Source organism: Microtus oregoni, unplaced genomic scaffold (genome assembly GCF_018167655.1).
Source record: "Microtus oregoni isolate MIOR12 unplaced genomic scaffold, Mior012 000062F_ref0000492, whole genome shotgun sequence".
Classification (NCBI taxonomy): domain Eukaryota; kingdom Metazoa; phylum Chordata; class Mammalia; order Rodentia; family Cricetidae; genus Microtus; species Microtus oregoni.
Window position 1 is genome coordinate 8,862,579 of NW_024543872.1, and position 104,285 is coordinate 8,966,863.

The 104,285-nt window shown below is 48.7% G+C and overlaps 2 protein-coding genes across 2 annotated transcripts; one reads left to right on the forward strand and one right to left on the reverse strand.

The window, feature by feature from the left end:
• Positions 1 to 27,507: 27,507 nt before the first annotated feature.
• LOC121439626 (calcium and integrin-binding family member 4) lies at positions 27,508 to 84,872 on the forward strand. Its single transcript, XM_041640156.1, has 7 exons — positions 27,508 to 27,564; positions 28,009 to 28,043; positions 37,828 to 37,924; positions 71,528 to 71,669; positions 81,598 to 81,707; positions 82,457 to 82,545; positions 84,740 to 84,872. Exons 1-7 carry the CDS (start codon positions 27,508 to 27,510, stop codon positions 84,768 to 84,770), a joined length of 561 nt encoding a protein of 186 aa, XP_041496090.1. The 3' UTR covers positions 84,771 to 84,872.
• A 1,951-nt stretch (positions 84,873 to 86,823) lies between these two features.
• LOC121439564 (protein FAM166C-like) lies at positions 86,824 to 104,019 on the reverse strand. Its single transcript, XM_041640077.1, has 4 exons — positions 103,946 to 104,019; positions 90,988 to 91,258; positions 89,418 to 89,530; positions 86,824 to 86,968 (listed from the first exon to the last, which is right to left on the reverse strand). Exons 1-4 carry the CDS (start codon positions 104,017 to 104,019, stop codon positions 86,824 to 86,826), a joined length of 603 nt encoding a protein of 200 aa, XP_041496011.1.
• Positions 104,020 to 104,285: the final 266 nt, after the last annotated feature.

Genomic DNA, 104,285 nt, shown 5'->3' on the forward strand with positions numbered 1-104,285 from the left:
CACTCCCGGGGAGGTGGAGGTAGCTGGACCCCGAGGCTCACAAGTAACCTATTTTGTTTTTGGAGCTTCAGGCCAATAAGAGACCCCGTGTATTAAGAGGAAGAAAATGGACATCTGAAGAATGACATTTAAGGCTGTCCCCCTGGCCTCCATACACACTCATGCTCACACAAAGAACACATCACCACACCTGGACCCTAGACATCTTCTTTGGGAACTCAAAGTGCCGTGGGATAGGGCTTTTCGACCTCAGTCAGCACCGCCGGTTTTCCAGACTGCTTGTTTCTTGGTTGTAGGCTAGCCTACACGTTATGAGGTTAGCAACTTCCCGTACTCTACTTCCTGCTGGTTGTTGCAGCTAAAAATGTCTGAACACATCAACAAATATCTTGTGGGGGACAGATTCCCTCCCAGCTGAGAACTGTCATTTATGAAACCTGCAGGGAGCTCGCAGTAATATATCTGAGGAATCAGGCTGGGTTTTCTCTGATATTTTTTTTTCCTAAATGTTTCCCCTCTGACATTCTGACTTTGTTTCATAGAAGTTACTTTAAGGGATGATGGCTGGCAGCTGGGACCTTGGCTCTGGTTTTCATGGGAGTGGGAGGTTGCACATACATACCGAATAGCACCCCACATACCGAATAGCACCCCACATATCGAATAGCACCCTGCGTCTTCTTGCCACCACCTTCCCCACCTGCTCTCTCCCTGCATAGCTTGGAGTCTCCAGGGGAGTCCAGTTTTGTGAACACCCAAGCTCCAGGGAGTTGTTTCTGGTGGGGGGGGGCACACCCAGGGTCTGGAGGAGGAAGCTATACAATGCCATTCAGCTTGTAGGCTTTGCTTTTCCCTTTGATTGTGACCTCCCCGCTGCAGGCACACGTATCACCCTGACTACCAAGAACGTGGCCTTGGAAACTCAGGGCTGTACCCTGTGGTTTAACAAAGATCCCACAAGGCTCACACATAAGCCCAGCAGGTTTCCAATATGAAGGCCTGGCCTTCTTGTCTGTATTTTACATTAGGTCCAGGCTCTTATTACTACTCCAGGAATACTCTAGTTACAGGGTCAAGTACATATGCTCCAGCATAGAAACCACCCCTTCCACTGAGATGAGGAGTACACAGGCCTTGTAAGAGCGGGACACCCCCACAGACCTTGCCTTAGAGAAAGAACTATTGGAGTTGCCACTTCTACCCCCGCATGACATGAAGAATGTGTCCCCACATGTTCGGCTGTCCATTGTGGAGATTGCTGTGACTCGGAGGTTTCCTTGCATGGATGGCTCAGTCCTTGCTTGCATCTTTGAATGTCTTTTGTGTGTCTGATAGTCCTTAAGCCTGGGAAATGGGTACAGTGAGAACAGAATTGCATCCGAGTTAGACGAAGCCATGTTTGGCCGACTTTGGACACTTTCTCTCTGAACTTTACTTTCATTATCTGTAGATTTTTTTTTAAAAAGCACCTCTTCACTTTTCCACCCCAAGAATTCTGTATTTTAGGTTCTGACAGGTCCTCATGCTCTGTGCCCTCAGGTGTGTATCCACCAGGCAGAAGAGACAACTGGAGTAAAAGGGAGAGGGGGTGGGGTGGGGAATCTGAAAAGGCCTTGGATCCCAACCAGACAGAGAGGATGCGCCAATGGAAAATTCCTGCTGTGTGTCAGAGGCCCACCTGGCCCGGGTGACAGCCAGCCAGACACCCAGGCCCCAAGCCCCACGACATGTTTAGATAGCATTTTCCTGCCCCAGTTAGAGTTCCCTCTGACCCTCAGCAAAGCTTCTCTTGTGAGGTGGGCTAGGCTGGAGTGCTTGCCTGGGCTCAGGGAAGTGACCTAGGTTCAGGTTCTAGAGCTAGGTCCGAGCGTGGAGAGAAAGCTTTGCCGGAAAGAACAGGCACTAGCAGGCTCAGGGTAGGGCCAGGTCAGCACTGAGTATTTTCTGTGACCCAGGAATGGCCATATAAAGAGTCCTTACGAGCCCAGGGGTCCATTGCGTAAAGCTGCAGTCTCTGGGGGATTCCTCTTTAGTGTTGGGAGAGGCCAAGGTCTTTAACTAGAAGGTAATGGGGACATTTCCAGTTGAGATTGTCTGGGTCTCGCAGGACCCTTGGGTCTCAGGGTATGACACTTTCCCAAGTTCATTCCTAAATTCCATATCTTTGACTCTATGAACGCTCCAGAGACCACGTTGCGTTCTATGATGTAGGCTCAGCAGACCACTGGTCCTGATCACAGTGGGTGGGTCCCTTAGATTTTACACAGTTCTTATACTCCTGGCCCTTTCTGTTTGGGGACCAGAACTAAGCAGAGGTGGCCTAGGGGCAGGTCTGGAACAGTCTGGGTGAATCAATGAGCTGCAGGTTCATTGAGAGATCCTGTCTCAAAGAAATAAGGTGGAGGGCGATAGGAAAAGACATCTTCTGGCCTCCACGTGCACACACTCACACATTCACTTGTATACATACTACCTACCTTCACACACACACACACACACACACACACACACACACACACAATGCACCACACAACCTGCACTGGGCTGGAACACGTTGGTCAAGATGAACTCATGATGTAAATACTTTTCTCTTGTTTGACTGACCCGGGATTCTGACAAGGCCCAGTTTGCAATAATAATCATTACCCCATGGTTACGTATGTGGGAAGTCTCTTGATTAACCTGGGACCTGTCTGACTGGACTCCTACCCCATACCACTGGCTTACCTGTTCTGAACCCAGGTTTCCACAGGGAGACTCTTCTCAGAGACCATTAACGTCCAGTCTAACAGCAACAGGCGAATCCCCAGGCCACCTGACTCCTAAAGCCTGCTCCCTTAGGGGCTGTTGACTTTGTGTTTTTAGATTGTTCAGATCACTTCCCAGGAATATATTTAAGGAAAGATCTGGACTTTATCACATTTAAGACAGGGCAAAGACAAACCCTAGCCCCAGGGCTCACTCTCGTTGGGCCTTCTATGAGCCCATGTCATAGGGATTTCCAGGCCCCCTCTCAGCCTCCCAAGCCTTCCTCCTATGGTTAGAGATCTTTCTCATATCCTCCCAGAAGGAATGGTCTCCTGTCAAATCCCAAGTCTGTACTTCCTAGCTCCAGGTCAAAAACGCTCTGGAGAGCCCCAGCTGTCCAGTGAGTAAACTCCAGGCTACCTGTCCTCCCGAGGCCAGCATCCAACCCATCTTTCTCCTTCTTTAGCTTTACAGTCTGTGATTTTTCCAGTTCCACAACCTTACAGCATTCCCCAGGAGCAGAAAATCTAGATATCTTTCTTATCTTTGCTGAAAAAACAATCCCTGTCACACTCTGTATCTTTGAGATCCTAGAGAATCCAGGATGACTGAGGTGGAAGTGGGAGCACAATTGTGAGATTGTGTGTGTGTGTGTGTGTGTGTGTGAGAGAGAGAGAGAGAGAGAGAGAGAGAGAGAGAGAGAAGGAGATCATGTGACTTAGGGTCAGGCCCATCCTATTAAAGCCCACTATCTTCGTGAGGTTTCAGCTTCATTATCCACTTGGCAGGATTTTGGAACCACCTAGGAGACACACTTCTAGTTATACCTGAGAGACTATTTCCATAGAGGTTTAGCAGAGGCAGAAAGATCCACCCTAACCATGGGTGGCACCCATCCCATTGGCTATTTGAACTGAATAGAAAGGGAAAACAGGAAAACAGCCAACCAGCAGCGTTCATTTAGTTGGGCTTCCTGACTGTAGCTGTGATCCTCAGCCTCTCACCCCTGCTGCCACAGCTAGAGCCACTCATGCTTCCCACTGTGCTTTCCCCTGCGGTGATGTATGGTAGACAGCAAGAAAAAGTGACTAATGCAGTCTCCTTACAGAAGTCCTTAAAGATCCTGGCCTCTGGCAAAATTACCCAGACGGAGTTGATGAGGGCCCAAGTCATATTGGAGAAAAGGACACGACTTCCAGGAACCCTGGGCTATGTGGGAGGACCCTTTCCCCCCCCTTGCTTCTTGAATACCAAGGAAGAGATGTTGGTAATCCCAGCACTTGGGAAGTAGAGGCAGAAGGATCAGGAGTTCAAGCCTAGCCTTGGCTACAAAGCAAATTTGAGGCCAGCCTGTGCTACATGGAAAATAAGCCCAAAGCAGTGGTTCTCAGCCTGTGGGTCTCAAACTCTTTGGGGTTGCATTTTGGATATCCTATATGTCAGAAATTTACATTATGATTCATAACAGTAACAAAATTACTGTTACAAAGTAGCAATGAAGTAATTTTGTAGTTGGGGGTCACCATAACATGAGGAACTGCATCAAACGGTTACAGCGTTAGGAAGGCTGAAAATCACCGTCCCTAAGGATAAAGAAACAGAAAAGAAACTGAGCCCCGAGAGTCTTTGCTGAAGGCAGAGTTGGAAGGCAGCTTAATCTCACAGATGGGTCTGGCCTTGGTGGAATGATGTTTAAAAACAATCATCAAATCATTGACTTTTCCAGGGTGTTCCTTTGGTCTTGCGGCTCAGGACATGCCCTGATTTATAGGGCACAAGGCTCCAGCAGTTCTGAGGAGGGTTCTGGCTTTTTGCAGAGCTGGAACTCATGGGAAAAGGCGGAAGTAAGGGACTATGCTGGAATGTTGGGGGTCATGGGACAGAGTTGAGGGGGGCACAGACCCTTCGTCAAAGGGTGGGTGGGACGGGAGTCCTGTTTCTTGTCACAAAGTTCGGCCGTGTTTGTCAGAGTCAGAGAGAGACCCGTGTGCTGGTCACTCACTCCGTGAACAAACAAATACATATACCCAAGGATCTTATAGCTAAAAAGTGGTAGAGTCAGGCTTAGGACCCATTTCTTCTGTTGCAAAGCGTGGTCTCCCCTGGTCACAAAAAGCACACTGCTCAGTTTCAAGGAGGGCATGAAGCCTAGAAGCAGGCAGGCTTCGTTCCAGGTCCTGCCACCGCTGGTATGAGCTGAGTGACTCTCGGTGTTCTCATAAATACAGTGGACAGTCAGTGACACTCTGGGGCTGGCTGTTCCTGCTCCTGAAATCCAACTCCTCAGTCACAAGAGGTGGCTAGCTCTAAAAGGGAAACCCCTAAAAACAGGACTCTTCTCCCTGATGGCAGTTATTGAGTGTTTACCAGCGCAATTGTGGGTGCGGTTCTTACCCACTCTGACTGTGTACTAACTGAGGCACAAATGCATAGAGTTCTTACCATGTGGCTAGATTGGAACAGAAGCTCACAAGTGATTATCATGAAGCCTTCACTTACTCACGAAAGTCAGCTGGGCAAGAACTGTTTGCTTCCATTAGATGGCTGTAAATGTCTAGGTCTTGCGGGGCTGTGTGACTGAGCACGGAGGTGGTCAGTTGGAGCCAGAATCTTTGTCCTCTTCATGAGCTCCGCCCACTGCCTTAGGCTCTCAGACATCTGACGAAGGGCGGAGAATCTCAGAGACCATCAGGCGATGGTCTTCCCACCTTGGATGAGGAAACTGCCCAGGAGAGGAAGACCCAGGACTAAAGTCACTCACCTAGTGATAGCCAAGCTAGACTCAGACTCCAGATCTCTCTGTCTCCAGTGGACCAGACGGCCTTCATTTCCTGAACTGGGGTAGGCTGTCCTACCCTGACAGCATAGCACGCTACCCACCCTGCCTATATTGCTAAGTTATGTGCAACTGTCTTTGTCTACAATGGAAACCTTTATACAGTCGAGTCTCTGACATCATGTCAGTTAGTAGACACTGCAGAATGCAGTCTCCCCAGGCAAATCCTTCAGCCTCTGTGAGCAACAGAGCAGTGTGCTGATGGGCTGGACCCAGGTTCGTAGCCATCCCTATGGTCCTGATCCCTCCTTTCTCCTTTCCTTTCTTCTTCCTCTCTGTGACCCTGTTCCAGATATTCTTCCTTGGGCCACCGGAGCCTGCTTTGGTTCAGGTAGCAGAAACGCCTGGGAATTTCTATCCGTGCTGTTCCTTAGCCAGTAACTGGGGACATGGATCCATGGGAGTCATGTAGAAAGCTGAGTCATTGCCAGTGTCCTGCAGCATTTGAAGTCTTCAGATGCAACTTGATGTAAGAAGGGACCTTACTCAAGCCCCTTGTCCTACTCTCTGGGGAGCACTTCCTTTCCAGGTCCTCCTTCCTGGGACTTCTCCTGGGGAGCACAAGCCAAGATGCTGGCTTTATTATTTTTCAGCCATTTTACCTGAAATGAAGGCGATGTCTTTTCTGTGGGCGTCCACTAGGATTCAAGCTCACAAAGCAGGACTTGGGTCTGCTTTATGTAGCCCTGCTCTCTGGGTCCAGAGAGGCATCTGCCATGAAGCGATGCTCAAAAAGGTATTTGGCTGAAGGGATTTCCTCAGGTCATTCTCGCAAGGACGCCGTGAAGAAAAAACAGTCACCCCTATCTTATAGACAAAGAAGCCAGGATGGTTAATCTCAGCTGTCAACTTGATGAGATCTAGAATCACCCTGGAGCAGGCCATGGGGACACCTGTGTGGGAGGGCGTGTCTTAATTGGGCTAATTGAGGTGGAAAGACCTACCCATTGTTGGTGGTACCATTCCCTGGATTAAAGGAGAAAGCTGGCTGAGGACAGACATTCATTGCTCACTTTGTTCTTTTTTTTTTTTAAAAAATATTTATTTGTTTGTTTGCCTATTTTTGTTTATTTATTTATTTATTGATTATGTATGCAGTGTTTTGTCTACATGTGTGCCTGCACACCAGAAGAGGGCATCAGATCTCGTTATAGGTGGTCGTGAGCCACCATGTGGGTGCTGGAAATTGAACCCGGGTCCTATGGAAGAGTAGCCAGTGCTCTTAACCTCTGAGCCATGTCTCCAGTATCCCCCTCCCCCCAGTTGCTCACGTCTTCCTGACTGCAGAAGCAATGCGTGCAGCTACCTTGAATTCTTGCTGACTTGACTTCTCCATCATGGAGACCATACCCCCAACGAGCCAAAATAAATCCCTCGTTCCCAAGCTGCTTTTGTCTGAAGATTTTTTTTAGCTCAGCCACGGTAAAGTAATTAACATGGAGGCATTTTCAAAGGCGTTTAACAACGTGTCCAGGGTGGCACAGACTGCATTTACCAGCATCCCTGTGTCTGGAAACCAAACCTCAGGCTTTAAAACCCAATCCCATGTTTTCCATTCCCAGAACATTCCCCACCCCCTCACTGCTTCCAAATTGGCTTCTTTTGTAAAGGAAACTACTGGTATTTCTATAGTTTTGAGAGTAGACTGTTGTAAAGGTTGAATGAATTAGTGCAGCACTCAGACTAGTCCCAGGACCTCATACACTAAATGTGTCAAATGAACCCCCTTCTAAGCCAAACCTATCCCCATTTCTGCACGCCAGCTCCCGCCACTCATGTTCTCTCATGCCTGGGTAACTTTGCCCACACCGTCCCTTCCTAGAATCTATTCTCTTCACTGTTTTCTCTGGGAAATTCTTAATCATTCTTCAAGTCTCCTCTCGGCGCTGCGTCTTTGTCTCTGAAGATCGGTTGTTCTCTCAGGACATCCGGGGCCTCTCTCCGACAGCCCCTGTATTGGTTATGGAGGCAACAGTCTCAGCATTGCTGGAGCTGCCTGCTCAGGGCTCTGTGAGCCTCCAAGCTCCAGGCCTCCTCCTGAGTCATCTAGAGAACTCTCAACACAAACGGATGCGGGTAAAGAGGCAATATTATAGAGGTATAAATTTTTCCAAAATTTATCTAGAAATTCAGTAAAAACCCAATAAAAACTTAACAAGAGTTCTAAAAAAGTAATTTTATAAGACAATACTGAAAGTCATCTGGAGGGGAAAATTGGATAAGAATAGTCCAACGAGTTTGACACAGAACAATGAGGATGAAGTGGCTCTTTTAAAACATTTGCTACAAAGCGATTAAAGCAGATTGATTTTTGTTGATGGGACCGAGAAAGCAACAGATCCATAGACATGTGGCACTTGCAAAAGTTACCTGTTTATTTTATCTTGTTATTTTTGAAACAGGGTCTTGCTCTGTAGCCCCAAATGACCTTGATCTAGTGAGGATTGAGTGGGAATTCTTCGGTTCAGCCTCTTGTGTAGGGGGATTACAGATGTGCACCACTACATCTGGCCTAAATCAGTAAGAAAACACTGTACACAAAACACTCAGGGACAATAGAGTAGCCATTCAGGAAAAATCAAGTTATGAAACTAGTCATGCCTTTACTTTATGCTTCTGAAAAGAGAATTCATATTCTAGCTGTTTCAACCAGCAAGGGATTTGTGGAAGGGTATGTGCTATGGTTTGAATGTTGTTTGTCCCCTCTGAAAGTCACATTGAAATATGACTGCCATTGTGGCAGAGGTTGAAGGTGAGGTTTCAAAGATGATGAGGTCATTAGCAGAGATTAATGTCTTGCTCAACCGAGTGGGTTCTCACTCTCCAGGAACTGACTCAGTCAGAGAGAGAGAGAGAGAGAGAGAGAGAGAGAGAGAGAGAGAGAGAGGGGATTGTTACAAAACAAGGTTGCCCTGTGTGGTCTCCCTTCTTCACATGTTCCTGCTTCGCTTTTTGAATTCTGCTATAGAATGGAGCATCATGAGGCCCCTCTGGATGCTGGCACCATGATCTAGGACTTCCCAGTCTCCAGAACCACTAAAGAAATCTCTTCTTCTCCTTCTTTCTCTCCTTCTTCTTCTTTCTTCTCCCTCTCCCTCTCCTTCTTCATAAATCAACACCACAGATACTCTGTTATAGCAACAGAAAATGAAGACACGTAAGAATTATAAAAAGTTTTGAAAAGGAAGTATTTAGGTCGAGCCTACAGGACAATTTCCATAGCTACAGTACAGAACCAAGCCACTGCAGAAGACAGTGTCTCTCAATGGTCTGGAAGCTTCCAGAAAGTGGGAAGTTTTTGTCGTGGACGCTGTGCTGTCACTGCACCAGCTCTTTGAGGATCAGTGCTAAACAGATGGATGCTCTATTGCCTTCATCTCCACGTAATTCAAAGCTTCATGTGCTGTGTCCGTTGCAGAATGTAGGAAGCAGATATAGATAGATAGATAGATAGATAGATAGATAGATAGATAGATAGATAGATGAGCCACGAGGGCAGATGATTTTTCAGGATAAAGAGAAGAGGGGGCAGAAACAGCAGGGAGAACTTTCCCAACTTGACCAAGTTCTGACCCTGCAGAAAGGAAAAGGAGAAGGTAGAGAAGCTGCTAGAACAAAGCTGCAGACTGGTGAGGCTGTGGGAGGAAGTCTGGGCCATTGCAAAGATTGCTCACAGAAGAACTTCAAGGCGAGAAGGAGTGACCAAGCTCTAGCCCCCTCTGCATGCTCAGTCATTGGCCCTAAGCCATCCCCAAACTGTGGCATTTCTAGAAGAGGACATAGATAAATTAGGTAATCTTGGGTTTGATGACATCTTAGACGTGACACTTCAAAAGATAATCCAGAAAAGGGAAAGTTGCTAAAAATGAACTTCATCCAAACAAAAATGTCCTAACCTGTGAAGGACATTGTCACAAAAATAAAGACACAAGGCAGAGGTAGGAGAAAAGGTTAAACCCATGCACAACTATAAAGAGGAAACCGTTCCATCCAAAATACACAACTGAGTCTTGAAATCCAGTCTAAAAATAGTCAATAGATCTGAACAAATGTGTAACTCAAAGAAACACACAGGTGACAAGTAAGCCCGTGGAAAGACGGGCGATGATACATCCAGGGATGAGTTCCAAATCGGAGCGGCTATGGGATACCGCCGCACATGCCACCGAACGTGGCTCAAACTCCAAGCACTGACAGCGTCAAACGCTGGCGAGGAAGTAGAGCAAGAGCTCTCATTCATAGCTGGTGAGAATGCAAACGGCACAGCCACTTTCTAAGGCAGTTTGGCACTTTCCTTACAAACCCAAACACAGTCCCACCATATGCTCCAACAATTATGCTCTTAGGTATTTGCCAAAATGAGCTGAAAACGTTGTCCACACAAAAAAACCTGTATGCAAATGTTTATAGCAGCTTTGTTCATAATTGCTAGCAACTCCAAGCAACCAAGACATTCTTCAGTAGGTGAATGGCAAACTGCGGTATCTAAGTGCAATGGGATAATATTCGTCAATGGAGGAAGCCACGGAAGGAATTCGGGTGCATATTGTTCAGTGAAGGAAGTCCGTCTGAATGCCTACATTCTGACCATATGACACTGGGAAAAGGGAAAAATTACAGATATGGTTTAAAAACTATTGACGGGTTCTAATGGTTCAGGGGAGAGTGGGAGAGAAGAATAAAAAATTCAGGGCATTTTTAAGGTATCAAAAGATTCTTCATAATACTACAAGTAGTGGATAAATGGAATTAGATGTTCGTCAACCGTCATAGAAATGTACAACCCAGAGAAAAAACCCTCATGGAAACTATGGATCTTACTTAATAATGATGCTTTTGTACTTGACGATCAGTTTGTAATAAATGTACCATATTAATACATGATATTACTGTAGGAAAAACTGGGTTGCAGGGCTGAACTTTCTTTTGCAACTTTCCATATACCATCTATTCTAATCTTTGATTTAAGATCAAAGGTTTTGTTTTAGCTTTTGTTTTAGACACCCTGGCTCTTCTGGAACTCACTATGTAGACCAGGCTAGCCTCAAAGTCACAGAGATCTGCCTATACTTAGGATCACCCAAGTGCTGGGATTAAAGGTGTGTGCTGCTATGCCCAGCTGTCTACTGACGTTTAAAGTAATTAATATAGTTGAAGAAAAATTGGAAGCAAACATAATAGGCAGTAGTGGTGCAACTTTCCAGCATTCTTAGTTTGTGCTTACTTCCTCAGTGTCCCTTCTGGACTAATATCTGTTGATCTCGAAAGTATAATAAGTGGGTAAGGGTTTACATGGTCACCATAGACAAAGGGCTATTATTGAGAAACAATTCCTGTAAAGCAGTAGTAGAAAGATAATTTGGGAGAACAGCAGCAGTTTATAGAAATAAGGGGCACTTTTAGACTATTTATAACTATATTTATAGTGATTTCTTGTAGGAAGTGTTTAGTTGGACTAGGGTTTAAAGAAACAAAAAACTCCATCTTGACCATCCATGCCTTTTAATTAAGGTGTTTAAATAATTCATGTCTAATTTTTGATTACACTGTTGGTGGTGGTTCTCCTAACATCCTGTAAAGCAGAGTCCAAGCGAGGAGCATTTCTAAGGCTGAAGAATGCATCACACAGAATCAGTTCAAGGGGACAGGGTGGCTCCCAGGCGTGTGCGTCTAAGGAGGCTTTGGAGTGCACGAAACAAAAAGAGAGATAGACAAACTGGTGATCAGAGTCGCGACTTCAAATCATCTTGTCCTTAGGTCATAAATTTCCATCCTTATTATGTTGGATTTTCATTGACTTCTTTAAGTGTCTAACAGACCAAAGGTTCCTTTAAGCCTGGTTCCTCATCTCTAGGCTCTCTGGTGTGAGCCAGTAGGGTGTCTGTCCTGACACTGGACTCTGCTTATGTCTGTGAGCTCATCAGCGGGTGGAGTTTCTTTCCTTGGGAGCCAGTAAGTGTCTTGAGTTATCAAGGCTTCTTTAGGTAATTTCACTACTGCCTGCCCCAACCCTGTGGGAATGGGCTCCCAGACCTTCTACGGTTATTACATTTGCTTCATTTTTGCTACCTAGAAATTTAGTTCCTTGCTTTTGAGCCCATGTTATATAACATGTTGCTGTTCGGAACAGTCTGAGAAATTTCCATGTCTGATTTGATTTGGGTTCTGATTAGACATTTTAATAGGTCTCCCACAACACAACCTCGAAGTCAGCCTCCACCCTTCCTCTCTGCTCGCTGTCCTAAAGTTATAACATTATAATAAGTTGTTCTTTTTTTAACCAGGAGAAGAAATGGCACTGCCTTCCTGGTGGAGTCTAAAATTTGCTTGCAGAAGATACTCTTTTGTTCTGGAATTCACCACTTGACCCTCCTGAAACAACCCCACCCTCCAACCGCCAGCGCCAGTCTTGGTGAGTATGGGAAAACAGCGAGGGAGTCCTAAAGAGATTCCCAACTCTGAGATGCGAATACCCTTTAGCAAAAGGAATTACTTAAATTGTGCCTCTGGGGACTGTTTACTCAGAACACCACCATGTCCTAATTTGGAGTCACATTATCCTATGCTTGAGGTTGGTGGATAACACTCCGGGATCAGAGTGTTTGCACAAGATTGGGGCTGGGGTGGAGCTGGGGGGGGAGGGGGGAGAATGTAGAAAGCAATGTTCATGTTGTCAGATAAAGTGGAAGCTGCCCAAGGCAGCACATCCGAGACCTGGGAGCAGGTGTCTCTCCTAAGGTGCGGTTTCCACCTGACTTTTAGGCTTCAGGGGATCTTTGGATTCATGGGTATCTTTTTGATACTCTATAATCAGTAATTCAGGGAAAAGGTCAATTCTGGGTCAGGCTTTAGATCTGAGAGGGGGAAAACAGTTCTTGAGGCTGCCATGGGTGGGCTCACTTAGTCCTGGACTCTATTTAGGGGCCAGGCATCTGGGATCAGCCGAGCGGTGGGAGGAGTAACATCCTTGAGGTAGGATAGGGCTTGGGAAGGACTTCAAAGTCAGCTCTAGGCCTTGTGTTTCCACGGCAGCCACCTCTGGGAGCAGCGATTAGCTATGCTGGGGTGGGAGCTATGTTTCAGGGAGCTATGTTGTTTCTGGCTAAATTGCTGAGAAGGAGGGAAAAACCTGGCCCCTGCTTTGGGAGGAGGGAGTGGGGGTCGATCAGCTCTGGTGGAAAGGACCCAGGAGAGAGTGAATGAGTAGGAATGGTGGGTGAGGCTGAGCAGGGGACAGGCCGGAGCACAGGCTTCTTTGTATGGAACCAGCGCTATCTCCCGGGCCATGGGCGGCTATAGAAAGATACTAAGAAAGAGGATGGTGTGACTGAGCTTGCTCTATCCAAATGGAAAGTAACAGATACTCTCAAGATTTGTAGATGGTCATGGGGAGCATTTGCTGGTTTTGTCTGCCTGGCGCCACGTCTACCCTCCCTGCATCGATAGAACCTTCTAGAAGGGAATCTAGTTAATGTGCTTTAGGTGGGTCTGACTGCAGTCTTCCCCAGATCAGGGAGTTGATGGGGCCCCTGACCTGACTATGGGAGCTGTTCGGGGACAAGACTGGGTTCCTAGTTTGAGACAACTGATCGGGCCTACCAACTCTTCCACAGACGGGCATGGGAAGACTATCTCTTCCTGATGGGGTCTCGAAATAGAATATGAATCCAGGGCTACTGATGACTAAGAAGGCTTCCTGCCACGTGAGGAGGAAATATTTGAGCGATGGTATGAGTCAGAGCCCTGAGGATGTAGTTTGGGGTGCAGCTATGGATCACATAAGTGAAGACAGGCCACTGGAGAAGAGAACCTCGATGATGCTGGTAAAATGATCAGTTGAGCCTTTCTCCAGGCTGATTCAAGCTGCCCTTTACCATGAGCCAATAACATCCTTGCCTAAGCTACGTTGTCTCACTCCCCTCCTGCGTAGGTGAAAGTCCTCAGTAACAGCTGTGGCCTCGCCTTCCTCTGCCCTTCTCCAGACTCGATGTCCCTGGTTCCTGGAGCTTCTCCATTTAGGCCATCCTCCTCGGATGAAGGCGCCCGCACTAGCTTCCCGAGGAAGCTTTCCTCAGCATGTAGTACAAGGAAGTACATGATGTGGAAGACTGAAAACCCCGCAGTCTGTCTAACACTGGTAAGGCCTGCTGAAGGGCTCCCATCATGATTTCTGTACATGTTCAAGTATCATACTTCTGTAGAGAGCAAAACACTTAGAGTTGAACACAAAATTAAAACCGGACCGCCTAGCGGGACTTCCCTCCCTTGTTGGGTATGAGAGAGAATAGAACAAGCCCTCAACCTCCTGCAGGGGGGCACTAAGGGCAGGACCTGGTCTCCGTTTCTAGGTGGGAAAGAAAGGAATGTGTCCTTCGTCATAGTCGAAACGTCCCCAGAACTGCCCTGCGATACAGATGAAACCACTCAGTCATCTTAACTGGCAGGTAATGAGCCAATCCATAATTTAAGAGTAGTTTTAACAAAGAGCAAGAGGAAGTGGGGAAACATGGAGCAAGTCTATTTATATCACATGGGAAGAAGTGTGTGTGTGCGCGCGCGTGTGCGTGCGTGCGTGCATGTGTGTATCTGACACAGAATGACAATCCCACTTCCTTCTCTACCCTGCAAAGGATCTTTGGTAATGTGAGCAGAGCAAAGGCCTTCCTAGCAGACCTAAAATTTAGACCCCTAGAGGATGGACCTCCTCAAGGCCCCATGATGTCTTCAATGGACTTCGTGAGTCCCACTTCGTCTGTCTTCTTCCTGACCAGCCAGAGAGTTGTACACAAAATTAAAACCAGAATGCCTAGCAGGACTGTCCTGTCTTGTGTGTGAGAGAAAATAGAAGCCCTCAACCCACCGAAAGTCTAGGACTGTCTGTAGGACCTTGGGGATTTGATTCCAATCCCATCTTCTCTGATATCATGCTTCTCTCTCCTACCCTCTGCCCCTCCCTCCTTTTCTTCCCCCCTCCTTCCCTTTGCTCCCTCCTTCCTGGGACTGTTTTCACCTCTTTGTATCAAGACAAATGTAACGCATAGATCTCTTTCATTGGTTTCCTTCAACATAGGAAGTAGCATAAGGCATATGGAACATATTTTTCCCGCATAGAACTGGGGAAATTGTGTTGCATCTTAGTAGGAAAAAAATCATCAACTACCAGCGATCTGTTGCACATAGGTCATGTCCCCATCTTCTCTCTGGCCATCTCAGCTCTTTGAGCCCCAGCCCCCAGCAGGCTTCTGTCTCCTCCACAACACTCTCCCTCACCTCTCTCTGAATCCCCCACGGAGCACTTCAGTCCTGCCCCAGCCTGCCTCTGGGCCACGTTCAGAAACCCACATAGGACCAGCTTTGAAATTACTTTTTCCTTTAATGCAATTATCATTATTATTAATCCTAACTCCTTCCCTGACCAGTGTCTACAGGCATGGAGAGGTCAGTTGTCTCTTTGCTGTGAATTATTGTCAGACGAGGGACAGAAGCCCAGATTGGGGAAGACTTTCCCATCGCTTGAAATGATCTCCGAGTGCAGCCAGCCTCAGCCCCTTGGAGAGCAGAAATAGCTACATTACTGATGGCGGCTTGACTGGTACCTGTTTCTTTCTTGCTGCTCACCGGTGACTGTAGCCTGGAGATTGTTCCCCAGCCCAACCTGGCCAGATGACACATCCCCCCCATCTGGCCCCATCACCTCACTTGTCAACACACCCCTAATCCCACTCTGCCTCTCTAGTTCAAGAGCCTTCTGGAGCAGCTCTGTTCTCATCGCCCCAGTTCCTGCTGGCTCCCAGGCTGAAGGAGCAGCCATGGCCTTGAGCCATAAGGAAGCTGCTTTTTCTCGCTCCTCCGAATCTCAGAGTCCTCATCTCACACGGGTCAGTCTCTCAGACCACTCTGTGTGGCCAAGGGTATCCCAGTTAGTAATTCAGACCCGTGGTCATCAGCCTCAGCATCTAACAGAGCAGCCGCTATTGGGAAGGTCTGCAGAAACATTCACTGGGTTTACCCGGAGCTCTGTTATGTCCAGGGAAGGAGTTGGACTGGAGTTTGGACCGCCAGGTGGTGTAGCGATAGAAAGCTTGGTTCCTCTGCTTCTTTTACAGGTCCCTAGACACCAGGAGCCCATTTAGATGGTGGACAGCCCTTCCCCAATCTAGGCCTTTGTCCCTTACCTGAAGAACAAGATAGTAAACTAGATGAGACCCAGAGCTAACTCCAGTCCCAGGAATGGGATGATCTTATCCCTGACAGGAATTCACAAGGTACCTGGTGTGCCAGGTATCCTGGGAGCACAAGAGGCTATCCTGAGCCTTCTTCTCCAACTACTCTGGGGTCTGTTGCCCCAGGAACTTCAACATGCTGGAGTTTGAGAAACTGGAGAGACTATTGAAACCAGGAGGCAGCGAGTGAGGAGGAATTACTTAGGATAAGACTGAAGAGATGTGGAGAGAGGTCTCTAAGACCATTTTGAGGCATCAGTGTTTATTCTAAGTCTGATGGAAATCATGAGGAGGTTTTCATGGCTGAGAAAAACCTCTCATTCGTCCACCAACACAGCTTCAGGAACCTTCTCTCTTTGAAGTATTTCCTACTCACCACGGCCGCTCCAACTCCCAGAGGCCTTTGGGCCAACTTCTGCTTTCAGAGTCGACTGGCCAGGTCTGGCAGACGGGCACTTCCCTTCAGTTGGGTTTGCCTGGCTAGTGATTGGCATTCTTTGGAAAATGAGGCAGAGATGGGAATCATGGGAGACAGAGAAAGGGGTAGAGTGGCAAATAAGAGCTTGGTGCAAGGGGTTTGAGGGGGACATTTGCTAAATGAAATGTAAATCTTTGTTCTGGTGACTGCCAAGAAGAGAGAGGTAGCTGACGAAAACCATATGTCCCTGAGTAAGTGACGAGGAGCCCTGCTCGGTGCACGCGTATGTTGAAGACGTTGCTGTTAGTCTCCCATGCAATGGAAAAATCTCCTATTTTAAAGCATACAGTGTTAAGAGGCACTCTGAGACAAACCACATTTCACAATTAAGTAGTTTACAAGGTCAGTAAAGGAAGGAGAAAATAAACCAGCCAAAAAGGTCTTGCTTAACAAGAAAAAAAAATTGTTTGAAAGTTCAATGCTATGGTCTCAAGCTGTAACGGGCCTCTTTCTATAAGCTTGGTTTAAAACAACAGCAAAAACCCCACAGAGAAACCGCTGCAGGGATGGAGGGACAGCTGGAGGTGACAGAGGTGAGGTCTAAAGGGATGGTGCAGGGGGTAGGGGGGCTCGCTGCTCTTGCAGAGCAAACAAGTTTGGTTCCCGGAAAAAAAACACCTGCTTGGCGATTTCAGGATTTGAATGATCACTCCCGATACTGTCCAGTAAATTGTGTCTTTATTCCCACACCTCTACACTGGTGAGAAATGTTTTATGTTGGGGCTGGAAGAAAGTACACTTTCCAAACTGTTTACCTTCCTGCTGGTGGTTCCAGGTTTCTAGCTATTTTTATTTATTTATTTATTTATTTATTTATTTATTTATTTTCTGAGACAGGGTTTCTCTGTAGCTGTCCTGGAACTAGCTCTTGTAGACCAGGCTGGCCTTGAACTCACAAAGATCCACCTGCCTCTGCCTCCCGAGGGCTGGGATTACAGGTGTGCACCACCACCACCCCGCAGTTACTAGCTTTGGTGAACTGTCACCTGTGCTGGTGTTGGGCTTGGTGATACAACTGTCTTTGAGTCATTTCTGTTCCTGTGAGTAATCGCTCACTCATATTCATGTAAGATACCCCAATAAAACTCATTGGTTCACCAAAAAAAAAAAAAAAAAACCACCTGCTAAAAAAATCCAGTTTCAGGGGACCCAGCTCTCTATTCTGACCTCCGTGGGCACCTTCATCCATATCCATGTGCACCTTGTCTCGTGTGTGGGCACGTACACACATACAAATACACACACACATATACATGCACGCACACGCATACACACATGCATGCACGCACACACACATGTGCATACATACACACATGTTTAAAAAAGTAAAAATAAATCCTAAAATCTTTTTAAACAAAGGTGACTGATGTACTTGATATGCACCTCCTGATATTTTTTAAAGAGTTTTGACTTTTTTTAAAAAAAATGAAAACTATCAGTTTTAATAACTGGTTCTAAGTTGACCTTGAAACAAACTAAAACCAAAGAGACAAACCTCTCTACTCTTAACCCTAAGTCTGAGGAAAAAAAATTCTTATTTCTTCAACTGACATCTGAGTTCCAGCAGAGAGGGAATCTACTTGGAGTTTTCCATACAAGCTCCTGCCCCTGGTCCTGCCTTCCTGTCTGTCTGCCATCCATCTTGTTTGCAGGCTGGACCTGATGGGCGCCTTAGCTACCTATTTCCCCCTGGGCGCCAATCCTCCTAACTATAGAGAAAAACTGTTAGCTTTTTGGGGGGAGAATGGGTGCTGGAGACTGAACCCGGGACCTTGTGCCTGCCAGGCCAGCCCTCTGACATGGAGCTTTACCCTCAGTTCCTGTTAGCCATTTTTAAAAGAAACCAGTTTCCAAATCCTATGTATTATATCATCATTTCCACCTGCTCCGTTTGATTCCATTTTCCTGTGAAATTCTGCACCTCGTCGTCTATTTTCTTAACCGTATTAATCACAGCTATTTTAAAGTCTAGATCAGAAAAGCCCAAGATCTGGATCCCCCGTGGGGCATTTCTATTATGGAGATGCTCTGGGCTCTGACTGATGTTACCTCTCATCACAGAGGATTTATTTTTGCCTTCCCGAAGGCCGTCAGGAAAGCGGAAGGTCACCCTAATCCAGCCTGGGATTGGGCTGCTATGATGCCGGCGGTCAGACTGTGGGGGCTGTTCTATTTCTGGCTCACCCTTCCTCCCACTTCCCAGCCTCTCTGGGGTACTAGGTGCAAGCCTGCTTCTTTGTTAAGGCCCTTCCATTTAGGTGGGCTACCAAGTCCAAGAGCGTCTTCCAAGGCTCACGCAGCTGTTACCGATTCTTCTTCCGAGCTTCCCACCTCTCTACCACAGTCTCATGAGCACTTGGAGGCTGCCTGAGCACTGACTTAATTTCTCCCGGAGATCCTGGCCCTCAGATCTTCCTTCCCTTGCAGATTGTCCTTCACACTTTTTTCCTTACCTTAGGAGATGACAGAACCCTCCCACTAACCCCTCACTTTCTTCTTGTTCTGTGGCACTGCAACTCCTTGATCTCTAGCTGCTCAAGAATGAACAGGACTGAGCGTCACCTCTGAATGCTTCCCCTGTGGGGACTGACCCCTTCCGGTACTGACAACCTTCAAGTAGATGGCTCTGGATTTTCCTTCCAGTGGGAAAGCTGGCCTCTGATGGTCTTTCTGCCATTCCAGAAAGTCAAGGTGAGCAGGAAGCCTGTCTTTTCCACCCCGGGATCCCTTGCTGATCTCACCCACAGCTTCCAGCGCTACCTATACCCAGACATTCCCTAATGTCTGTCTATAGCCTGGAGTTCTGTAATGACCTAAATCCTAATGTCTCTTGTCACCGCCACATATCCGCCCCATAGACATCTCAAACAGCACATTTAAAGTCTCGTTTTCCCAAGCGGCTCTTCAGTATTCCCTCCTTGCTGCTCTCAGAGTCAGAATCCTGAGGGTCACATGCAGTTCACGCTCCCTCCCCTCCCGTATCTCATCCCTCTTGAGCTGTCATATGAAGTCACTAAGTCCTGTCCGACATCGGCATCCTTGTCCCTGCCATCCTGTGGCTTACTCGATAGTCTCCTCACACCTCTCCCCGGCCTCGTGGCCTTCTTCCAACACATTGGGAGCCACCCTCTGAGGAAGTGAGCCCTTGAAAACAGAAATGAGATTATGTCATTTCTCACCAAGACTCCCTACAACAACTTCCCGTTTGACTTTTCATGGAAAGATCGGACAGCCATTGTGCCCCAGGTCATCTTCTGCCCTGCTCTCCTGGATCTTGCCTTGACTCTTCAACTCCACAGCCTTCTCTGTTCTTCTAGCACCTTGTTTAACTTGGGGGATCCTTCCTACCGCTCCTCTCTCACCAGGGAGCACCACTTTCCCTCCCGCCTGCCTCTGCTGCTGTTCTCTCAGGTCTAGCTCAGGGTCCCCTCCTCAGAGGAGCCTCCCTAAGCACTGAATGAGTTACACAGCTATTGTATTGCTGCTATTCCACTCGCTGCTCAGGTGTGATTCCATAGATAATTCGATGAGCACTGATTTAGCTTTCCCTCACCAAAAGCTAATGTCTCAAGGCCAACAACTTAGTCTGACTTCGTCACCACTATCTCCAACAGTAGTAAAGTACTTGGGATACCTTAAAATGGTCAAAAATAACCTTATGAATCAATTAATACTAGGTAAGGACAAGTAGTCACTACCCCCAAGCCCTAGCTACCTAGCAGAAGGGTAGTGAATACTCACTCAGTAGAAAGGGTAACTGGGAAGATTTAAACTAACAAATATCAGAGAGGGAACACATAGGGAGCTAGCTCAGTTGGGAATGGTTTCTGAGGTTGTCCTCTGGCCTACAACACACACACACACACACACAGAGCGGGGGGGGGGGTGAGAGGAATTTACTAGCTAAGACAGTCCTAAAGTTAAGTGTGCAGCATGAGACAGGAGGCCATAGCACAGAGTTCTAGTCCCAGGCCTGGTCCATATCGTGACAAACAGCATTTTTATCATGCTGCATGGTTCACAGGGTATTACCATAGCTAGGATCTTTATTAGACCAATTCTGTGACATCCAGCAAGCCACTTTTCAAGGTCTTTGGAAAAGTAGACAGTGGACTTCCAGGGCCAGTGGCCTGTTTTCCCCTGTGTCTTAGGCAAGTCCCACCTTGAACCTCAGCCTGCTTCTTCGTAAAGGGTAAGTCTGCAAAGGCTGATGGCTAAGGTTTGTCTACGACATTTCCAAATTATAGGCTCAGACTGTTCCAATAAGAGAGTGAGTTTTTGGAGACCCCTCTCTTATTAAGTACCTCCTCCACAATTTCCTGGCTCTTCCTAGCATGGCGTCAAAATGAAAGCAAACTCTGATATACGATTTTTTTCTAGGTCTTTTGAGAGTTGATCCCAGAGCTGAGAGACAGGCAGGAAAGAGGTCATCACTGTCTGACCACCCAGTTATGTCCAGGTACTTCCATCCCCACCTGAAAGACCTCGGACCTCCACTTAGGCCGGCTTAAAGTCATAGAACTGTCTCTATGAGCTCCAACCCCCGCTGGAAGGTCACCCAGTACCATCACCCTGAACTTGTCTCTACCCACAGATCACAGAGATCAATTGATTGATTGATTAAGAACATCTATATGCGCCTGTATATCTGTGCTTCGTGTGTGTGTGGTGGAGTCAGGTCCCCTGGAAACAGAGCTATAGACAACTGTGAGTTGCCCTGTGGCCGCCAGCAATGGAACCCAGGTCCTCGGCAAGAACAGCTTTTCATCTCTCTAGCTCCTCAAGATTTCTTTTTTTAATAGAAGATTCCAGGGCAGAAATTGAAAACTGAAGATTTCGTGAGGCAACGCTCAGTCACTGGGGGATAGCTTACGCTCACATGGACCTGTTCACGTGACAGTGCCCGAAACCAGGGTGTGACGTGGGGCACCGGGGCATCTGATGCAAGTTGGAAAAGGACAAGGTCACCCTTGTCCAGGGCCCAAGAACATTTCCTCTGTCCCCTGTCTCTAGCCTTTCATGCTCTTTGAATGCCAAGGATACGCACTCTTTTTTTTTTTTTTCCTGAGGAGGTTTTCAGTATCCAGGGACATTGAAGACAGGGATGTCTGTTATCCAGGCTAAGAAAAGCATTAGGAAGTAAACAGCTGTGGTTCTTTGGGCAGTGCCTGAGTGACAGCAGGCTGGGTACTGGGATAGAATGGGCAAAGCAGTGGAAGTCTCTCTGGGCAGGAGACCCTCGCCAGCCTCTCTGGTGGCGTACTCTAGCTTCTGTCTTCATCTGTCCCTGGGTGTGTATACAATGTGTATCAGGCTAGAGATGGACAGATGTCGTCCTCTGTTGAGTTAGAGGTCTCTCATGTACGCAGTACTCACAGATTGGCTAGACTAGCTGGCCAACAGCTCAGAAGGAAACGACAGGTCTTTATTCACGACCCTCGCTGAGCTAGGCTGCATGTTCTTGACTACGCCTAGCCTTCCCCGCCCCCCTGCTGAAATTCTTAGATACTGGGGATTAGAACTCAAGTCCTTGCGTTTTCACAGCGGGAACTCTACTGACTGAGCCATGTCCCCTGTCCCCTTCATTTGCCTTAAAAAAGTTGTCTACTTGCTTATTTGTCTCTCTGCGTGCTTGTGCCTGTGTTTGCACATGCGTGCCGATGTGGCGGTCAGAGGACAACTTTGTGTACCTGGTTCTCTCCTTCTCCCTTTACGTGCGTTCTGAGGATTGAACTCATGCGCCCAGGCTTCCACACGGCCTCCTCACTGCTCGGCCATCTCACCAGCCCTTCACTTGCCTTTTTATAAACTCCAGTCTCTGCTTCCTTTAGCCTTCCCTTCAGATTGTCAAATGTCTGATTCACTTCTTAGAAAGAAAAGGGAGGTGGGGACCAAAACATGGGCCAATTATTGAAGCTCCCTACCCCTAGCAAGTCTATTTCCCCCCAGACAATGTGAATGGGAAAGACTTATGGAAAAATAGAGTTCTAGAGGAAGGTGAGGGGGGAAAAAAAACATTAAAGATTACATTCCAGGGTATTATCAGTTCACATTGCCCACGCTTAGTCTTCTGGGTAATATGTGCATTGTGCCCAGGCCTCAGGTTCCTTTCGGCCCTGGGAAAGCACTGTGGTGAACACTGTATCAGGTGCTAGGCTGCTGAGTTCTCTGGCCGGGGCACCAGGAAACTTCTAGAACCCTGCACGATGCCATCAGACTGCAGAAGCCAGAGCCCTGCCTTGGGCACCAGCAGGTGGACCGAGCACCTTTGCTCTGCACTGTGCTGGACCAGGGCTTAAGCAGATGACAGAGCCTGAGTTCTTATGTCTCCGCTGTGGGGAAGCAGGGGCTCCAACTCCAGATTCTGAGGGCTCTAGGAATGCTTCCAAGCATCCTGGTCTCCATCCTTGAGTACGTTTGTCCCCAAGACCCGCCTCTCTCCTGGATGCATTCCCACAGGCCTGCTGCTTGCCAGGGAGGATCACTAATCCGAATCACTAGAAGGGAAGAGTGGCTGTGGGTGGAACCTCTTGGGTTAGATGACTGGGCGGAGGAAAAAGATCTGAATTCTCTCATTTACACATTCTTTAATAATATTTACGGTGGCTTACTTACGTTCCAGGCATTGAGTTAGCACTTAAACACACCTTGTCATTTTTAAAATAACAGCTTTAAGGTATAATTGACGCACCATACAATTCGCTTCCGTAAAGTATGTAACTTCACGGTTTTTAGGCTATTCTCAGCTGTACCACCATTTAATTTTAGAACCTATTCATCTACCCATAAAGAGACTTGGTCCTCATTTGCAGCCAGTCACTCCGGGTCTCCCTGCCCCTTAGCCTCTCTAGACAACCAGTCTACTTTCCTCCTGTACGGTTTTGTCCACCCCAGATATTTTAAAGCAGGGGGAGCCTTTTGTGATCATTGTTAATGCATGCTGTTTTGTGAAACCAAAGCTCAGCCTTCATAGTGCCAAGTAATATTCTACTCTATAGGTACACATGGTTAATGGGCTTTGGGCTTGCCTTCCCTTCCGGCTATTGTGGATAAATCTGCTGAGACACGGTTATTTTTCTGTTTAAAGCAGCCATCCTGATGGGTGTGAAGAGGCGTCTCGGTGTCGTTTTGATTCGCAAGACTACCCTGATGGCTGATGATGTGGGGGTACTTTTCATGGCCTGCCAAGACATTCACTTATCTGCTCGTAGAAATACCTATTCATATCCTTGGCCCATTTTAAATTTAATTTAATTTTAAGGCTTACTTTATTTTAAAGTGTGTGTGTATGTGTGTGTGTGTGTACATGAATGCAGGTGCCCATGGAATCCAGAAGAAGTGATCCAATCCCCCTGAAAGCTGGGGTTACAGGCAGTTATGAGCCCCCTAATGTGGGCGCTGGGAACAGAACTCAATTCCTTTGCAAGAGCAGTAAGTACCCAGTTGCTCTCTCAGCCCGAGCCCCCCTCCCTCTTTTTTTTTTTAGAGGATTTTTTTTTAAATATTTATTTATTTTGTATACAATATTCTGTCTGTGTGTATGATTGCAGGCCAGAAGAGGGCACCAGATCTCATTCCAGATGGTTGTGAGCCACCATGTGGTTGCTGGGAATTGAACTCAGGACCTTTGGAAGAGCAGGCAATGCTCTTAACCTCTGAGCCATCTCTCCAGCTCCCTCTTTTTTTTTTTTTAAGTTGGCTTATTTCTTTGTATTGTTAAGTTGTGAGACTCTTTTAAATAGCCTGGATACCAATCATCTTTCAATAACTGGCGGATTTGACAAGTCAAGTAAAAATAAATGAAGTTCGGTAAGGGGCTGGAATTCTAAGAATCTGCACATTTCCAGGCAAGGTGGCAGAAACTTACCTCGGGGAGCCCCTAGAAAGGCAGGATGTGGAGCTGTTCTTCCAGAAAACTCTTCCCTGCTCAATTACAGCTCTTCTGAAGTCACTGCAGCACCCAGGAGTCCAGCAGTACCGTGGACTGGGGGAGGGACACAGGTCGGCTAACACAGAGAGCCTCAGGTGGGAAATTTTTCTTTTTCTTTCTTTCTTTCATTTTTAAATGCACAGTCTTTTGTGCCTTGGGCAAATGAGATGGTACATAGAAAAGCATTTTGGAATTGTAAAGGGATATGCAAATGTAAGGTGACATTCTTATTGCTACTATTGTTATTGGAGAGAACCAATAAAAGGCCTGTCTAGGATAAAGTCCCAGAGATGGGGGTGGGGGGAAGTGGGTTAGGGACAGATGGGGTGGGGAGGGCAAAAGCTGAAGGAGATGGGAGGGTAACAGGGCTGGCATACCTTGGTTATGTGTGCGGGCGCGTGTGCGTGGGGGGGGGAGGGAGGGAGGAGGAGGGAGGAAGAGGGGGACTGAGAAAGGAAGGGAGGGAGGGAGGGAGAAAGGGAGGGAGGCAGGGAGCACGTGAGCACACCCAGCACCTTGTAATTGCTGGTGCATTCCTCTACCACCTGTAAAATTATTCACTTAATATTCTTCTTTAAAAGGCTGCTATTTCTTTTCATTAAAGAGCTATGTTTACAAAGGCGCCTTTATATACCAGCTGTAAATGACAAACCCGCATCATTTTCAGAAGGGAAGGTACCCTATAAAAACAAATGTGAAAATCCGTACAGTGCCGCGCAGTTCTGGCTGGATTCCACGGCCTCCTGGGCCTGGAACATTGTCCCCATCTTCTCAACCTGGCTCAGTTCTGTCACTCAGACTTCTGTCCCAATGGCTCTCATTGGGAGGCTCTAGGGTGTCCAACAGCTCCAGCATTGGCCTTCGGCCTGTTCCTTGTTATCTGTCTCTTACCGCATGGCAGCTTCTTGAGGGCTGTGGGTTCACATTCCTGGAGTGTGTCTAGGCTGGGTGTGGAGGGCCTGATGTCTTCACCAGCCTCCTGGCCTAGCTCTCTAGCATCTGCTTTGGTTGCTCTCTTTCAGCAGGGTCTGCAGAGTAAAAAGACACAATAGACTGTTGCCAAGCTGCTGCACCTGTGTAATCAGGATGTCGGAAAAAAGACGGGATGGAGAGGGTGGCACCTCAAAGATCCCCAGGTGTCCCTGGGTGTCCCGGACCTGCAACAGAGCATTCCTTAACCTCGCCAACTCTGTAGTCCCTAAAGCGAGGGAGCAAGAGTCCCGTGACCCAAGCCAGCTTTTGTCAGCCGCACTGCGTAGTTAGAAGAGGTCAAGTTTGGATGGGATTTAGTGACTGCCTGCTTGCTGACCTTCTACACTTCCTTCCAGGCTCAACTTTTATTTTTTTATTATTATTATTATTATTATTATTATTTTTGGTTTTTCGAGACAGGGTTTCTCTGTGGTTTTGGAGCCTGTCCTGGAACTAGCTCTTGTAGACCAGGCTGGTCTCAGACTCACAGAGATCCGCCTGCCTCTGCCTCCCGAGTGCTGGGATTAAAGGCGTGAGCCACCACCGCCCGGCCAGGCTCAACTTTTAAAGCTATATTGTTTTCCTTCTCTCAAATATTCAGTTTGTACCAGTCATTTTGATTAAAAAGCATCAACAAAAGAAGTTACACCTTTGTCATTCTTTTTTTAGCCTTGAATTTTAGAAAGTAGGAACTTGTAAGTCCCCTTTTAGAGATGGAAACTGAGGCTTATAGTAGTTTTATCATTTGCTTGAAGTGAGAAAACCCAGCCTTTAATATTTCAAAGTCCAGGTTCTAAATCACTGCATGTAATAGCTAAATAGCTATTAAGTGTCGCTATCTATAATCAGGCAAGTCTGGCCTACAGCTCAAAGGTTACATGCATTCAAAGGACCAGAAAATTAAGAATTTACTTAAAACATTAGGGATGCTCTCTCTCTCTCTCTCTCTCTCTCTCTCTCTCTCTCTCTCTCTCTCTCTCCATCTCTCCCCCCCTCTTTATCTCTCTTTCTCCATCTTCTTCTCTCCCCCTCTCTCTTATAACTTGATTGTTTTCAAGCCTGAACTTCATAGATGTTATAATATCAAAGGGTTGGCTGTGCCTGTCTTCTTTCTGTATATTCATGCCTCTGTAATGCAATGTTACCTCTGGGGACATCGGCTTCCAACTCCAGGGACATGCGTATACCTGATGCATGTATACGCATGGCGTGTGCAGAGGGTGTTTGTATGGAGAGCAGGTATTTCTTCGAAGTTGTTTCTAACTCTAAAAGTTGTTCCTCTCCAGAACCCAGTGACATGCCTGGTGCTGGTGCCTGTTCAGTTACTGAAGGGACCAAGCTTAGGCTTCTGTCTGTCCCCCTCTTCTGTGAGGCCAAGATAAACAACAGTGTGCAGTTCCATTTCTAGAGAATTCTCCACCTCAGAGACCCATGCTCCTCCCTGGACAGTCTGTGACCAAATGTGTTCTGGGCTGAAGGGATTCTCGTATGTACTATGGGGGTGGGTATTCAGAATACCCTGGAGGATTTCAGGGGGACCCCAGAATTTTAGTGCCAATGGCAGTGCTGCTTATCTTCTCCGTTTCCCCTGTGATCCACAGTCTCCCCGTTCTACCCAACTTTCTGTCCCCCAGAAATATCAGAGAGTCATTCTGGAGGGCTCAGTCCATTTGCTTGCCCAGAACCAGAGCAGTTCTGGGGTGGGAACCCTGACTTCTGCCCCACCTTGGTAGAAGCCTTTGACTTCATCTTTGTGTAGGGTCCTTTCGTGTTGTCCAGATTTGAATGCTCCTTCTGTTCCCATGGGAACCGTCTGATGGTGTCAAGTACTCTTCTGTATCGGAAGTCAAAGTCAATGTTTTTTCCATCTCAGTACCCCACATCCTGCACGGCACTCAAGATCTGGTTAGAACCCTCAGTGAGCACTGTCTACGAGTCAGTCATCGCCGCCTGCATCCACTGGGTGACATCTACGACAGTCCTGTGATCATGATCCCCTTGAAGAGGGAAGGGAACAAAGAAGGACAGAGGTTGCGTAGCTCACCCCAGGTCACACAGTGAGCACGTGGCAGGTCTGGGATTCCGTCCCAGGCATCGTGACGCCCTGAGTCAACAATCTTAAGACTACTTTTGGCCTGCCTTCCCGTTTGTTGTTTTGGAGGTGATGTTTCTTAGCCAGGGCACCAAAAGAACCTGTTTGCCAACTCAGGGGCAGAAGGTGGAATGCTGGTCACCATGGCAACTGAATCAATTGACTGCACCAGCTGCTGAGCCCTTGGGGTAGAAGTTCTACTGCTGGCGAGGAGGAGGCTGGGTTGGCATGGGGCAGCAGTGTCTGAGGTACCAGATGCAGTGGGAGGACCTGGACGAGTACCAGGTGGGTAGTTAGGTCACAGATTTGGGGCAGAACTGGGGGCTTCCCAGGGCAGGCCGGACCAAGAAGAGAACTCTTGCCTGAAGCTCTGGAGCGTACCAGGCTGGCTGTGATGTCTCTTGCCTCTGCTGAGCTTGTGTCCATGGGGTTCAGACCGGCACTCTCACCCTCTTCTCCCCTGCCCCTGTCCTGGAGCCCAGGGTGTGGTTTGGTTCTCACTGAATCTCCCAGTCTGGGCTGCTCTACCTTTTTGTTACAACATGGAAGGAGAGTAAGGTAGCACTTTGCCCTTGGCTACCACCACAAGCCTGTTCCTGTGGCCTGCAGTGCCTTCCCTTCTTATAGTACAAAGAGAGAGGATGCCTCCCTCTCCTGAGGCTCCAGGCTCTTCCAGGGCCCATGGTGGGACTGGACTGAGTGGCAGGTCACATCTCTGATTTGTTGCAGGCTCTGACCTTCCTGACGAGAAATGAGATTCTGTGGTGAGTAGAGGCTCCGGGTCCTCCTTTCCCTTCTCTTAAGCCGGGTTTTTTTCTTGCTATGGCTTCGCTCTGGCCTTGGGGTGTGAACCCCTACTCAGAACCGCAGAGCCCTGAGGCAGCATCTGGGATGGACAGGAAGTTGTGAGATTCCACTGGAGTAGGACACACCAGACCTGGGCTGCAATGCTGTTACCAACATCAAGGAGGTTCTTAGCAGCTGGGATACCTTGGGACAATGAGGGAAACGAACAAAGGCTTAGAAAGTATAGGATGAGCTTATTTGGGCTATTCACTGGTTCAGTGAACTTGGAAGCATCATGGACACTCAGTCTGCTACCTGTCCCCTCTTCCTCTTGTCTGCCCCCCATGTCTCTTTCCAGGGCCTGCAGGAAACAATAAGTTCTCAAGCAGGACCCTTCCCTGTGGAAAAGCTCTTGGCCAAAGACCTCATGATCCGGAATGGAGATGTGACAAATGGCTTCATAGGGCATGGGTGGGATGGCCAGGATAGATGTGTTTGGTTAGAGCCAGGTGCTCAGCAAACCCGTCAGGTGTGCAAACCCATGTGGCATGTAAACCCATGTGGTAAACAAACCTGTGGTGTGCAAACCCGTGTGATGTGCAAACCCACGTGGCGTGCAAACCCGTGTGGTGTGCAAACCCATGTGGCGTGCAAACCTGTGTGGTGTGCAAACCCATGTGGCGTGCAAACCTGTGTGGTGTGCAAACCCATGTGGCGTGCAAACCTGTGTGGTGTGCAAACCCATGTGGCGTGCAAACCTGTGTGGTGTGCAAACCCACATGGTGTGCAAACCTGTATGGTGTGCAAATCTGTGTGATGTGCAAACCCATGGGGTGTGCAAATCTGTGTGGTGTGCAAACCCATGGGGTGTGCAAATCTGTGTGGTGTGCAAACCCATGGGGTGTGCAAACCCATGTGGTATGCAAACCCATGTGTGTGTGCAAAGCTGTATGGTGTGCAAACCCATGTGATGTGCAAACTCATGTGACATGCAAACCTGTGTGGTGTGCAAACCAGTGTGGTAAACAAACCTGGGGTGTGCAAACCTCTGTGGTGTACAAACCCCTGTGGCATGCAAACCCGTGTGGTGTACATACTCATGTGATGTGCAAACCTGTATGGTATGCAAACTTGTATGGTGTATAAATGAGCTTTCCAGAAAACTCTTGGGGAAAATCAGTGAAGATGGGAAAGAGGAGAGTTTTTAGACACTATCCCGGACACACACACACCTCTTGGCCTCACCGGCTCTTCTTGTACTTACCCTCCTTAAGCCCCACACCCAGCCTGAAGGCCACAAACATCAGACTCTCCAGGCACAACAGGGTATCTAAGTGACAAAGAACTACAAAGACCAGGGACAATCTTGAGGCTGTGTTACTTTTCCTTTTAAAAATTACTATTTATTTGCTTTTTTTTTCTATACTGGGAATCAAAGCTATGATTTGATACATGTAAGCCAAGGACTGGTGACTGCCACCCTCTGAACTCAACTTTTTTATGTAGAGAAAAAAATGGCAGAACTCCAAACGAGCTGTAGCCCACCGCTCACCTAATCCCTGCTGATAGTTTCTAAGAAGTGATGTAGGCATAAAAAATAAAACAAGATGAAATGAAACAACACTTCAATATGGCTAGAAAATTCAAATAGTGAGAAGCAAATGATTCACTTCTATTCCGTGGGCCCTTCCTCTTACCTCAGCTCACTGTCGGTTTATCGTCCAGACTCCAGCGAGAATTGTGCACGCACATCCATGAATCTCACCAGCGCACATCGCTGCTTCCTGTGCCTGCATCCTATTCCTTTTGTTCTCTGTCTTTGCCTTTTTTTTTTTTTTTGAAGTTGTCCTCTTCGCCAGGGTTACAGGAGGCAGATGGAACCATCCATCCTTCCTCAATGGCCCTGGGTCCTTCCCTTGCTTTGATGAACTGTAATTCAATACCAGATCCCATCATGAATACTTAATCTGTGGGGTGGAGATGAGGACTTGGGGAGAGAGACTGTGGAAAGCACCCCTGTTTCCTCCCTTGACCACTTGCTTCCCCCTATTTTCCTTTGCTCTATGCTAGCCTCCTGAGAATAAGGTTCTTGGAAGTGAGCCATCCTTAAGGGCCCCTTCTCATGTGAACTGACCACCCAGGACTTCAGGGAGCAGCTGGTCGCATCCCCTTTCCACCCTGCTCCCATCCCCATCAAAGGAGGTTATGACAACCTGAATGTAAATGTGCCAGCAGGCTCGTGTGTTTGAACACTTCATCTCCCGCTGCTGCTGCTATTTCGGGAGGTTATGGAACCTTTAGGATGTGGGGCCTGCCTCGCTGATGAATGTAGGACTGTAGTTCCTGAGGGTTCTGCTTCTAGACAGCATTGCTTCCTGATCCGCTAGGATTTAATAGGCTGACCCGTAAGTCCCCACAGCTTCAGACCCAGCATCTCAGCTGCCCGTCCAGCCATCATACTTTTCTCTACTCTACCTCAAATGGTTGTATTCCTTTCAACCATGAACCAAATAAACCCTCATAAATTATTTCTGTTGGGTGTTCTGTCAGGGCAAGGGGAAAAGTCACTGATACCATGTCCTTATGCAACGACCCTGGAGACTCTACGTCTGTCTCCATACTGCACCCCTTGAAGTAAAATGGACAAGAGCAGGGGACAGGAACTCCAAGATGGCGGGTGATACTGGAGAGGTCCTGCTCCTTCAGGAAAGCTGACACCCCGGCCCAAGGGTCTCACAGCCTGAGGAGCAGCTAAAGACACGGACAAGGACCTTAAACGATCAAGGTGCATAACTGCTATGATTCAAGATGAAAAAGGCACTTTGATTTGATCATTCTGTTTGCATCACTATGGTCCAGGAAACACTGGTGCTGATCTACCCACCAGTGAGATGCTGTCTTGAGTGGCTGGGACTTCCACTGAGAACCTTATAGAAATATTCAAGATTATAAGATTAAATTAGGAAAGCAAATGCATGGAACTTCCAGTTAGTATGGAAACAGAGTATCACCCATGTCTGTTCCCTCTACTAAGGTAGAATGAAGGCATGTTTTTAAAAGGAAAAACAGGCCTGCAAGCACAAGAAGAGATGCACAGCTGAGGAAGACCACCGGAAATGCGAGAAGTACCCAGTAGATAGCGCCTGAGACAGACTTGGCTGAGCATAAAGCTGAGAGAAACTGACCTGCAGGGTCTGCAGGGATAGAATCGAACCCCAGAAAGACCGAGGGAGCTTGGAATTCCCTGGTGCAGAGTCAGGTGAGGACAGAAAGGGAAACTGAGGGTATCAGAGTGTATATTCCTTGCCCTGTGATCCACTTGGCAATCCTGCCCCTGCTCCAGTGGACGAAGAGGCCACCATCTAGATAAGAGTTATAGCCAGGCTGACTGCTGGTCACCAAGAGCAACGACGAGCAAGGGGATCTCCACTTAACCTTCAAAGTCTTGCTGTGAGTCTAACTTGAAGGCCAAGGACCTTTACATGTCAAGAGCAAACTAAAGAGCTTACATGTATCATCCTGCCAACAAGACATTTCAGGATGCCGAGATAACAGGGAGGAAAAGGAAGAGTTCGTACACAGGAGGAATGGAATCAGAACAGCGTGGGGCTTACATTGGAAGACACAAGTCCTTCAAAACTTTTAGGGAAAAAAATTCCAGTCTAAAATCAAGTTCCTGGATAAACTATCAATCAAAAATCTAAGTGGAATAACAATATTTTTTACATGCAATTAAAAAATATTTGAGACAACTTTTTGAGGATTTGCTTTGCTAAAATTAGTAATCAACCTCAAAGAAAGACACAGGACCCTTGGAAGAAAGGATTCTACCGTAGAGGATGGAAAGATCAGTTCCAAGGACGGTGACGGAGACAAGCTCAAGCAGGACAATGGAAACAGGCCTGGAGGACACTCAGTTCTTTACAGCGCTATAGAGAGTCTGGGGGGTGAGCTAATGATAAGTATGCTACAGTCTCAGAAAACGAAAACAGAGCGATGGTTAAGTCTGGGAAAAACAAAAGGCGTTGCAAGAAAGCAAATGCTATCATGTTACACAAGGGAAATCAGCTGTGAGAAATGTTTGAATAATAAATAAAATGTAATAGTAATACGGTAAATACAGAATATCGATTCAGGCAAATTGTTTTAAATTGGGACATCGGGAAAGGAGACTTATATAGAGAAATAAATCCTCCTCTTAATAGGGGCATGTCACAAGATAATGTCTATAATGAAGGGTCCCGACAAATGGGAGCGTTGGCACAGTACTTAGAAGCGTTATATAAATATTAAGAAAAACAACAAGAGAAACAATAAACTGTTTGTAAAATGCCTCTGGAGAGCAGGGTAGATAAGTGTGGGGGTACAGAATATAAGTCATAGGTTTTATACTGTTGATGTTTTTAGCCTATTGTAGTGTCTTCCTTTAGTAAACTAGACTGAGAGATACAAGATGCTACCAGTTTCTGAAGTGAGGGGTGTTCACACACAGATGCAGGATAATACCACCAGAGATGCAGGGCATAGACAGACTGAAAACACCCTAGCTCCTCAGAGACAACCAGGGACTTGAACGTGACCCAGTTAGGGGTGCATTGTGAGTAAAGGAGATACTGCTTAGAGCACGGTGTGGGCTCAGAAAGTTCTTGGCTCACGATGTGTAAGAGAATGGGTCATCATGAGTTGCTAAGGTCAAGCTGGATCAGACCAAGTCCTGGTCACCTTTGAACAGTTTTGCTTAAGTGGCCTCAGAGATGGTTCAGTGGAATTGTGGTGGTCCTCTGATAAAAACCATGAAGAGATCGATAGCAGGCGGGGAGGCGGGGAGTCCGTGTAAGATGTCTCACCTGCTCAGCCACATGAATAAGCACATGAAGGCCAAGTCACCAGACCCACATGCTGTGACTGGAGCTGGGTCAGCCCGGCTCAGGCTGAGCCCCTTGGATGAATCTGTGACACTCTGGAATCTTGGTTAAGGTTGGATCTGTTGAAGCATTTGTTCCTAGACCCTGCTCAGGCTGGTCCTCCCCTCCCCTCCCCTCCCCTCCCCCTCCCTCCCTCCCTCCCTCCCTTCCTTCCTTCCTTCCTTCCTTCCTTCCTTCCTTCCAGTTGGTGACTGGCCCTAGCATTGCTAGACAAATGCTCCCCTGAGCCTCTTAAGAAGCCACTCTTTCTTCTTAGCATCCTGGAGACTCTCCAGACTTTCTAATCTCCATCCCTTGTTCTACCTATTAGCCTCTGGGGCTCCCTGGAGCAACTGAAGATCCAGAACATGGAATATTACAGGTTTTTTTTCCCTGGGAGCCAAGAGCCTGGGTTTAGGTTCAGCTCTGCTGTTTTCTAGCTATGTGACTGGGCCTCCGTTTCCACACTAGAAAACAATGTCAGAGGATTCAGCAGCCAGCCTCACAAAGTCATCACAAGGCCAAGGAGATGACATGTCATTGTGTGAGCAGTGCACACCCAGCTCAGGGCTGAGCACACACAGTGTTGTTACCATATCGTTTCCCTTCTGCAGAGGATTGGAAACTGGCCCAGAGAAAGACAGTGATTCTCCCAGGGTCACACACAGAAATCTTCATGTTTGAGTCTTTGAGCCAAGACAGGGAATTACATTAAATCTCTGATCTTGATCTTGCAGGTCCAGGAGAGGCATCTGGAAGCTTGTAGAACCTGTGCATTGCCCTGGGTGCGAATAGGAACCCCAAGACCTAGTAGGGTACAGAGCCATTTATAGATTCCCTACAGGTTTGAACAGAGCCCCGTTTGAGACCCTCTAAACTAAAAGGTCTCAGAAGCAGCAACGGTAGGATGTCAGAGAGGGGTACAGGCTTCAGAGTCACAGGTGTCTGAGTGGTGGGATGCGGGCAGGGGAGTCACCACGACACTTATTTCTTACGAGAAACTGAGGCTGTGGGGAAGGGGGGAGGGGAGGGGCAGGTCCAAGGTCACGTGAAGAGGTAGCCCTCAGCTAAGTAGACTCTGAGCCTTTCTCTCGCCTGGGAGCCAAGAGTGGAAGTGAGCCCCACCCAGGCTGCCTGGCTGTTGGCAGGCTGAACGTGTGAGTTTCTCAAATGGCTTTGACTTTTGAGTCCATTAGTGATTAACTCAGAGCTCCATTTCGAGCTGGCTGATCCATATTTGGAGGAGGAGAACATTCTGTGGCAGCCGAGATGCAGCCGTGATTCATCTGTGGACAGCTGGTCCCTGTGGCTGTCTGGGGAGGCATGGAGTCTGGGCAGGGCTCCGTTCAACAACCTTGCTCAGAGTCTGGGAAAGGGTGCACAGGGTCTCTCACCTGGGGGCAAAGAGTGAACCCTTGAAGGGAAGACAGCACAGATCAAATATTCCACTTTAGGGTTCAGTCATCCACTCTTGTTTCTTGCCAGTTGTACAACCTTAGGCATGCTGGGTGAACTCCCCAAGCCTCAGTTTACCCATCCACAAAAGTGGTCACTTTCACATCTCCCATGGGCACTATGGGGAAGACGCCAGGAGGTGACATGTCTGAGTATGCCCAGAACACAGTGTGTGCTCGGAAGAGGGGTGGTGACACTTGCAGGGCCTTGCCAGCCTTCCTTCCCTGGACTTCCAGGCGAGAACTCTGATGTCTGCGACATCTTTAACATCCACACCCATGTGACTTGGGCAAGTCATCTACCTCCTATTTTCTCTACTCTAGAGGAGTGGTCCCTGCCTTGCTAGGTCCTCCCTGTGGGATGGACAGAAGAGCGCTCACTTCTACATACACACCACAAGCATGTGTGGCCAGGAGAGCTCAAACCTAGTGAAGAGCTGGGGAGATGGCTCTGTTGGTAACGTGCTTGCCACACAAGCATGACACCTGGAGTTCTGTTCCTAGAACACACATGAAAATGCTGAGCATTGTTTTTGACTCAGAGGTGGGAAGACAGAGACAGAATCTCTACAGCTTCCTGACCAATAGTCTAACTGTTGAGATATGGGTTCAGTGAGGATCCTGCCCCCCAAAATAAGATGAACAATGGTAGAATAAGACAGTGGACATCCACATCTGAACTTGGTAGGTACATGTATTCTTAGTACACACACACACACACACACACACACACACACACACACACACCTAGTGAAAAGTGAGTCTGTCTTTTGCCTGGACATGATGATGCACACCTTTAATGTCAACACTCTGGAGGCAGAGGCAGGCAGATCTCTATGAATTCAAGGCTGGTTTGATCTACAAGGTGAGTTTTAGGATAACCAGGGCTACATAGTGAGACCTGTCTGTAAAAAGGAAAGAAAGGAAGTTGATTTACAGCCATTCTAACAATGATCGTGAGAAAACGCCCCTTTGGCCTGTGACTGCCCTTGCCCCTTAAAGGTCAGCAGGGAACCTCCAGTAGGAATGTTTTTTCTTTCTTCCTGTTGATCTGAGATGACCTTTCTCCCATCCCAACACCTTTAGAATTCTCTCCTAACCTCCCCACATCTTGCTTTTTTGGCTCTCACTTACACTTAACACAGAGCCTCGGGGGACAGTTTAGAGGATTGTTTCTCTCTCCATGTATCTACAAGCCCCGGTCTACCTCCCATTTGCCAGGCCCTCCCAAGTCAGCACAAGGCAGACAGGCATAGAACCCATGTCTATGGTCTCTGGCACCACAGTTAGTAGGGAAGGAAAAGGATTCACATGGGTTTGTCTGTCTCATTAGTCGTCATCCCAGAAAGACAAAGGCAGCATCCTCAGCCGCATCTCGAAGGTAGCATCTCATCCTGGGAGGTGATGGAGCATGGAGAAGCACTACAGAGGCTGTGGGAGGTGTCTGAACACCCACCACCCCTGCCCAGGGCTTGAGGTGCTCAGGTGCAGGTGGAAACTGCTGCAGTTGGCCTCCAGGAAGGGCAAACTCGGCTGTGCTGAGGTTGTGAGGATGGGGAGATGGACCCTAACTATTCTCTCACGGACTCCAACTTCCTTCTGGGGTTTCCCCTGGGCCCAAGCCCATTTGGAAGGTTGAAGGCCAGGGAGTCAGTGGCAGCAGATGGAGATCAGCCTCTCAAAGTGCAATGCTAGGCAGAATTGTGGACAAACAGAATCTTGGCTTATTTTTCCTCCATGTGTCCATGGCTTACAGGATACTTTTCTAGTCCATGAGCTGTGACAAGAGGAGTGACTGAAAGGGAACCAGACGATGGCTCAGCATTCTCTGTTGTTGGGCACTGTCATGGCCTCCTTCTCTACCCCCGATTCTCTGATCATAGACTCACCCTCGAATTCTTCACTTGGCCACGTGTCTCTAAATCCCCACTGACTAAAATTCATCTGTGTCTTGTGGGGATGCCAATGGAGGGCTGTGAGTTACTCGCTCCAGAATGTGGATTTGACTGCTAGCTCCTGGCACTCAGCAGAGGAAGGCAGACTAGAAAAGGAGCGGAGAGAAGGATAATTTTGAAGCATAAGGGGATCATAAAAGAGGCTTGAGGGCTGGTGGGATGACTTAACAAGTCAAGTAGTCACCACCAACCCTGGACACCTGAGTCAATCACTGGGACACAAGGGAGAAGAATAACTAGCTTCTAAGGGGTGTCTTCTGATTTCCACATGCATGCAGTGGTTGGCATGTGTTTGTGTGTGTGTGTGTGTGCGCGCACGCGCGCGCGCGCGTGCGCGCGCACTAAGGATATAATAATAACTAAAAATGCAGCTGGAATGAAAAGCCTGAGCGAGGTGAGAGGGCTTCCTCCATCGTTATCAAGCTTTGAGTTGTACAACAGCCAGAAGAACAGAATGCCAGATGTGCAGGAGAACCCAAAGAGGAGGAAGGGATGTAGATCTATGCGGGTAAAAAATACCCATATTTTAAACCATATTTACACCTTAACACACATACATGCAGACACACATGCACACACACACGTGCACATACACATACATACACATGCAAACACACATGCGTGCACACACACGCACGCGCACACATGCACACGTACACACACAAACGCATGCACACACACACATGCACACACACTCATGCACTTCATTTCACTCACACTGAACTTGCATGACAAGAGAGGTCCTGATGGCTCTTAACTCAGTGATGAAGACAAGACTCAGAACCATTAAGTTTACCAAGACCCCGCAGCTTTGCCCAGTCTGCTGTCTACTCTCTCCTCCACAGGCCGCCACAGTCCCTGGCCTTGTAGTCCCAAGAGCTTGCTGGTGAACAGAGCCTGCAGTCCAGGATGGGGTGAGAGGCTAAGAGATCATCTTGTCTTTGCCTAGGATAGGGTTCATCCTTATTGCTTGCTCAGGTTTTCAGTCTGCAGGGACCTCTTGTCACCAGCTCTCCGGCTTGGAAGTCAGGTTTGCCAGCTGACTTCGGGTACATGGATTTTAAACTTGGCTCCTGTGTTCACCAAGTGACCTCTTTATACATGCTGAGGATGAGGGTGTCTGGATGTCCACAAGAGGACCTGGATACCTCCGTTTGTACCTGAGGAGCTGGAAGGAGCCATGACAGACACTCCTGCCAGTTCTGACATACCAGAGTGGAATGTGGCCCACGCGACAGAACATTACACCAAGACTCTCCTTTCCTTGTTCCCAGCTCATTTGTGTACTCCAACATGGAAGACAGGAGGACTGGGGATATTTCCCGTTCCATGTCAGCCCACACTTAGTGCCCTTTTCTTACTGACACACCCCTACACACATGAGCAGGGGACTTCCATGGCTCCCTTTCATTCCTGTGTGACCACTATGCCTCTCTCCTTTCTCCTCAGTATCCACAAGACCTTCCTGAAGCTCTGCCCCTCACGGAAGCACTATAAGGAGGCCACACTGACCATGGACCAAGTCAGCTCCCTTCCTGCTTTGAGGGTGAGTCTGGGATGGGGAGGGGCTGAAGGTATGGCAAGTGCGGAGCGGGCCTTCAAGCGCGGAGTGGGCCGTCCGTCCATGCTGAGTGTTGAAGGGTCTCATCTGAATGTCATTCCCAGGGGCTCTGGGATTTCTAGGCAAGGGGCCCATCAGGACGTGGCCCTCACATACTTCTCACTTATTTCTGTCTCTCCCACCACATCAAACCTGGCCAGACAGGTGTACTGACCATTGCCCTCTCTCAGATGAGGACAACCAGCCAGGCTGTGAGAGTCACCCCAGGTCTCCCTGTTAGAAGGTGGTAGCCCAGAAGATCTTACTGGCCCCGTTCACAGGCCTCCTACTCCTAATCCCATTAGTCCCTGATCCGCCCTTGGGGGCTCACCATTTACTCCACCCCTCAGTGGGCCAGAGACCCTGTACCTTCTCGTTCCTTCTACTGCCCTTTGTACCGAAAACTGGGGAGATTAGAAACGTAGGGGAATCCCACACAGGACCACCAGGGGCCATGGGGCTCCTTCAGGGCATCTGCCCAGACTTCTTCTGTCCTCTCTGTCTTTTGTTCATGCTATATCAAGACTAGAACTCTTATAGAGAGGTTGAGAGCGTCCTCAGGTTCTCCCATGAGAAGCTGGGAGGAGAAAGGCAGGGAGCCTGAGACTGTCCCCTAGCTTGCCTTTGTCCATTTCTAGGTGTTTAAAGAGAACACTCTGACTCCAGCTCTTCCATTAATTCCCCATCCATCCATCCTTCCCTCCCTCCCTCCCTCCATACATTCATTTGTCCATCCATCCATCCATCCATCCATCCATCCATCCATTTGTCCATCCATCCATCTATCCATTTGCCCGCCCATCCATCCATCTGTCCGTCTGTCCATCTGTCCATCCATCCATCCATCTATCCATTTGTCCATCCATCCATCTGTCTGTCCGTCCGTCCGTCTGTCCGTCCGTCCATCCATCCATCCATCCATCCATCCATCCATCCATCCATTTGTCTGTTCATTCATTCGTCAGTTTATCCATCCATCCATCCATCCATCCATCCATCCATCCATCCCTCTATGCATCCATCTGTCCGTCCGTCCGTCCGTCCATCCATCCCTCTATCCATCCGTCTGTCTGTCCTTCCGTCCATCCATCCATCCATCCATCCATCCATTTGTCTGTTCATTCATCCGTCAGTTTATCCATCCATCCATCCATCCATCCCTCTATGCATCCATCTGTCCGTCCGTCCGTCCATCCATCCCTCTATCCATCCGTCCGTCCGTCTGTCTGTCTGTCCTTCCGTCCATCCATCCATCCATCCATCCATCCATTTGTCTGTTCATTCATCCGTCAGTCCATCCATCCATCCGTCCGTCCGTCCATCCACCCATCCCTCTATCCGTCCATCCATCCCTCTATCCATCCATCCATCCCTCTATCCATCCGTACGTACGTCCGTCTATCCATCCATCCATCCATCCATCCATCCATCCATCCATCCATTTGTCTGTCAGTCCATCCGTCCATCAGTGTTGCCAACCTTCCTAAGGCAGGAAGCTCCTCAGGCATATCTAATCTGCAACCTGACATGTGCGGCAATGACAGCATTGAATGAAGTCCCTCACCAAACCCTAATCTCTCCTCAAACAGTATGGGCTTTGTTTTTTGTTTTTATTTGTTGGTTTGTTTTGATTTGGGCTTTGGCATTCTGGAATATGTGCAGTTCTTGAGTATGACGTTTATGGATGACTATGTCATTTCACAATGTCAAAGGCTGAACACACTGCAGGAGTCACCTGCCTGTTTCCCTCTGGCTTTCTCTACTTTACCAAGGCTGAATCCTAGACTCCATATTCCCAGGACAGACAGACAAGCGGGTGAGTCCTCAGTTTCCCCCCATGTAAAATGGGAGGAGTGGTGGGGTGGCTTGGAGGCTCCTGGCTCCCAACCCCCTGCTGCTCTGGCACTACCACCACACTTCTCGGTTCCTTAGGGACAATGGCTTGAGACTGGTTCTGCTATGAAGAGGCCCTGTCCTTCCCCAGGGCAGCTTGGCCAGGCCTAGACATACACAAGGAAAGGACTCCCCAGTCACAATAAGGTTTTAATTAAAATTTTTCCACGGTTTGTGAGAGTCAGGGGTGGGCTGACAAGCCACAACACTCAGACTTCCGCAGACGTCATTCGGATCCTGGCGGAATAGTGATCAGAGCTATCACTATGCAGTGAGGGCCACACCTTCCCTCTGTCTGGAGCAGGATGTGCTCTGAGGGTAAGGCTGCCTCAAAGATGAGGCCAGGGACCTCGGAGGAGGAGCTGGCTACTCAGTGAAGATTGTTGTAGTTATTCAACCAATGCTATGGTGGCAGCCATGGCCCTCAGGTGCAGAGGTGGCTGCGGAACCAGCACCCAGAGGGGTATGAAATACAAGGATGGAGAAGGTCGAGGAATGAGAAAGTGTGGGCAGGAGTAGAGCTGCCTAAGGGCTGTGTAAATTTTCAACAGCACAAGGAGATACATTCTAATGGCCAAGGCTGCACAGGGAATGAGCCCCCCACCACCAAAAGGAGCCAAACAGATCATGCCAGGAGGCCCTTGGCAGGGGTATTCTGGCATATGCTTGGTACCCAAGGGAGCCTGGACTAGATGTCTCTTCAGAGTCTGTAGCTCTGGTTCTGGGGTGAGTCTTGTTCTCTTCGGGATCGTCCTTCACAGTGTATCCCAGACTTTTTATCCCGAAGCTGAAGTCTATTTTCAGCAGGGACTGGAGATATCAACCTCCAATTTTCCCAAGTAAGGACATTCAAAAAAAAATATGTCATCCCTAATCACCATCAATTCACTTTTAAATATGTTAATTTCAGCCAGACCTGATAACATATGCCATAATCCCAGAACTTGGAGCTGAAAGTTGGGGGGGGATCAGGAGTTCAAGGCCAGCCTGGGCTACAGGAGATCCTGTGTCACAACAGCTATACACCACAAATTAAGTAATTTAACACACACACACACACACACACACACAATCTCACCCTAGGAACAAGAGCCTTGGTGGAAGTTGTTATTGCTGTCATCGTCTCCCTTTTTGTCTTATCTTTTCCCCTTTGTCATCAGCTGTCAACCACCATGTCACTGGCCTCAGGCTGGACTGAAATCTACATTCCTGTCCCCTACACTCCTGTTACCTTCTGCATCTTCCAATCTTGGGCAAGTGGAGGAACCCTGCAGCCCAGGGATCAGAGCCTTGTTACTCACACTACCCAGGACCTTTTCTGGGACAGGCTTGGAGAAGGTGGGGGGCAAGGGAGGTGGGGATGGGGGACAGGGAACTTTAGGGATTGGTTTAACTTGGTTAGGGGACTTGGATGGTGTGAGAAGAATGAAGCTTTGTTTTCTTAATTGGTTTTCATCATGGAAAAAGCGGGCTGGTGACTTAGAGAGCGAGGCCCGAGAAGGTTCCCGGTAGCAGAGATAGCCGGAAAAGCCTGTGGACAAAGACGCCTACTGGTTGGGACACTGCGCCCCTTTTCCACGTGGGGTTTTATGCTTTGTTTGTCTGCTGTATTTGATGTCTTTAAAAGTCAATTAGCTCAATGTTTCTCTTCCTGTAAATAATGACCTTGCTTTCTGTAAACACTGTGAGTGTGGCATGGCGTGACTCGGGTTTCTGGTTTCCTGGCCCGGTGCCTTTGTGTCCACCTGGGATGATGGGTGGCAAAACCTGAGAGAAGACAGAGCGAGCTGTCTGAGAAAAAGGGTGGGGGACAGCTTACGCCCTAGCCAGGCCATCTGCAGCATCTCCCTGCCCCTTCCCCCTCCCCAGGATCTCTAAAGAGAACATTAGATTACTCTTTTCAGCCTCTGACCCTCCTGGAGGTAGGTGTCTAGCTCTCTGCCCTCCCAAGATGTCCCATGCGTCACCCCACTCCCATGACTTCCCAGTGTAGTGATCGGATAATTTGAAGCAAAAGAACATTTGGCATTGGGTAGTCAGTCTTTTTGTTATTTTTTTTTTTTTAAATAAAATACTTGAAGCAGGCTACTTCACTGAGAATTCAAGAAGTTTATTTAGTTCATTTCTGGAAACTGCAGGCTGCAATGAGGGGCCTCCCCTTGGCTAAATCACATCACAGCAGGAGCCCATGGCTGTCTCTCTCTCTCTCTCTCTCTCTCTCTCCTTTGAAAGCCGCTAGAATTCACTCACAGGGCCCCACCTGAATGATTTTATCTGATCTAATCACTTCCCCAAAGCCTCACTTCTGGGCTCTGTACTAGGATTGCTTTCTGCTTCCTCCACACCATTAACATAAAGCTTCAGGGATTAAACTCCCTCAGTGAGCAGAGACGGGAGACAGCCTTGGCGTGCAAACCATTAGCAGGTGTCTTGGTCACCACGACCCTGTACCCTCCCCGGGGCTAAGCTGTGAAATAAAATGTGAGGAGCTTTCCTTTCTGCACATTTTTGTTGTTATTTTTTTCTGGATATAATAATTGTTTTTGCTTAGTTTTCTTTGTACATATCATTAACTCCTCATCAAGGCTCTACCAATTGTCTAAATCGCCGAGAGCGTTCAGAAGGGAGGGGTTTCTGTTTCCTTTTCTTAGAGAAGTTTTTCTTGGTGCCTTGTACTTGCTGTCGTTGGGAGAGGGTTGCACTTTGAACGCAGAACATGCCAGCATCCTAGGTGTCATTGCTTCCCCATCCTTCGGATTCCACATCTTCTCCCTTCGCTTCTATGCTTTGGTGGGGCACATCCTTTAGTCGCTTTCTGATAAAGAACACTGGGAACTAAGTGTTTTGTGACCCCTTACACATCTGAAAATGTCCTTATTGTCCCTTTACACCTGACTAAGCATTTAGATAGAACTGGATTATAGATTGGAAACCATTTTCCTTCAGGATTTGGGAAGTATCACTTGATTACAGTTTAGCTTTCACTGTTGTTAATGAGAAATCCAAAGCCTTTCTGTTTTCTGATTGTGTGTGTGTATGTGCATGTGTGTGTGCATGTGCGTGTATGTCGATACGTATGTCTGTCTGTGTGTGTGTGCATGTGTATATGTTTGTGCATGTGTGTGTATGTCGATACGTATGTCTGTCTCTGTGTGTGTGTGCGTGCATGTGTGTGTGCATGTGTATATGTGTGTGCATGTGTGTGCATGTGCGTGCATGTGTATATGTGTGTGCATGTGTGTACATGTGCGTGTGTGCATGTGTATATGTGTGTGCATGTATGTGCATGTGCGTGTGTGTGCATGTATATATGTGTGTGCATGTGTGTGCATGTATGTATGTGTGTGCGTGTGCGCGCGTGTGTGCATGTGTGTGCATGTGTGCGCATGTGCGCGTGTGTGTGCATGTGCGAGTGTGTGTGCATGTGTGTGTCCTGCTGTTTTTGCTTCTTCATTCATACTCACTTTCTTTCTGAGAACGCATTGCTCTCATTCGTTGGCTTTGTAGTGTTGGGATTACAGGCACATGCAGCCATGCCTGGCTTTTTAACACGAGAGCTGAGGGTTCAAACTCAGCTAGCAGAGCAAAGGACACTTACCCACTGAGCCATCTCTGCGCAGTGTTGTTTGGGTTAGAGTCTTTCATTGGTCTGGGGCTCATCCCTAGGTCTGGGCTGACTGTCCTTCCAGCTCCAGGAATCTGTCTATCTCCACCACCCCAGAGCTGGGATTGCAAGCATGGACCACCACGTCTGGCTTTTTGACAATGGACTCTGAGCCTCACACTGAGGTCCCCTGCTTGCACTACAGACACTCACTGTGCCTTCTCTCCTTTCTAGACTGCGTCTTCAACGCTTATCTTTCAACCACAATGTGGTTTTCACTCTCCCACTTAAGTGTTTGGTTTCCAGGATCTCATTTGTGTTCTGTCTTCTCCCTTTCTTGAGTAAAACCCTCCCCATTTCCTTCCCTGAATGCAGTTATCGCCTCTGATCCTTCCCTTTGAGGTGCTTTTTGCCATTAGCTGCTGTGAGCCCTCCCTTTCATGCCAGGGGCCTTCCTTGGATATCTGGTAATCGCTTGCTCATAATGAAGAGCGCAAAATGGTTGCCAAAAACCTGTTTCAAAGCTTGAGCCCGTGGGTGGTGTCAACTGGAGTGCCAGTGGAGAGTGAGTTGAAGGGGCCATTTTTCGGAGGATTCCCTAGAAACACGGGAGTGTTCTGTGAGCCAGCATCCTAGAGCCAAGTTGAGAAACAGGCTGGATGAGTCTGGGTTTAGCATCCACTTATTCGTTCACTTCCCAGCCTTCAGCGGTGTCTGGTGTCCCCCAGGTGCTAATTAGCTCACACAAGCAAAGCTTCCCTACCTTTGGTAAGGCTGGAGATGGCGTTCTCTCAGCACACAGTGCAGAAGGCACCAGAATTCAGACGCTCTGAGACACTTGCCACCAGCTGTCCACATGGGCGGCCTCTTTTTCCAGCACTCCCAGGGCGTGCAAACCCCAAGCCTAGAGAGGGTGGGCTCAGGTCCTGATCTCTCGTCTCTCTCTCTGCTGGTCACTCACAACGTGTTTGTTCCCCCATAGGTGTGCCTGTTAACTGCTGTCTCCTCGTGGCCTGTGTTTATTTGTAGCTCTGAGAAATCCCTTTGCATTGCATTGAGTGCCAGAGGGCGTGAAGTTAGGTGCAAGTGTCCGCTGCTCGGGGGTAAAGTGAAGTATCACAAATGCCAAACTTGCTGTCACTCCCGCCATGTCCCACACATGGCAGTTATTGCACCGACTTTTGTCATCTCCTCCCAACTCCACACCTGCCAATGCTCCGCTTGGGTGGAGTTCTCAGAGCCCCATCCATGCCTGATGCTCCTCATTCTGTATGTTCCTCATTCTGTATGTTCCTCATTCTGTATGTTCCTCATTCTGTATGTTCCTCATTCTGTATGGTCCTCATTCTGTATGTTCCTCATTCTGTATGGTCCTCATTCTGTATGCTCCTCATTCTGTATGCTCCTCATTCTGTATGCTCCTCCTTTCCATCCTCGACCAGATGCCCTGCAGGCCACTGGGATCCTCTCTCACCTCCAGGAGGGCTTTGCCCAGGGACCCCTAGTGGTGCTGCCCCTGTTCTCTGTTTTCATTATAAGATAGGAGGAACCATGGACGAGGGACTTTTTTTTTCTTTTCTTTTTACTTTTTGGTGGAGAAAGCCTGGTGTAGAGGGACTACATCCGTAGTTGGCTGAGCACTGTGTGCAATCTCAGGTCTTACAGAGCCTCTTGTTGGGAGCTCTGGGAAAAGAGCAAGAAGGTCATCAGTTACTTCCTCTTTGCTAAGCTCAGTGTCCAGATCGTAGTGCCCAAACATGGTGCCCTGTTGGTCTATACAGCTCACCTTGTGGGCATGGCCTCTTGCAGACAGATCAAGCCAGACACACCTTTATTCTCCATCTGTGTCCTTTCCCACTTCTTAGGGCCTAAGGAAAGGCTTTCTGGGGGCCAGGCAGGTCTCAGGGCAGCACACTCTCCCCTCCAGAGGAGCTTCTTAATATGTCTTAATATGTACTGGGACTAGGCCAAGGCAGTGGCTGGATACTCAGAGAGCCTGCAAATAGACTTCGCTAGTGGTCCCTGCTCGGCTGGTGCATGCCCCAGCCTGGCTAGAACCCTTGGCTTAGTACAAACTGCTACCGTAGGTGGCCGTCTCACTTCACCCTGCTGAGTCCTGAGCTGGAAGAGGCCTTCAGGTCTCTGGGCTTCTTTTCTAGGTGAGATGGCTCAAGTATGAGTCATCATACCTGAGTCCTCTAGTCCTCTGGAGAAAGGTGGGGGCAGGAGGAAGCCGGAATCAGGACGCTAAGGGTCTCCCTGAATATTTAGCAATTGACTTGCTCACAACCATCTCATGGTGGCCACTGCGCGTGCACAGCCTAAGGCAGAGGGGCCTTCACAAGTGAAGTCAAAGTTGGCAGATGAGAAGGGACGCACAATGTGACAGTGCCCCTCTCTCCTTCCAAGCATAGACGGTGTCCACATTTTACCTTCAGAACACCTCCACACCCCAAGGAAACACGCTATCAGGGGGTCCCTAGATGAAGAGCTGACAGGACTCCCCTAAAACCCAGGACAGCCCAGGGAGTGTTATTGTCATCCAGCAAACTCAGCGGCAGCAGGAGGGGACAGCTGGGCCCGGTAATAATCCTTAGACTGTATTTAGGCCACTGTCCTGAGGCCCCCTCATCCTCAGCTATTTCCTGGCACGCTATAAAAAAATAAATAGATTTAAAACAGCAACAGATTGGATGGGTGCAACAATCCCAGTGCCTAGCCCCATATGCCTGCCCACTGCCCCGGGTCATATGGTTGTGAGCTGTTTCCCAGGCTGCCTGTTTGAGTCTCATACCCTTTGAGGCACTTGCATGCCTACAGACAAGGAAACTAGGTGGTCGGAAGCCTGACCCAAGGCCATCTGGTCCCCCAAATACACTTGAACACAAGCATTTCATTTGCTCTTCTCCGTCTTCTAGGGGAAACGGCACCAAAGTGGGTGTGCGTACACGCGTGTGTCGGGAGCAGGAAGCAGGACGGGAATGTTATTGGCCTGGGTGGCTGCTGATTGACTCTACAGGACGGCCTCCTCAGGCAGGAGGTCACACTTGTGTGTCTCAGTGTTGTCAGGGCTTCTACGGAAGTCTCCATATGATGGTAGCCTCTCCGCTCTTAGCACCCAGTCTCTCTGGCTCCTGGGGCAGGCCTGGGAATTGTCTGATTCCAGAGTCCCCAGACTGGGCTCCACCCCTAGTACCCAGACTCCTGAGTGGGGCGAATGTTCCACTGAGGAAAAAAAAAAAAGAGAGAGAGAGAGAGAGAGAGAGAGAGAGAGAGAACAAAGAGCCCGCTGGACTCCCAGGCTCCCACCCTGAAGCACCACCTCCAGGGGCCTGAGGTCACTTGGAGCTTTCCACCCATCCAAGACAAGCAGCTGGATCTCAGAGATAAATAAATACTAGGGGTCGACAAGAGACCCATTGCCTCTCCAAATGAAACCCGCAATCTTGGTTTCTCTGCTCCCTCAAGGGCTGCAAGGCACGGTCTACTAGGCCCAGCTCAGGCCAGCTGGCTGCTCCAGCCCAGCCCAGCCCCTAACAGTCCTGAAACTTGAGCTGTGCCTAGCAGGATGTAACTCATGCCTCACGTCATTTAATCTACAAGGTAACTTTGAGGAAGAAGTAGTTCCCTCCTTGGCAGCAGGGATGATCAAAGGGGTTAACAGCTCATCAGTCCAAAGCAGGACTGAAGTCAGTCTCAACCTCCAGCTCCTCAAGCCCCCCCCTCCCCCCCCACCCCGCCCGGCCCCAGTGGGAGGGTCCAGGCTCCCTGATGTCGAGTCAGAGCTGGGAGGGCAATTTGGCAGCTGGCTCACTCCCTGCATTTTCAAGCATCATTAGATCTTTTTTCTGACAACTTCATCAGTTAGCAGGGCTTGGAATTGGCAAAAATCCTTATTTAGACATTCAGCCAAAGAATTAAGGGGTTTGTTTCAGAAAAAGCTCAGTGCTGGGAGAGGCCATCTCTGTTCTGGGCTGAACAGCAGCACAGGGACAGGTCTGACAGGCAGGCTTGGCCCTGCCACCAGCACCCAGCCACCTTGAGCACAGCACTGGTCTCCTCCAGGCCTCGGTTTCCTCAGCTTCCCGGTGGATCCATTCCTACCTCCTACCAGGCAGCTAGGAGAGCAGAGAAGACAAAGGGGAGGTCTGGGTTCTGGGTTTGGTTTTTCTTCTCTGATTTTCCTCAGTTGGAAACTGGAAGACCACAAAGATATTAAGGGCCACTTTTCCCTCATTCCATCTGGGGGAGTTTTGTACCGTGTAGCCTCTGGTTTTGAGTGGACCCAAGAAGAGGGTAATGGATAGAATTTCCCACAACCGACCTAGTGCAGTTGCTCAATCCATCTTTCACTCATCCAGGAGTAGCAGAAAGGTACGTGTTCATGTGCACAGAGTTCAGCCATTCCTGTGTCTCCTCTCATGTCACACTTCACTGTAGCATCTCAGCCACCCTGGGAAATTGCCTGCTGTTACTGTCTGCAGAGAGAGCTGGGGGGAATTGAGGCACAGAGTCGCTAAGTGACCTGCCCGCAGTCACCCAGCTAGAATCCAGCAAAGACCGGAATTCAAATCAGGACATATGCCCGGGGTCCAACCATCCTTGCCACTTACCACTTAGCGCTTCCTGGATGTTTCTCCCAGCCAGGCCCCTGATTCTCTAATGATTCACCATTCCTCAGTTCCCAAGAGCAGAGCAAATTCTCTATCCTCTGAAGTCCTAAGAGGCATTTGGTATTAGAGAGAAAAAAAAAAAAACATCTGGGCAAAGCATCGAACTTCTCAGTGCCGTTGCCTTTAAGATGGGAGCGATGCCTCCTCTCTTTCGGTTCATATAAGGATCCTGTCACACTGAGTTCATTGCTGTGCTTGCCGCTCCCTGGGAGAGGCTATGGAGTTAGGTTGGGATAAGTACCACGTGGGAAGGTTGAAGGAACAGGAGGCCACATGGAGGAAGGGTCTCCCCAGGTATCTGAGGGGGCAGGGACAGCCTGTGGCCAGGTTAAGACAGGGATTGTATGTGTTGCCTGTGTGTATGTCTATGTTGCCCACGTGCATGTTGCCTTTGTGTGTGTATGTGTGTGTGCGCACATGGGAACATGCACACTCGCCTCTGTGTGTGTGTCTGCATGTGTCTGTGTGTCGGTTGCCTGTGCATGAGTCTAGTACGCTATCAATTGAGAACACAGCAGATTCCTCCTTCCCCGGTGCTTAGAACACACAGCTGAAATTCTCTTGACTAAGACTTGGGCCCACATTTCCAAAAGGGAGGTGAGAGTCTGAGGAGGGGCCCATGGACCTGGAGGTTTGCTTGTCCAGCACCCCAGGCCCTGTCCTGCCCTCAGAATACAAGATAAATAAGTTCTCCTCAGCTTTTCAAGAGTGCTGGTCCCTAGGGCCTTCTCAAACCGCTGGCTGGAGGCACTATTCCCCTCATGTCTTTGCTGATAACTTCATTTGCCGCCCCCAGAGACCTCAGACTGGTTTAAAAATAGAAAAAAATAAACAACATTGTTCCTCATGCACCCCCCTTCCCCTTCAGGCTTCCTAACGAGGTGCTGGCTGGGCCCGCCAGGGCTCTGTTCCCAGGGTTTTTGACCCTCTGCCTGCTGCCGCCTCCACGGGGACTAGACGCCCTGCGGCTCTGAAGGGCTTCTCTGTGACCTGAGCCTGATGCTAGGAAGAAGGACACACCACCTGCCATCCATGTGCTATTGGTCACATCACCCTACACAGATGGAGGCGGGGACATCTCCAGGTATAGAGGGACAGGCTCAGCTAAGAAGGGACTCCCACTTTTGGCTCTAGCCTGAGCCCCTTTCAGAAGGACCAGAGAACCCTCTTTTGAGTACTGGCACCTCCTAAGCAATTCTGGCTTGCCATTTGGCATCCTGACCTTTCACCGGCAGCCTGGGTCACACCTCAGTTTGCTCCTTCTGAGAAATAGAACAGACGGGAGGGAGCATCTCAGCCCACCTCAGAGGGCTTTCTGCTGCCTGGAGGAAAAAGTGGTCCCCAGGAAGTGAGTGGAACACGGGGGTCAGTGGTCCTAGAGGAGTGGCCAGAGAGGGAGGCTATGACTATCTTCTATGGTTGGCAGACCCACTGTGGGTCTCCCACCTCCCACACAAGAACTGGAGAGAAGTTATGTGTCCCTGAAAAGTCAAGGAGGGACTGAAACCCCTCCTATTGGGAAGGTGACAGAAAAATCATGGTACTCCACCACAGAGGGCTTGAGACCATAACCGCATGAGCTGGCTGTAGTCCTGCAGGGGACCAGGCTCCTGGTAGGTACCTTAAACTTGCCCTGGCAGTTGGTGGTGAGACTTGGAGCCAAGGTGATGAACATCCTTTGGTTTCTGAGAGTCCTTCACCCTTAGTTCAGCTAGCTTCTGGGAGAGAGGCCACCCTTTCCCTCACTCGGCCTGAGGCCGAGTGTCAGAAGTAGGTGGTGGCTTAGCTAGCGTCAAGAACTGAAGGAAGAGCCTGTGGCTATGGCACAGCTCCTCAGGTGGCAAAACAAAACAAAACAAAACAAAACAAAACATAAACACCCTTCCCCATTAGAAATGGCTTTTCTCTGGAGGTGGCTAAACGCTTCTGCTTCTCATTGTCCCCAATTGCCTTACGCGCAAAGCCTATCTTTGTCCTGTCCCCTACCTCCCATGAACTGGTACCTACAGGGGGCAGCTAGGGGAAGAGCTGACAAGCAGCTCTGGGGCATGGACTGGCTTCCTCTCTACAAAGCAAAACTGTGTCCTGCCAGCTGCCCTTATTCCCCTCTTCTTCCCCAGGCAATGGCCTCCGGGACAAGAAGAATTGTCCAGACACAGGACAGCAGCTAATGTGGTCCATTCTCTTCCCCCCAAGTGTCCACCTCCTTCAAAATGCCCCTGGGTACTGGGCGGGAGGCTATGGGAAAATGGGGAGAGACTGTGTTCTCCTGGGTGGGAACCATGAGATGGGGACCAGCACAAGGCCCAGTACGGCTCCCAGAACACTGTAGAAAGCATCAGAACTGCTAACTGGTCCTCTGCCTTTCTCCGTTGGGAATGTCTCTGGAAAGGTAAATACAGATGCTCTGAGACACAAATGACAGAAGTGGGTCATGTTCCAATGACCTTCCCTTCTCACCAGGCTCTTTCCTCAGCAAGACTCCAGTTCTGGCTGCCACCCTCACAAGGCTACCAGGAGGTTTAGGGTCAAAGGCTTCAGCCTGAGCAGCTCTCACAAGCCAGGCTTCCCCACCCCACCTAAATATACCAATTAAAAACACAAATGATAGTGAAACACGGGGAAAGGAGATCTGTTAATGCAGTGGCATTGGAAAGTGGGAACAAACAGGTTTGGTGACTCCTGAGATTTAGGCTTAAACAGAGCAAGAGATGTGGAGAACCAGATAACCCAGACAAGGTGTGGACCTTGCTTCAGCTCCGCTCCCCACTCCCCCCAGCATGAGGCCTCTCGGGGAAATTCTAGTTTCTTATATCCCATTCTTTAAATAGTCTGAGAGCCAAAGGGAGGGACCAAGTGTCTCTCTTCAGAATACCTTTGCTCCTGCCAGGATGGCTACAGCAGAAGGGGCCAGCCTCTTCCTGGGCCTGGAGGTGGGAAGTCCAGCCCTGCCTAGCCCAGCCTTTGCTTATGAGCAAATGAAGCAGCCAGTGGGAAGGGTAACAGGTTCCCAGAACACCTGTTGTTTCCTGGTTTGTTTTTAATTTGTTGTTAAGAGTAGTGTGTCAACAAAACACAAGCTTTAAAGAGGAAATCAATTCCTTGGCACCCATTAACCACAACGCAAATTTTCATTTTTCTATTTTCTCTTGCCATCTTTTTTCCCCTGGTCATGCTATATTTTGCAACATGGTAGATGTGCCTAGATGCAATTTTATTTTGTGTTTTTTCTCCCCATTAGGCATAAATGCTTTTTTCATGTTGCTGAATAGCCGGCGTGATTGTGGTCTGATGGCTGCATAATTGCATTGGGTTCTAATTGACCAAACAAACCCTCCCCTCACGGCTGAGCAGTAAGGCTCTTTCAAGGGGTTAGTTATTTTTCTGCTACTATAAATAACATCACAGTAAACATCCTCATGTATTATTTTCTTCATTTTTTGAAATTATTTTCTGAGTCTAGACATCCAGTTTCTCCTTGGAGGCAGTGAGTCGACAGGGCTGTCCACTCCAGGAACTAGAACGAAGCAGTCATTAAAATGAAAATTGCCTCGACTATGTAGCAATATGGGAAAACATTTATGCCTTGTGTGGGGAGGGAAAAGCACAAAGTGAAAGACTGGGGTATTTAAACATCCTCCACTCAAATCAATGTGAGGGGAGTGAGCACTGTGGCACGTAGCTAGAGACGTCTCTTCAAGTGGCCATGATGGCCAACGGTCTCTCTGCACACGGATTTTCAATCCAGAGCAGTGTATTCATTGTCTCTGATCCATTTTCTCCACTCCCTCATGATGGCATAATGAACAAGAACGTTCTCAGATGTGACAGTGTCAACAGGGACCCAGAACTGAGCTGGGGTCCACAACTTCAACATCTCCTGCTGTGTAGTGGGCCTGGTCTAAGTACCCTGCGTCACTCTAGCTAGTACTAGAGGAACGGATGCAGGAACTGTGTGTCTGGGACAGATTAGCTCCACTGCCCACTGCACTCAGTGCTGGCACCCACTGGACACTTACCACTTCTTGCCTGGTCCCCCATGAGCTGGTGCGCTCAGCCTGACGCCGCCACACATGTTCCAGAGCATGCTGGGAAAGTACGGGTCAGCTAGACTGGGGACCAGATTCCCAACTTTCCCACTTATCGAGTCCAGTTCCTTCCTCCTTCGTGCCTTGATTTTCATAGTCAGTGTAAAGTTCCCATTACTGCCTGGGTTGTAGTAAAAGCAACGACAGGAACGCACCCTGGGGCAGTGCCTGGGAGGTAAATCTAGAAGTTAGAGTTTCTTCCTTTCCTTGTTGTTGATCTTCGGCCAGCAGGAGTGGGGAAAAGGCAAGGTGCCCAGAGGTCTGAGTCAACAGCTGGTACCAATAAATACCCAGATAGTGATGCCCCATGGTTGGTTAGGTCCTTATTGTGCAGGCTAGCTTCTGTTGACTGGACATAAGCTGGAGTTATCTGAGAATGGGGACTCTCTCTTAAGGAAATGCCTTTGAAAGATTGGCCTGTAGGCGAGCCTGTGGAATATTTTAATAACTAGTGATTGATTTGGTAGGACCATGCCCTGGCCAGATGGTTCTGGGGGTATAAAAAAGCTAATGGAGCAGGCCATGGGGAGCAAGCCAGTAAGTAGCAAGCACTCCCCCATGGCCTCTGCATCAGTTCCCGCCTCAAGGGTTCTGATTTCCCTAGATGACCGACAGCACACTGTATGGAGACAATAAGCTCTCCCATCCCCAAGCTGCCTTTAGCCAAGGCGTTTATCCCAACAACAGGCCACGAAGACATCAGTGATCAAAACCAGCTTGGCAGGAGTCTGGTCATGAGGCAGGGTGGGGAGAGGACGGATGTGGTGGCCAACGCCTATGACCCTAGCACTTGCGAGGTGCAGGCAAGATCCTGAAGATATCAAGAACATCCGAGGCGACATGCCTAGGCTTGAGACCAGCAAGGTTTCATGAGACTCTGTCTCCAAACGCAAAAAAAAAAAAAAATAAACAACAACAACAAAAGCAAAGAAACATAGATAAACAAAGGCATCTGGAGAGGTTATTTTCCATCAAAAACTAGGGTGCGATTCCCAGTGTTTTTTATTTGAATTTTGTTTGAGACAAGGTTCACTCTGCAGGCCAGGCTAAGGTCCAACTTGAGAAAAATCATTCTGTCCCCATTTCCCCAAGGATTGGGATTATAGGTATGGCCCACCTTGGCTAGCCCATTGCTATCTGTTGATTCACAAGGAAATCAAAACAGATCACGTCTCTTTTGCTTAGACCTACCAACCAAAGGGGTTTATTGTGTCACAGAGACCTACCTACATCTTACAGAGTTTACAGTGGCATGGCTCCCAGGGTGCCCTGGGACAGGTGACCCCAGAAAGCTGCAAAAGCAATGGTGCTGCCTTCTAGATGCTCTGACTGGGGGTTGGGGCACACTAGCCCAGACCAGCAACTTCCTGTGCAGTAAAAAGGCCTGTTCTGGAAATTTCCTATGTCTAGGCTGGCCTTTGGCAGCTGGGTTCCTCCCAGTACTTTCTCTCCTGGTTTAAATGAACTGCCCACGGACTACAGGTGCAAAGTGTATTGTAAACGATTTTTATATTGGCTGTCCTGGGTTTTGTTCATATTTTCTTCAGAAAGTCATAGAAACTGTCATTAAGCTCTCGGCCTGTACCCTAGGAACTGCCCCCATGCACCTCACCACGCAACACTGCTAAAACAGAGAAACCAGCCCTGCTCCCAGAGTTGCAACTAGGGCACCAGGAACCACCTGCTCTGAATGAGACTGGAGAGGCATGGAGTTGTAGTGGTGTGAACCTTCTCACCCCATTCCACACTTTGTGGGGTACACACCCTCTCTCCCATTACTTCCTCACTTTGTGAGGTACACGGCCCTCTTTCCCATTAATTCCTCACGTTGTGGGTGTACATGGCCCTCCCTCTTCCTTGCCTGTTGTGCTTCTTCCTGGGGGTTGAGGGCACAAGGGACGGAGAGGTGGGGCTCATCTTGCTTCTCCTTATGTCCTTTCTGCCTCCACTTCACATTTACCCAAACAAACTCTTGGCCTCTTAACAGAGATTCATAAACACTGCCCTAGACAAGCTCTGTAGTAACCACAGAGGTCTGGGGAGAGGTTGGGTGGCTACGAAGTAGCCCATCTTGAAGGCTTGCATCTATCCAGCCCTCACACCCTCTCTCTCTAGGCTCTGCCCTCCTCCCCTCTGCCTCCTAGAGAGCCTCTGGGCCTCCTGCCTTCCTCTTAGGCAGCAGCTATTTCCCCAGCAAATCCTCCAAGCAGAGGGTCATCCCACCCCCAGGACCCACCCTCGCAGGACCAGTGGCTTCGGAATGTCAATAGCAATTGTTTTCCCACTGTCTTCATAATTAGATGAACCGGCAAAGCTATAGCACTGAACTAGAGAGTCATTTCCACAATCCCAGCTCTTTATTGGGTGTTCTGGCAGAAGGCAGCCAACAGCAATACATTTATTTATTTCTTAACTAAATGCGGTAAACATTGGAACGAGAGAAGGAAGGGAAGGGAATGCCTGTCATGTCACAGGGTACGTTTGAAGGAGAGCCAGCTTATCAGAGGTGGAGTTAATTGCAAACAAGAGCACACAAAAGGAGCAGCCGTGGGGAGCAGGGCACCTGTGTGACAGTCAGTGTCTTTGTGAGACCTGATTGTAAAATGGGGGCCCTGGTGTAGGGTGTCTGAGCTGAACCAGGGTTTTCAGACTGGGTGTCTGCCCTGCTCCCAGAGGCACTTTCCCCTGCCCCCAGCTCTGTCCAGCCTTGTTGGGTAGGGGCAGGAACCACCAGGGTAATCGACCCAAGGGCATCTTAGATTTTGCCCATTTCCTGGTATTGTGATGGTCACTGGAGCCGTCTGTGCTGTCTGATCATTGGCCACATGGAGAACGCCTGTTCTGATAAAGGCTGGCTCAGAAGGACCACTGTGGTTAAGGAATTGGAATTCCCACTGCAGCGCCCTTTGGGCTCAGAGCTGCCCGCAGCAGGCACAAACCTCTGCGATGCTCTGCACAATGAAGCGATGCACGGGCAGGTACGAAATCCCCGGGTGTTGTCCTGGCATGCTGGCTTGATTGGCACTCACACCACACAGTTCTGACTTTGACAGGGTGACCGTGACACTGACAGGAGACAGGCGGTGTGGGCTGGACTTACAATGCTGTAGAACACTCATCGAGGAACTGCCAGTACCAGACGCCAATATGGTCTCATTCAAACTGCACAAAAACCTGAGAGCAGAGTTCTGATTTCTGCTTCTTTTACAGTGTGGGTTACCCGAGGTCACGTGGCTTGTTGCTATGTTATTACCCAGAATCTTGAATATTGTTTAATATTGTGTGTGACACTGTGAATTTGACTTATTAAAAATGCTAACAGAAGCCAGGAGTGGTGATGTGCACCTGTAATCCCAGTACTCCGAAGGCTGAGGTAGGAGGCTGCAAGTTCCAGACTGGGCTGGGCTACATAGCGAGACCTGGCCTCTAAAACAGATGACGTGAAAACAGACAGTTATGACGTATGGAAGGCTTGCTGTTCTTGTTGATAATAGATGTTGGTAATCGGGCCAGGCAAGGCACACTGGTTTGCTTGATTTCTTTCTTTTATCCTTTTGCCTGTTCAAGTTGTACAAACAAAACACTGAAACTGTATAATCTGGTTAAAAGCTGCAACATAAAAAAATCTCATAGATATCAAATTAAAAGTTGTTATGGAGCTGGTGAGATTGCCCAGTGGGAAAGGGGGCTGCTTGTTGCCAAATCTGATGATTGTGCTTGATCTCTCGAACTCACATAATAGAAGAGGAGTTTTCTTTGCACTTTGTATGTGTGCAATGGCGCATGCGCACGAGTGTGTGTGTGTGTGTGTGTGTGTGTGTGTAAAAATAAATGTAATAAAAAACTTATACTATGCTGAGTTTGGTAGCGCACCAACACTTGAGAGACAAAGGCAAGAGGGTCCAGAATTTGAAGTTGTCCTTAGTCCCATATCGAGTTCAAGGCCAACCTGGACCACATGAAAAAAAAGATTTATACTAGCATTTTGGAGACCGCCCACTTCTAGAATCTCTGCTTGGTTCACTAGGAGCCATGTCTTCCACAGCACAAGGCTCAGCTTCTGGATGGCCTCTGCAGACTGAGGGTCTTTGACCTCCACCTCAGGGAAGGTCTAGGGCAGATGGATCTTCTGGAAGGTTCCTCAGGGAAGCATGACATATCTATGGGCCTAGAATCTAGGAAGAGGCTGGGCTGGTGGCTCTGCGCCAGGCTCAGGCCTCGTGAGTCCACGGTTGTTTAATAATATTTAATGTTTTTACTGCTCCGCTCTCGTATTTGTTCCGTCAGTGATCTGCCTCCAGCTGCCGGCAGGACACATCCCCGGCTTGTCCCTGCCAGCCCATCTGTTACCAGGAGACAGCTCTCACAGGACCTTTAAGAAGGGTGAACTTTTGTGGCACAGACCAATGGGAATGGGGCCTGGGGACCTGGCCGTAGAGGAAGGGTGTCCACCTACGTCAGCTTCATCCTCTGAGTTCCCACTCCCTTCCCTGAAGTGGGCATGCAAGGTCATGCAGAGAAATCCTGGCCTCGGAGGGGCTTCGGGGTTCCAGTCCAGCACCGGCTCTGTACTGTGCTCTGTATTCCCACTTGTCCTGTGGAAGCTGGGTATCTGGGAGGAGAGGCAACCACGAGGGGCCTGGAGCAGGAGAGAGCCCTTGGCCTCACGCTGTGTCCTCTTCCCCTTTCTAGGGTGTCTCCAGAGATCTGGCTGCATCTCCTCCCTGAACCCACCTCAGTCCTGCTCTCTGCTGGTTTCCCTCTGAGGCTGTTTGTCTGTCCTTCCTCTCAGAACACGCTGCCTGTTCTAGTTCCTGCCTTCACGCATTGCTGTCTTAGTATTTCAGCTCTTCGGAGATTTTTCTTTCCACAGTTTCAAATATCCATGGCCAACCAATGGTGTTACTTACATGGTCTGCAAACAAGTAGTTTTTGTTTTGTTTCCATGTCTTAAAAAAAAAAAGTTGTGTCTCTGTGTGGCTGTGTGCACAGGGGTACAGTTGTCCTCGGAGGCTGGAGTTGTTGGATTCACCTGTGTCAATGAAGTTTCTGGCAGTTATGGGTGCTGAGAACCAAACTCAAACAGACCCTCTGCAAAGACAGCACAAGTGCTTAACCCTTGAACCATCTCTCCAGCCCCCCAGAAAAGAAAAGGCTCTTACATTTCAAAGAGTGCACCGTTTCCAAGTAGCCTGGTGGCGTCTTGCTTTCCAGCCGGAGACGTGAATCTCTCCTGTGCCCAGTGTGCTCACACTGTGTATGCTCCCTTCCTGCTGAACGCTCAGCAGCCGTCCTGGGGATCTGAGCAACTTGAGGAATCAGGGAACTGTGCGAAGAGTCAGTCCTAGCTTTATTTTTCCCTGTCCCTTGATGATAAGGGGCTGCGGTATTTGATTTAGACCTTTTTTCTACATTTCATGTCTCTGGGGAGACTCTGTAAGTGCCAGGAGCCTTGTGGAGGAGGCAGAGGTAGCTCCCCTGTCTTTTCAGGACCCCCCAGGATCTAGTTCTATGACTCATGCTTACACACTTGCTACAGGGACTTGAGTTCAGATGAGAGCTTTGCTCACGCCCGCAGAAGAAGTGGTGTTTTCACTACCACCGCCTTGTCTCTGGAGCCCCTAACAGCTAAGGGATTCTGGGTAGTGCCTTGGGTCCACATGCCTTGTTCGTAGAAACATGATTTTGAGAAAGTTTCTTGGACTTTAATTAAATAGCCGAAGGATTTAGAAGCTCTGTGCCGCAAGGCTCTTCGGGGCAGTGACACACAGCTATGGGCTGGTTATTCCTGTGAGCCCTTTCTCACTGTCCAATGGAAGGCTAGGGTCTATCCTGTCACCTGTCTGCATACAGCAGGCGCTCACTCGTGTTGGTTGTACAAACTGACCATGTGGGTCTGACCTAACACTGCCACCTTCTGGTAGAACTGCCCTGGTGCTGAAGGGCTATTCCCGGGTTCAGCTCAGGAAGTAGGAATTCCTCCTGGGGCAGAGGACGATGGAAGGGAACCCCACACAGAAGCGTCACCAGGCTCCACTGCTCTCGGGGAGCACAGAGCTCCATCAGCCTGTGGCCCCCATGCCACTGCCTCTGGTAACAAGCTCTTCCATTCCCCTGGGACAGTGACATCCCAGGAAGCAGATAACTCAGAAGTGGCAGGATGATGGGTTCCACCATCCCCTGGCCAGTGACCCCAGTGGCCCTCTCCTGCCATGGACAAATGCTCACTTCAGCTGTCCTTTCCTTTCTACTGTTGGCATTAACTTCCCCGCAGGCACCGTTTTCACTAAAACCCACAACTTCGGATATGCTTTTATTTTCATTTAGCTCAAAGTTATTTTCTCATTTTTTTGAGGGTTTCCAAGAGATTTTCTCCATTATTGATTTCTAATTTAATTTAGTTATGGTGAAAGAACGTAGTTAATATGATTCGTGTCCTCTTGAATCCAGTGACTTGCTTTTTATCCCAGAATCTGGTGTTTTGGTCAATGTTCCAAAAGCACTTGAAAAAAAATAAATGTATATTTTCTGAGAGAGGTAGGCGCTTTCTAGAAAACATCCGTTGCATCCGGTTGGTAGAGAGTCTTTATATTCTTCATGACTTTGGGGGACGATTTACTTGTTCTATCAATTATTGGCAGAAAAAAATGTTGGCATTTTCAAATGTAATTGTGGATTGTCTCTTTTCAAAGGAATTTTCTCATGTATGTCTTCTTTCTGGTGTCCTTTACCCCTTCGTGTAGATCCAAGTTTCTTTCTGGTGTTTTCCTTCTGTTTATTCTGCTTTACTTCCTGGAATGCTTTTTCTAGCTCTGGTCTGTTGCTACCAAATTCTCTCAGCTTTGTTTGTTGGGAAGAAATAATTCTTGTGTCTTCATGTCTGGAGGTCATCTTTGCTAGGTATAGAATATAGCAGGACAAGAATCCCCCCTCCCCGAGAATTAAACAATAGTTTTATTGTCAACTGATCTTCCCAACAAGAAATACGGTGTCATTTTATCTTTGTTCCTGTCTAGGTCTTCCTTGGCTCTGGAAAAAAAGGTTTTTTTTTTCCTTAGATCTTATTACTAGTTCTTAGCATTTGGTTTCACTGATGAGCAGCTATCTGTAGAGCCCCTTGAATGTGTGTGGTCACAGTTTACAGATCACTTCTTCTCCGATGCTGGCTTGCTTGCTTTGAGATAGGGACTTAGTTTGTTGCCCAGGCTGGTCTCAAACTCCCGGGTTCAGGCAACCCTCCTGAAAAACAGTTGTTTTTCTGTTCATGCCAGCTCCATCATTTGTGTCCAGTTGGACCCTGTTTCCATTACATGATCTTTTTTTCTACTGATGTGGTTCTTTAATGTTTGGCACTTTTGCATGACTGTCTTTTTGTGTGCGTGCATGTGCCTGTGTGCTAAATATTGTAAATTTTCTATTCTAAGTACCTAGTGCTGAAGTTGTACATACATTCTTGAGTTTCATTCCAAATGTGGTTTGCTTACAGCAACCTTTTGCTCCTGGAATCTGAAGGCACGTTCTCTTTCCTTCCACCCAGCCCTTGCTGAGGTCAGTGTCCCACAGAACCAGCACACCTATCAAAACCAAGAAATTTGAAGCTTGGGAGCTAGTTCAGTCAGCAAAGGGCTTGCTTTACAGGAATCTGAGCTCAGTGCCCAGAACCCATATTAAAAGAAAAACTGAGCACTCACTTGGGCCGCACATATACTAAAATTGGTAAAACACAGAGAATATTAGCATATAGCCCCTGGGCAAAGGGTGACACACAAATCTGTGGAGCAGGGCTGGGGAGGAAAGAGGCAGGCAGATCCCTGAACTCCCAGCCTAAAGGCCATACCTGCTTGGCATATTCCAGGCCTGTGAGAGACCCTGCCTCAAACAAACAAGGTTGATAGTACGTGGGAGCGACAGCTGAGGTTGACCTCTGACCTCCTCAGGCCGGCACATGCACGGGCAAGCAGTGTGCACCTGCAAATGCAAGAGCACATTCCCCGATGTCACCCATCAGCATTAGCTTTTGTAGTGCTCTATTTACATATAGTAAGACTCCATGGAGTTCACACTGATGCCCTGACTATCACCCCTGGCCTCTGCCCCCTTGCTTTTTTGTACCTTATCTGCATTGTAACTAACCTACCTGCAGCTTATGTGTTGAACCCTGGTGTAGTCTCAGAATGATTAAGCCGCACACCCCCGTGAGAAACAAACGCCCCTGGACCACAGAGTACAGTGTGGATGACTTATTCTCTTTCCTCTTTAGAATCCGACTGAAACCCTCTTTCAAAAGTCACTCAGTCAGTGTTTTTCTCTCTCTCTTTGCCCTTTCAGTGAGGTTTTGGCACCTGTTTGCAATGGTCTCACCTGTTGCAGGGCTGGCTTCCCTCCTGAGCTCGCTGCTACCCTGCTGTTAACCGCTTTTAATTTGCAACCGGTGAGAGCGCACTCCTGCAGCGCATGGTGCTGAGGCTTGGAAAAAAAAATACACGGTGTGTGTTGGGGGCATGGGGGATGGCTTAGTGGTTGGAAGTGAACACTAATTTTGCAGAGGACCTGAGCTGGGAGACCCAGCACCTTCTTAGGCAGCTCACAGTCCCCTGTAACTGCGGGGGAACCCGACACCTCCAGCCTGCACATATCCACACAGGCGGACAAGAATGCACAGAGGCCGGACCCGCCCCCTCCACCGTGGCACCATCCAGAGTAGATCCTGCACCCTGAAACTTTCCTTGTGAAACCCCTTAAAGTTAGTTTCTCCTTCCCCAACTAATGTCTATCACTCTTCTGTTTCTCCATTCCTATAGTTCTGCATTTTCCAGAATAGACTCCTTCAATATACAGCCTCTCTCCCTCCCTTCTTTCTTTCTTCTACCTTTCTCTCCCCTCTTTCTTCCTTCCTTTCTTCCTTCCTTCCTTTCTTCCTTTCTTTCCTTTCTTCCTTCCCTTTACTCCTTCCTTCCTCCCTTCTTTCTTCTACCTTTCTCTCCCCTCTTTCTTCCTTCCTTCCTCCCTCCCTCCCTCCCTTCCTTCGTTCCTTCCTTCCTTTCTTTTGGAGATTGGGTTTCACTTAGTAGGCTCAGATGAGCCCCACTGAATAAATACTTAAGCCTCCTGCTTCCGCCTCCTGAACGCCAGAGTTACAGGCATTGTGCCAGCCTCAATGTGTCGCCTTTTTAGTCTGATTTCCTTCACTCAGCGAAATCCATTGAAGGATCTTCGGCATTGTGGTGTTCATCAATGGCTTTTCCTTTCTCCGAGTCCCGTTCCATCTTCTAGCTGCGTCTCTGCTTGTTTATCCATCATGGTTTGAAGTGCATATTGATTGTTGTCGCCTGCCCTTTTATTCCCGAAATGATGCCTTTTGAACAATATAATTTTTCAATTTTAGTATACTCAAATTTATGGCGGTCCCCCTATGGTTAGTGCCTTTGTATATTGTTAAACAATCTTTGCCTCAGGGTTTAAGAAGATTTTATGGGTTTAAAAAAATGTTTCTGAATTTTGACTACTTATCCGTTCTATTAGATCGCGGCTCAACCTGGGTTGGATTTTGAGTTTTATGTGAGGTAGAGATCAAGATCCGTCATTTCCCCAGGTCACTGTCTACCAACCCAGCCCCGGGGCTTGCTGACTCCCCTTCTCCTGGATGCATTCTAGAGCCTTCTGGACCAGGGGTTGTGCACATCTGGTACTGAAGTCTGTATCTGGCCCTGGTTCATTGTTCTTACATTGATCTCACACGGTCTCAGGTCCCAGTGCTCTGGCCCCGGTCTTCATACCTCATAGAGCTGCCTTTGCTGTTCTGAACTCCATCTTGCTTCTCCACGTGGAGAATTGGCTTGTCAGTCAGTTTTCATGGAAACAGCAGGGGAGGGGCTTCAGCTAGAGCTGCAGTCACATTATGGATCAACTTGGGAAGAGTTGGTATCTCATTGTTGAGCCTCCCATGACTATGATACATACAGGAAAAACATGTTAAAGACACTGAGACAGAGTTTACTTTCACCCTTCTCCCGGGCCCCAAAGGCTGTCCACTCAAATGTCTATGACCGAGTAGGACCTTATGGGCAGAGCTTCCTATGTTGAGGGTCTTGTCCAGGTAAATAGAGAGGCCTCTATTCAAAACTGAGGGGTGATGTCTGTGTCCCTCCTGTCAGTTTCTCCAGCCACTCTTTTCCTCAGCAGAGGCTTTTACACCTGAGGCAGGAGGATCTCTGTGAGTTCGAGGCCAGCCTGATCTACAGAGCAAGTTCCAGGACAGCCAGGGCTACACAGAAAAACACTGTCTCGATTAAAAAAAAATTCAAGTGTACCTATAACGTCATTATTGAGTCACTGACGTATTTTATGAGCATTTTTTCCAGCGACAGTAAAAAGCTCTTTTTGACTAGGCATTAGCTAGAGAAATGGCAAGGAGATATTTTTAATCTAAGTCCAAATATTTTTCCCCTGACTATCATCTTCAAATCAAATCTCTCATTCAGTAACTTTAAGAGGATCCTATTAAAAACAAAACAGAAGAAAACAGCAACAACAACAAAAATACGTTGTTTAATTGGGGGGGGGCAGAGACTGCAATTTTTTTATCAACAAACTGTAGTTTCTGTTAAAAACAATCTGCCAGCATTTGGGGTTTGTTTTCACCTTTCTTGGTCTCAGCATGCAAAAAGGAGATTTCGCTGCTGAGTTACCTGTATAAATTTCTGCGCTGACATGTTTATGCTCCCCTTGTTCAAACACCTTCAAGCTCGGGTACACGTTATTCTTGAAATGGAAGCATTACTTTGTCAATTGTCATTTCCTTTCTCCCTGAGAGGAACGAGGATTTTTAAATGAGTGTGAAATTTAACACAGATGATAACTCTCTGGATGCATCCCAAAATGTATGGGTTTGGATTTCAGATTGTTAGCATTAATAGAAAAGAAATCTGGAATGTGGTAAGCTAAACAGGACCTGGGGTGGTTAAATTGTGGGGACCTGGGGTGGTGAAGGAGTGGGAACCTGGGGTGGTTAAGTTGTGGGGACCTGGGGTGGTTAAGTTGTGGGGACCTGGGGTGGTTAAGTTGTGGGGACCTGGGATGGTTAAAGAATCCCTTCTGCAGAGCCTTCCTGACTGTTCTTGTCTGCCCCAGTGGACTAGGGCTGAAGGATCCCCAGTCTTCTGCCATTCAGCTCAAGGTAGAGAGCCAGCTGCACCCCCCAGGCACTTAGAAGCCTCTCTGCAGGGCCATTTCCACCAGACTCCATTTGGAGCTGTGTGAATTCTAAGTGATACTTCATCACAGTGTCTGGCCATCCCTCCAGGAAACAGAAAGGCAGGGAGCCTGGGAAAGAAGGAAGCTGCCTTTGGTTAGAATAGAAGCAGGCATGGGACACTCTACTGGTGGTACAGTAGCTGTTAGGGTCAGAGCCTGGGCCCTGGATGGCAACCTTAAGGAGCTAGACTCCAACACCTGTCTGCAAGAGGCCAGCTAAAGAGGCAAGTAACAGCAGATAAAGGAGATTTATTCAATGTGGCTCCATTGAGAGGAGCAACAAAGCCGTCCAGCACCCCACCAGCACCCAGCTCATCTATCTCCTGGGTCCTGACATAGGGTTCAGCTTCAAAGCAAGAGGTATATGTGCCAAACTGAGAAGTCCTAGCGAAGATGTGTTCCCGCCCATCACTGACCATTTGTCTTGACTCCAGTCTCTCCTTAAGTGTGGTCTGGTAGAGATAGCTTCCTCCTCTGCCTGGCATCCACCTTCAGCCTTTCCCTTCTCTCGGCATCAGATTCTTGGGGAAAATTCCAATGTTGTGGGGTCCAATTGCATCAATAGTCTAATAGTCAAAGGAGGGATCCATGCGTCTCTTTAAGATATCAGGCTTCAGTGTTGACTGGATTGGCAGTCCCCAACTCTTAGAGGCTGCTCTGATGACATCATCCTACTTTGGCTTCCACTTAGCATTTGCCTGCTGCCCTCTGGAGAGCAGTGCCCCTTGCTCTGTGCTCGGGTTGCTTTCCCTACCCAGTAAAGCAAAGGGTAGCCAGCCATGTGATCTTATTAAAAGTAAGAATTTCGAGGGCTAGAGAGATGGCTCAGTGGTTAAGAGCACTGGTTGCTCTTGCAGAGGACCTAGGTTCGGTTCCCAACACCCACATGGCAGCTCGCAACAGTCCCTAACTCCAGTTCTGGGTGATCCAGTGCCCTCTTCTGGCCTCTGAGGGCAATGCACACATGTGGCACACACACAGGTGATGGAGGAAAGTCATTAGTTAAAAAATAAAGAAACTGCTTGGCCCTGATAGATTAGAACATAGGTGGGTGGAGTAAACAGAACAGAATGCTGGGAGGAAGAGGAAGTGAGCTCAGATGCCAGGCCGCTGCTCTCTGGGGCAGACACGATGAAGTTCTGACCCGGGATGGACATAGGCTAGAATCTTCCCGGTAAAGGCACCTTGAGGTGCTACACACATTATCAGAAATGGGCTAGTCCAGGTGCGAGAGTTAGCCGAGAAGAGGCTAGATATTAATGGGCCAAGCAGTGTTTAAAAGAATACAATTTGTGTGTTGTTATTTTGGGGCCTAAGCTAGCCAGGAGACCAGGAGCTGGGGCGGCAGGAACACAGCTCGCAGCTCCTACTACACACAGGCAGGACTCTCACACATTAAAAATAACTTAAAAAACATTTATCCTGTATGTGTACATGTGAGGGTGTGCACACTATAGTATGCATGTGGAGATCAGAAGGGGATTCATAGTTCTCTCCTTCCTCATGTGGGTCCTGGGAACTGAGTCCTGGTCACGAAGCTCAGCAGCAAACCCCGCTCTGCTCTGAGCCATCTCACACCACCCCCTGCCTGCTGCTTCTGTAAAAGTCTTATTGTGATGTTTTGAGATAGAGCTGTGTAGAGAGCTGGGTCTGGCTTAGCTGTCTCATTTTTTAATTGACACATAATGTGCATAGTTATGGGGTACAGCTAGTTTGTTTTATTTTTAATAGCTGTCATAACTGATTCAAAGAGGAGAAGGGTATCATGGGACCGCATGTATTAAATCACAGCACTCAGTTTTCAACCCCATCTACCAATTAAAGGCTTTTTATTGAATGGAGCTAGGCGTCGTGCGTCTTCCTTTATGTCAGCCAGCGGTTTTACAAGCTAATTGGAAAGCTTCACGTTTTTAGATTTTTAAATAAGCAGATCCAATATCCGCCTACATTATTTGGGCAAATTTCAAAGAGTTTAGGAAAAAAATCTGTTTCTAATATTTAAAGGTATGTCCATGTAAACACTTTTTATAGGTGATACCATATTTTGAAACGCCACTTCAAGACAGCCTCTCCAAAATGCCAGTTACAATGGAGAAGCACCCTCGTTACCATGAGTCACCTAATTTCTCTTGAGTAGTCAAATGAAGTTGCATTTCCTCTTGGTGAGCAATAGCTGCGTATACATTACAAATAGTATAAAATATTATTAGCAAAATAAAAGGTAGAAAATGTCAACCACCACTTGTCATCATAACAGGTCAGCAAGTGTGAAACACTTGTTTGTGTAGGGGAAAAAATGTAACTCATCTATGGGTGTACGGCTCTTTTGAGAGTGCTGTCTCGAGACAGCCAGCAAGCCTCCCTGTGGTTGGAAAGATGCCCAGTCACGCTTCTCTGATCAGAGCTTAGTGTATGCATTGCTACAAAATTCTGAAAAAGTAAACCTAACCAGATCAATGATCCCTGCTGCAATTTCTGAATGTCTGGACTTATTGTCCTGGTCACAGTACCCTGAAGAAAATCTCCAAGGAAATTAGCATCAATTCACTATTTTTCTTTCTGTCATAGACAGACTTTCCATCAATGATTATACTCCATTTCACCCATAAGTAGTGGTGCAGTGTGTGTGTGTGTGTGTGTGTGTGTGTGGTATATATGTATATATGGTATGTATGTGTATACATGTTTATGTGTGCATGCGTGTGGGGGGGCGGGTATATGCATGTACATGTTTGTGTATGTGTGTGTGTGCGTGTATGTGCACACACATAGGTCAGAGGTCAATGTCAGGAGTCCTCCTCAATTACTCTCCATTCTAATTTTTTTTTTTTCTGAGACAGAGACTCTCATTGAACTTGGAGTCCACCAATTCGGCTAGACTGGCTGGCCAGTGAGCTCCCAATACCCTCCTGTCCCCAACTGCCTAGCATCGAGATTACAAATGTGCTCTACCACCCTGAGTTCTGTGGGATCTAGACTCAGGTTCGTGGGATTGCATGGCAAGCACTCCACTGACTAAGCTAGTTCTGCATCCCCTGCTTTTTGTTATTTAAGACTGGGTTTTGCCATGTAGTCCAGGTCAGCCTTGAACTCGTGGTCCTCCTGCCTCAACCTCCCCAGTGCTGGAATGACAGGCCTGTACCACCACACACAACTAGAAATGATGTTTTTATTATTATTCTGTGACAGCTTCCTCTTTAGTGGCTCAGAGACACAAGGCTCTTCATGTAGTTCATCGTTAAATCAAAACCTAAGAAATCCAAGTTAGAAACATCTGTGCTTTTAAGTATTTCACAGAGGCGCGGCAGCGTGAGACGTGCCTCTTCTCTTCGTCTTCAGAAATACCGTCTCTGCATTTTCCAAGGTTGCAGTGTCTACGCCGTTATTCTTGCTGTCATCAACTACCAACCTCTGGGTTTCCAGTCTGAGGGGGGAATGTATATTCCGAGAATTCCTTCTCTGGGAAGATATAAACATATGCACTCGCCTTATAAGGCCCCAACAACAAAAAGTCCAACCTAAGGAACCAAGGAGTTTAGTGGACTTCCAGAGTCCAGATGAGGGGTTGCCTAAAGGACCACGAGTGACCTTGCCGTGCCAGAAAATCTTTACCCAGCATGAATGATGGCTTCCCCACAGTCACACAGATGGGGGGGTCCCCTTTCACTAACCACCCCAAGACCCCTACGTCATTTGCTGTTAGAATAGAATTGCATGCAAAGGGCTGGGAAGAGTGGCTGGAGTCTCAGAAGAGGGTTCCTGCTCTCCTAAATTCCTCCTTCTCTGAGGAAACCCCAGCAGCCAGCAGGCCCTAACTCTATGCTTGTTCGAAAACAGGCACAGCTGGCCTAATTAAGATGGTGATTGTTTTACCTAGAGGATACCACATTGCCAACCTCCCCTCTGTGTGTATGTGTGTGTAAGTCAAATGAGATGGGTCAAAGGGAAAGTAAATTGATCTTCCAGGAACCCCCCGACACCCCAACCCCACCACCATCAACCCCCTCACTCCCAGCCAAGGCCAGCGTTGGAGGAGGCCCCAGGGGAAGGAAGACTTCATCTTCCTAGCTGGAGAAGTGCGGTGGAGGAGAGCATGGTGACCTGCCTTGTGCCTGACTGAGCACAGGCTCAGAGAATTGACGCAAGGACATCTTGTTTTGTCTGCCTGGATTCTTGAGCTTTTTCCGTGTGGAGGAAAGCTGCATTTCAAGTAGGAAAATACCTCACCGCTGGTGCTTTCTCTCTGTTTACTTTTGTCTGTGTTACAAACATTGCCTTCGGTTATGGATTCCTTGCAGGAATCCTGTGAAGCCATATATCCATTTGCAAGAAGAGTTAAGGTAGCTAACATTTGGTCACATAATTGATGAAGCCACTTAGCTAGGTACTTGGAACACAACCTAGGAGTTCAAGCTCTCAGTGTCTATTAGAGATAGGAGGTGTTTCTGGGCATGTTAAAGTAAAAGAACAGAAGCTCAAGCCTAAAGTGTACTTGGTTTTTTGGGTGGGTCAGCCTGGATTCCCTTGCATCATGACCATTTCTGGAACATGTATATATTTATCCATAATACACTATATATGTATGTATATGTATATGCCTATGATGCACATGTATGTATGTGTGTGTGTATATATATATCAGGCTCCCATGACCTGAGGACAAAGCATCCTGTTTGGTGCATTCATTTACTTACGTACCACACACTCTGTGACTTACACAATAGAAATGTTGTCTCCTAACTGCCAAGGCTGGAAGCCCAAGAGTGTGTAGACAGGGTTGGCTCCTTCTGAAGACTGGGACGAAGCTGGGATGAAGAGTCAGTTCCAGGCTCTCTCTACCTTCTGAAGGGTTGCTGGCGATCTTGGGCATTCATTCTTTGACTTGTAGAAGCTTCCCCCTGATGTCTGCCTCTGCCTCCATGTGGCAGTCTCTGAGAACACACATGTGTCCAGTCCCTTCATATGAGGACAACATTGTATGTCATGAGGATCCTTCCTCTGTGTGATGTCCCTTCAACCTTGGGAATCGTAGCTACAACTCTACTTCCTAATGAAGTCATATTCTGAGGTGTGGTGATTTGCTACTTTGACACAGGAACTTTGGAGGAACACAATTCACTCTACCATGCTGACCTCTGCTCTAGACCACCTGACACAAGGCCTCAGAAGGTGAAAGTATGTGTGGTATGCATGTAGTATGTACCATGTGCTCACCATAATGTGACAATCACACTCTTCACGATTTTTAGAAGATTGTTCTCTTGTTTTGTTTTGTTTTTGAGACAAGGTCTTGCTATACATCCCTGGCTGGACCGGTACTCCCTATGTAGCCAAGGCTAGTAGGCTCTGACCCCCAAATTCTCCTCCCTCAGCTTCCCAAGTGCTGGGATTACAAGTGTGCACCACCATATTGGACTTGAATTTTTAGAACACTTACCACAAGATCTACCCTCTTAGATATTCAAATGCACAGTGCAAAACTGGGACCTACAAGCGTCACGGGGAATAGCTGGTTCTTCATCTTGCACAGATGAAGCGCTACAACTGTCAAACACGAATTCGTGCTTTTAAGAGTGACCCCAAGTGACCTGTATGCTGAGTAAAATTTGAGAGCTGCATAGCCACCTGAAGTGACACACAATGTCTCATCTCAAATACAACGATGCACAAAATAAAACCACACGGGTAAATGTATGGCTGAGTTCTAGGAGAAGGAAAGAAAAAGAAAATATCCCAAATGTCAAAACTGAAGACCTGAAGCAAGAGAGCTAAGCATTGGCTGATCCGGGTGGGAGCTCCAGAGAGTGGGGTTCTCACCCTCCCTAACGCTGTGCCCCTTTAGTACAGTTCTTCCTGGTGTGCTGGCCCAGCCATAAAATTATTTTGTTGCTACTTCATAACTGTAACTTGGCTACTGTTATGAATCGTAATGTAAATATTTGTGTTTTCCAATGGTCTTGGCGAACAGCTAAGGGGTCATGACTCACAGGTTGAGAACCACTGGTATAGATCCTTAGCAGGCGGCTTAAGCTACGTGATAGGTCATTGCCCAGCTGAAGCAGAGAGGCTTGCATGAAACACGGGGCTCTAAAGAGATGCCTTGTCATAGAAAAGAGCTAGAAAAATCCAGAGAACCACTTCAGCTGATTAGAACTTCGGGGGAGCTGGGGCTCTACTACTGCATGCTTGCATCTGCTCTAAAGGCTTACAGGGTCAGGAGGCTTAGTCAGGGTACATATAAGAACAGGGATTTGAGGGAGGTATGAGTTATTAGGGTTTGTTTTGAAGTATGAGAGAGAGAGAGAGGTTGGAGTCTGATAAGGTCTGCTGGGTGGGGGCGCTGAGCTACTGGGGAAAGGCATCCTGGGATGAGGGAATGGATGGAGCTCCAGAGAGTGAGAGGAGGGCGTGTCAAAGCTGAACTTGCTACTTTTTAAAAAAAAAAATTTTTTTTTGAGCTGTATATTTTTTTCTGCTCCCCTCCTTTCCTCTCCCCTCCCCTTCTACCCTCTCCCATGATGGCACACGCCTTTAATTCCAGCACGTGGGAGGCAGAGGCGGGTGGATCTCTGTGAGTTTGAGGCCAGCCTGGTCTACAAGAACTTGCTACTTTTAAAGATTGCCAAGCACCCTTCTCTGTGCCTCCCTGCCGAGCTCTATACGAATCAACAGTCACTATAATAAAACACCAGAGCAGATCGTGCTAGAAGGGGATTACAGCTTTGTAATTTCAGCCCTTGGTCAACTGTCCCCATTGCTTCGGACAACACAATATGTAGAGAAGGAAGCTGCCCACCTCGTGGCACCTGGGAAGCAAAGGTAATAAGAAGAACTGAAGTCCCATGATCCTCTCCGAGGACACATCTCACTAATGTCTTATAACCTTTCACGGACCTACCTTTTAAAGCTTCCGCTGCTTCCTGGGGACCACACCTATAACACACAGGCTTTGGGGAGACAATTATAATCTAAACTATTACAAATTCTGATGAGCTCTGCCCCCAAAAGTCCTCTCACCACCTGCCTATTCCTGGGGACTAGAGGGACAGTCGCAAGCTGCAATAGTGAGCTGTACCCAAACTGGCCGATGGTGGCTGGGATGTCACAAGCCCACGTGGAGGAATGTCAGTAGAGGAGGGAGCTCACATGCTAAGATCAGGGCAGTTTGAAGGAATCGGAGTTGGAAACAGCGTGGCCCTTGGTAATTTGGGACTCTGTGTGTGTGTGTGTGTGTGTGTGTGTGTGTGTGTAGGTGTGGAGGCGTGTGTGGGGTGGGGATTGAACCCAGGGCATCATCACACGTGCTAGGCAAATGCTCTGCTGCTGAGCTTCATTTCCAGCCTTGGCACCTCATCTGAAAACTGCCCTATTGGTTATGACATCTGTGGTGGGTAAGGAGCAACTGGCAGCTCCCATTGGCTGAGTTTTCTATCAGACACTGGGTTATTCTTCTGCTCATTCCTCATGTCAGTCCCGTATGGCAGCATAACTATTATCTCTGTACTTTAGAGAAATCTTTAACTCTGAGGGATAGTCAGTGAGTGCCTCTGTATGACAGCTGCTCCCTAACTAATGGCACAGCATTAAACCCAGGTCTGCTGCCTGCTATAGCAATGCTACTGGTTACCTCTGGGCACTCGGTTATAGATGGCTTTTGTTTTATTCTTTATCCATTTTTTAAAAAATTTTCTGAGTTTTAAATGTAAAATGGAGGGAAATTTGATAGCCGTAAAAAATCTTCAATAACACGACCCAAAACCACACATGCACATGCACACCACACACACACACACACACACACACACACACACGCCACTGGAATGCTGGAATGTGTGTGCAGGAGGAGACATGGATGAGCAGAGTGATGTCAAGCAGGCTCCCTGGTCCTGGGTTCCTCCGTCACACCCAGGGTCCTGTTTTACTCCTGAGCTTGTTCTTTTTGCCTGGGCCCAGACACTGTGCTAATGGCAAGTGGGATAGGCCCGGGGAGGCAACACCTGGGCCCTGATAGAGCTTGTCTCCCTCACTCCCCTCACAGGTCAACCCTTTCAGAGACCGAATCTGCAGAGTGTTCTCCCACAACGGCGTGTTCTCTTTCGAAGATGTCCTGGGCATGGCGTCAGTGTTCAGTGAGCAGGCCTGCCCCAGCCTGAAGATCGAATATGCCTTTCGTATCTATGGTGGGTACCTTGGTTGGGGTGGTTGGGGTGCTGAGTGGGGAGGAGGAAGCGGTCAAAGAGAATCTGCCACATCTGAAATCCAGCAATGTTAGTTCATTGATGGTATGGTATAACGGGGATTCATCTGGTCTTTATGAGTATATATTGTGTTTCTTAAATACTGTGAAATAACAAAACCGGTTGGGAATCTCAACTCTGATAGACCTTCCCTCTACGTTATCTATATAAGTGGCCTTTATTATTGCTGTCACCAACATATGTGACAAGAAGCAACTTAGGTGAAGGAGGATTTATTGAGAGTGTCTGAAGGCACACAGTCCATCATGCAGGGACAGCGGGTGACCAGAAGGCCACATGTGTTTGAGATGCCTCACCTCCTTACACGTTGGTGAAAGAGGAATCAGAGGCGACACAGGATGCTGGGTGGTACTGTAAGCCTCCAGTCCTGCCCCTTAAGAAATCCATGCCCTTCCCAGATAGGTTCCTCCTCCCAAAAGTCCCACCATCTCCCAAAGCAGTGCCAGCAGCTGGGAAACAAATGCTCTATTTCATGTTCAAATCATAACTCCATCCAAGGGCACTGGGGTCACCGATGTGGCTATTCAGTGATCTCTCTCTGGGCAAACCAGCGAGAAAGGGAAGACATTGCTTGTCTGGCAGGAAGAAGATTGGGTGGGAACTTGAGAGACATGAGCACCAGAGCCGGTTCTGCATGCAGTGGCTGCCTAGTCTTGAACAAGTCATTTCATTTTCCCAAGAACCCGTTCTCTCATCTTGAAAGTGAAGGCTTGAGAAAGATGATCTGTGATGTCTGCCCTTTGCCCTGTATTGTCCCCGAAGCCCAGTGGGATACTCAGATCTCTCCAAAGCAACCAAAAGGAAAGAGCTAAAGAAATCCTGAGACACTTTCCAACAGACCATAAACATCTCTGAGTACATCATGGAAACTCCTTTGCTTGCACAGGCAGACTGGCACTGATGACCACTGCCCTTTCTGTTTAAGGAGGCCATCCAGCTCCTCCTGTCCTCAGATATCAGTGAGCAGAACCATGCAGGCCGAGGAAAACCTAAACTTGCTAGGTATGGTGGCACACACACTGGTAATCAGAAGGCTGAGGCAGAAGGATTACAAGTTTGAAGACAAACAGGACTACATAGTGAGACCCTGTCTTAAAAAGCCAAGGGCTAGTGTTATAGCTCAATGGTAGAATGCTTGCCTAGGATACACAAGGCTCCTGATTGGATCCCAAACTAAACAAACAAACCCCCACTTCCCCCCAATCTGGAGAACCTGAATGACAGGATTGCAGGCTGAATTAAACCAAAAATGCCAGCAATGTTTTGGAGAACTGAACAGAATTCCGCATCTCCACACTGAGACATTTACAATACCCCAAAGTGACCTGCTATGCAAGGAAATTCCTTTAAATCTCGCTGCAGCCTCCAGAAGGAAGACCGACTCTGACATGACCCAGATACTGAAATTCACTGATAGAGTCTTAAAACAGCCGCCGTCGCCGCTGTCGTCAGCTCTTCAGAGAAACAGAAGCCACGAGAAAGAGAAGCAGAAGGGAAAAGGATGCAGGGGTAGAGAGGGAAGGGCAGAGGGAGAAAGAGAAAGAAGGACCTGTAGGGGTGGACTTGGGGGACATTGGTGACCAGCAACCACACAGTCTACTGTGCGTGGGACATCCGGGAAAGACGGTGATTTAATTCAGTCCAAAGGCACAAGAATTGAGAGCACCATTGACCAAGGACAGAGCAGAGACGGAAAAGCTCCTCCGACCTCCGCTTGTCAGCTATTGGGTCCTTATCGGGCTGGGTGATGCCAACGCACAATGATGGGTGTGATCTTGGTTTTTGATTTTTATTTGTTTTTAATGTATTTAAAAGGTGTGTGTGTGTGTGTGTGTGTGTGTGCATGCACACACACAGTACTCAAGTTGGCCAGAAGAGGGCATTGGATCCTCTGGATTAGGTGGTTGTAAGCCTCCCAGCGTGGTTACTGAGAACCAAACCAGGTCCCTTGCGAGAACAATACATACTCCAAACACATAAGCCACCTCTCCAGCTCTTTTTTTTTTTTTTTGATGACTTCAGACCTGTATGCAATGTATTATAGTCATTTCACCTCCTCACCCTCTTTTCTTTCTCTCCCTCTGTACCCCTCCTTACCAGCCCTCACCATCCATGTGTGTGTGTGAGAGAGACAGAGACAAAGAAACAGAGAAAGAGAGAGAGAGAGAGAGAGAGAGAGAGAGAGAGATCCATCGTATTTAACTGGGGTTGCCTACACAAGAGTGGCTGAAGGGTTGTTTACTGGCGCATGGGCAGTTTACCAGTGGCTACACCACTGAAGAAAGTTCCTCCCAGTCCCCCCCTCCCCCCACAACTGCCAATAGTTCTGACTCAGGAATGAGGCCTCATGAGGCCACCACCCTCCCCCAGCCACGAAAGGACTGTCTCCTGCACATTTCAATGTGACCTTCTTTATTCGGTTTGCTGATTCAAATGCTAATCTCTTCCAGAAATTCTCTCACAGACACACCAGGAAATAATTTTTTTTTCTGCCTTTATCTGGGCATTCCTCAGCCAAGTCAAATTGACACATAAGATTGACCATCACAACAACCATTTCCAATAAAATAAAAGAAAATCCTCCCCTCGCCCTCTCGCATGCACACACACACACACACACACAATAAATAGATATGAAACCTCATCAGAAAAATACAGCTATGGAGGCAGTGAAGGAAAACAGATAGCTGGTCAAGATGTAATTGAACAAGGGGACCGTGTTCTAGCCCCAGCAAACAGCAGAACTTGGCAGCTTCAGCCCCATGGTTTTAAGGATAGAAGGAAGGGGTAATGGAATATTCCTCCATTATTCCTCAGCGACTAAGGAAAGTCTCTGAGACGGGCTGTTAGGGATGTCCCTGAATGGAGGCCCAGAGAGGCTATCGTGTGACGCTGTGAAGGTGAAGCCTGAATTGCCTTAGAGACCCCAAGATGTTGGAGATGCCAGAACTACGGGATACCAGCTGAAAAGAGCTGCTAACGGGGAGTGGACCCTGCCTAAGAGAGAAAAGTGTGTTGCAGTCAACAAAGCTGAAAGGAGTTGGAGATCTGAAGAGCATTTGATATCAGACATGGAGACGCAGAGTTTGGGGTTCGCCCAGCTGGGTTTTGGTCTTACTCTGGTCTGATATTTCCTCACCATGCTCCCTTCCCTGTGTTTTGGAATGATAATGTCTATCCTGTGCCATTATATGTTGGAAGTGTGTGATCTGCTTTTTGATTTTGGTTTTATAGGGGATTATAGTAAAGAGATTCATCAATCTCAGAAGAGACTTTGAACTTTGGACTTTAAAGCATTACTGAGACAGTGATAGACTATGGGGACTTTTGAAGTTGGACTAAATGTATTTTGTGTTATGATATTGTTACGGGATTTTGGAGATTAGTGAGTTGAGCTTGGTAGTTTGAATGTCCTCATAAGCTCATAGGGAGTGGCACTATTAGGAGATGTGGCTTTGTTGAGGTGGGTATGACCTTGTTGGAGGAAGTGTGTCACTGTGGGGGTGGGCTTTGAGGTCTCGTATATGCTCAAGTCAAACCCAGTGTCTCAGTTCACTTCCTGTTGCCTTTGGATCAAGATGTAGAATTCTCAGCTCCTTCTCCAGCACCATGTCTGCCTGCATGCCACCGTCTCCCACCATGATGATAATGAACTAAACTTCTGAAATTGTAAGCAAGTGCCCCAATTAAATGTTTTCCTCTTTTTAAAACAAGAGAGAGAGAGAGAGAGAGAGAGAGAGAGAGAGAGAGAGAGAGAAAGAAAAATATGACTCTGAGAAGAATCTGGGCCTGTAATTCCAGCTGTGTGGTACACTGCAGCAGGAGGCTCACATGGTCCAAGTCTGCCTGAGCTACAGAGTGCATCCAAGGCTAACCTGGAAAGCTTAGCAAGTCTATATTACAAAATAAAAAAAATTAGATGTCTGGGGGAAGCTTAATGATAGAGCACTCACCTAGTATGCCATAGCCTTTAGGTTCATACCCCACTAACAAACAAGCCAAACAAACACAAAAACACACATCTGAAATCAAAACTCCCTGGGTGGACTTCACAGGACGATTGAGATAACAGAGGAAAGGACCAATCTGAAGACAGAGGCAGAGAAAAAAATCTGAATAACAGAGGGCACACATTGAGAGAACGGAAGAACATGGCTTTTGGAACAGGCAGAGTTAGAAAGGTCGAATATGCAACCAGTTGATCCAATTAGAGTCTCAAAAGCAAAGGGTAGAAAAGATATTTGAAGAACTAACGGCCCTAAATATCTTAAATTTGGTACAAGACACAAATTCATAGTGAATCTCAATCGAAAATGAAATCACACAACTGTATATTGTCAGTGTAGCAGTCCCGCCTGGGGTGTGTGTGTGTGTGTTCTCCTACAGCTTCCTTCTTCCTTTTCTCAAGCAGTCCCAAGTGTCCCAGGAGAACGCCTTTGATCCCAGGAGCCAGTCCTAGCTCACTGGTCACAGCCACACTTCTGTCAGAGGTGGCAGCTGTGCTGACTGAAGTCCTGTCACACTCTCCAGGACAAGACACCTCTAGCAGGGTCCCGGCCCAGCTCAGCCCTCCAGTCTCAGCCAAGAGTGCATGGGTTGCAAGTCACAGAAACCTAGCTCATGAAGCAACAGATAAGGCACAATTAATCTTAGTCTGCCTGGGCTGGGTAAAAAAAAAAATCCCCCAAAGTTCAGCGACCTCAGGTGCCACACTTCGTGGCTTCAGAGTGCCTGCCAGTTAGGAATCCAGGCTTGGCTTATCTGATCCTTCTTCCTTCTTTCCTCCTCCACTCCCCTCCCTCCCCCTTCCTCCTGCCTCCTCCTCCTCTTTCCTCTTTTGCTTTCTTTTATTCTTTTTTTGTGGCAGGGTCTCACTATGAAGTCCTGGAGGGCTGGAAGTCACAGAGATCTATCTGCCCCTATCTTCCCAGTGCTGGAATAAGAGAGGATCCCATATCTTAGAGTCTCGCAAAATTCCAGCCAAAGTTCTGGCCAAGCAGCTCGCAGAATACAGTTCTTGTGTTCATGAACCTTTGACCCCCAGCTTTATGCTGGTTAGGAGCGGGAGTCTGCCCTCAGCATCTGAAGGCCACCCCACTCTTCTGTCACATAGCCTTCCCAGCATAGCCCCTTGTCTTCAAATAGAATGGGGGCAGGGAACAGCCCTCGAATCGTCTCCTGTTAGAATGGAGTCTTCCATGGCATGACCTGGCCACGGAAGTGACACCCATCCTGTCACGCCTGCCAAATTCTGTTGGCTGGAAGCCGGTTACAGTCTCCGCCACACCAAACAGCACCAGGGTTCTATGAAAGCATCCGCACCAAGAGGTGTGGAGCTCATGGTAGTCCAGGCTAGCCTCAAACTAGCTCATTATGAGACCGAGGGTACCATGAAAATCTTGATCTTCCTGCCACCACTTCAAGAGTACTGGGATTAAAAGCCAAGTACCATCAACCCCAGCTCCAGACATCTGTCTCGTATGGAGTATGTCCACAGACAGAGGTACGGACCCCATGAAAGAAGGGAAGGCCTGGGATAGAGTGAAGAAGTTGCCAGAAAGCCAGGCAGCTTCTCTGCACAGCTGCGGAGCAAACCTCTTCCTTCCCAGACCTGAGGTTTATTCATCTGTGTCCATGAACTAAAGATGACTGCCCTCGTACCCACATGGCCTATAGATCCTACACCGAGCAACTGGCCACAGTTTCAGTTTCTCAGCAGGCGCTGAACGGCTCAGCGAAGCCAATGATCTGATACCATGGCTGGAGGATCAGCCTTGTCCAGTCACCTATGGTCAAAAGAAAAGCAGAGTCTCATGACTAAACATGGCCCCAGAAGACATTTCTCAGAGACAGAAAAAGCTGGGTGTTACATCTCTTGCCTGAAATCTAATCTCTGCACTCAGGAGAGAAAGCTGGAAGAAGCAGAAGTTCAAGGTCATGCTCCCATACTTAGTGAGTTCAAGGCCAGCTTGAGGTACTTGAGGCTTTGTCTTGACAGAAGGAGGGAAGGAAGTAAAGGAGAGAGGGAGAGAGGGAGAGAGGGAGGGAGGGGAAGAAGGAGGAAGAGTGCTCTACCATCTTCCCATGGTTTCCAGAGCCTAATAAACAAAGCCCCCAAAGCCCATCAGAACAGTAGATGCCCACAAGCGTCTTCCAGACACAGGGCCAACATTGCTTAGCTTTATAAACGGGAATTTTCAGTGCTCAGAGGTCAGACTGAGTGGTTGGGGTCAAGTCAGGACCAGATGACACTCCACTCCACCCCAGTGTCCTTGTATCTGTCTTCATCCGTCTCCAAGCCCCTAACACACACAGTTATTCCCCTTCCCCAAGGACAACAAGCACAAAGAGATTTCAAAAGTTCAGTTAAATCTTCAGTATAAATAGATGCCTGGGACTGGTGCCCCAGCCTGCATTCAGGACACCCAGACAAATCAGAATTGTCTTTGGGTTCTGACAATTTGTGACCATAGGCAGCCGTCAGCTTAGTGTGAGACAGAACTCCGGGATGCTTGCGTCTAGTCCCTAGTACACAGAAGCTGCCCAGTAAGTCTGAAGTAAGCACATAAGGAAGGAAGAGGGGAATTAAAGGGAAGAGCAAAGAGGCAGACAGAGGAGACCAGTGTGTTGGTAATGCTCATGGTAGGGGATCTTGTGAAACTCCAAAGACCTCTTGATGCTCTTGACCTGATGACTCCGGGTAAGGTTCAGGAGGGGACCAAAGATGTGGATCCTCTGGCCCCACTTACACCTCTGAATCAAATCTCCATCTTAGCAAGATACACCCCTTGTGCCCCCACCAATCTCAGCCTCTGAAAAGTCTAGAAAGCCATGCATTAGCCTCCTGCCTCCCTAACCTGACTGCATACTCCAACCACCTGGGAGTTAAATCAAAGCGAGAAACAACTTGATGGAATGGTATCTCCTGGCCTCCGGGCTTTTGCAAAGCCCCCTGGGCAGGTTTGGAGGCTCCTTCTCTAGCTGGCTGTATTACTGTATCTGTTAGGATTGTATCCAGCTACAGGTAGCAGTGTCCCTGGTTATAAACAAACAAACAATAAACAAATGAAAGGAGAGAGAGAGAGAGAGAGAGAGAGAGAGAGAGAGAGAGAAAGTCTGGAGTCAGGCAGTCTAGAGCTGGACTGATGACTTCGGAAAGCAAGCAAGGGCCCAGAATCCTTTATGCTTCCTCAACTGTAAAGTCCTGGTACGAGACTGTTGTCCTGTGCCCACAGACTTCTCATCTTTATTCCAGGCAGGGAGAGTGGTACGGAGGGAATGGGGGAAAGAATAAAAGTGAAATCCACATTCAAAGACACAAATAAGTCAGCTGTTCCCAAGCTTTCTTGGAATGCCACCAAGACACTTCAGTTTATATTTCCGGGGCCAGAATGATGTCATGGGCCACCCATGGCTGCAGTGGAGACGGGAAAGCCATCCCTGTATGTTCATCTGAACCCCGGGGTCATCTTGAACAAGAACTGCTTTGAGAATCTCTCAGCAAGGCTACAGCACCTTGAGGCCTGGAACTCACCTCCTGGACACCAGTTTCTGCCCCGAGGGATATTCTGGCCTCGGTGTGATCAGTGTCACCTCTCTCCATACCTTCAGGAAGATTTATCAATCGTCAGAGACCGATGTCTCGGCCACGCCTTTCTAATCCAGGTGGCACCAGCTATGGCTTCTCAGGCAGAAAGCAAGTTGCAGGTTTTGCCACACCTTCCTGAGACCTGAGCCAACAACGTCAGGGACGTCTGTGGCTAGGCGTGGCCGCCGAGGAAGCCTAGGGAAACCACTGAAGCTGCCATTGGTCTGCGAGCAATGAGCTTTAGCTCGTTTCGTGGCAAGCACGTTTAGGAGGGGCTCGGAGGCTAAACCTTAACCAATCCAGTTCTCTAAGCTTACAGTGTGAGGCCCGCACACCCACCCGAGGGGTCGGTCACAGGCTGCGAGTTCTAAGACGGCTGCGTTAGCATAGACTGGGACCCAGCCAGGGCGCAGACTCCCCGGCCCTAGCCCTTTCCCAGACTGCTCTGCCCTTGCATCCCCGAAGGACAGGAACCACCCAGGACTACGTTTACTCTAGCAAATGATTCTGTTTTCAGATGGCTTGGGACCAAAGCCATGTCATTTTCTGTAGTCTCTGCATACGGGAGCTAGGCCAGCAGGATGCCTGGGCACACTGCAGGGGCTTGGGAAGAGGCTGCAGAGGAGCTTCTTACCGGCAGTGTGGTGTCACTGCGCCTGCTCGGTGCCTCCTTCGGGGGGGGGGGGGGCTCCCCACCCCTTTCACCTGGTCCGCTGATTCATGTCCGGCGCAGGAAGAGCGCCCAAGATCAACTCAGACTGGGGCTCTAGTACAGACCGAGAAATACAGTCAGGGACGTACCTCGCCTTCCATATGCACTTTCTGCCTTTGGGGGCAGATAGTTCTTGGATCTGCCACAAAAGGACTCTGCGGTACCAGCAGACGCTGGGCCTCAGTTTCCCTAATAACCCACTAGCTCTGTTGGCCATTCTTCAAGGTGGGATGTTACAGCCTCTCAGGTTTTCATTTTTAGTACTTAACAATGAAGCACCTGATGGAGAATTAAGCCCTGGCTACAGCTAACAGGAGTCTTCTGTATTCTAGACTCATGCCAAGGGATGGCTATGTATTTCTCATTTAACCTTCACAGTAGAGAGGTACAACTATTGTACCCATTTTACAAACAGGGAAACTGAGGCTCAAATAATGAACTGGGATTAAATATATATCTTGTGGAGAAGCCACAAGTGGTTGTCCACAGTGGTCCTAAGGCTCTGTAACACTAAGGATCAAGGCTCCTCTTTCCCATTGCTTTGCCTTCTAGTCCCATGGTGACCTCATTGTCTCAAAGACCTTCCCATAAGTCACTTGCCCTCTTCTGCTAATATGTCACTGGGCAGAGCTTAGCCATTTGGCCACCTCTTGTAGCAAGGAAACCTGGGAAACTGTTTTATTTGGATGATCCTCTGTCCAGCTAAAAATTAGTGATTTTCTGTGGTAGAGACAGCTGTGAGGGGTAAAGAGCCCAGATTTCCTGTAATGTCTAAATGGTGGAGTTTAGTCATGTCCCCATCACTTACCAGGTCGAACATTCATTCATTCATTCATTCATTTATTCTTTCATTCATCGAGACTCCACTCTGTGCTGGGCACTGTCCTCAGAATTAGGATGGCAAGCTGTAGGGAGCATTGCTCCAGCCCCCAACTCAGTGAGCGAACAGCTGGCGTCCTTGAAGCCAGCCCATTAGCTGCACGAGCTTCAAGAGAGCTTCAAGAACCTCCGTGCACTTCCCTGAGAAGCTAGGACCTGCCTCCAGGTCCCTCAGGCAGCTACCACACAGGGACAGAAGCATGGGATGATGCCCAAGGCTTTTGGTCCCAAACCCAGGCCACCTTTCACTCTTCTACTCTGACCATAGACTTGAGTGTGCGGCCAGGCCAACCTAGCTGGGTTTGAACTTCGCCCTCCCATTTCCTGGACGTCTGGACAAGCTATGTCACCCCTGAACCTTGGTGCACTCTTGACAAAAATAAGACAATAGAAAGGTGGACAGCGAGGACCCAATGACTTAAAGGAGAATACATCCGAGCACACAGTAGGTGCACAGTCGATGTCTATAATTACTGCTATTATTGTTGCCTTACTTGTCTTACAGCTGGTCCAGCTGCTTCACACCTCACCCCCACAAGTCAGCGAGCTGCGCCCCCTCGTGTCCTAGATTCTAGACACAATCGGAGCAAGTGGACACTCCGTGGCCTCCCAGAGGCTGATGGGAGTTGGTCCCATGAGCCCGGGACTCAGCCTCCGTGTCCTCTCTGCAGATTTTAACGAGAACGGCTTCATCGACGAGGAAGACCTCCAGAAAATTGTGCTGAGGCTGCTGAAAAGTGACGACGTGTCTGAGGATCTGCTGATGGACGTCGCGCACCACGTGTGTATCCAGAAGCGGAAAGGTGGGGCCCGAGGGGGCCGGTGACCACACAGAGCTCCAGGATACCAGGCCATCTTCTTGGGAGGGGATCCAGGGTCAAGCCTGGAGTGGGCTGCACATATTCCCCGCCCCTCCCCGGCCAGCAGCCGCCACGGGGGATGGGCAGCACGTGGTGCCTGAGAAGTGGGCACACAGTGGAGAGAACCCTGCCTCAGAAGTCTGTTCTTCCAGTACAGGCCTTCTATCTTCCTCCCTTCCCACCTGAGAGCCTCCCACTGACAGGGGTCACCGAGGGCCCCCGGGCCTACCGCAGCTTAGCATGAGATGAACCCATCGCAATGTTCCCCTGCTCACATTGCTCAGCAAGGCATGGGCACAGCCCTGAAAACCTAAGATGGGGCACAGGCCCATGAGCTCTCAGATTGTGAGAGTCCCTGAGGATTTCAGGGCTGAATGGTGTCACTTCCTGCCTGACTCGGGCTTCTTCCAATGCGGGGCTCATGCCTGTGTTTGGCTGATGGGGTGAGAGGGGACTACTGTCTTCAGTGCCACATTGGTGCTGGGGGCTGCTGAGGAGACTTCTTCCAAAAGGCCAGCCCGTGATACCTCCTGTACCCATACCTTAGTACACACCACTCTGGGGGGGGGGGCCCTGAGACACCTCCCATACGCTAGTTCCTCTATGCTGTCTGTCTCTCCATCTTCAGACCCATCTCCTGGGGTTATCTCTGCCTCCTTCCTTCCACCAGGTCCTGAGCGAGTCAGATCTGGATAATGACAACATGCTGTCCTTCTCCGAGTTTGAACATGCAATGGCCAAATCTCCAGATTTCATGAAGTAAGGCACTCTTAAGGGGAGGGGCTGTCCAGCAAGGTTGGAGGCAGGGAAGGCTCCCTAGTCTCCGCTGGAACAGTGCCATGTCTCTGTCTTGCCTTGAAAGTCATGAGTCTCCTGGCCTCCACTGATTCTTTTAGAAGTAGTGAAACCTAAGTGTCTGAGAAATCTGCCAACCTTGGGGAACCAACACAGGAGACGACAGGATTTCAGGGTTTGCAAACCATACGTGGGGTTGGCACAACCTCAGAGACATTACTCCTAATGGCCAGAACATCTGTGTATATCTCCCGGTACCTACTGGACTTCAGATCTGACCTGTGTCAGATACACTATTTCCAGATACACTAGAAGCTGGGGGGGGGGGGGGGGGGGACGTTCAGCAGTGTAAGGATGCCAGAGGAAGAGCTGACAAAAGAAATGTCACAAGAGAAGCAGCTAATTCTACCTGAGAGCAGAAGGGACCTCACTGATTTCTGCTCCAGCCTCCCTCCAGATGATGGCCCTCTGTATTCCCAAGGCTGCATTTGTCGTCTTCCGGTCCCTTCCAGTTCGGAACAAATGCATCCTCTCCAGAGGTAGTCCTCGTCATGACTGAACAGTCCGGCGAGAACAGCCTTCCTTGTGCTGAGTCAGCATCCCGTGATGCGTCTGGCACACTTGCTCCTAACACTGTCCCTTGATCTCACAGACAAGATGATTTTGATGAGGAGGAAGGATGGTGACTCTGGAGAATTTTACAAACCAACTCAAAAAAAAAAAAAAAAAAAGGACAGAGCAGGGTTGAGCAGGAACCTTGGCAGAAGCCCAGGCAGCTGCATGTCCCCCCCCCCCTCTCTCTCTCCTTTTCTCCAACCCATCTCTACCTCCATTAACCCTACTTCTCTACTCTTCCACGCCTACCTTCCGTTGCACACCAGCAACCTCTGGGTTGTCAGACACGGGCCGTCATGTGTCACAGCCTCCCAACAGTTTATGTTATGTTTGATTGAACTTCAGGGACCCTTAAGTGGTGTCTCAGCTCAACTCCAAATTTCCAGAGTGATTCTGATTGGCCCAGCTGGGCCCACACCTCTTCCAACCACAAGGATGGAGATGAAGGCTCCTGACTCCATCGTGACTACCATCAGAGGGCTGTGGCTAGGTCTCTCTTGGGATCAGTCCTCTCGGAGGGAATTCCTCTTCCTCCACAACAGCCCCACACAACCTTGGCACTGGAACCCTATTTGCCTTGTACCTGTGTCTAAATAGCTACCATTTCTTTCCATTGGCTCCGACACCTTCAAATGCAGAAACCTTTTGTTTTCTGGTGATGCTAAGAGAAGCTTAAAGAACGTTTAGGGGCTGGAGAAATAGCTTAATTGGTGAACAGCTTGCTATGCTATGCAGTCATGAGGACCAGAGTTTCATCCCTGGAGTCTATAGCAGAAGTTGAGTGTAGTGGCATATGCTTGCGATACCCAGGCTGGGGAGGCTGAGACAGGCTGGTCACAGGGCTCCCTGGTGCCAGCAAAAGACTTTGTCTAAAACCAAAAAACAAAAACAAGGTAGATGGTTCCTGAGGAACTGCACTTGAGGTTGCTCTTTGGCCTCCACACATGTACATGAGTGCACATACACCCTCACGGACACTCATACACATACACTTATACACACCCACGCACACACACACACTGACATACACATACACTCATACACACCCACGCACACACACTGACATACACATACACTCATACACACCCACGCACACACACTGACATACACATACACTGACATACACATACACTCATACACACCCACGCACACACACACAGACACACACTCATACACACCCACGCACACACACAGACACACATACACTGACATACACATACACTCATACACACCCACACACACACACACATTGACATACACACACTCATACACACCCACGCACACACACACTGATACACACAGAGACACATACAGACACACTGACACTCATACACACCCACGCACAGACACACACACACTGACACACATACAGGCACACACAGACACACACAGAGACACACACACAGACACACTGACACACATACAGGCACTCATAGACACACACACACACACACACACACACACGGTCTGAGTCTGCTGGGACTATTACCTACAGAAACAGGCCTGATGGGGCCCTCAAATATCTCTGGATTCTTCCTTCCAGCTCCTTTCGGATTCATTTCTGGGGATGTTGATATGGAGGTACCCTCTGGCCCAGCAGCCTCGAGGAAGACCACTGGACCTCCCCTGTGCCCTGGCATGGTGGAATCTGACTTGAAGGATGGCTTGTCCCTGTCCCTCCTTCGCCTGTAGAATGTTCACTAAATAAATAAAAAGAAATGTTTTCCCCAGCTCCGTCATGCCCACTGCCTTTGGAAGGCAGGTCCTGCACAGGGCGTTGGTGCTGAGAACTGCTCATTCTAGGACTCAGGTTTGCCAAAAACTCCAGGCAAGCCAGGATGGTGATCTTTTTTAGGACAGAGTTCAAGCCTCAACCCATGTCAGAGGAGAGGACCGAGCCAAATAGAACAAAGTTCAGAAGGAAAATATTCGACCTTCCCTCCTCTGGAGCCCACCCGTGACCCATCCTCTCCCAGAGCAGCGTCAGGGATGTGCGCATAGCTGTCATTCCAGCTGGCGCCTGGCTTCTCTGTCTTCCTCTCACAGAGAAGACATCTTGGCCCTGCTTGCCACACTTGGGCTCTGGGGATGGGACCATGTGTGACCAGCATTTAGGGCTTATTTGCTTTGCTATTCAGCCAAGCCCTGCCATGAATTTGGCCACTCTGGGGACACTTTGGGGTCCAGCTGGCTGGAGACTCGGGGACACAAGAGAAGTGCACCATGGGAACTTGTGGGAGCTGCCAGATGGGCTACCTGCTGGGCACGTGGTTTTTCTCATCTCTGTGGTCCCAAGGGAAGTAGATGAGCACGGGTTACACAGGAAGAGTTACTTTCTCACAGTGTGCACTTGAGTTCTGTCTTATGTCTTGACTCACCCGTTTGGAGGCAACAGACACCCAGTGCTCCATGAAGTCGCTTTGATCTAATCCAGGAGGGGCTGGAAGGCTGGGGGAGCCCAATGGTATAGCGCACTTCTGAGTGGAGATTTCCTCCCCAGAACCACCTATAGGGCCGCTACATCCTACTCTCTGCCCTGTTAAAGTCTCCCAGGAGGTTGGAAGCTGTCACGTTTGACCCTCAAAGGTCGCCTAGGCTTGTGACCTTGGCATCCACTCCCTGTGGCCAGGTTGTTAAGAGTATTTAGTTCCAGCTCACCCCTCCAGCTCTTCAATAAGCCCGTTGGGTGGTTGTGACACATGCCTTTAGCGCCAGCACTTGATAGGCAAGGGAGGTAGATCTCTGAACTCAAGGCCAGCCTGGTCTATGGAGCGAGTTCCAGGACGATGTTCAAAGAGTTTCTCTTCAAAAGATGCCCCACTGCCAGGCCCCTCCGAATCATAAAGACCCCTTCTGTCTCCACATTGGCTGTGTGAGAAGCCAGGACTGAGGAGCCGCAAAAACCTGGTTCAAATCTTGTCTGTGTCATTTATTACTGTGTGGGCTTGGGCAACTTTCTCAGCATCCTGAGGTTCCACATCTTCAGTGAGACGCTGTACTTACAAGTTATCATAAAGGTCAATTAAATAACACCAAGGCTCCAGGGACAGTTCCTTCCCACAAGTGAGGCTTATTTTGACTGTCAATTTGAGTGGACGAAGAAACACCTATGGAGTTAGTGACACACACCTATGCATACATCAGAGAGGGGGTTTGTGGAGTCAGTTAACTGAGGGTGGAAATCCCACTCAAAATGTGAGTGGCAAAATCCCACGGGCTGGGGTCCTAGACCGAGAAAAGAGAAAAAGTTGGCTAAGCGTGAACACCCAGGGCAGCTGTTTGGGAGCTGTGGCACCCACTTCCAGACGCAGGCTAGGTGTTCTCAATTATGCTAGTGAAAGCAGATGTGAGGTCTCCACGCCTGAGGAACCCGCCTGGGCAGACGCGTGAGCCTGACCTTTGTCAGATCCTCCAATCCCACCTGCCTCAACTTGGGAGCAGTTGGGTGGCCCACTGCAGCTAACACTGCATCTCAGCTAGACTCTCTTAGGCTTGGCCTCCCAGATGCGCAGGATGCATGGTGATAGGACCCAAAGGAGAGGCGGGTGGGGTGGTTGTGGCTGAAGATTTTATTTCAAGCAAGCCAGCCTGGTCAGGCCAAGGCTCCCTGGTGTCAGCCACCTGGTTTCAGGCTCTGAACTCGAAGTAAAGGTCCCTCCGTTGCCGCTCTTGTGAGGAAACTCTCTTCCCTGATGGGAAGGTCTGGTAGGGCTTCAGGTAGTCAGGGGACACTCTGAGAAGGTGCCACTTACTCTTCGGGCTCAGAGGAGGCCTGGGGGTAAGGATGGGGGCTGTCGTCAGGCAGTGTGCCTGGTGGGAAGGGTAAAAAGTGTTCACCATAACCCCATGTACCCACAAGGGCTTTGTGGCCCTGTGGCCATTCAGCAGTGTGACATCAGCAAAGTCACATGGACCTGGGTATGGATGCTGGTCCCATCTCCTGCTGGAAGCAAACCCATGTGACAGTGAGCTGCTGTTACTGTTACACTATTGGCTTTGTTCTAAATGAAGCTCCGCAGAGAAGGCAAGGCAAGGAGTAAACACTCAGCTGTTCTAGGAGATGGTAGTCAATGGTGATGTTACAGTAGGAATGATGGTGGTGATGGATGGTGAATGTGATGGCAGTGATGGTGGTGGTGGTGGTGATGGCAGTGATGGTGGTGGTGGTGGTGGTGGTGGTGGTGGTGGTGATGATGGTGATGGTGGTGATAGTGGTGGTGATGCGGTGATAATGATGGTGTTGCTGGTGGTGGTGATAGTGATGATGGTGGTGATGGTGGTGGTGGTGGTGATGGCGGTGATGGCGGTGATGGCGGTGATGGTGGTGATGGTGGTGATGGTGGTGATGGCGGTGATGATGATGGTGTTGCTGGTGGTGGTGATAGTGATGATGGTAGTGATGGTGGTGATGGTGGTGGTGGTGATGATGGTGATGGTGGTGATAGTGGTGGTGATGCGGTGATAATGATGGTGTTGCTGGTGGTGGTGATAGTGATGATGGTGGTGATGGTGATGGTGGTGGTGATGGCGGTGATGGCAGTGATGGTGGTGATGGCGGTGATGGCGGTGATGGCGGTGATGGTGGTGATGGCGGTGATGGTGGTGATGGCGGTGATGGTGATGGTGGTGGTGGCGGTGATGGCGGTGATGGCGGTGATGGCGGTGATGGCGGTGATGGCGGTGATGGTGGTGATAGTGATGATGGCAGTGATGGTGATGGTGATGGTGGTGATGGCAGTGATGGTGATGGTGATGGTGGTGATGGCGGTGATGATGATGGTGTTGCTGGTGGTGGTGATAGTGATGATGGCAGTGATGGTGATGGTGGTGATGGTGGTGATGGTGGTGATGGCGGTGATGATGATGGTGTTGCTGGTGGTGGTGATAGTGATGATGGCAGTGATGGTGATGGTGGTGGTGGTGGTGGTGATGGTGGTGATGGAATTCCAGAAAGGTAGAGACTCTTCAGGCTATAGAACTGGTCACTGACCTTCCCTAGGCACTTAAGATTAACTGTCTGGGTCAGGCATGGCACTGTCTTATGGACTACCAGGTAATTTGGTGAAAAAACAAGATCCAGTGGTCTGAAGATTCAAGAAGAACACATCTGGCACAATGCCAGGAGACCTGTCTCCATGGAGACACACTCAGAATCGCCTCATTAGAAAGAAGGTCAACTCAAAGGCTGAGTTGATGGTAGCAGACATGGGTCTCTTCCCAGACTAGGACCCCAGCAACCAGGCCACCCAGCACAAGCTCCTGAGGTCCTCTCTGGACTCAGTTTACCTGTTTATCCACAGAGAAGCACTTCTAGAGGCAGTGGGACAATGTCTGCAGAATCTATCGAATGGTGTGGGAACAGTTGCTTATTGACAGCTGGATGCTGAGGCCGGGGCTCTTGAGGTACACAGGGCTTATGGAGGGTTAGAGCCCCAAACCTGCCCACTGACCTCCTAAGAGCCCCTCCCCAGAAAAGGGAGGTGGGATGCAAGAGATGGGTGAAGAATGAATGGGCTTGGAGTGTTGCGTCTCTAACCAGGCACAACCCACCGCTCTACCAAAGCCACAGTCGCCTAGGAATAAGCTTGTGATCCCTTGAGTGGCAAGAGGAAAGACACCGCCTGGCTCACCTTACAGAGCAAAATAGGTCTGACCTGGAGGTGGGCCGAGGCTCTCCCAGATAAGCCCAGGCGTGAGGGCTAGGCTGTAACATGCTTTCTTACATGTTTTTACTTGGTTAGTTAAGCTTTTAAGATGTTTTCAAGTTCTTAGTGTGCAAGTAGGTTCCCAGAACAACCCAGACTGGGCTCCACAGGAGAGGGCGAGAAGGTGGGGGTGGCAAGCCCATCTCTAGTGGATGTAGTATCCCATTCAACCACCAGAGGGCAGCAGCAGCTCCAGGTTTAACTGGTGCAGCTTTGAGAGCAGGCCTTTGCAGAGGAAGCAGAGGGCAGGTTCCCACCAGCAGAGGCTGTGGAGTATGCACCTGGTCAGGAAAGCACTTCCTGATTGTGCCCACACAGGTTCCTGGCATTCTCCCTCCACTAGGTCCTGGGCCTGGGACCTTCTCTGCAATGCAACTGCTTCTGTACCACAGGCACCACAGGTTAGGTTGCTAATTGGTTTTGAGTGTTAGGGCTCTAGAGCTGGATGAGGAGTGGGTGCCCTGTGGATGTGTGTGTATGGGTGTTCCCAACAGGGAGGAAGACAGGGACACTCACAAGTCGGTGGGTAGGGGGTACCGGCTCTGCTCCTTCACAGGCAGCACGAAGTAGGGAACGCGGGGCACCGTGCCAGTCTTGTCCTTGTAGTACTGCCGCTGCTGTTGTACTGTCTACAGTTCAGTCAAAGAACACACAACGGGGTGTTACTGCATCACCCGTTCCCGGCTGTACCTAGTCAGGAGTGAGACGTCTCCTCCCATGCTCCTGGCAGAATCTCCAGGGATCCTGGGACTCAGCTCAATGGCTAACCAGATGTTGTCCTCAATGCCTCATGCCCACACAAGCATGCCCTAAGTACACCGCTGCCCACACAAGCATGCCCTGAGCACACCGCTGTCCACACAAGCATGTTCTAAGCACACGTACCCATGTCCACACAACCATGCCCTGAGCACACTGCTGCCCACACACGCTCTGCTTCTTCACTCCTGGAGCAGCTGTGTCTGCGAGAGTCAAAAGGAAAAGAAAGGCTGCCACTGACCCACTGAGATGATCCCGTAGCTTCTTAAAACCTGGGATTGGCTACTCATCCTGCCCCTGGGGAATGTCCTTCACTGGGACAAGTCCCCCGCTCTGGCATCAGGCAGTGTCTGTATCCTTCCTACCAGGCTGTGTGTGAGTGTGTGCGTGTGTGTGTGAGAGGGAGGGAGGGAGGTATGAGGGAAAATGCTTCCAAGAACAGGGCTCCTAGATTTAGCATGAACCAAACCCTCTTTCCAACCAAGTCCTGTATGCTGTGCTGCACTGGGAACACCTGATGAGCCAGGGAAGCAAAAGTACCAGTGGTGTGGCTAGGTCCCTTTCATCCTCATCTCTTCATCTGACATTTTGGTCCAATGTGGGCTAAGGATGACCTGGGGCACACTCTAAGGGGAATGGGAACTGTGGAGGGTGAGTGGGTACCAAGAAATTTCAGTGGAGCCTTTGATTGTGTATGATTTTCCCTGGGGTTTGTTTTGGGTCTTTTCTTCAGGGAAGAAGTAAGAAAGCTGGCTAGTTTCACGTCAGTTTGATACAAGCTAGAGTCGCTTAGAACCTCAACTGAGAAAAAGCCCCCACCAGTTTGGCCTGTAGGCAAGCCTGAGGGGCATTTTGTTGATTGGTGATTTATGTGAGAGGTCCCAGGCCTTTGTGGGTGGTGCTGTCTCTGGTAGGTGGTCCCAGAGCAGCCACAGGGAGCAAGCTAAAACATAGCATTTCCCCCCTGGCTTCTTGCTCCAGCTCCTGCCTTCAGGTTTCTGTCCTGACTTCCTTTGATAGTGGACTGTAATATGGAAATGTAAGCCAAATAAACTCTTTTCTCCCTAAATTGCTTTTGTTATAGTGTTTTATCACAGCAAGAGAGACTAAGACAGGGCCAGGGAATCAAAAAAATAGAGGGAGTGAAGGAAGGGGCTGGAGTTTCGTTGAAGGTTCCCCAAGTCCACTGACTGTGGACAGAGCAAGACAGAACCACAAAAACCCCTGGACTACGGAAGATCTCCTTGGGCCCTGAAACTTTGAAAAAGGCACCCCCCCCCCACCCAGCCATCCAGGCCTTTCCAGGCTGGGGCTGCAGGCAGCTCACCTGGTAGAAGTTAGTGATCTCGGAGTTGCGCCCTTTGTCCAGGTTGAACCGCGTGTAGATGGGCATATGCAGCCAGCGACCCCAGTTCTGCACTTGGCTATCCAGCACCAGGGAGGGGTTAGGGGAGAAGATGGTGGGAAAGCGGCCTCCACTGAGGAGTGCATAGCTCTTCTCCAAGGCTGCATTGCGGAGGTCCTGGAAGTACTTGAAGGTGGTGTTGCCATATGGGGAGCCGAAGGAGGAAGCCACACCGGGGACATGGCCTTTATACCTGCAGTGACAGTGGGGAGGGGTGGGTGGAGGAAGATGCAACTTCATGACAACCATAGTAGCTCTCAGACAGGCCCTTGGCAACTGAGGGTTCTTGTGTCCCTCGGCTGTGAAAGGATTCTTAAAGAGCACTAGCCTGCTCAGCTCTTTGGGGGAAGGTCACGTGAACAGGCCTCTGGGCGGCTTCTTTGGCACAGAGGGGTTGGCTGGGTTGCTGTCCTCCAGACCACAGATCTCTGAACCTCTCAGGGGGACTACGGACAAGTGACCCACACACAGATCCCCCAGCTCTTTAAGGACTGACCAGGAGATTCCAGGGCTCTGTCTAACCCTGGTCTTCTGCAGTCATCGCATTATAGGAGACAGGAGAAGCTGGTGGGCTCAGCAGGGAAATGCTGTGTGTGTTTGGTTTTCTGCAGCACAGGCCTGGCTGGGTCTCGCTCCCATGAGCGAAAAGTTCCCTAAAGTTGTTGCACCTCCAACTAAACTTGTTTTTAAGGCTAAGTAGAGATGATTCCAACTTTATTAGTTTTAATTGAAGAGATTGGAGTTGGAGAGGTTGGAACGTTGCGGGTCCAGAGCCTAATCACATTCCATCCCGGGCTATCAATAGACCACTAAAGAGCCATGCCTTGCCTGCCTTTGTGCCCGGCCTAACATCCAGTGACTAATAGGTAAAGACAGCTTTGAGGGCATTAACTTAAACCCCTATTTTCTACCAACCGTAAGAACGCCATCAGATAAGATGTGGGGACTGCAACAGAGGACACTTGACCTACTCCAATGCATTTTTAAAGGGTCTTGATTTGTAGCTTTTTTTTTATTCTGTTTCTATTTAAAAACAAAACTTCATCAAGCCATTATCACGTTAGAACACGGAATTCAGGGTAACCTAACACTGAGTTCCGGGCCCACAGGCACCCATATTTGGCTCTAGAATAAGCTCTCTCCTCTCCTTTGAGGTGAGAGTTGTGTTGATTTTAAATTCTTTTTGAAAAGGTCGTACATGAGTGCTAGATTTCCTTCATGTCCATCTGCCCCTCTTCCAACTCCTCCCACTCCTTGTGGTTTTCAGGTTGACACCCCCATGACCTCACGAGAGGCTTGTCCAAATGACCTGGGGGACCTGACCAAGGATCTGTGGTGCCAAACACCCTAGAACAACTCTTTTGATGCCAGGGAGGCCCAGCAAAAGGGACAGAAGATGGGCTTAGCGACCCTTCCGAGATGGAAGACCCTTGGCTACATGAGACTTACAGAGAGAGGCTGCCCAGCACATCAGACAGACTGAAGCTTTCCAGTCTACATGGTCCCTATCGCCTTCCAGTTCTCACATTCCAGCACCTGATTCTCCTTCGGGCTGCTCTTGAAACTGCTGATAATGACCTCCCCTCTGTTAGTGCAGAGGACATCTCCTATCCACCCTGGAAAAGTCACTTTTGGTTGCCCTGTTCTTTGTATCCACTTCCCTGATCATTCTTTTGAGTCTCTTTATCCTTTTCCATTCATCTGAGGGAGAGACAGAGACAGAAAGAGACAGAGAAAGCATACATGTGTGGAGGTCAGAGGTCAATGTTGGGTTCTTCTTCCATTGCTCTCCACCTGATTTTTTGAGACAGGGTCTCTCACTAATCCAGAGCTTAGCTGGTTGGACTGGCTCTCTAGTGAGCGCTGTGAGCCCCGCAGACTCCCACTGCTCAAGTTATTGATATGTTCTGCCGTACTTGGACTTTAAGCTTTTATGTGTGTGCTAAGCAGCTGGACTCAGACCCTCAATCCACCTGTCTTAGTCACTGTTCTACTATTGCTGTGAAGAAACTCCATGAGCAAGGCAACTCCTATAAAGGAAAAGTGTTTAAATGGAAGCTTACTTAGAGTTCCAGGGGCTTAGCTCATTATCATCAGTTGCTGAGTTACATCCTGATCCATAGACCGAGAAGAAGAGAGAAACACTGTGCTTGGTATGAGCACTTGAAACCTCAAAGCCCATCCCCAGTGACACGCTTCCTTCAATAAGGCCACACCTACTCCAATAAGACCACACCTCCAAATACTTCTAATTGTGAGGATATACTGGATCAAAAAGCAAGATCTAAAACCAGCAGGACAAACTCCAAATTCTGCAATTCCATGTCCGGTATCAAAGCATTCTTCCGCTCTCCAATTCCTTTCTGCTTTGTTGACTGCAACACACTTCTCTATTGGGCTGGTCCCACAACCAGTCGGCAGTTCTTCTTGGCAGACATCCTATATTTCTGGCATCTCCAACATCTCGAGGTCTCCAACAAAGTCCAGCCTTAACTTCACAGCTTCACACAAGGACCTCTTCAGAGAGGCCTCCATACAGGGACACCCTTGATGTACATCTGGCCTCAGCAGCTTTCCTTAGCCGCAGAGGGAGATTCCGCAGCCCCTTTCCTGTATGTTCTTTGGTAAACCCAGAACTACACAGTCAACGCTGCCAAGTTCTTTTGCTTGTCGGGACTGGAACTTGGGCCCTTTTGTTCCATTGCATGTCTATCCGTTTTCTGTTGTTGATGGATTCCTTCACTGCTTAAACTTTCCTTTAATTCCCTCTCACAACCTCTTAAGGGCTGGGGTTCCTTTGGGGTCTGTTCTGACACACAAGCCATGGCCTTCACCATAATCTAGCCTAGGAGTCCTCTTCAAGCACAAAGTACACTACACATCTCCTTTGGTCCTTCCAGAGTGTGACTTCTCACGCCTACGTTGCCCACCAGTCTGGCCTTAACTCCATGAAGAGTTCCCCCTAGCTAGGGACAGCTTCCAGGTGAAAGTGTAGACATCTACCTCTCCCATCCGGCCAGGCATCCCATCATCCCTCCACCTGGATCGCTTAAGCTCAGCCATATACCCTTCATTGAAACTTTGGCCATAACACCCTTGCTCTCCTAACTGTGCTCAAACCTCTGTTCCTTGAATCCATTCCCACAATCCAGACATGGCACTGCCCAACATCAAATCATTGGTGAAGTAGTTAAAAGCCTACCCCCCTGTATCCTCAAGGTCACCTAGTGTCCCAGGCCTAAAGGACCACTGTGACTCTATAGGTGACATGTTCCCTTGCTCTCTGTGCCCTCTCTTCTTTGCCTCCTTCTTTTCCTGGGTCTCCTGAAATCAGGATGTCAGCCTGTTTATTCCACTCCCTCCTGTGAATCATTGCCTTCTCCCTCACTTTTTTTTTTTTTTTTTTGTAGCTTGGCTGAGTTGAAACTTACTACATAGACTAAACTGGCCTCAAACTCAGATATCTTCCTGCCTCTAGGTCTTGAGTGTATTACCCTGCTCTGCTTCCCAATACTAAATGGTTCCTTAAGACTTGTCAAATACCACGCCTAAGAGCTTCTTCCTCTTCCAGGTCTAAATGGGTATATCTGTTCCCTTTGCACCCTAAAGTTCCCTCCATCACCTGTGCCTCTTTCTGTGCTGTTCAGAGTGCTACCCCTCTTAATGCCCTCAGATGGCAAGCTTCTCAGATGCGGGATGGGTTTGTGTTTTACATATTTGAGTCCCTGGTTCTTCATAGTTGATTTGGCATGTGGGGAGAAAACAAGCTGTTTATTAAACAGGGAGAATGATGAGCAGATAGAATATCTACAGTAGCTGTGATGGACACAGTTGAACCTAGATTATCAAATACCAGAAGGCCAGTGACCATGTTCCTGGGATTTCCAATATATGTCCTAAGATGACAACCACTCTCCATGAGAACTGATGGCCAACCACACACCAGGGAAACCCCAGTTAAGCCCTGGTGGTACAGGGAACTACAGCTTGTCTGTTTCTACATTCCTGACTCTTATCAAGACCCAAGAGGGCCCCTTAGGCCTCTCTGCCTCTTTACAATGAATGCGGGCCTAGAATTAAGCAGTAATACATGATTTCTTTCCCTGCATTTTCAGAAAAAAAAAATGCAAGAAAACCATGTAGAGTGGCAAGCAGACCTGCTGCTTAATTTCCATTGTGATCAAAATATCTCAAGTTCCTCCGGTTCCTGGTCCCATTATTCCCTCCAGTGGGCCTGCCTGGTAACAAGGATGTGCCTGGCTCAGAGTGGCATGAAGTAGGCCGCAGAGGTGGCCAAGCTAGGAGATCCCGTCACTGGCTTCATGGGTCTCTCTCCAGCCCTTCCCTCTATTCTTTGACTCTATGGGCTTTTGATACTTTTCTATCCACTCCATAGCCCTTTCTTCTGGATCCTCCTGGACTTCCAGCTGACAGCCATGCAACCTCTGATACAGAAACTGAGGGCTTGGGAGTCTTTGCTGACCTCTCCTGAGAGCCTGTGTGGCCACCATGGCCACTTCTGGAAGACAGAATCCTCCTTTCTACCATGGTATACCCCACCTGTGTCTGGAGTCTACCTTTCTTGCCTTCTGTTTTCCTCAGCCTCTGCCCTTCCTTCCTGCCATCTTTAATGTCTCCTTCTCTCCTCACTTCTGACCTCTGCCTACAGATGTGCCCTAGTCTTTTCTGGACTGTGAAGTTTTGTCGGAGGCTTTGCTGCCGCTCACATCCTACCATTTCTCCTTCTTTCTGTCTCCATCTCTCTAAAGAATGCCCCAGAACTTCTATCTTTGTTTCTTCAACCCTGCTCTTTCCTGACTCTCTCAGTTCCACTTTTGTTTCTCTACTGGTTGAATCAAGTCCATCAATGTCTTTGGCTCACACTGGCCCTCTGCTACATTCGTGCCAATGATGATCCCTGCTTGGAAGGAAGAACTTTGAGAAGCAGAAGCAGAGTTCCTGAGATGTCTCATGCTGTAGAGAAAACCTCCTAAAAATGTAGTTCCAATAAGCTGCAAAGTCAAAGACAACAGGTATGAAAGGGAGGTCTTGCTTCACCTTTCCTTAGCTTCAGTGAGACTAGAGCTCCGTGACTCTCTTGCTGCTATGTTTTGCTGCTATGAGTTGACTGGGAACGTCGGGATGCTTATAGCTAACTTTCTCTCCTCTTCTTTGAAGGAGAGACACATGCTTTGCCTCACCATGCCAGAAGCCCCAATTAAATGTTTGCCTTATAAGAATTGTCGTGGTCATGGTGTCTCTTTGCAGCAGTAGGAACCCTAAATAAGACGCCACACCAATATCAAAGAAAGAAAAGAATGGAGGGAGGGAACGAGGGAGGGAGGAATGTGGGTCGTAGAGAACACTCTGCCGGAAGCATGCCTTGAGACTATGTCACCAGCCAGGTGGCCAGTCAGTCCTTTCCCAGCAGGAAGGTGTGAAAATAAAACAGTCACGGGCTCTCCCTAGAAGAAGAGCTGAGTGACAAACCCTGCCAATCAAGAGGTGATTCAAAGGAAGAACTAAGTTCAGTCAAACAGGAACTCTGTGAGAACGAGGGCTGGTGATCTTCCAACCTATTCAGGAACACGGCTAGGAATAGCAGCCAGGTGAGCGCTGCTTGCAGAACAGAAGCGAATGTTATAAAACCTGTCAAGGCAAAAATAACTTGAGCAACCAAAATTGAAAGGTGGGTGGAGGGGAGATGGGAGCGCACCGAGAATGTCTCCGCACAGTCAACCCATGCCATCGAAAATGGAAATACCACCAAAGGTACACGGCGTAATGACTCTGTCAGCCTCTGTTGGCTTTCACTCTCTGGCTGCCCACCCCCACCCCCACGCACCCCAGGATCTTGGAGGGATTAATATCTTTTTCTGATGAGTTGACATTTATCTAAATCTGCCTGATCTTCCCTTTTATTTAAGTTTCCTTCTCTTACATCCTAGTGAGATTAAATTTCACACTTTCATTTCGAGAGAGAAAATCAGGGCTAATTGTATTCTTTTACAAAATCACTTTTATGTGGCTTCACATCTGGCCCCTTTTTCAGGCCTAAGGTAGGGGTCACCAAACGGTAGCTTTCGGTGTTCATAACGCTCCCCAAACCTCTCTCTGCCTTCCTCTCCCCAACACTTATGCTCACCAGGACAACCTCAATTCTCATAGAGTCTTTCTTCAACCAAGTCCCTCCCTCCCCCCTGCAGTCAGGTCCATCTCCTCTACCGCCACCACTATAGTCTGTGTCCGGGTCAGGGCAATCTTCCTCACAATGGCCCACTTCCCTCCAGACACCCAGGCCTAGCAGAGTTGCACGCGGTGTTGCACCCTTAGTCTCTGATGCCATCAGCAGCTCCTCTGCCTGCAGGGCTGCTCTTCTGCCCCCAGAGGATTTGCCACCTTCTCATTTGGGAAGAACTAGTACTCTAAGCTGCCTCCCTGATCTCACCCTGCACCTCCCTGTGAATGTTTGCCTCTGGGATTATCATCCTTACATTTAGACTCAAATCCACACCGATCCTGGTTAGTATTGTGTTTCATTTTGTCAACTTGACACAGCTAGAGTCATCTGGGGAGAGGGAACTTCAACTGAGAAAAGGCCTCCACCAGATTGCCTGTAGGCAGGTCTGTGGGGGTACTTTTTTTTAAATGAGTGATTGATGTGGGAGGTGCCACCCAGGACAGGTCATCCTGGGTCATAAACAAAAAAAAAAAAAAAAAAGGCTGAGCAAGCTATGGGGAACAAGCCTGTAGCAGGTCCTCCATCGCCTTTGCTTTAGTCCCTGCCTTCGGGCTCCTGCTTGGCTTGAGTTCCCACTTTGACCTCCCTCCATAATGGCCTGTGATTGGGTTTGCAAGGTAAATAAACCCTTTTCTACTCAAGCTGCCTCTGGCCAGTGTCTTAACACAGCAATAGAAAGAAACTAAGGCAACAAGTGTCTACCTCTGTGTTCTTCCCGAGCCGCACCCCAGCCCCAGCACTCAATACATGTCCATAGGAGGAGCGACAAGTCCTGGTCGCTGGGGGCCCGGCGTCCCTGGCCTGTTCTAAAGGGAGTTCAGATTTCCAACGCACATAGAGCACCCCGCCCACAGGGCACTGGGCTCCTCAGAAGATAAGAGCTGTGGAAATGAGACTTGCCCTTAGGATTCTTCTCCTTGCCTCTCCCCAGCTCCCTGCCATCCTCCTCCTTTGCTCCCTGCCTTCCCACCCTCGCTGAATGCCAAGACATTTGCATCCCAATAGAATAGAAGCCCCCTCCTCCGCAACTCTCTTAAGTTCTGCCTGGCTTTCCTTCTCAATTCACAGCTCTGCCAGGTGTGTGCCTGTGCACGCATTCTCATTAGTAAGCACTCTGAGGACACAACAAGAAGCTAGGCGTGTGTCCCTTGGCTGTACCTGGATGTGCGGGCTTTCAACAGACCCCACAGGACTCCATACTAAGACCTTCTGCTGCCCTGTTTCCGTTGGCCCTTTGACAGAGGGGAATGGCAGTGGCGCAAGCTCATCTCCTACCCACCCCTTCTTCTATCCTTGACCACTCATCTGCCCCCACGTTCCTCCATCTACCTGCATATACAAGCTAAGAGATGCTGAGCCAGGCTCCCGGGCCAAGACCACAAATGGATTCTAAGGCCCATTGTGGATCCCTGTGTGTTCAGGGAGCAATCCCATCCCTGCCTCTTAACAGCACTGGCTGGCCCCATAGCTGACATTAAAATTAATTACCATGAGCATCAGGGATCCCTTGAGCAGCCTTATTAACTAATTAACTTGCTACATTCGGCGTGTTCCCATTCCGCGCACAGCCTCTTCTCTGCTGTACCTTCCACTGAGGATGGAGCTGAAGGCGTCCTCCCACTCCACCCCATCCCCTGGCAGAACCTGTGAGGGCTCCCCACTGCCTATGGAATTAAGAAGAAAGCAGGCCAGCTTTGGCGGGGGAGGGGGGGTCCCTAGCTGTGGGCCTGTGTGAGGAATCTTGCCAACCTTGTTCTTAACTTTCCTATAGAAGCTTTCACACTCTAGCCAACTAGACTGCTGCTTTGAGAACACAGAACCTCCAGCCTTTGCTTTTGCTCAAGCCCTCCCCTCTATCCAGAGGGTTCCCTTCCCCTTTCATCCAGAGGGTGCCACCCTTTTCATCCAGAGGGTTCCCTCCCCTCCTTCCCTTCCTTCCCCTCCCTCCCCTCCCTCCTCCACGATCGATCATATCTGCCATTCCAGGAGATGCCAACTACACTCTTTTTCTTAAACAGTGCTATGAATTGAACCTGGGGCCTCATGCACACTAGGCAAGTGCTCTATCATTGAACTAAATTCCCAACCCAAGTACTCTCATGTCCAGGAAGCCTTGAATGATTGATTCCAAGGCCCTGCTCACCCACTGTTCAGCTGTCTATTCCTTGGCCTGTCCACATTCTATTGTATTTGAAATGGCCTGAGCCCTTCCACTGTTCCTATTTGTGCTCCTGCCATTCCTACCCTAAGGTGCTCTGTAAGTGTTTACGAGACTGAATTGACAAGTGGGGGCTTGTTTTAGAGAGCCCATCTTTCTCTAGGAAAGGAGGAGAACCTCTGAAACAAAGTCTGGGTTTCCAGGCTCCAGATGCTCTGTTCTCATGGCTCCTTAATGTCCCGGCAGGTGTAGAAGCACCGATTACCTAAGTAACACCTCAGATTAGCTCAGGCCTGAGATCTAAGGAGGAGATGGCCTTGGGCAGAGGTGCTGAGAGAAGGCAGGTAAAATGGCTTCCCGGAGGACCACAGCAAATGAAAACAGGCTTCCACGGAGATGGGACTCCCTGAAGGGCAGAGTCCAGAGGAGGAGAGTGAGGTTTCAGAGTCTGATGTCTGCTTGGGGGCCACCTATACATGTAGCTGAGACGAGAGAATCACAGAAGGTAGCTGCCCACTGGCCTTAGTCAGATCCCGCAGCCTAAGGCTGAGCTGTCAGAAGGTTGCACGCTGGGAGAATCTTTTTAAAAAGATGCTTAGACTGGGGCCTGCCCTGTCACCAAGGTCCTCCACTCTGGAATCACCAGGGAAGACTGGAAAACCTCATTTTGTGCCTTTACCTCTACATGTGTCCCAAGGAAGGATATAAACAAAAGCTCTCACATCTAACATGGAGGACCACATCCGGTTGAGACAGCCCCTGTTTCATACTCCGCGATGGACTGGCCCATCTTGGAGGCAGCACCTCCATGTGCTAGGCCTGCCTTGAGCCCTGCCCAACCCTATCCGCTCTGTTCCACCTTTTCTCTCTCATCCCAGAAGCCATAGGCCCCAGGGAGCTGGCAGATGAGAGAATGGTTGCTAGCACTTGCTTGACTTGGCCTCAAATGAGTGGTTGCAAAAATTTCAGCTATGGCCGGGCAGTGGTGGTATACGCCTTTAATCCCAGCACTGGGGAGGCAGAGGCAGGCGGATCTCTGTGAGTTCGAGGCCAGCCTGGTCTACAAGAGCTAGTTCCAGGACGGGCACCAAAGCTACAGAGAAAAGCTGTCTTGAAAAACAAAACAAAAAAAAAAATTCAGCTATGTATCTGTGCTAAAAAGCCTAGTTTTAAACAACAAGTGAATAAATCACCAGTGTAAAAAAAATTGAGTTATTTAAAGTTGTAATTAAACAAATGGTATGAAAACTAAGATAATAAGTGTGCAAACAGTCAACACAGAGTGTATCATCTGTGTTCTCTAGTTTTTATCTGTGGAATTTACAGTGCAGACGCAGACAAGCCTCCTATTCCAGGAAAATTTATCTGTCCAAAAATCTCCAGTTATTCAACTCTCTGTATTCACTTTCTTCCTATACATATCGGCTTATGATAAAGTTTAACTAGAGATTAGCAATAACTAATGGTGTAATGAGATAATTGCAACAATACACTAATAAAAATTATTTAAAGCTTATGAATCATTTGTCCCTGGAAGCTTCTATTCTTATTTTCAGACTGAGTTGACCTTGGGAAACTGAAATTGCTGAAAGTCGATATCCCATGTGGTGGTGTGTTATCTCACACCTTCTCAGATTTAGAGCCACCATGGTGATATCTTGAAACTAGCTACCTGGAGGGTTTCTGACACAGATCCAGGAGAATGCTACAAACCCATGCTTTCTTCTCTGGAGTGAGCTTCAAGAAGAAGGTTGGGCATGAATGAACGTACAGAGAGCCTAGGCGTGCTGGTGGAGGTGAAGGGTCACACCTGACCTGCAGCAGCGGGCAGGCCCTCACAGGAGCTGGTCTTAACCCTTCAAACGGTTTATGGTCCCAGGGCCTGTGAACCAAGAGTTCTCTGCCCAATACAGTGCGGCACCTAAGCCAGGTACATACAGATAGCATCTACAATATACAGAAGGTGTCTGGACAATGTGCTACTTTGAAACAGCAAGAAACAAAACAGGTCATCTTGACAGCCATCCGAATACTGTCATCATCACCATCATCATCATCATCACGATCGTGATCACCCTTCTCTTCCCGGCTGCCCCCTGTAGCTTCAGGCACTGAGCACAGCAGTGTTGTAATGAACAGCAATAGATAACAGCTACCTAGAGCAAGGCTCTGTGAGCATCGATTTCCTTTCCTCTAACTTGCACACGCATCTTCATTCATAGATAAGGTAAGTAGAACAGAGTGGGGATGAAGACTTCCCCAAGGTGATGGAATGATAAGGGCCCATTCAAGCCCCGGCTGGCTGACTCTCTCACCTTCTACTCTCTTCCCTCCCTGCCCAGTCAATGGGGCCTGTGATGGACTCCAGGAAGGTTCAGGTAGACATTGGGATAAAGCAGAATATTGAAGTCATGAAGGTGCGTGGAGTGTCCCTGGACAAGAAGCTTATTCCTTCTCTTGGTGGCTATGAAATCTTTTTTACTGATTAATTTTGGGGAGATGGTGCTGGGTGTGTCATGGCCAGTGTGCAGGGGTCGGAGAAGAACTGTCAGGAGTATGTTCTCTTCTCCTGCCACCACGTGGGTCCCAGGGATTGAACTTGGATCATCAAGTTCCTTTACCCATTGAGCCATCACACTGGGCCTTAGAGACCTTACCATAGAGGGGCTTGGAATGGACATATCACAGTGTGAGCCTAGCACACAGCTGGAGATTTACGGTGTTACTGCCAGGTACCAGAGACCTGGCTCCATCCCAGCTCTTAGAGATCATGCATAGGTAGGTCCCCATGGCCATATCTGAAACAGCAAGAATGTGGGCTATGAGAGCTGTGTGGTCCTCACCAACCAAATATTCTCTGCCTGTGGATAAAACTACAAAGGAAGTGATTTGAGTGTCCGAGAGAGACTGGCTGTTCTTTAAAATCTGTGATTAATGTTTGAAAAAGAGCAGGAAAAAAATAATTATCCAGGCGAGGTAGGGGATCCTGGATTCCTTCATTAAGTTAACAGAATTGCCAACGAGGTGTAGAAATACCAGATGGCTTACTTCGTTCCTGGTTCATGGGGACCCTTAATGAAAGCACCCCCTCTCCCAGCAAGATCTTGACAAGAAAGCAGCAGACATAGACTCAGCTGCTCAGTCTAGTCCAGGCTAGTGAAGCCTCCTTTATGGCCACTCGTCATGACTCTTTCTAAAGGCATCATGGGATAGGATGTGGCTTCAAGGGAACTGTAGATGAGCAGTATGCTAAGAGAGGCACTGTGGGGGCTGCCCTGAGATTACAGCTCCCACAGCCTCCAGAGTGAGGGAATAGTGGGGCAGGGCCGCGGGCACCCCAGGTCTTGCTCAGCAGGCAATAAAGAACCAAGGGGTCTGATGGCAGAGGCTCTTCCAATAAAAGCCTGTGGAGGCTTAAGAAAAATAAAGTATCAATGTATCAAGTCATACCTCATGACAGACACCCAGAATATGGCAAAACCACTGCTAACTATGGCCACAAAGATGGATTTGAACTAAACCTTATGTATTTATATGAGAGCCAGGCCTGGTGCCATGGGCTTCTAATGCCAGCGCTCAGGAGACTGAGGCAGGAGCATCAAAGGTTCAAGGACAGCCTAGTTTAACTCAAGAGCGCAAGGTCTGTCTAGGTAAATTCATGAGACCCTATCTCAAAATCTAAAGAAAAGAAAATCTAAATAGAAGGCTGGAACCCCTCAAGAGTAACCTCTCCCCTTATCTGTCTGTTTTCCCAGGATCCTAGAACGCCTGGCAATGCCCCATGAGCACCCAACATCTTTTCCAAGTGAAGAAAGAATGAACAGGCAAGCTCCAAGGCGAGCTGATCAACACTCCTGGCTTGCCTTTGGGAAACTCCCATGCTTTTGTAAAACCACTTCTGTCTTGCGGCAGTCAGAGCAGCTTTGGAGCTGACTGAATGCCAGAGAAAGGCCCCGTCCACAGACAGGCCGGATGGAAACTAGAGCCCCAGCCTCTGGTTGCAGCTACTTCAGCGTGTGCTGTTTCTAAAATTGATGGTGCCTTGTTGCAGCTTCTGGAAAACAATTCAAATTTTATGCAGAATAGGCTGTGTTCTGTTGAGGCTGGGGGTTTCCCGTTTGCAGTCTGCTCATCTTCCTGGAATACCCAGCATGCCCTCCTACTCCTCCTTACATTATTCCTCTGCTGCTCCAAACACGCACGTTTTCATCTTTTCCTTCCTCACTCTGGCCCCATCCATAGCAGATGGGATCATCCCGAGCTAATTCTCAGCCATCAACTTCTCCAGTCCCATCACCTGCCTGCTTGTTGTTATAGCAGAAAAGTCATGAAAGCCAAGAAGGAAAAGTGGCCAGATGGGGTTCCTTGAAGTCCCCCAGATTGGGAGGGCGGAGCATCGGCGTCCTGGCAGGTGTGTGCAGTGGGGAGGAGGAGGGCTCTGACGGGCAAGTTCAGGTGTGCCAGGGTGCCTGGCGGCTTACCCGGGCATGAGGGCGGGGGGCACGAAGGCGGCATTGAATTCGGTCAATAGTGTGCCCGCGCTACGGGAGGCCATGGTGGGTGCTGCGAGCCCCAGCGCTGTGGCTCGGCTCAGCCCTGCAGTAAACAGCCAGCTGGTCACCCGGCAACCATGTGCCTGGCAACCCGAGCTCGTTCTGGGACAGTGAGTCCTCGGCAGTGTGCTCCCTAAACGGCCTCTCTCGCCCCACCATCCCCACAAGTTTTCTGTGTGGCTCCCCCAAGTCTCCCTGGCATCCAGCCTAGGCGTTCACATTTGGTGGGGAAGTGAAAAGGCTAGGTCGCTCCTGAAGCGGTTCTCAA

Coding starts and splice junctions, on each gene's coding strand:
- LOC121439626 (XM_041640156.1), top strand. CDS start 27,508: ATGGGGCAGCAGTGTCTGAGGTACCAGATGCAGTGGGAGGACCTGGAC. Junction 28,044..37,827: donor ACGAGAAATGAGATTCTGTG/GTGAGTAGAGGC, acceptor CTTTCTCCTCAG/TATCCACAAGACCTTCCTGA. Junction 82,546..84,739: donor AAATCTCCAGATTTCATGAA/GTAAGGCACTCT, acceptor TCTTCCTTCCAG/CTCCTTTCGGATTCATTTCT.
- LOC121439564 (XM_041640077.1), bottom strand. CDS start 104,019: ATGGCCTCCCGTAGCGCGGGCACACTATTGACCGAATTCAATGCCGCC. Junction 91,259..103,945: donor CCCCCCGCCCTCATGCCCGG/GTAAGCCGCCAG, acceptor CTGTCACTGCAG/GTATAAAGGCCATGTCCCCG. Junction 86,969..89,417: donor TACCCCCTACCCACCGACTT/GTGAGTGTCCCT, acceptor CCTTACCCCCAG/GCCTCCTCTGAGCCCGAAGA.